Here is a 144,179-nt window from a genome sequence, read left to right as displayed (position 1 = left end):
TGGCTCTTGTAAGGCCCAAGGTCAAAAGCAAAATGACTCACAACAACTGTATAAGTCAACTAGAAATTATTTTGTTTGGCTTTCATATTTCTGTTGTAAAATGAAATTAATATAGACTAATAAAGAAAAAATCTAGTAGGTACTTTCTCCTCATGTTCGCAATGCTTGATTAAACGTACCACAAGGTAGAAACCATAAATATAATTCTCCAGTTTAAACAGAAATTCTGTAGCTTGTACTTGGTTTATGGCCACATACTAAGTAAATTCGCCACTGATACCAAGAACATTGTCAAAGTCACTAACGTGACAAGTGAATTCGCCACTAATGAGGCAAAAAGACCTTGTGTACAGTGAGGCAATGGAGAAGAACATGGCAACCCACTCCAGTATTCTTGCCTGGAGAATCCCATGGACAGAGGAGCCTGGCGGGCTACAGTCCATGGGGTCGCAAAGAGTCAGACACGACTAAGTGACTAACCACAGCAGTGAGGCAAAGAAAGGGAAAGTGTTTTCAACACATTCAGAAGAAAAATGTTAGCTTCTGCGAACTTTTAGAGAAGATTTATAATCAATTTCCAGAGGGTAATTTTGAGTTACCTGCTTGGGTATCTCCAGAAAGCTACTCATGAAAACTAAACCGATTGCCAAGGAACCCTCTACCTGTTCTACCTGGAATTTAGTAAATTTCAACACAGAAAGTGAAAAGGCCTAGTCATAGATTAAAAATATGTATACTACTAGTAGTAATAAGTACCATTTCATGAGTACGTGTTATGTTTCAAGAACTTATCATTCATTACCTCATTAAGTCACTTACCTTTGTTTTAGGAAAACTCCACTTTAGAGATGAGAAAACTAGAGTTCTGACATCAAATAATGTCTTCAATCACTTGAATATTATCTCCATCAGGACCTATATTGTATAACTTACTAATGTATCCTCTGGGTTTCTCAGGCAGGAGACATAAGAGATGCGGGTTCAATCCCTGGGTCAGGTGGGGAAGATGCCCTGGAGAAGGGAGTGGCAATCCACTCCAGCATTCCTGCCTGGAAAACCCCATGAACAGAGGAGCCTGGTGGGCTACAGTCGATAGGGTCACAATGAGTCAAACACGACTGAAGCAACTTACCATGCACGCACCTTCAGCTCCAGAAACAGTGCCAGGCACACACATGTGTAAGATCAATAATTGTTGATGGACAGTCTGAACAATTCCAAAGTTGAAGGCACTTTCTCCTGTGTGCCATGCTACTTCTCCAGACATGTAGGAAGATAAGGAAGGAAGGAAAGCAGGAAAAACAGAAAGAAGGCAAGAAAGAAAGAAGAAAAAGTATTATTTTCTTAGTGGGGAAAAACTTCTATATTTTTAAGTGTTTAAACAAATGGGAATTTTTTTAATTAAAATGATTTATAGTATTATGTTAGTTTCAGGTGTACTACATAGTATTTGATATTTGCACACATTCTGAGATGATCACCAGAATAAGCATAGGAACTATCTGTTTCCATACAAAGTATTATAATATTACTGACCACATTCCTTATGCTGTGTGTTATTGAAATACATCCCATAGTTCCTCACCTTTACAACTTATAGTTTGCACCTCTTAACCCCCTTCACCTATCTCTCCCCACCACAGCACTTCCCCTCTGGCAATCACTTGTTTGTTCTCTGTATCTGTGAGTCTGATTTTGCTTTGCTTGTCTGTCTTGTTCTTTAGATTCCACATATAAGAGAAATCATAGGATATTTATCTCTCTCTATCTGGCTTATTTCATTAGCTTAATACTCTCTAGATCCTTTCATGAGGTCCCCCCACATGGCAAGGTTCCAAATTTTTATAGCTGAGGAATATTCTCAGGTGGCACTAGTAGTAAAGAACCTGCCTGGCAATGCAGAAGACATAAAAGCACAGGTTCAGTCCCTGGGCTGGGAAGATCCCCTGGAGGAGGGCATGGCAACTCACTCCAGTATTCTTGCCTGGATAATCCCACGGACAGAGGAGCCTGGTGGGCCACAGTCCACAGGGTCACAGAGAGTCAGACACGACTGAAGCAACTTCGAAGCAACACAATATTACAAAATTAACTTTCCCGCAAAGAAAACTCTATTTCATTGTGGCTCTCATTCTCAGCTACATCTAATCAATAATCCGTGCTTATCGATTTTTTCTTTAAAACTTCTTCTTGTGTCAATCTCTGTCTTCTACAATCACCTAGTCAAAGCCTTTTTCAAGTTTTGCCTGAATTAGTGTTGGGGGGGGGGGTGCTTCCCTGGTGACTCAGACAGTAAAGAATCCACCTGCAGTGCGGGAGACCTGGGTTCAATCCCTGGGTTGAGAAGACTCTCTGAAGGAGGACATGACAACCCACTCCAGTATTCTTGCCTGGAGAATTCCCATGGACAGAGGAGTTTGGCAGGCTATAGTCCCTGGGGTCAGAAAAAATTGAACATGACTGAGCAACTAAGCATAGCACAGCACAGCACCTAGGAAAATTCTGAATTAGTATGATAGCTTTTAAGTTGTGAGTCTGCTTTCTTTCTTTCACAGTTAAATATGTTATTTAAGGCATTTCTTTTATTCATTTGCTTAAAACAATTTCAGGATTCATCTTTGTCAATAGATGAGGTCTCAACTCTGTTGAGAGTCCATTTTCCTCAGGTCTACCACAGGTTCATCCCATGAAACAAAGCACTGACTACCTTTCCATATTATCCCTTCAAAGATGTTTCTATAGAAGATAGAAATAACATTTCTTCCCCTGGAGCAAAGTGTAGGCATGCTACTTTCTAATGTGAAATATTCAGGTCCCCTAAACTTAGGAATCCTCTTCTGTAATGAAACATACTACGTGTAAAGGTGTCATCTGGCCCTCTCTGCATCACCCTATGGGAATAACAGCTCAAGGAACTAGCACCCAAATACCGATATTTCTATGAGTAATAGCTGATATTTCTTTGAGTAATATACTAATATTTCTATGAATAATAACTTGTCCTTTATCTCTAACTAAGGAATTTCATGTCTTAGGCCAGCATCCTTGAAACTGTAGCAGACTAAGATTTCAGTTAGCAAATAGAGTAAAGTTTCAGATTCTTCACTGTTCTTGAGAATTAAAGTCATCTAGGGAGACATTTAAAAACACCATGTCTAGTTGCCATCAAATCAATTAACTCGAAATCTCTGGAAATGAGCCCCAGATTTTGTCTTGTTTAAAACTCCTAAAGTAATTCCAGCGTGCAGCCACATTACAGTGATCTATAGGATAGAATTTGCATTCAATGTCTTCTAACTCATGTTTGCCTTTTCAAACTCATTTTCCAAGTAGAAAATAGGACACCAATAAAAGAGGAGACTAAGCTAGAGAAAGAGAGACATCTTCACAAGGGAAAACTGAAATATGGAAGAAAGGCTAAACAAATACAATGGAGAGATTCAGAGGGCAGGAAGAGAAACACATAAAAAAGAAAGAGATGCACCCAGTATTGTTTGCTGTTAAAGAAGTCATTAGAAAAGGAAGAGATATCTGATGATTACTAGAGCCCAACAACAACTGAAAGAGGAAAACAGAAGTGAAATCTCAGAAAAGAACAAAAGGAATGATTCCCCAAAGGAGATCCTGGAAACTATTAAGAAGTGGTTTCTTAAGCTACAAATACTGACCCCATTGTAAATGTAATTGGGAAACAAACTCTTGAGGACAACAATACTAAATTGTTAAAGAACATAAAAATCCACACAGATTTGAGAGGAGAACATAGGGATTTATCACAGTAAAATACTCCAAGAATTATTAGGTGAGTTTCAGAGTGGTACAGTGCCCTGAAAGCACATGCCAGAACTATGGGTGAAATTACGACTCCAGGGATGGCAAAGCCAAGAAGGAGCACATTAAAGTGGAGTCAGGCAGGACCAAAGCAGACGAAGTCTGAGTTAGATGTTGTTCTGATGAAGAGTAGCTCCTGGGTAGGATTAATCAAGCCAAAACATATTGGGGAAGAAATATTTGGCAACCTAGGTTTTGGCAGTCCTGGAATCTCACTATACCACTGTTAGCAGCTACAAATAATCTGGATGAATAGGGTAGAAATAGAAAGAATAAATTAAAAAGAAAAAAAATGAACAGATCAAGCAAACAGTATTAGAAAAAAGACAAATAAATGCTTAAGAAATTGATTAAAAATTCAGTTGAGATTCTCTGAAGATGCAACCAAACAGTAGAGATAAGTGAAACTAGAGACAAATATTCTACAACCACAGAAAAAGATTCATGGGAAAATAATGTTACGTGAGATCTGGAACATTTAAATACTAAGTACAATGTCCTAAAGAATAGGCCCCAAGAGGTACAGGTTTCAGAATTATCAGAAGGGTCTTCAGTTGAGAAATCTATTAAAACTGATTCTCAGGCAGGTACCAGGCAAATCTTCCCTACCAACAAGTCTTTGGAATTAGGGAGTTCATATTAAAAGGAAAAAACAGGTACAGGTCTAAAAATGCCTGCTGACAAGACATCAGATGACTGTAGCTCTGAACAGAGTCCACACTCATTAAGCTCTGGAGTACCAGAAGCATATGATTCAAAAAGAAAATGAAAATTGAAAGAGTTTAAATACTCAGAAGGTAAAGAAAAACACCTCAAGCGAGAACTATGGGTCAAGGTGGCCGCCATAATAGCTTCTAAGCTTGGAGGAAAAAATACAGAGTGCATGGATACATGTGTATGCACGTGGGCTAAGCTGCTCTGTTATGTCCAGCTCTTTGCAACCCCACAGACTATATAGCCTGCCAGGCTCCTCTGTCCATGGGATTCTCCAGGCAAGAGTACCAGTGTGGGTCACCATGCCCTCCTCCAGAGGATCTTCCCAACCCAGGGATCAAACCTGTTTCTCTTAGGTCTCCTGCATTGGCAGATGGGTCCTCTACCACCAGCACTACCTGGGAAGCCCACATGTATACATTCCACTCCCCAATTCTGGCCATGGGACTGTGACAAAATTACAATATTGTCTCTTGCTAGAAGAGACATTAGGCTTTCATGTTTCCCATTTGAGGATTGAAAGAACTAAGGGTGGACAGGAACTGCAGGAAGTCCAAACAGAGTAAAATGTAACTTTCTTCTCTCAAATACTACTTAGACTTTGGCAACACTAAGTAAAAGGCCCTGGAGACACACTTTTGCGTGGGATCATGCTCTAGGAGATGGGAGTTGGCCCATTTTCTAAACTGGGTGAATGAGGGCTTGGTGCTCAGATTTTTTATTGTTAACTATTTGAACACTTTTTTAAAAGACAAGGATATGGAGACTTAACTCTTACAACTCTTACATGTTTTTTGGTGAAGGAAATCTAGCCACAGATGCTAAAGAAAACCCGACTCAACCCAGGAACCAGATAGGGAATAAAAAACTGGGGGAGACTTAAGGTCCTTTGATTTTACACTAACTTCAGCAATATAATTTGACCCAAAACTTTATGTCTCCAGAATCTCCCTGAAAATGTTATACAGAGAAGGCAATTATATTCAATTTGGGAACATCTGTGTTGATAACACTCATTGTAGTTGCCAGAGTATCTTTTATTTATTAATTTTTTTTTTTTACTTTTTAGCTATATTGCACAGCATCCAGAATCTTAGCTCCCCAATCAGAGAGCAAACCCACACCCCTAGCAGTGGAAGCATGGAATCTTAACCACCAGGCTGCCAGCAAAATCTCGACCATAGTCTTAATGGTTAAGACATTAAAACTTGATGATTTTAACCCAATGGGTTAAAAACAACAAAAACAGCAGCTCCATCAGTTCAGTCCAGTTCAGTTCAGTCGCTCAGTTGTGTCTGACTCTTTGCGACCCCTTGAATTGCAGCATGCCAGGCCTCCCTGTCCATCACCAACTCCAGGAGTTTATTCAAACTCATGTGCATCGAGTCAGAGATGCCATCCAGCCATCTCATCCTCTGTCATCCCCTTCTCCTCCTGCCCCTAATCCCTCCCAGCATCAGAGTCTTTTCCAATGAGTCAACTCTTCGCATGAGGTGGCCAAAGTATTGGAGTTTCAGCTTTAGCATCGTTCCTTCCAAAGAACACCCAGGACTGATTTCCTTTAGAATGGACTGGTTGGATCTCCTTGCAGTCCAAGGGACTCTCAAGAGTCTTCTCCAACACTACAGTTCCAAAGCATCAATTCTTCGGCTCTCAGCTTTCTTCACAGTCCAACTCTCACATCCATACATGACTACTGGAAAAACCATAGCCTTGACTAGACAGAACTTTGTTGGCAAAGTAATGTCTCTGCTTTTCAATATGCTATCTAGGTTGGTCATAACTTTCCTTCCAAGGAGTAAGTGTTTTTTTAATTTCATGGCTGCAGTCATCATCTGCAGTGATTTTGGAGCCCCCCAAAATAAAGTCTGACACTGTTTCCACTGTTTCCCCATCTATTTCCCATGAAGTGACAGGACCAGATGCCATAATCTTCGTTTTTTGAATGTTGAGCTTTAAGCCAAATTTTTCACTCTCCTCTTTCACTTTCATCAAGAGGCTTTTTAGTTCCTCTTCACTTTCTGCCATAAGGGTGGTGTCATCTGCATATCTGAGGTTATTGATATTTCTCCCGGCAGTCTTGATGGAATGTGGCAAATAGAGAATGGGGAGAACTTAGTATACCCGCCTGACACATTTGGGAACAAGAACCAGACAAAGAGAGCTGAGATCCTTCTCCTCCTCGCCTCCTTTTTGGGAACAATTTATTTACAAAGAGTACACATTATCCTCTCTCCTTAACACAACTGAACCATTACATCTCTGCCCCAGGGGAGGAGGCCTGCCAGAGTACAGACAGGCCTGTGGGTTGGAAAGTTTGGATATTTACGGGATTCAATATTTATGGGGTTCAGTATTTTTGCTACATACCCAAGATGAGTGTCCCAGCAGCTCTGGCAATAATAAAACATTTAGATTCTCCCTGGCTAGACTTCTTTGTCTGTCCCAACTGAATCAGAGTTAAGAGGAAAAACTCAGATGGAGGTTACACACTGCTTCCCTCCAAACTCTAGATCTCTCTGATTCTAAATGTTAAACCAGCACCGTAATGCCTCATACCAGACAGGTCTGGTATTCATCTGACCCAAGTAGATATTTCAATGTGACCCTTGAAACAGCATAATCACAGCAGCAATAAGGAAAAGTTACTGTATAAGCATGGATAAGATTTAGTGATAGGTTGGCACCAGTTTATTATAATTATGATTGGATAAAATTGTATAAGCCTCCCAGGTGGTGCTTAGTAGTAAAGAATCTGCCGGCAAATACAGGAGACGCAGGTTCAATCCCTGGATTGGGAAGATCCCATGGAAGAGGGCCTGGCAACCCACTACAGTATTCTTGCCTGGAGAATACCAAGGATAGAGGAGCTTGGCCAGCTGCAGTCTATGGGGTCGCAAAGAGTCAGACAAGACTAAGTAACTAAGCAGTAGCAGCAAAATTGTATAAATGAGATACGTGATTGTGACCCCTAGAACAGCATAATCATAGCAGCAATAAGGAAAAGTTTACTGTGTAAACATGGATGGGTTTAGTGATAGGTTGGTACCAGCTGGACCCAACCAAACTCCTGCCTGGCAACACCACTATCAGCATCAGTAGCACATGACTATGGACAGAGAATGTAAGCTTTCTGATTCAAACCCTTTACTTACATTCATCAAAGAACATAAAAAGGACATCTAAATGCATGGTCCACAACAACAGAGTAGAATTTCTGTTTCTTGAATTCTCTCACTCCCCCCAAGGTTTCCAGAAACTCTCAGTCACTAAATTCCCAATGTTTTAACCCAGAGATTTTTTTTTCTGCCTCCTCTTGTGTCTGGTTCTTCTTTTCTATCTGGATGCGGGGCTTCCCGCATGCATCAGTGGTAAGGAATCTGCCTGCAAATGCTAGAGACCCAGGTTCAATCCCTGGGTTGGGAAGATCCCCTGGAGGAGGAAATGGCAACCCTGTCCAGTATTTTTGCCTGGGAAATCTCATGGCTAGAGGAGCCTGTAGGGCTCTAGTCCATGGGATAGCAAGAGTCAGGCATGACTGAGTGACTAAACAACATCTGATGCTCCTGAAATTTTTCAACAGACTTTGACCTCCTGAAGGATGTCATCTTAAATGTCCATGACTTTTCTCCTTAAGAATCAGCCCACCGATTTTATCCTTTCCATTTCTGCTCCTGTTCTCGTTACTTGGCCTCACAAACAACCTAAAATCCTTACTGGAAATGCCAGGATCTCTTTGGCAAGTGGTTGAGGGGAAGAGGCTAAGTAAACAAGGCAGAATCCTCTTCAGGGGAAATTAAAAAGGTATAACTGAAAATACAATTTTTCTGCTACTGCTTAGTCACTCAGTCGTGTCCAACTCTTTGCAACCCTATGGACTGTAGCCCACCAGGCTCCTCTGTCCATGCGAGACAGAAGTAAGAATACTGGAGTGGGTTGCTATGTCCTCCTCTAGGTGGTCTTCTCAACTCAGGGATCGAACCCATGTCTCTTGCATCTCCTGCATTAGCAAGCAGATTCTTTACTACTAGTACCACCTGGGAAACTTATACAATTTTATCCAATCATAATTGCAATAACAAACATAATTAAGATTTATTATATGCAAGGACCACTATTACATGGACTATTTCTCTTGATGTACCAGTTCTTTGAGACAGTTGCTAATACTATTTCTGTTTTTGAGAGAAGGGTACTAAGTCTGAAGGGTACTAAGGATATGAAGGTTTGGGCATTAAGCACTGCCCAGGGTCATGAAGCTAAAAAAAAGAGAAGCCAAAACTGTAAGCTGGGTCTGCTGACCTGGGGACCCTTAACCTTCTCACATCTTGCATAATCCCTGACAGCTTTTCTCTTCTCTTCCCATTACCTTCCCCATGAATTCCAATTTTTTTCAACATTTTCAGTGCAAAATAACAGGATTCTGAAAATGTTTGGAGCAACACACGGTATATGAAAGCATGGACATGGTGCCAGCACGTTGTCTGTCCTGGAGTAATATTTACTCATTAGATTTACAATGTGTGTGTCAGTTGCTCAGTCATGTCCAGCTCTTTGTGACCCCATGGACTATAACCTCCCAGGCTCCTCTGTCCATGGATTTCCCCAGGCAAGAATACTGGAGTGGAGTGCCATTCCCTTCTTCAGAGGATCTTCCAAACCCAGGGATGGAACTCTGATCTCCTGCATTGCAGGCAGACTTTAACGTCTGAGCCACCAGGGAAGTCTTTGACTTAAAATATTTAAAGCAAAAGCAAATACCTCCATCCAGTTCTTAAACTCCAAATCAGTTGCCTCCAGTTTTCTTTCTACTATAAAGTACATCATTTCCCAATCCTTCTATCCCAAGGTCATGACATCAATCTGGAGTCCACTCTCACAGAATCTGTTGTTGGTGTTTCCTATTGATTTTTTTTTTTAAAGAATGTGCCTCTTATCAATCTTTTCAGGACCCCCTAGTCATGCCTAGTCTAGACTCCCATCAATTTAGATCAGGAAGCACCATGGTAGCACCTTAATTGGATTCCTGTTTCTAGTTTCCCAGTTACAATAGATTTGACACGTTACATTATCAGCTTTACACCAACACTTCAATGGCTCACCATCGCCTTTAAACTAAATTTTTCATCATTTTGTCACAATCTGGCACCTATATCTCAAATCTAATACCCTACTGACCCCCAGATCAAAGACTCAGCTACAAGCTGCCTTGCTCATATTTCCCTGAAGGTATGCTTATATTTCTTTCTCCTAAGTGAAATGCAAATTATCGTTAATAAACAAAAATGGGTATATCCTTACTCACAATTAAAGATACATTAGTTAAAACAATGAAATACAATTTTAAGCCAGCAGATAGACAAAGACAAAATTAAAAGGTTGATAACATTCAGTGTTAATAAGGAGGTGAGGAAAAAGGCACTCTAATTCACTGACAACACAAATTACTTCGGTGTTTGGAGGCTACTACTGGCCTCAAAATTTAAGGGCATTCACAAAATGCCCTTAAAGGGCACTCTCTCAAAAACTTAAAAGGCATTGTTATAATTCTTGTGCTATAAATCTAACACAATTAGATCATATGCCTATATATATATGTTATATATATATATATATAGGCACACACAAACACACAAAAAGAGGGCATCAGAGGGCAGACACACTGAAACCATACTCACAGAAAACTAGTCAATCTAATCACACTAGAACCACAGCCTTGTCTAACTCAGTGAAACTGAGCCATGCCTGCGGGGCAACCCAAGATGGGCGGGTCATGGTGGAGAGGTCTGACAGAATGTGGTCCACTGGAGAAAGGAATGGCAAACCACTTCAGTATTCTTGCCTTGAGAACTCCATGAACAGTATGAAAAGGCAAAATAATAGGATACTGAAAGAGGAACTCCCCAGGTCAGTAGGTGCCCAACACGCTACTGGAGATCAGTGGAGAAATAACTCCAGAAAGAATGAAGGGATGGAACCAAGGCAAAAACAATACCCAGCTGTGGATGTGACTAGTGATAGAAGCAAGGTCCGATGCTGTAAAGAGCAATATTGCCTAGGAACCTGGAATGTCAGGTCCATGAATCAAGGCAAATTGGAAGTGGTCAAACAAGAGATGGCAAGAGTGACTATCGACATTCTAGGAATCAGTGAACTAAAATGGACTGGAATGGGTGAATTTAACTCAGATGACCATTAGATCTACTACTGCGGGCAGGAATCCCTCAGAAGAAATGGAGTAGCCATCATGGTCAACAAAAGAGTCTGAAATGTACTACTTAGATGCCATCTCAAAAACGACAGAATGATTTCTGTTTGTTTCCAAGGCAAACCATTCAATATCACAATAATCCAAGTCTATGCCCCAACCAATAATGCTGAAGAAGCTGAAGTTGAATGGTTCTATGAAGACCTACAAGACCTTTTAGAACAAACACCCAAAAAAGATGTTCTTTTCATTATAGGGGACTGGAATGCAAAAGTAGGAAGTCAAGAAACACCTGGAGTAACAGGCAAATTTGGCCTTGGAATGAGGAATGAAGCAGGGCAAAGACTAATAGAGTTTTGCCAAGAAAATGTGCTGGTCATAGCAAACACCCTTTTCCAACAACACAAGAAAAGACTCTACACATGGACATCACCAGATGGTCAACACCGAAATCAGATTGATTATATTCTTTGCAGCCAAAGATGGAGAAGCTCTATACAGTCAACAAAAACAAGACCAGGAGCTGACTGTGGCTCAGATCATGAACTCCTTATTGCCAAATTCAGACTTAAATTGAAGAAAGTAGGGAAAACCACTAGACCATTCAGGTATGACCTAAATCAAATCCCTTACAACTATACAATGGAAGTGAGAAATAGATTTAAGGGCCTAGATCTGATAGATAGAGTGCCTGATGAACTACAGAATGAGGTTCATGACATTGTACAGGAGACAAGGATCAAGATCATCCCCATGGAAAAGAAATGCAAAAAAGCAAAATGGCTGTCTGGGGAGGCCTTACAAATAGCTGTGAAAAGAAGAGAGGTGAAAAACAAAGGAGAAAAGGAAAGATATAAGCATCTGAATGCAGAGTACCAAAGAATAGCAAGAAGAGATAAGAAAGCCTTCCTCAGCGATCAATGCAAAGAAATAGAGAAAAACAACAGAATGGGAAAAACTAGAGATCTCTTCAAGAAAATTAGAGATACCAAGGGAACATTTCACTCAAAGATGGGCTCGATAAAGGACAGAAATGGTATGAACCTAACAGAAGCAGAAGATATTAAGAAGAGGTGGCAAGAATACACAGAAGAACTATACAAAAAAGATCTTCATGACCCAGATAATTATGATGGTGTGATCACTCATCTAGAGCCAGACATCTTGGAATGTGAAGTCAAGTGGGCCTTAGAAAGCATCACTACGAACAAAGCTAGTGGAGGTGATGGAATTCCAGTTGAGCTATTTCAAATCCTGGAAGATGATGCTCTGAAAGTGCTACACTCAATATGCCAGCAAATTTGGAAAACTCAGCAGTGGCCACAGGACTGGAAAAGGTCAGTTTTCATTCCAATCCCAAAGAAAGGCAATGCCGAAGAATGCTCAAACTACCGCACAATTGCACTCATCTCACATGCGAGTAAAGTAATGCTCAAAATTCTTCAAGCCAGGCTTTAGCAATACGTGAACCGTGAACTTCCAGATGTTCACGGATTTAGGAAAGGCAGAGGAACCAGAGATCAAATTGCCAACATCCACTGGATCATGGAAAAAGCAAGAGAGTTCCAGAAAACCATCTATTTCTGCTTTATTGACTATGTCAAAGCCTTTGACTGTGTGGATCACAATCAACTGTGGAAAATTCTGAAAGAGATGGGAATAACAGACCACCTGACCTGCCTCTTGAGAAATCTGTATGCAGGTCAGGAAGCAACAGTTAGAACTGGACATGGAACAACAGACTGATTCAAAATTGGGAAAGGAGTATGTCAAGGCTGTATATTGTCACCCTGCTTATTTAAATTACATGCAGAGGACATCATGAGAAACGCTGGACTGGAAGAAGCACAAGCTGGAATCAAGATTGCCAGGAGAAATATCAATAACTTCAGATATGCAGATGACACCATCCTTACAGGAGAAAGTGAAGAGGAACTAAAAAGCCTCTTGGTGAAAGTGAAAGTGGAGAGTGAAAAAGCTGGCTTAAAGCTCAACATTCAGAAAACTAAGATCATGGCATTTGGTCCTATCACTTCATAAGAAATAGATGGGGAAACAGTAGAAACAGTGTCAGACTTTATTTTGGGGGGCTCCAAAATCACTGCAGATGGTGACTGCAGCCATGAAATTAAAAGACGCTTACTCCTTGGAAGGAAAGTTATGACCAACCTAGATAGCATATTCAAAAGCAGAGACATTACTTTGCCGACTAAGTTCTGTCTAGTCAAGGCTATAGTTTTTCCTGTGGTCATGTATGGATGTGAGAGTTGGAGTGTGAAGAAGGCTGAGCGCTGAAGAATTGATGCATTTGAACTGTGGTGTTGGAGAAGACTCTTGAGAGTCCCTTGGACTGCAAGGAGATCCAACCAGTCCATTCTGAAGGAGATCAGTCCTGGGATTTCTTTGGAAGGAATGATGCTAAAGCTGAAACTCCAGTACTTTGACCTCCTCATGCGAAGAGTTGACTCATTGGAAAAGACTCTTATGCTGGGAGGGATTGGGGGCAGGAGGAGAAGGGGATGACAGAGGATGAGATGGCTGGATGGCATCACTGACTCTATGGACATGAGTGTGAGTGAACTCCGGGAGTTGGTGATGGACAGGGAGGCCTAGAGTGCTGTGATTCATGGGATCGCAAAGAGTCAGACACGACTGAGCAACTGAACTGAACACAAACACACGAAAGTGAACGTGAAGTCACTCAGTCGTGTCCGACTCTTTGTGACCCCGTGGACTGGAGCCTACCAGGCTCCTCTGTCCATGGAATTTTCCAGGCAAGAGTACTGGAGTGGGTTGCCATTTCCTTCTCCAAGGGAATCTTCCTGACCCAGGGATCAAATCCAGGTCTCCTGCATTGCAGGCAGACACTTTATATCTGAGCCACCTGGGAAGCCTGCACACATACATATATACAAATTTACTTACTATTCAAAATATTACCTAGGAAACAATCCAGAGGTCAAATAACAAATAAGTGACCAGTTAAATGGGGTTTCTCTAGTAGCTCAGCTGGCAAAAAATCTGTCTGCAATGCAGGAGACCCTGGTTCAATTCATGGATTGGAAAGATCCCCTGGAGAAGGGATAGGCTACCCAATGCAGTATTCTTGCCTGGAAAATTCCAACTAAGTGACTTTCACTTCACTCACCAACTAAATAAACTGTGATGCATCTACACAATGGTACACTGCACTTTTGGAAACTAACAAATACATATAATTGACCTATATGTGCTAATATGGGAAATTATTTATGATGCATGGTTAAGTAAAAAGAAAAAGTTGCTGAAATACCATCAATGAATCCCAAGGGAATTATGCGACATTAAAAAAAAAATCTCAAAAGTTTAAAACTATCAGTCAATTCAGTTCAGTTCAGTCGCTCAGTCATGTCTGACTCTTTGCAATCCCATGAATTACAGCATGCCAGGCCTCCCTGTCCATCACCAACTCCCGGAGTCCACTGAGACTCATGTCCATCGAGTCAGTGATGCCATCCAGCCATCTCATCCTCTGTCGTCCCCTTCTCCTCCTGCCTCCAATCCCTCCCAGCATCAAAGTATTTTCCAATGAGTCAACCCTTTGCATGAGGTGGCCAAAGTATTGGAGTTTCAGCTTTAGCATCATTCCTTCCAAAGAAATCCCAGGGCTGATCTCCTTCAGAATGGACTGGTTGGATCTCCTTGCAGCCCACTATATACAACTCTATTTATAGAACATTTATGAAATAAAATTATAGAGATGAGCAGGTTAGTGATTGCCAAAGATGAGAGACTGAGGTTGCAAGTGTAACAGGACATGGGAGCCTTGTGGTGACAGAAAGTTCTGTACTATGTTTCTGGTGGTAACTGCAGGTAGCTGCATTTGTGATTGAATTGCATTGAAGTACACATCCAAACACACTCACACGTAAATGGTTGCATATACAGCTAGTAAAGTCTGAATAAACTCTGCAGATGGTACCAATATCAATTTTCTGGTTTTGACACTGTACTACAGATGATAACATAGGGGAGGAGTAAGTGAAGGGTGCATGGGACCTTCATGTACATATCTTTGCCATTTCTTGTGAATATATAATTATGCCAAAATAAAACAATTTCTAATAAATATGCAGGCACTCTTTCTGTGCTCACAGCTGTGCAAGTCTTACTAGAATGGAAGGCTGAATATTGTTAGTACATTAAGAGAGAGATCATTTTTTGTGTAAAGACCGTTAGAATTGTAGAGCTTACTAATATAATCTTCTAATCTCTTAATAAATATTTTTTTAAACAAAAATAAAAAGAACAAGTTGCAAATAGATGAGTGGTTATATCTCATTGGTGTAAAATATATGAATATTTATGTATAAAAATATCAGGGAATACCCTCAGCTAGGTCTTAACACTGGCTACCTCTAGGCAATGTGTGAGGAAGAGCTGGGAATAAGAAGGGGGAATTTTTTTATGTTATCCACTTCTGTATTATTTAACTTTCTTTTGTATTACCATGTATTTCTTCTATGATCTGAATATCATGAATTTCTTCTATTGATCAGGAGGATAATGGTTAGGAAGAAACTTAAAGGGAAAAGTAAGGGGAAAGAAGGAATTTCTTCCTCTGAACCTTTGTTCATCCCATTTCTTCAAGGCTCAACAGAGGGCCTGAGGTCTCAACAGAACTCTGAACTCCAGAAGTATTTTAGTTATTGTCTACACTATGGATTTGGGATTTAGAAAAGTCTTGCTGAAAATATTAGACCCTGGAATAGGTAGGTCTCAAGAAATGTTTATCATGGTAATAGTAATACTTCATATTTCCTAAAAATGGATTGCTCACAAATTACCTGCACCACATTATCTACCACAGAGAGATCAACAAAGAAGATACTAATTTGAAAAACATGGACCTTACTTAAGTAATGAGTTTTATATTAAGTTTTAGTCTTAAACTTCTGAGTCTATTAGTCATTCAAAAGAAAACAAAATGCAATCTTATAGAATTATTCAGGTGTAATACAGAAACATTTTAGGGTTATTTGAACACTGCTACTTCTTTTAGAAAAACAATGCTGTTTTAAAAATTAAAACCCAGATTAACACCTAAAAAGGGACTCTTGTCTAGCCATACCAATCCACTTACCTTATCATTTCTTGCAAAAGCCTGCCCTGCACTCTTGTGGTAGCTTCTGTCCTATGCAACTAACAGAGGAAAACTAATCCAAACTGTGTAAATCAGGCATTCAGACGTTCTGTATCTTTCACTGACGTTAGGGAAGAGATGGGAGCGGCTTAATGTCAGTAGCAGTACATACCTCCAAGAGCTAGTCTGAAGTACCTGAATCTAGACCTAGTTTGCATTCTATGTCGATAGTTGTACGCTTGATGATGTCACGTGATAATATTTGGATACTTACCATTCACTTGGAAAAGCTGAAAGAAATGGATAAGATATATTAAATTTTTCTTCATTGAGGGCTAGAAATTAATTTTATAATAATACCAAGAAAAAATGTATATATACCTGCATTTTAGTATACTCCAAACAGTTATTATATACATGCCACTATCTCAAAGATATGACAAAATGTCATCTCAGTTATTAGAGTGTATAGATAGAGAAGATTTAGTTTTATTCAGATGCAAGATAAAATCAAGAAAAGCTTTAGGGATTTTCTGTTGATTTTCCAACAACAAAAGAAGCTGTGTTTTGTGCACCATCTAGGGGAAATATGTAAAATTTATAATGAACATAGTATTGGTAATAGAAGCTGAGTGAACAATGTCATCATTGAAATTAAACATAGATAATATTTTCATCTACCTGAGATGATTTTCAGGAATTCCTACGGAAATATGACTTCCAATCTTATCAAGATGAAGTAGATGCCAGTTGAAATCTAGCATACTCATTTTTGCAGTTACTAAAAATGTTTTCTTGAACGTAATTTAAACTAATTTCCCTTACATGTGTGTCTGCTCTGTTGCTCAGTCATGTCCAACTCTTTGCGACCCCCTGGACTATAGCTCACTGGGCTCCTCCGTCCATGGGGTTATTCAGGCAAGAATACTGCAGTAGGTTGCCATTTCCTACTCCAAGGGATCTTCCCACCCCAGAAATCAAACCCGCGTCTCTTGCATCTTGTGCATTGGCAGATTCTTTACCCCTGAACCACCTAGGCAAATTCCTAGTTTCCCTTAATAAATTGGAAAGCCGACAGCTAGATTTTCTTCGAACATTAAACCAAAGTCTATTATTTATTTAAAATTAAATGGGAGGGGGATTCAGGATTGGGAACTCATGTACACCCGTGGCTGAGTCATGTCAATGCATGGCAAAACCAACACCAGTATTGTAAAGCAAAATAAACTAAAAATAAAAATTTAAAAAAAAAAAAAGAAAAAAAAATTTTAATGTAACACATATGTTACCAACAAAAAGTTTAAAATACAAGGAAAAACCTTCCTCTCTTTTATTCTCCATACCAAAAAAGAGAAGGAAAAAGAATTTAATTTCATCACCAAACATTTTTATCAAATATCTTTCTGGGTCTCATAGCCTCTCTATAGCAGAATTTGTTAAATTAAAAATTAAATAATAAACTAAACAATAAATTGTCTAATTATAATATTTATGTAAATTAATTATATTATATTAATATATTTAATATATTTAACTAATTAAATATATACTATATATTTTATTAAATAAATTATTTAATTATAAATTACAAATTTATTATAAATTAAATAATAAATTAAAATTAATTAAAAATTAATGTTACATTACTTTCTATGGGTAAACATTTTAAATATTCAACTGTGTCTTTCTGGCATATATTCAACTTATTTTTTAGGAAAAATTAATATTACTTATAAACACAATTTTTTAATGAGAAAACACTCCTTACTCTTACTATGTTATACTGAAAAAACTTTATCAAGACTAAAACTCTATGTCTTCATCTCTTCTCACCATATACTCTCTCCCTAATTAGTCTCATTCAAAACTAAAAGTCTCAGTTAGTAGTTATATGCCACCCACTTCAGATTAGTATCTGTAATATAGATCTTGGGCTTCCCTGGTGGTTCAGACAATAAAGAATCTGCCTGAAATGTGGGAGATCCCAGTTCAATCTCTGGGTCAGGAAAATCCCCTGGAGAAGGAAATGTTAACCATTCCAATATTCTTGCCTGGAGATTTCCATGGACAGAGGAGTCTGGAGAGTTGGACACGACTGAGCGACTAACACTTTCACCTTTCGTTTCAATACAGAGCTTATATAATACATCTACATACTCAAAAACCAACTGGGCGATATTACCTTGTATAAATGTACCGCATCTTTATCCATTCCACTGTGGATGGCTGCTCCCATGTCCTAGCTACTGAAAATAGTGCTGCGGTGAACACTAGGTGGCATTTGTCTTTTTGAACTATCATGTTCTTTGGACATATGCCTAGGAGTGGATTGTTGGATCACGCTAGCTCTATTTTTAGTTTTGTAGGGAACCTCCATCCTGTTCTCCATAGTGACTGTGCAAGAGTTCCCTTTTCTCCACACCCTCCCCAGCATTTATGGTTTGCACATGGCCAGTAGGGACCTGTTGCATAGTGCAGGGAACTCAGCTCAGTGCTCTGTAGTGACCTAGATGGCGGGGAGTGGGCGAGGGGAGGGCCACGAGGGAGGAGATACACGTATACATATAGATGACTCACCTTGCTGTACAGCAGAAAGTAACACAACACTGTAAAGCAACTATACCCCAATTAAAAAAAAAAAAAAAAAAAAAGCCAGCTCAGCGTCTCTCTTTGCATATCTCAAGGACACTTCAACTCAACATGTTCGGAACCGCCACGTTCTTTCCCGCAAGTCTGCTTCTTCCGCAGCTCCCGTTTATTTAGGCTACGACAACGTGAAACTTGAAAGTCATCCTTAAAAACTGCCTCTTCCCTGCTTTTCACTGCATTGTCCAGACCACTAAATAACTCTCAACTGCTGTCCGTTCCCACTTCTGCAGTCCTAGCTCAGACAACCAACATTCCTGAACTGGGCGACTGTCCTAACATCCGAATTTATCTCCCTTTGTAAATACTTTTGCTTCTTCTAGAACATACTTCCTCCTACTCCATTTTAATACAATCACCTCATTCTCAGCTATCCTCAGAATTTAACTCAAATTCACTTTCTCAGGGAACCTGCCCTTTAAGATTAGGCCACATCCTTGCTCTTATCTGCCCGCTTTGGCATCCTTACCAGCACAGAAAAACTCTCTGGTTCTGCTTATCATTATATTTTCAGTGCATGGAATAGAGTTAGTAAGCCCTCAATAATATTTCTTCAATGAACAAATAGACAAATGACAAAAGCCATTTTTGTCTTCAGTCAAAAAAAAAAAAAGAAAAATCAAGATGAAAGATAAGAGTACCTACATTTATCTCCTCTTTTTCCCAAGACTCAGTAAAAATAACACAGAGGTATACTTAAAAATAACTATACATGAACAATGAAAAAGAGGGTCGAAAGCCGTGCACTCAACAAATGATTGCAACAAATTCTGGGGTGGGGGGGAGCAAATGGTGATGAACTAGTGAGTAATGAAGCAAATGAAGATGCTACAAGTATGCACACACAGTGGGCTGCAGTAGAAAGCTAATCTGCCCAGTGGAATCTAGATGCCTGAGTACACTGTATCAACTACAGTGGAAAGCAGAAGTGAGGCCTGGCCAAAAAAATGAAGCAATTCATTGAAAGTCTTTAGGGAAAACATGTCATGTCCCCGCACACCCTCATCGAGTGTCTTTCTCAAAGGGTCCAATGACCTAGCATTCACACTCATCCCAAAGGTGGGTAAAAAAGAGAGAGAGAAAGAAAGGAGGAAGAGAATAAAAGGAGGAGGGACGAAAGGAAAGGAGAGGGAGGGAGGAAGGGAGGAAAAGAGAAACAATGAACAGGAAGAAGGGAAGTAAGGAGGGTGAGGGAGGGTGAGCAGGCAAGAAAAGAAGGAGTAAAGTAACCACTCCTCTCCATACAAATTGAATACAATGCTTGAGAAGAAGTAGGGCAGCTTGTGTGGGAGTTGCAACTCTGACATTTGAGTCCCAAATTATAACCTGCAGCTCCCCACCCAAACACCTGAAAACAAAGCTTGTCAGGCCAGTGACCGCCTTTGACAAAAACTCACTCAGCTGCTATAAATGGACAAGCAAGAACCACCAAATATCTGAAGGAAAAAAAACCCTGTACTATGAATGAGAAAGATCAAAATAAGCAAAAAATGACTCTAGGAAAAACAGAGGCAATTCATCAATAAGTGGATTAAAACAAAAAAAACTTCTTATTACATCCTAAGAAACATTTGATAAGATATCATATCTATTGCATTTTTAACAAATAAAAAACAAAGACAGGATGCTATTAAAACTCAAATAAAAGAAAGCAAATGTGTTACATATATGTCAAACTAAAATACAAATACTAAAACTCTCCCAGTGTAGTAGAACTAAAAGACAAAAAATCAAAAAATGTAAAACAAAACAGATAATTATTCCCAAATGCCCAACATTTGAAAGAAAGAACAGAGATCATAGAAGAGATGTGATAATAATAAATACTAACAATCATCCTAGAAGAAATCTCCTACAGCTCAAGTATTTCAGTGAAAGTCTGCAGAATGAAATACCCCATAGTAGGGCTTCCTTGGTGCCTCAAATGGAAAAGACTCTTCCTCCAATGCGGAAGACCTGGATTTGATCACTGGATTGGGAAAATCCCCTGGAGGAGGGCATGGCAATTCACTTCAGTATTCTTGCCTGAATCCCCATGGACAGAGGGGCCTGGTGGGCTACAGTCCATGGGGTCGCAAAGAGTCAGACACAACTGAGCGACAAAGCACATAATATGTCTGGTTCAATGACTAAAAGGAAGACATTCAGAGTCATTTCATTTTAAAACCTCAAAACAATAAATCAAGAGAATATACTTAAAACTCCCAGTGTGGAAATAAAAATAAGTTCCTTAAAAAAGGAACAAAACACAGACTGTCATCAATATTATCAGCCATACTAGATGGTAGAAAATAGTGGATGAATATTTAAAATTCTGAGGGAAAATGATTTTCCACCTAGAAACTTATGTACAGCAAAATCATCCATGATAGGTGAGGGCGGGAACAAGAAACACTTTCAGACGTGTATGTGATCAGAAAGGTTAGCCACCATGGTGCTTTCTGATGAAATTCCTTTTAGGATATACGTCAAGGAAAAAAAAAAAAAGAAGGGATAAGCCAAGAAAAAGTAAAATGCCAGCAAAAAGCAGCTCCTACTCAGAAGGGCAATGTCCGTAAACTGCAAGGCAACAGGGCACCAGAACAGCAAGTCATACTGGCTAGGCCCGGAGGATGATGGAAATCTCCAAGCAGGAGAATTTGGTGGGGGAAAAAAGCCCACAGCATCATAGAAAATATGATGGGCAGTCTCAACAGAATGTAAAATGTAATAAAGGCAAATGATTCAAGGGAAAAAAAATAATCAACTAGAAACTCTACAAGAAAGAAACAACTGTAAAAGGCAAGCTAAATACAAGACACTTCTTGACTCTTCAGTCAACAATATTTATATTTTACACAATCATTAATAACATTGTCTATTGACTTTTCTATTTCAGAATCAACTTATGGACAAAGTAGGAAAATACTGTGGTTATAGAGTACAATGTAAGGGGTGTGAACCTTGAAAAAAAATATAAGTTCAGTATCCAAAAGTGAAGGTGGAAGAGAAAGTAGAAAAACTTACTGTCCATGTTTACTGAGAGGAGTCAAAAGATACTCAGGATATACCTTGTAGATACTCTATATAGTTAGACAAACAAAAACTCAAGGTAGTAAAAAATCATACTACCTAAAAAACTAAGACCTTCCCAGATGGCACTAGGGCAGAACCCGCCCGCCAATGCAGAAGACGTTAAGAGATGCAGGTTCAATCCCTGGGTTAGGAAGATCCCCTGGAGGAAGGCATGGCAACCCACTCCAGTCTTCTTGCTTAGGGAATTCCATGGACAGAAGGGCCTGGCGGGCTACATACAGTCCATAGGGTCGCAAAGAGTCAGACACAACTGAAGTGACTTAGCATGCATGCACGCAAACTAAACTAAATATAACACAGTAAATTAGGCTTTTTTGAGAAAAATATATTGAGAAGCAGGGGAATACTGGAAAGCCTGCTAAAACCAAGCTAAATCCTAATGTATCATAGCAAGAAGTCAATAAAGAATAAGATGGATAAATCTAGCAATAGATATATAAGCAGACTTTAGACATATCTTAGAGAAGATGTATTAACTTTGTGAGACCTAAAACAACCACAATACCTGTTTCCTCATCTGTAAAATAAGAACAATAATAGTACATACTATTGTGAGGTGTTTATTGTGAAGATTAAATGAGTTAATACACATAAATCTCTTATCATCCCTTGGTGTCTTCAAGGTATTAGTTCTATAGCTTCCTCAGATACCAAAATCTGTGGATACCCAAGTCCCTTATGTAAAATAATGTGATTTTTGCATATAACCTACCTCATCCTCATTTACACTTTAACTCAGCTCTAGGTTACTTAAAATATCTGATACAATGTGAAGGCCATGTGAATAGTTAAATGTGCATAACAAATTCAAATTTTGTTTTTTGGAGATTATTGGAATTTTCTCTGAATATTTTGGATGTAGGATTGACTGAATCCGTGGATCTTAACACATGAGTACAGAAAGACAACTGTATTGCCTAATATATTGTAAGCACCACATGCAAATGTGTGTATGTATATTTGAGGCCTCTTGATGAGTAATGCTGATGAATTTGTGGAAGAGAGTCACAGGGCTCTTAATTTGCGTTACTTACCCTTCACATTATTTCAATTCTTTAAAAAAGAATAAGTAGTGCTCTGATAACAGAAAAAGTATTTTATAATAACTTTCAAAATCATGATTTACCATTGATTAAGGTTAATTCCAAAGCTTAAAGGTGCCAAATTTAGATTTATATGATGAATTTTTAAGCTGTGCTGTAACAGTAGTAACTGCCGCTGCTGCTGCTGCTGCTGCTAAGTCGCTTCAGTCGTGTCCGACTCTGTGCGACCCGATAGACGGCAGCCCAACAGGCTCCCCCATCCCTAGGATTTTCCAGGCCAGAACACTAGAGTGGGTTGCCATTTCCTTCTCCAGTGCATGCAAGTGAAAAGTGAAAGTGAAGTCTCTCAGTCGTGTCCAACTCTTTGCGACCCCATGGACTGTAGCCCAACCAGGCTCCTCCGTCCATGGGATTTTCCAGGCAAGAGTACTGGAGTGGGTTGCTAGTGCCTTCTCCGTAACAGTAATAAAGATCTCTATAAAGTCAAATCGAATTAAGGATCAACATGAGTGCAACTAACCCAAATTCTTATCCTTCTATGTACGATCTCCATGTAAAAATGTTTAGTTGCTCTCTTCCTCCTTGCTATGTACATGGACTGTTCCTTTCTTTTTCTCCTTCATTTCCTTTCATTCCTCCCCATCCCAAACCCCGCCCCCCACCCCGCAACCTACCTACCCCTTTTTCTCTTTCATTGTCTTTGTCCTCTCTGTACTGGTGGCCCTGCCTCAGTTTTAGGATGCTAATGACCTGTCTTATGGTGCTTACTTATTCCTCTTGGGATTATTTAATACTCAGTGGATTGGTGACCATGGAAATAGTTATTTCAGAAATTAAAATGTATCCATCTCTATAATATAGTTATTGTAATACCTATTATAAATGCGATTTATTCTGTATTATAACTCTGGAATGGTTTCTTGGCTTCTCAGAAACGATCACACTTTTAAAATTTAAGAAAATAGCCTTTAAAAAGTGCTTAAATAAATTTGAACCACACTCTAAGAGTATTACAAAACTCTGTGAGTCATTGAAATATTCAGAGAAAGCATGTGACTTTAACATCATCTGCTGCAGCTGCTGAGTCACTTAGGTCGTGTCTGACTCTGTGCGACCCCATGGACGGCAGCCCACCAGGCTCCCCCGTCCCTGGGATTCTCCAGGCAAGAACACTGGAGTGGGTTGCCATTTTCTTCTCCAATGCATGAAAGTGAAAAGTGAAAGTGAAGTCGCTCAGTCGTGTCTGACTCTCAGCTACCCCATGGACTGCAGCCTACGAGGCTCCTCCACCCATGGGATTTTCCAGGCAAGAGTACTGGAGTGGGGTGCCATTGCCTTCTCCATTATCTAGACACTTAAAAAAATACCTACGAATAGAACCACTTGCTATGTATTCATGTTTTACCAATAGTTAATATAAAACTGATACTAACCAAGGGGAGAAAAATCTGATCCTAAGGAACACAACTCTCTGAAGCACTATATTCAAAGAGGTAGTTTTTTTAAGAATGGGCAATTCTAGTGCTGTGATTGTGGAATTTAGGAAATTAATCATATTAAACACCATTTGGAGCTTTTGACAATGATATTCAGCTTTCTTTAATAGACAATTTTTTCTTACAAGAGAAAAACTAACAGGTGCATTTCCCGATCTCAGCAGTAACGCATTGTGAACAGCAGAGGGAGTCGAGGGCACAGGCGAGGCTGTGAGTGTCGGTGAGTGTAGTATCTCACCACCACAGCTGGTACTCTTGGCAGGCGTGCATAGGCAAAGCTTCTCACTGTGAGGGCGGATAAAGTATACTGACGGAAATAATCAAGAGATTTCCTTATTCTCAAAACTAGAATGAGAAATGCTAACTACTTTCAATGAAGTGCGTTTTTGCCAAATATTATTTCTTGGTAAAATATAGTTAGGAAAATATTTTGTCAATTTATTTTTTTTTAATATTTTGGAAATACCACTTGCAAATTTCTCACCACCTCAATGACAGTCATCGTGTCATCAACCAGTGCAGAGTCTGGAATCCTCATATGAAGTCTTGCAACCCTTGGTGGGAAGTTGAGTTCAGTTCAGTCACTCAGCCGGGTCCGACTCTTTGCAACCCCATAGACTGCAGGACGTGAGGCCTCCCTGTCCATCACCAACTCCCGAAGTTTATTCAAACTCATGACCATTGAGTCAGTAATGCCATCCAACCATCTCATCCTCTGCCTTCCCTTTCTCCTCCTGCCTTCACTCTTTCCCAGCATCAGGGTCTTTTCAAATGAGTCAGTTCTTTGCCTCAGGTGGCCAAAGTATTGGAGATTCAGCTTCAGCATCAGTCCTTCCAATGAATATTCAGGACTGATCTCCTTTAGGATGGACTGGTTGGATCTCCTTGCAGTCCAAGGGACTCTCAAGAGTCTTCTTCAACACTGCAGTTCAAAAGCATCAGTTCTTCAGCTCTCAGCTCTCTTTATAGTCCAACTCTCACATCCATACATGACCACTGGAAAATCCATAGCTTTGACTATGTGGACTTTTGTGGGCAAAGTAATGTCTCTGCTTTTTAATATGCTATTTAGGTTGGTCATAATTTTTCTTTCAAGGAGCAAGCATCTTTTAATTTCTTGGCTGCAATCACCATCTGTAGTGATTTTGGAGCCCAAAAAAATAAAGTCTGACACTGTTTCCATTCCTTCCCCATCTATTTGCCATAAACTGATGGGACCAGATGCCATGATCTTAGTTTTCTAAATGTTGAGTTTTAAGCCAACATTTTCACTCTCCTCTTTCACTTTCATTAAGAGGCCCTTTATTTCTTCTTCCCTTTCTGCCATAAGGGTGGTGTCATCTGCATATCTGAGGTTATTGATATTTCTACTTGCAATCTTGATTTCAGCTTGTGCTTCATCCGGCCCAGCGTTTCTCATGATGTACTCTGCATAGAAGTTAAATAACCAGGGTGACAATATACAGCCTTGACGTACTCCTTTCCCAATTTGGAACCAATCTCTTGTTCCATGTCCAGTTCTAACTGTTGCTTCTTGACCTACATACAAATTTCTCAGGAGGCAGATCAGGCAGTCTGGTATTCCCATCTCTTTCAGAATTTTCCACAGTTTGCTGTGATCCACACAGTCAAAGGCTTTGGCATAGTCAGCAAAGCAGAAGTAGATGTTTTTCTGGAACTCTCTTGCTTTTCTGATGATCCAATAGATGTTGGCAATTTGATCTCTGGTTCCTCTGCCTTTTCTAAAACCAGCTTGAACATCTGGAAGTTCATGATTCACATATTGCTGAAGCCTGGCTTGGAGAATTTTGAGCATTACTTTACTCGCATGTGAGATGAGTGCCATTGTGCGGTAACTTGAGCATTCTTTCACATTGCCTTTCTTTGGGTTCAAAAACTGACCTTTTCCAGTCCTATGGCCACTGTTGAGTTTTCCAAATTTGCTCGCATATTGTAGTATAGCACTTTCACAGCATCATCTTTCAGGATTTGAAATAGCTCAACTAGAATTCCATCACCTCCACTAGCTTTGTTCATAGTGGTGCTTCCTAATGCCCACTTGACTTCTCATTCCAGGATGTCTGGCTCTAGGTGAGTGATCACACCATTGTGATTATCTGGGTCATTAAGATATTTTTTTGTATAGTTTTTTAATGTATTCTTACCACGTCTTCTTAATATCTTCTGCTTCTGTTAGGTCCATACCATTTATGTCCTTTATTAAGCCCATCTTTGCATGAAATGGTCCCTTGGTATCTCTGATTTTCTTGAAGAGATCTCTAGTCTTTCCTACTCTATTGTTTTCTTCTATTTTTTTCCATTGATCACTGAGGAAGTCTTTCTTATCTCTCCTTGCTGTTCTTTGGAACTCTGCATTCAAATGGGTATATCTTTCCTTTTCTCCTTTGCCTTTCACTTCTCTTCTTTTCACAGCTATTTGTAAGGCCTCCTCCAACAACCATTTTGTCTTTTTGCCTTTCTTTTCCTTGGGGATGGTCTTGATCCCTGTCTCCTGTACAATGTCATAGTTCATCAGGTACTCTATCAGATCTAATCCCTTGAATCTGTTTCTCACTTCCACTGTATAATCATAAGGGATTTGATTTAGGTCACACCTGAATGGTCTAGTGGTTTTCCCTACTTTCTTCAATTTAAGTCTGAATTTGGCAATAAGGAGTTCATGATCTGAGCCACAGTCAGCTCCTGGTCTTGTTTTTGCAGACTGTATACAGCTTCTCCATCTTTGGCTGAAAAGAATATAATTAATCTGATTTCAGTATTGACCTTCTGGTGATGTCCTTGTGTAGAGTCTTCTCTTGTGCTGTTGGAAGAGGTTGTTTGCTATGATCAGTGTGTTCTCTTGGCAAAACTCTATTAGCCTTTGCCATCTCATTCTGTACTCCAGGCCAAATTTGCCTGCTACTCCAGGTATTTCTTGACTTCCTACTTTTGCATTCCAGTCCCCTATAATGAAAAGGACATCTCTTCTGGGTGTTAGCTCTAGAAGGTCTTGTAGGTCTTCATAGAACCATTCAACTTCAGTTTCTTCAGCATTCCTGGTCAGGGCATAGACTTGGATTACCGTAATATTGAATGGTTTGCCTTGCAAACTAACAGAGATCAGTCATTTTTGAGACGGCATCCAAGTACTGCATTTTGGACTCTTTTGTTGACTATGAGGGCTACTTCATTTCTTCTAAGGGATTCTTGCCCACAGTAGTAGATATAATGGTCATCTGAGTTAAATTCACCTATTTCAGTCCATTTTAGTTTACTGATTCTTAAAGTGTTGATGTTCACTCGTGCCATTTCCTATTTGACCACTTCCAATTTGCCTTGATTCATGAGACCTACATTCCAGGTTCCTGTGCAATATTGCTCTTTACAGCCTCAGACTTTACTTCCATCACCAGTCACATCCACAACTGGGTGTTGTTGTTGCTTTGGCTCTTTCTCTTCATTCTGGAGTTATTTCTCCACTAATCTCCAGTAGCATATTGGGCACCTACCAACCTGGGGAGTTCATCTTTCAGTGTCCTATCATTTTGCCTTTTCATCTTGTTCATGGGGTTCTCAAGGAAAGAATACTGAAGTGGTTTGCCATTCCTTTCTCCAGTGGACCACATTTTGTCAGAACTTTCCACCATGACCCGTCTGTCTTGGGTAGCCCTAACAGGGCATGGCTCATAGTTTCACTGAGTTAATCAAGGCTATAGTCCATGTCATTAGATTGTTTTCTGTGATTGTGGTTTTCAGTCTGTCTGCCCTCTGATGGAGAAGGATAAGAGGCTTATGGAAGCTTCCTGATGGGAGAGATTGACTGAGGGGAAAACTGGGTCTTGATCTGATCGGTGGGGCCATGCTCAGCTCAGTTCAGTTGCTCAGTCATGTCTGACTCTTTGCGACCCCATGAATCGCAGCACGCCAGGCCTCCCTGTCCATCACCAACTCCCGGAGTTCACTCAGATTCATGTCCATCGAGTCCGTGATGCCATCCAGCCATCTCATCCTCTGTCGTCCCCTTTTCCTCCTGCCCCCAATCCCTCCCAGCATCAAAGTCTTTTCCAATGAGTCAACTCTTCACATGAGATGGCCAAAGTACTGGAGTTTCAGTTTTAGCATCATTCCTTCCAAAGAAATCCCAGGGTTGATCTCCTTCAGAATGGACTGGTTGGATCTCCTTGCAGTCCAAGGGACTCTCAAGAGTCCTCTCCAATACCACAGTTCAAAAGCATCAATTCTTCGGTGCTCAGTATTCTTCACAGTCCAACTCTCACATCCATACATGACTACTAGAAAAACCCTAGCCTTGACTAGACAGACCTTAGTTGGCAAAGTAATGTTTCTGCTTTTGAATATGCTGTCTAGGTTGATCATAGCTTTCAGTAAATTTTTAATCCAACTTGCTGTTGAAGGGTGGGGCTGTGTTCCCTCCCTGTTATTTGACCTCAGGCCAAACTATGGCGGAGGTAATGAAGACAATGGGGACCTCCTTCAAAAGGTCCCATGCACACACTGCTACATTCAGTGTCACCAACCCTGCAGCAGACCACCGGCGGCTACGCCTCTGCCGGAGACTCCTGAACACTCACAGGCAAGTCTGGATCAGTCTCTTGTGGGGTCACTGCTCCTTTCTCCCGGGTCCTGATGCCCATAAGGTTCTGTTTGTGCCCTCCAAGAGTCTGTTTCCCAGTCCTGTGTAAGTTCTGGAGGCTCTGTGGTGGGGTTAATGGCGACCTCCTCCAGGAGGGCTTATGCCACACCCAGGTCTGCTGCACCCAAAGCCCCTGGGCCTGTGGCAGTCCACTGCTGACCTGCACCTCCACAGGAGATGCTCAAACATAGTTCTGGCTCAGTCTCTGTGGGGTCTCTGGGTCCTGGTGTGCACAAGCTTTGTTTGAGCCCTCTGAGCGTTTCTGGCAGGTATGGGGTTTGATTCTAAATGTTATTTGCCCCTCCTACCATCTTGCTGGTGGGAAGTGAAGCCAAATCAAATTATTTAACTCAGGACTTCTATTAAGAAAGACTTGTGAGGGTACAAACTTACTCCCACAATTGAGACATTTTAAAATTCCTGTCTACTTCTCTTTTCTCTATTGTCTCATGTTTTTCTCACATTCTTTTTATATATTTCTTTTCCTTTGTATTTTACTTTTAATTTTTCTTTCGTTTCCACAACTTTTTCTCCAAATGAAGCCCATGTGCTCTTTTCTATTTTTATGTTTTCTTCCAGTCACATTTTATTTCAACCTCTGTTTTTTATTGCTCTTTAATTTCTTTTTAATAATTTATTCCTTTTTTCATTCATCATATTCTTCCATCTGTAAGTTTCTTCTTTTATAATTAGCGATCTTTTTTCATAATTAGCAATTGTTTAGATTTTTTTCCGTCTTTTCACGTTTATTTAACATGCTACCTCTTTTCCACTTTTGTGAAGTGGAAAGAACAAAATCAGCTGCTATAATCACTAATTTACTTTAATTTTTATAAATGCTTAAGGCATGCCTACAGTACGAAAAATAGGTACCAGGCAAGAGGGTTGGGGGTAGCAACAAGGGATGAATGAAGAAAAGAAAAAATAAAAAGACATTATTCATTTCCTCTGTTATTTATAATACAGTAAGAAATAGACACAAATAGGGCTTCCCTGGTGTGGTTCAGTGATTAAATACTCTCCTTTTCCACTGCTGAGGGCATAGGTTTGATGCTTGGTTGTGGAAGTTCTGCATGCCATTATGTAATAAAAAAAAATAGACATGAACGATTATGAAAGCAAAGAAACAGATGCAAATAAATACCAAGGTGGTTTAATATCAGTACTATCAGAAAAATGTAATATCTTTCTGCGGGATATTGAGGATTAACATGAAAACTCTTTCTAAAGACAAAACCTTTGTGAAGAATCTTGAGGGATGGAGGAATATGGATGAATGTAAATAGAAAGCAAAGTGGACAATGCTGCTGCTGCTGCTAAGTCGCTTCAGTCGGGTCCGTCTCTGTGCGACCCCATAGACAGCAGCCCACCAGGCTCTGCCGTCCCTGGGATTCTCCAGGCAAGAACTCTGGAGTGGGTTGCCATTTCCTTCTCCAATGCATGAAAGTGAAAAGTGAAAGTGAAGTCACTCAGTCTTGTCTGACTCTTCGCGACCCCATGGCTGTGAATAATATCATGAAGTAAAAGAGGGGAAAATGTAATCGTGTTAAAGTATGGGGTTCAGATGGAAGAATACCAGGGAGGTTGTATGTTTTGTCACACAATGAGGATGGTCCATCTGCAATACTTACAATAGACTCTGCCTTTCAGTTAACCTCTTCCACTTCTGTAGATTTGGTAGGAAAGACTGAGTATCACAACCACTAATTCTCATCCTTTCTTTGCCTCTTTACCTCTTTGTAAAATGGAGTAAATAGTACTTAATTCATAAGGGTTTTTTGAGAATTAAGTGAGTTAATAAAAGTGCTGTTCCCAGAGGGTTTCCCTTGTGGCTCAGGGGTAAAGAATACTCCTGCCAATGCTGAAGACTCAGGTACGATCCCTGGGTCAGGAAGATCCCGTGGAGAAGGAAATAGCAACCCACTCCAGTATTCTTGCCTAGAAAATTCCACTGACTAGAAGAACCTGGTCAGCTACAGTCCATGGGGTCACAAAGAAGTCAGACACAACTTAGCAACTAAGCAACAACGGTCCCCAAAACATATTAAGAGCTATCATACTATCTCTTATTGCTGGCGTTTTTGTTATATTAAGGGTTAATTGAGGCCAATTCAAATAGTGCTCCACACTCTTTCCATGAAATTTTTTCTAATCCAACTCATTCTGACTTTAATTTCACTGTGCTGCTAGACAGTGATACCTAGTTAATATTTATTCTCTTAATTATGTATTTTCATTTTGTATCTTCATTGGATCACATATTCTTTTTGGCACATCCCGCAAAGTATTGTATGCTTGACTGATTTGTCCATGAAACTAACATAATTGAGGATACTTGAGAAACACTGGAAGAAACATCAGCTAAACTGATCAATGTATTCCACGTCTTAGAAGTGAGTAAGTGACTAGGATGACATGTAAGTCTGCACACTTGTTAGTGGAAACTGAAAATTATAAATAAGCTCTGAAGAAATCTGAGAACTGCTCAAATAAATAAATAGCTGTCTCAGGGTTACTTGACAGTATCCAGGAACATTTGTCAGATATTTACTGTTACATATCTATCCACAATGAATTCATTATTTAATTGAAATTTTCACAACAACCTTATGAGATTTTGGGAGTTAGGCTCAGACAGTCACTCTGTCATTAATAATGACAAAGCTGGGGTTCAAATCCATGTCTACCAAACTTCTAATATGTGCTCTTCTATAGCATCTTCCATTAATAGAAGTAAGATGAATTGAAGACATAATTTTTTGGAATAAACATTTATATTACACAGGCAAAATGATTATGGAAATACATACGAAGGGGGAATAAAAATCAAAAGGCATATGTCTAGAGTTATCCAATGAAATTTAGCAAGAATTATCAAATGTTAAAAAATTAACTAATATAAAATATTAGAACTCTGTAGTTTTATTATAAAGTCTCAAATCATTACACTGAAATTTTTCAAAGGTGAAATAAATGATTTTTTTAATGGGTGGTGTGGAAAATCTTAGACACATGTTTATTGAGGGAACAAATAATAACAATAAAGTTCTTTGATTTTTAAAGGTCAACCTAAACTTTTTATTGACCCCTTAGTGGATCATTTCTTTGATAACTTGGAGTAGGGTTAATAGAGTGTTTTCTTTTTACATACCAAGTACTGCTTATTCATTAAATCTTTTCAAGCTAATGACAAATAACACAGAGTAAATTTTAATTTTGTTATTAAGAAATAATTTTCTATTCACCTAGGCTTACAACAATGCCATAATATGTCATCATAAGCCTTTGGTTATTAAAATGAAAATATTAACAGCCATCGGCCAGAACACCTGACCTGCCTATTGGGAAATCTATATGCAGGTCAAGAAGCAACAGTTAGACTGGACATTGAACAAGAGACTGGTTCCAAATTGGGAAAGGAGTACGTCAAGGCTGTATATTGCCACCCTGCTTATTTAACTTATATGCATCATGAGAAACGCTGGGCTGGAAGAAGCACAAGCTGGAATCAAGATTGCATGTAGAAATATCAATAACCTCAGATATGCAGATGACACCACCCTTATGGCAGAAAGCGAAGAAGAAATAAAGGGCCTCTTGATGAAAATGAAAGAGGAGAGTAAAAATGTTGGCTTAAAACTCAACGTTCAAAAAACGAAGATCATGGCATCTCGTCTCATTGCTTCATGGCAAATAGATGGGGAAACAGTGGAAACAGTGTCAGACTTTATTTTTTGGTCTCCAAAATCACTGCAGATGGTGACTGCAGCCATGAAATTAAAAGACACTTGCTCCTTGGAAGTTAAGACCAACCTAGACAGCATATTAAAAAGCAGACACATTACTTTGCCAACAAAGGTCCATATAGTTAAGGCTATGGTTTGTCCAGTAGTCATGTATGGATGTGAGAGTTGGACTATAAAGAGAGCTGAGAGCTGAAGAACTGATGCTTTTGAACTGCAGTGTTGAAGAAGACTCTTGAGAGTCCCTTGGACTGCAAGGAGATCCAACCAGTCTATCCTAAAGGACATCAGTCCTGAATATTCACTGGAAAGACTGATGCTGAAGCTGAATCTCCAATACTTTGGCCACCTGAGGCAAAGAACTGACTCATCTGAAAAGACCCTGATGCTGGGAAAGATTGAAGGCAGGAGAAGGGGAAGACAGAGGATGAGATGGTTTGATGGCATCACTGACTCAATGGACATGAGTTTGAATAAACTCCGGGAGTTGATGATGGACAGGGAAGCTTGGCATGCTGCAATCCATGAGGGGTCAAAGAATTGGACACGATTGAGCGACTGAACCGAACTGATAATGCGTTTATCAGTTTGTCCAATCATTATAAATCAACTAGGTTAGTAAATATTTTGATTAAAGTTGCTTTGATATGATAAGTGGTTGGATTTTTGGCGAGAGCTCAAGTTTTGGTATAGTTGAAGGTCACAGACTTCCTGCAGAAAATAGATTAGCACTCTCAGAAGCAGGGCTTCCAGCAATAACAGTACGCAGGGGAGGAAGAGTGAATAGAAAGAACCAAAGGGGCAAAGGGAGCTGGCTGCGGACCTCATGGGAGTGGATGGCCAGCAGATCCATCGTAGTGTTCAGTGGGTGGAGGGAACTTCTTCCTTACTGGGGCCAGTACTGTTGCCCAAGAAAGGGAACCCAGGGAGTAGCTGGGCTGCTGTAATGCTCACCTAAGGTATAGCCTGCTAAAACTGCCATAACGAAATATTTATTAATAATAAGATTAATAAATAAAGGTTTAATAATAACCCAACTATCACAAAATAGTTATCCTCAACAACAGAAATCTTTTTCTCATTCTTCTGGAAGCTAGACGTCCAAGATCAATGTGTTGGCTGTTTCGGTTTCTTCCAAGGCCTCTCTCCTTGGGTTGCAGATGGTCGCCTTCTCATCATGTCCTCGCATGCTTGGGCCTTGGTCAGTGTGTTGTCTGTGTCCTAATCTCCTCTTCTTATAAGGATACCAGTTATACTGGATCAGGGTCCATCCATCTGACCTCATTAATTAGCTCTTTAAGTGCTCGGCCTCCCAACAGTCACTTTCTGATGTCCCAATAATTAGAATTTCAACAGAGAAATCTGGGGAGGCGGGGGCCACAATCCAGCCCCTAACACCTAGCAAGATCTGAATCATCTGTCTGGTTGAAGCAAAACTCAAAATGCAGCATCCAGTTTCCTAACTGAGCACTAGGCAAAACAGGAGAATTAAAATATGATTTCATTTGTGTTTGGGGTTTGTTTGTTTTTGCAGATTTTGATATTTTCAGAAAGCATCAAAGCAGTCATCACGGAAAAAGCAGAAATTTATTTTACTTATTATACTAGTCCCATTAATTATCCTCCTAGGGTCTAAGCTGGTCTGAGGTCATCCTAGCTAAGGACTGGGATGGGTAGCCAAGGCAGGGCTCTGGTCTAACATGGGAATTAGAATACAAGTCATAAGACTATCAGTGAATTTCAGTTATAGGGTCCAGAGGAGTAAAAAGAGTTGAAAGAGAAAATTGCGACTGTGGACAGGGAAAACCACACACTCACTCCTGGCACAACAGATAGGAGACCTGGGATACCAGGCTTGGTTTGGATTCCTGTAGAGCTCTAGAAGGGTAGATCCTAAGCAAAGTGGTGGAAAGACATCAGCTTTAAAGTGAAAAAGTTCTGAATCAAAACACTAAATAGGTGTCATACTGATTGTGAATGTCAGAATATGATCACACCTCTTTGAGTCTCAAATTCAATAAGTGAAAAAAATGAAAGTGTTAGTCATTCAGTGGTGTTCAACTATTTGTGACCCCATGGACTGTAGCCTGCCAAGCTCCTTTGTCCATGGGGTTTTCCAGGCAAGAATACTGGAGTGGGTTGTCACGCCCTCCTCCAGGGGCTCCTCCCCATCCAGGGATGAAACCCGGGTTTCCTGCATTGCAGGCGGATTCTTTACCATCTGAACCACCAGGAAAGCCCTCAAATTGAGTAAACATCTCTGTAAACATTAATTCTTTTTTTTTACTCTTTTTGCATAGCTGAGTTGGACTGGAGGAGATAATTACCAATTTTAAAATTAATCTAGTGAAAAATAAACCAGAATTAAACAGGGTCAGTAGTAACATGGAATGTATCTTCAGCCACCTGTGCTCACAAAATCACATGTAATAAATCTACATTTTCCTGGCTTTGCATTAATATATTATGCAAATATCTAAGAACAAAGGTATCTCCTTTAATTTCTATCTAATAGTCAAAACTTCCCTGAACACCACATATTAGAGTATTCTCTCTCAAGCTTAAACATTTGCTTATTGCCATAGAAACGTGGTGTTGATATTTCTGGTTGCTAGGAGAGTCATAGCATTGCGTACGTATACAATAGCATTCTGTCAGCTTAGATGTGGGGCTTTTTAATCAGCAGGACTTTCTCTTTCTATGCCGGTACAATAATAGGACGTATAGATTTGCCATGCAAATTTTACATGGATATCTGAACTCACTAATCCAGAGAAATAAAAGCACGAGTATTTAATAACTTATGTTTAGGGTTTTTTTTTTTTTTTGCAGCAGCAGCAGCTTCCAGCGTGAATAAATAGATAAAAGCCTTGAAACAAAGCAGATGCCCACCAGTGACAGAATGGCTGAATATATTGTGCTGCACACATATCACAGATATCACGGAGTCATTAAAAGAAATAAATTACAACTATGCCAGATGACGAAAGAATTTCCACCCTGTGTTGTCAAGTGAGAAAAGCAAAATGCATAAAACTATGTTTCTATAGCAATGTTCATAGCAACACTATTCACAATAGCCAAAAGGTAGAAGCGTTTAAAATTCGATTACATAACTCATAATATTTTGTAACTTAAAAACATTAATATAACCTTAATTTTAAATCTTTTACATTTACTTAAGAATACATTTTATAAAATATGTTCAAATTTGGATTTTAAATGCAATCATGCTTGGAATACAATTACATTTTTTAATTCTATCATCATTATCGTTAGAACACAGATTATGTAAAAATCTTGATAACAACCTAATGATTTTTCTGAAATAAAGGCAAGAAAGAAAGTTCATAGAATAAACACATAATGATTTATGAATTATATATAATTTTATTAGTCATCTAAAACACTTCCTATTCAACAGTCACCAGACAGTAATAATTAAATTTAGTCTTTTGGGTATTTTGCCAACTTAGTGACTTTATAAAACTATAGTTTTACAGTTATCTTTCAAATGTCATTATGAAGCTAAATTTGTCAGGGTAGGAAGAATTCTACCTTGGTTTTACAGTTTGTTAATTTGATTTGTGATCTTCAAAGGTTTTAAAATATGTATGTGAGCCTCTCCTTTTCCTTTTGATCTAGGCTACCGGAATATTCTGAACAAGTCTGAAAAGTACCCTGAATACAGGATTTAGAAGAGTCCTAAGGTTAGAGCCCCTACCCAAAGGCAGAGGCTGCTGGCTCACTATACCTTGTTGCCCAGTATAGTTCAAAGCAGAGAGCCTACTGGCTTTCTGTTTCTAATCGACACCTGAAGTTCAGTCATTTCACGAAGGAAAAATCATTTCCACATCCATTTTTCTAATTAACAAAACTTTTGGTGTTGGTTAATTTTTTTTTAAATAAAATTAGGCTAAAGACTCTTGAGAGTGAGCTTTGCTTTATCTTTCAAGTGCTAACTAACCACCCCTGAAGTCTGCATACCTAATTAGTGTAATTCAAATGTTAACTAAGTGCCCTTCAGTTCCGTTCAGTCACTCAGTTGCGTCTGACTCTGCGACTCCATGGATTGCAGCATGCCAAGCCTCCCTGTCCATCACCAACTCCTGGAGTTCACCCAAACTCATGTGCATCGAGTCAGTGATGCCATCCAGCCATCTCATCCTCTGTTGTCCCCTTCTCCTCCTGCCCCCAATCCCTCCCAGCATCAGAGTCTTTTCCAATGAGTCAGTGCTTCGCATGAGGTGGCCAAAGTATTGGAGTTTCAGCTTTAGCATCAGTCCTTCCAGTGAACATCCAGGACTGATCTCCTTCAGAATGGACTGATTAGATCTCCTTGCAGTCCAAGGGACTCTCAAGAGTCTTCTCCAACACCATAGTTCAAACTGCCCTTAGGGTGTAAATTACACCAAACTATCATACTATATTGGAGAAGGAAATGGCAACCCACTCCAGTGTTCTTCCCTGGAGAATCCCAGGGATGGCAGAGCCTGGTGGGCTGCCGTCTATGGGGTTGCACAGAGTTGGACACGACAGCAGTATTTTAAAGTATATTATAGCAAGTGTAACAATCACCAGATATAAGGGATTTCTAGTCATGAATTCTGCCACTAATTAGTAGCTCTTTAATGTGATTCTGCATTCAAACATTACAAAACTTTTCTCTGAAGGATCAGAAGTCATTCAACTCTATCTTCCGTTCCGTTCTGTTCAGTCGCTCAGTTGTGTCCAACTCTTTGCAACTCCATGGACTGCAGCACGCCAGGCCTCCCTGTCCATCACCACTTCTCGGAGTTTACTCAAACTCTTGTCCATTGAGTCGGTGATGCCATCCAACCATCTCATCCTCTGTCATCCCCTTCTCCTCCTGCCTTCAGTCTTTCCCAGCATCAGGGTCTTTTCAAATGAGTCAGTTCTTCGCATCAGCTGGCCAGAGTATTGGAGTTTCAGCTTCAGCATAGTCCTTCCAATGAATATTCAGGACTAATTTCCTTTAGGATGGACTGGTTGGATCTCCTTGCTGTCCAAGGGACTCTCAAGAGTCTTCTCCAACACCACAGTTCAAAAGCATCAATTCTTCGGCACTCAGCTTTCTTTATAGTCCAATTCTCACACCCATACATGACCACTGGAAAAACCATAGCCTTGACTAGACAGACCTTTGTTGACAAAGTAATGTGTCTGCTTTTTAATATACTGTCTAGGTTGGTCATAACTTTTCTTCCAAGGAGCAAGTGTCTTTTAATTTCATGGCTGCAATCACCATCTGCGGTGATTTTGGAGCCCAGAAAAATAAAGTCAGCCACTGTTTCCACTGTTTCCCCATCTATTTGCCATGAAATGATGGGGCCAAATGTCATGAGCTTAGTTTTCTGAATGTTGAGCTTTAAGCCAACTTTTTCACTCTCCTCTTTCATCAAGAAGCTCTTTAGTTCCTTGCTTTCTGCCATAAGGGTGGTGTCATCTACATATCTGAGATTCTTGATATTTCTCCTGGCAATCTTGATTCCAGTTTGATTCAACTCTATCCTAATTTGATCTTTACTGTTCGGAACCTGCACTGTGAGCTCAGAGACTAGAAAGGACATTTCCCTTTCCAGTTCGTCCCTCGATGCTGCTCATAGTACTCAGCTTCAAATTAAACAGATAACAAACATTTGCTACCTCTTCCGACACACCCTTCAGATCACCACACACATCTCTGAGAGTGGCTACCTCCTCACTGAAAACAGATTTCTCCCATTCAGTCTTATGTTCAAGGTATGGGTACATTTCTGTACACAAGCCCTATGTGTGTGCTTAGTCGCTCAGTCGTGTCCAACTCTTTGTGACCCCATGGACTGCACCTTGCCAGGCTCCTCTGTCCATGGGGATTCTCCAGCCAAGAATACTGGAGTAGGTTGCCATGCCTTCCTCCAGGGGATCTTCCCAACCCAGGGATTGAAGCCAGATCTCCCACATTGCAGGCGGATTCTTGACCATCTGAGCTACCAGTGAAGCCCAAGGATACTGAAAAGCGTAGCTTATCCCTTCTCCAGGAGATTTTTCCAAACCAGGAACTGAACCAGGGTCTCCTGCATTGCAGGCAGATTCTTTACCAGATGAGCTACTAGGAAAGCCCCCACAAGCCATAAAACCCAACTCATTTAATCATTGAGGGGGCTCAGATCCCCACCATCAGATGATTTGAATAAAATTAATAAAACCCCACTGTCTAAAATGAATAAAGTCCCACTATTTATTTGAATAAAACCACACTGTATATCTGCCTGCAATGCAGGAGACCTGGGTTCAATCCCTGGGTGGGGAAGATCCCTTGGAGAAGGAAATGGCAACCCACTCCAGGATTCTTGCCTGGAGAATTCCATGGACACAGGAGCCTGGTGGGCCACAGTTCGTGGGATCACAAGGAGTAGGACATGACTGAATGACTAACACACACAGTATCTAGAAAGATGAAGTCAAAACACCTTCTATCCTGGCTACCACTTTCACTGGGAGTGAAACCAGTCCCAGGTGAACAGAAACTAGAACATTTTTTTTTCTACTGCTTGCAGTCCTTTTATATTCTCTTTCTTATCATCTTTCAGCATGGTTTTGGGCCTCCACCAGGATATTGGCTTGTGGGGTTCATATATTCCTTCTATTTATCAGCTGCCTATTGGGGTTCTGAGGAAAAGTAACTTGTATCCAGAAAGGCTAAGAAATGCATTAAAGTTGCAGATCTTTCATTTCTGCTAGCTGCTATATGGGCTTCCCAGGTAGCGCGACTGGTAAAGAACCTGCCTGGCAATTCAGGAGATGTCAGAGATGCAGGCTCCATCCTTGGGTGGGGAAGATCCCTGGAGGAGGGCATGGCAACCCATTCCTGTACTCTTGCCTGGACATTTCCCTGGACAGAAGAGCCTGGCAGGCTATGGTCCTTAGGATCGCACAGAGTTAGATCCGACTGAAGTGACAGCACACAGCACACACCAGCTGCTATACAAGTCACCTGGTTTAGTTTGATGAGTTCCTGCTTCCTGTAAAACATCAGTAGCTTGAAGAGGCTGGAGTTAAGGTGACCCACCATCCAGGTTTGCCTAGGGGTGAAGTAGTATCTGGGGCATAGGATTTGCAGTACTTAAATGGTCAAGTCCTGGGCAAATCTGGACCAGTATGTCACTGTTGTTGGGTGACTGGTTAGATTCTATCATAGGTGGCACACAATGGAACTTTCACGTGGAGTGGCACCAGCACAAGGCTGGTACCTACACATCTCCGACTTAAAAAACTCCTCCAGCCAGTCCCTTTTACATTCAAGTTGAAGTCCTAGAAAAAAAAAAAAAAAGAAGGCTCTTCTTTGACCTTCTTTAAAATTTTAAGAAATTAGCTTTCATAATGTGCTGGCCCTGTACTTATTTGAAAACTTATTAAAGGGTCTTTAAGCACTCTTGAGAGTCCCTTGGACTGGAAGGAGATCTAACCAGTCCATTCTAAAGGAGATCAGTCTTGGTTGTACTTTGGAAGGACTGATGCTAAAGCTGAAACTCCAATACTTTGGCCACCTCATGTGAAGAGCTGACTCATTGGAAAAGACTCTGATTCTGGGAGGGATTGGGGGCAGGAGGAGAAGGGGAAGACAGAGGATGAGATGGCTGGATGGCATCACAGACTCGATGGACGTGAATTTGAGTGAACTCCGGGAGTTGGTGGACAGGGAGGCTTGGCGTGCTGCGATTCATGGGGTCACAAAGAGTTGGACACGACTGAGCGACTGAACTAAACTGAACTGAAGCACTCTGCCACTATCACCAAAGGTTTGCTTGTTTCAAAGGCAGATGACCTGAAGCCTGGGACTCTATGACATTCCATTTCGTTCTGACATTTCCAAGATTCTGATATTTATTCCACTAAGTGCTCCTCAATCACATGCCTTTCAGCTGAGCTATCCTTAAGTTCCTCTTCTCTTCATTCTCTTCTCCTAAAAACTGAAAATTTGTACAGACTGAGCCCTACTAATAGGGTGTTTCCTTATTATTGGGTACAGTATATTTTATGCAAAAGGTATCAGAAACTAAAATTATTCATTAACAAATATTTATTGAGCTGTTCCTATATTATAGCACTGTGTTTACTACTAAACATATAAGACTGAACAACGTAAGCACAATCTATCAACCTAGCAAGCATTGCTGGGAAAGATATACCATGAAGGTCAAGCTCCTCGTGCTATGTGGGCACAGCAGAGGAACAAGTCATCCAAATTTGGGGGTCATGGAAGATTAAAAGGAGGGTTAGCACTTATCTGTTGATGCATTCACTGATTAATCCAACAAATACTTGCTGAGAGTCTTATGTGTACCAGCACTGTGATAGCCATTGTAGATGAGAATGAATGTAATCTTTTAGTCTTTATGTTGGAAATGTTCCTGGTTTAGTATGACAAAAGTACATATAAATAAATACTACAATATGATGTAATCAGGGAGAGTTTGACTCAGAAAGGCAACTTCTCTGTGGAATTGTACTTGACCTTGAAGGTTAGGAATAATAGGGAAGAAGACGACTCTCCACACAGAGGCAACAGCTCATGGAAATATTGGGTTGGCTAAGAAGTTCATTCGGGTTTTTCCATAAGATGTTACAGAAAAAATCGGATGAACTTCTTGACCAACCCAATATGTGGAGGTGTGAAAGCACATGATCAGTAAGGTAACTGCAAGAACTGGGTGTGGTTAAGGCTAAGATGTTTGTGAAGACTGGTAGATAATGACTGGAATGGTAGGTGGCACCAGATCACGGAAGGTCATTTTATGCCTTCTCAAGGGATTTGGATTTATTCTGAAAATTATAAGAAGCCACAGAACAGTTTTAAGTCAGAAAGTGACCTTTTTAGATTTGTGTCTTAGAAAGAGGAGGGTGGACTAGAGGAAGAAGTAATTTATCTGATTCGCAAAACTACTCTGTGAAGTGAATATATCAGGTATTTTTACTCACATTTTATATATAAGAATCTAAGACTGAGAGGTGTTGAGTAATTTGTTTAGGGCCCACAAGCCATTTCAAAATTGATAAAAAATAATTTCAGACAGGAATGTAGATGGAAGCCTCTATGCAGTTTACCTTTGGCTCCTATCTTGCTTTTCTTGAAAATAATAATTGCAAGCTAGTTCTGGTTGCACTGCTGACTCAAACTAGTTTTCTATAATGAATTAGATATAATTTTTACAATTTGAATCAGACACTTTGAAGCATAAAAGCATATCACAATATGTTTTTCTATTTCCTAGGCAAAGGCCTGGGTCACTCATATTTTCTAATGTTATTCTGCATCTTCTAAATCTTACACTCCAGGTTGCAAATGAACCACAGGAACTTTCCAACTTCTCTAATTTTTAGTCAACAGGAGGTAATTCACTTTAAGAAAGTGACATTTTTATCCTCTGATATTGTAAACATCTCAAAACTGTTGACACTGGTTGAAATATTTTCTTCTGCTATCTGTGGGATGTTGTAGGTGTCAAATAATTGTGGTTTGGTTTTCTTCTCTTCTCAGATTTATATTTAAGTGAAATTAAGCCAATAATGATTTTCTTTTCCCCCAAATATCTCTAAAGTTTTCAGAGCTTATTAATTACAATAAATATTAAAGATTATGTTCATAGAAAAAGAAAACATATTACTTAAAACTATTCCTGGAAATTCTAGATTTCATTGAGGTGAAGGGTGAATAGCAATAAGTCTGTAATATTAGCAAGGGAAAGTCAGCTTCCTTATTTTTCCTCTATAACACTGGTTCTCAAACTGTGATCCAATGGCCAACGCCATGTGCATTACCTAGGAACTTGTTAGAAATACAGATTCTTACCCTGAACCCCAGATCTACTGAGCCGAGCAAGGTGTGGAGTAGAGCAGGGGAATGGATTTTTTTTTTCAGATGCCCTCAGTGATTTTGATGTAGGCTAAAGTACAAGGTACATCGGTATAAAAGAAAAAAAGCTTGTATGTTTCAGACTATAAAATACATGGTTTCCATTCAAACTCCAGACATTTGATTTTAGACACATTATCTATTTCCTAGTGCTCTCATCACATTATCTGGTTAATAACTTAATCCCATAGCTGGCCTCATGAACATTATAAGTGGTACTTGATTATTTGCTCTATTGACAATCTCCCACCTCCGAGTGATTTGGATACATGGTTAAATTTGAGAACCACTGGTCTATAAGTGTAATATATTGGAGGCGGACCAGTTAACATAATTTGAGAGGCCTGATGCAACATGAAAATGCAGGGTCCTTTGTTCAAAATATAAGAATTTCAAGATGGTGACAGGAGGAACATTAAATGAAGTATGAGGTCCTATTAAACATAGGCCTTTGCTTGTGTCTAACCACACCATTTTGTTTTGTTCTCGAATGGAAATGTACAGTGCCATGAAAGAGGGCCTCAGACATTACCTCCTGCGTTGTCAGTCTCCACAGACAGACCATGCTGTTTGGCTTCCCATCTTCGCTCAGTGTTCTCTTCTTTTTAGCAGGCCCACTGCATTTGTACTTCAAAGCCCAATTTAAGGTCCCCATCCTCTGAGAAGTCTTCCTTTATTTAACTCACTCAACTCTGTCTTTCTAAACTTGTCATTAATGGTTTTATTACAAATATAGCTCTTTTTAAAATGTTAATGATGATCATCGTGTTCCTCTTGTTTCTTACATCAGAATATAAACATCTTGAGTTGTGAGATGGTGTCATCATCATACAATGGAAAGAACATGGGATTTCAAACTCTATAAAGCCTGGGTGTAAATACCCTCTCTTGTACACTAGCTGTGATACAGGTAAATTTGCTTTTGAGTCTCAGAATCTTCATTGGAAAAATGGGATAATAAGACCTACTGCACTGGGTTGTTGTGAGGACTAAATGATATATGTAAATCCCTGGGCATATATGCGCTGTGCTAAGTTGCTTCAGTCGTGTGCGACTCTTTGCAACCTATGGACACAAGCCTGCCAGGCTCTTCTGTCCATGGGATTCTCCTGGCAAGGATACTGGAGTGGGCTGCCATTCCCTCCTCGAGGGATCCTAACAACCCAGGGATCGAATCTGCATCAGTTATGTCTCCTGCATTGGCAGGCAGATTCTTTACCGCTGGTGCCACCTAGAAAGTTCTCTTATATAAATGATCATAAAATATTATTTCATTTATTGGATATCTCCCTCCACACATCTGATTTTGTTTTAGCAAACAGATAGTTGCTAAACACAAAAACAAATTTCAATAAATATATGCTTGTTGGAAATTATATGTATTTTTTCTTGTATTAAACTACATGTATCCAGGAAGTAAAACAATTCCACATTGAATTACTTATAAAATGTTCATTATCTCCAACTTGTTTGTACATTCTTATATTCAAATTTTGACTTGTATAAAAAATTTGTAATACTCTGTACAATCCTTTATATTTTCAAAGTATTTTCACACCTATTATGTTATTGATGTTAACTTACAGGGGTGAAAAGAGAGTTTTATTCCCGATGAGAATAAGGGAAAGATTGGAACAGAGTAAGAGATTGCTTAAATTACACACGCCATCAGTGTAATTAAATATCTACTGATGTGTCCTTGAGACTGGGTCTACACTCATATGCTGACTCCTTGCCTAATATTTTTTCCACCATACCGAATCTGTAAAGGACATACAGGAACAATTGTTTTAAGAACGTATCTGTAAAGTACCTACAGGAACAATTATTTTAAATGATTAAAAGAGAATAAATGATGGGCATTTTCACTGGGCATTCTGTGTCTGTTGAATTAAACATGTTAGCTGCCTATTACAGTTCTTGGATCACTGCAGTACATGCGGAGTGTGTTATTTAAATTTCTATTTTTGATAAGCGTATTTTAAAGGAATGGTTTTTTTCCTTGATGAGAATTTAAGGAAAAGGGTCATTATTTTTAAGACAGTTTCAATTTGGGGCCTAGCAAGTCATGCTTGAAAGCTGTTTTTTTCCCCACGTAAATTATTACACTTCCTCCTGCCTGACTAGCGCAGCTTACAACCTTGCCTACCAAACTTATGACTCAAAGGCTCCTGACGACTTTTTGTAGCCTTCCAGCCATAGCCCAAACACCCAAAGATGCTCCCACGTGAAACAACCAAACACAATCTCCCAAGCCTAAGGTCCGCTAAGGCGAGAGCTCCCACATAAAAGGCGAATGAGAGGGCAGCGCCCCCCCCACCTTTGCTCCCACCCCTCCCCGTCTACAGCATCCAATCGCTTTTCTCTGTTGTGCGGTCGGCTCCTGGCATTGGCCGAGAACGGGACCCGCGCGGGACCAGTGCGCACGGGCCGAACTGGAGCCTTGTCCGTCACGTGCGGCTGCCCGGCCACCCCGCCTCACAGCGCGCCTGGCTGGGCCGGGGAGGGGGGCGGGGCCCGGGAGCTGCTGCGCCTGCGTTGTGGGCGTTCTCGGGCAGCAGCTGCCGCCGCCGCCGCCTCCGCCGCTACCACCGCGTTTGGGTGTAGAATCTGGAATTCCTGCGCCTCGTTAACAATGAAGCAGAGTTCGAATGTGCCGGCTTTCCTCAGCAAGCTGTGGACGCTTGTGGAGGAAACGCACACCAACGAGTTTATCACCTGGAGTCAGGTAAGGGTGAGGGCACCGCGGCCTCCGAACCCCCTGACTAACGTCCTCCTCTCTCGCTCTCTCCCGCGGGGCTGTCTCTCGCGGCCTGCGGCTCGACGCCCTCTGCGAGGGCCCGCGGCGCGGGGGCGGCGGGGTGGCGCGGGCCTCGGCGTGCGGCCTCGCGGGGGACCCCGGTATTGTTCGCGCGGGGAGCCGCGGGGGTCCCGGCCGCGCCGCGGGCTCAGGCCGCGGTGGGGGAGGGGCGGCCCGCGCGGGGCTCCGCGGCCCGGGAGACCCCGTAACGGTCCGACCCGGGCGGCGTTCGGAACCAGCCCGGCGGAGCCAGGGCGGCCGACGAGCCCAGGGCGCGGGAGCCGCGTTACTGCACACTCATCCTCCGTCCTCCCGCCCGGCTCGCGGGCTGCGGCTCGCTGGGGGCCGGGCAGCCCGGCCGGGATCTTCGACGCGGGGTTTTCGAGGCAGTCTTCACCTCCGCGACCTGGTTCTCGTCCCTGAAAACAGACACACAGCCCGTCGCATCTGAGATCATTGTGAGGACGGCATTGCTTATCAGTAGGTTTAAAAAATACCGTGTTATAGAAAATGACACATTATTCTTTGACGATTTTGAGCCATTTGTGTAAATGGATTTTTTAATGATTTTAATAAAAGTGCGAATGGACAGGTGCTGAGTAACATAGTGAAGAGCAAAAACGAATCACTAAATTTCCCTAAACACTTGCCGGCAGTGTTAGTGTATAGATAGATGCCTTGATAATTGGTTTGATCCCAGTTCTGACACTAAACAGGCTTCTTATCTCATCTGGCCCAAGTGGCTGATGAATGGTTTACGTAGTTACTCCAAGACCCCCCTCTAGTTCCACGTACTGATTTTGATTAGAATGATTATTACATAAACAGAGCGTTTGCGTTAGAATATTAAGCTATGGAATCATTTTGTGAAGGGGGGTGGAGTTCTCTTATCGTAGATACTCATCTGTTTTGGATATTATCTTGTTTTAGAGGTCTGGAAAAGAGTAAGTGAAAACTGCTTGCACAGTGCCTGACACCTGTTAGGTGTTGAGTAAATGTTGTCTTACCTCTTGCTCCTTTTATTTCTTTCCTCTATTTTCAGTTTTATTATTTACTTTCATATTGACAGAGGGCAGTATATTGAGTTTTGGCTACTCAATATACCATATTCTGCCTTTCATGTTGTCATTGGTTCATTTTCTTTATCTCTCTATAGGACTTAATTTTCCTCAAGGTCAGTATCATGAACTGGATGTTGTATTTAAAACATTTGATGAATTCTGTGCAATTGTAAAAAAGAAGGGGTGAAAATAAGGAAGCCAGCCGCCAGTATACACTTAAAAATAAACATATGTCTCATGCTTTTCATCAGTCATAAGGATTAAAAGTTGACAAGGATGGATCAACACGGACTGCTGTTACTCAGCCTTGTAAGAGATTGAACTGAGAGTCTGTCCACTCTCGGCTTACTTTATCACACCTATTTGTCTTGGATGTGCCTTGTTTTTATTGCCAAGAAATGGTACCTAAATATATTGGTAATTGGTCTTAATTAAGGCGTATGTCAGTGGCAGGTCTAATAGATTTGCATTAGTCAGAATATTTTAATAATGTTTTTGGAGGGCGGTATCAAATATGTAGAGTTTAATGCTGCTGGTACTCAGTCGCTCAGTCATGTCCAACTGTTTGTGACACCATGGACTGCAGCCCTTCAGGCTCCTCTGTCCATTGGAATTTTCCAGGCAAGAATACTGAATCGGGTTGCCACTTCCTACTCCAGGGGATCTTCCTGATTTGACCCAGAGATCAAATCCATGTCTCCTACATTGGCAGGCAGATTCTTTACCACTACTCCACCTGGGAAGCCCCTGTAGAGTTTCATACTAATCCATAAAAGCATCATTTTATGAATTCTAAGCCAAATAAACAAGCCACTTAAAAATCATTCTCAGTTTTTCCTTTAAGTCGAAGCTTCTTTTTTAGCTACTAATTTTTTAATATGTGGTGGGACAATTAAAACATAAATTCAGTGAGGAAAGGGAACAGTATCTGTGCCAAGGGACACAGTAGGTACTTAATGTTTGATGAAGCAGTGAAATCCATGGACTATGTAGTGGAAGTGGTAGGAAAGAATAAGGTAGAATGATGCTTGAAGAGAATCTTAAAAGATCATCTGATTTAGTCTCATTATATAGATGAGGATTGAGACTTAGGCAGGTTAGATTATTTATCTGTAAATACAAAGCCAACCATTATTGGAGGTAGGGTTCTAATACAGATTTCTGATCTGCCAGATCATTTTCCATCGATAGCACTGCACGTAATACAAGTTGTTAGAATATTTAGTCTTATATCAAAATGTTACTTCCACAAGTTAGTGAACAATTCTGGATTAATGCTGTCTAGGGCTAAGCTTAGGAAAGCTGTCTTACACTCCCACAGATTTTTCCAAAAACACTGTTAACAATGAAAGGTAAAACTTTAATTGAACAATGATGCTAGATGGAAAAACCAAAATAATTTACTCTCATCTTTCAAAAGTTGCTATTTATGGTTGTTTCTGGTTTCCTTCAAACTTGTTTTGCTGGACTTCTATTGAGGTAATTTAGCATTTATACTATCTGAGTGAAAATCATATTAGGACTTTTTAGAAATAGCAGATGTTTTGGAAACCAGGCTGTCTTTTATGCAATTGTTTTCACTTGTGGAAAATAATTTACTCCTGTAGCTTGAGTATAAGGCAAGAGGAGAAAACTCTTAGCAGCTGCAGTTTGAAAAGTTTGGCTTAATATTCCTGAAGACTTACATAGCTTTAATTTTCCTTGAAATTTGTAATATAACAAAAATGAAATATCCCCATTCATGTCATTAAAAAAATATAATATTCTCAGCAATCAAAATTGTACTGTTATAGACTCAGTAGAAATTGTACATCCCCCAAAGTTCCTCATTGATATTTCTTTTTCCTTTCTTTTTTGTTTGTTCTTAAATTTCCTATAACTTCAAAGTTTTATGTAGCTGTTTTGGCTGTGATAGGAAATCTTTTATTAGAATCAAGGACAGAGATAGTACTGTTGGACAAATTAAAGCTGTTTTAAATGTAACAGAGCCCTAAACAGAAAGCGCAGGTTTAGCTTGGTAGCAACTGGGGAAACTTGATATTCAGGGACAAAAGGTTGTGGAAGCTGAATGGAAGTTCTTGCCATTGATAGTGAGGAACAGCCTTTACTGTTACTGATACATGATACTCAGTGTGTGTTGAAGTGAAGCAGTATTAGAAGGAAAGAACTGGAGGTCATTGTTTTACCAGGGTTGTTAGCTTTGTCTCAATTCTTCAGGTTGCTTGACAATACCAAGAAGTGATTTCCGCCAAAGACTTCTTACTCATTTGTTTCCCCTTTTTGGGCCCTATGGCAGTTTCTATTTCCCTATCCATCTCAAGTCAGCAGAAACAAATCAAGGAAATAGGAGGGAAATGAAGCAAAACTAAAATTTGTCCAGTGTCTCCTACTTGTTTCGGATGAATTTGAACAATAGATCCTTAGATTTACCAATGTTATGGTATTGTTCTGAACTTCCCCGCAAACATTGTATTATTACAGTATTCTCCAGTGAAAACAAGAAAGGCCACAAATATAGCAGAATAGAGCTTAAATCCACTTTAGATGAGCCTACAGAAAAGTTGACCGATTCATTGGCAAGTGCTTTTTTATTGTATACGTAAGAGAGAATGGGACTTCCCAGGTGATGCTAGTGGTGAAGAACCCACCTGCCAATGCAGGAGACAAAAGAGACATGGGTTCAATCGCTGGGGTTGGGGAGATCCCCTGGAGAAGGGCATGGCAACCCACTCCAGTATTCTTGCCTGGAGAATCCCATTGTCAGAGGATCCTGGCAGGCTGAAGCCCATAGGATCACAGAGTCGGACACAACTGAAGCAACTTAGCATGCACGCACGCAAGAGAGAATGAGCTAGAGACTCACAAGGAATGATTGGTAAACATTAAGAAATTATAGACTGGTTGTTTAAAAAATAATACCAATTTCTGTTTTGAAAACTGTTTTAAAATAATGGGGCTGAAGTATTATTAAAAGTATTTTGGACATTTTTAACCAAGAGTACCAATCTTAGCTGAAACAGTTATTACTACTTTTTGGAAACTTTAGGTAAGGCCTAAAGAGAGGCTACCATCCTTCTCACTCTTCTGAGATACTTGTAAAATGTATCAGGAGAGTTCTGTTTTACAGTACTTAAACTTCACAAGTTTAAATAGCCGTAAGGTGGAATTTTTGTGTTCAAAGAGCTTATTTACTAATTTTGAAGTAGAGACTGAAGGAATAACATAAACAGAGACACAGAACAATATGAATGAGTTAGGGTTGTGTGTGTTTGAGAGAGCAGATATAAACAAGAGGCATTCATTTTTTCCATTTGTTATATATAATCCAAGAGTTGAAAATATAAAAATATAATTTGGTCTACTGTGACCAAAGACTCATCATTCAGTCACTCCCAAGTAGTAGTTGTGAATCTCTTATGACAAGACAGTGTGCCTAGGTAGTAGGAATTCATTCAGTAGTGAAAAAACTAGCAGTCTTTATGGAGCTTACATTTTAATGAAGGACACTGATAATTAAAAAGTAAGCAAACGCAAATAATATAATTTCAGTTAGTGATAAATAACAAAATAAAGCAGCATAAGGAGAATGTACCAGTTTAATTAGGAGACAGAAGTCACAAGTATTTTGAACAGAGGAAAGTTTAATAGGATTAACTAACTATATCAGGAGAATTAGACTAAAGAAAACTCTAAAGAATAGAAGAACAGTAGTTTTAAGAAGCAACCATCACTGGTAGGCTTAAGATCCAGTGCCCAAGAAAGAGCCTTTCCCCCCAACTTCTGAGACCTTGTTGGAGAGAGACTATCTCCATATGATATCTCACTGAGTGGCAGAGAAGTCACTGATACCACACTTGTGGAACTTACCAGAAATCCATCCTTCAGAACTTGTGGGAAATATGCCTTTTAGGGCAGGGGTTGGCAGATTATGGTCTGTGAGCCAACCATCTGTTTTATAAGTAAAGTTTATTTGGAATACAGCCAAGCTCCCTGGATTTACTTACTGACCGTAGTTGCTTTCTTGTTACAGGGGCAGAGTTCTGACTTTATGACCTGCAAGCCTAAAATATTTATTACCTGAACCTTTAAGAATATGCTTATCTGTCTGTGCTCTAGAGTACTGAGGAAAGCTGTTCATGGGGAGATGTCTGGCCAGAACTACTCCAATTTGAAGCTTCCCGAAGGAAAGGGAGTGTTGGGGGAAGCTGGCCTTAGGGTGCTTCTGCCGCCCATGCACTGCGAGAGCTATGTGCTGGAGAACCTACACAGCAGGAACATGCTAAGTTCACACTGGAACCAGGAGGGGAAGCCCCTTCCTCTTATAATATCTGTATAGTATCTTCTATGACAAAGTTTAACATCTTGACAAAAAATAAAGAGACTTAAGACTCAGCTCCATGTTTGTAGAGCAGACACTAAAGAATGAATTTAGAGCAGTAAGTTCATGACTAACCTGTAAAATGACTGGAATTTATTCTGTTTTAAATAGAGTGATGAGGAAAGCCTCTTTGGGGAGGTGACATTTGAGCAGAGATCTGAATGATTAGAAAAGATAGGTCAGATAGACAAAAGGGAATGGCAAATGTAAAGACCTTGGGCATGGCATGTTCGTACAATTGCAGAAGGCACATGTGGTTGGATCATCTTTAGATATCATGGAGAGAGAGGTAGGCAGAAGCAGATGTTAAAGGGCCTTAGGGCATGGTGGAAATGAGGGAACTAAATAGAAGACATAGTTTTCCTCTGTGTATCAAGAATAGTGTGGCTGAGACTAGGATAATAGCAGTGGAGGTGGTGAGAAACTTTTGGATATAATATCTATGTTAAAAGCAAAGTCACAGAACTTACTGATAAATTTGTCTGGAGTTGAGGGATAGAAAAGAATTAGAATGACTCATATATATGGTCTGAGCAAAGGATAGATGATGGCACCATTTGCTGAGATGTGGAAAGATTCGGAGAAGTACAGGTGGGATTCTCTTTGGCCATGTTAACTTTGAGATTACAAATAGATAACTAGTATTATCTTAAGAGAGTTCTGTTTTGCTTGCATTTTACTGACCATACTCGGTCATATGGTCACACCTTATTTCAAAGTAGGTAGGGAACTGCAGTGTTGGAAAGGAGAACAACATGAATGACTACTGTACTCCAAGACCTTTGAGTGGCAATGTTGAATAGGTTATTTAGATAATGTAAAACTCTGGCAATTCCAGGTGGAGTTTGGAGGATGCAGGTGGTAAAGCCATGGGACTGGATGAGATCATTCAGCAAGACAAATGAAGATCGAAGGACTGAAAGATAGGGTATTCCAATATTTAGGGAGTATAAAGACCAAAAAAAAAAAAAAAAAACAGCAAAAGAGATGGAGAAGGAATGGTCAGAAAGGAGGAAACACAAGGGGGTGATGTCATATCAGTTAATGGAAGAAAATAGTTTCAAGAAAGAGGTGATCAATGATTTCAAATGCTGAAATGAATAGTGATGTCTCTCTTCTGGTGTATATAGGCAAACATTTCTCTAAGGTAGTTTGAAGAGTGGAATTTATGGAAAATAAGATATGAAATGTTCAACTTCAAGATCAAATTATTTTCCAAAGTTAGATCATCTTGTACTCCTATGAGCCATGCATGAGATTTTCCATTAATTTGTCTCTTCAAAACTTGATATTCTAATTTTTCTGAATTTTTACCTATCTAGTGAGTATAAAATATTATTTCAGTAAGGTTATATTTCCCTGATAATTAATGTGTTTAAACATCTTTTCATATTTATTGACCATCTTGTGTTTCCTGTTGTATGAAATGTTTGACCATTTTTCTATTGGATGGTTTATCTATTATTATTTGTAGAAATTTCTTGTAATTCTTGTGTATTTTTTGAATGTATGTGTTGCCTGTGCCTTCTCCTGGGTGTGGCTTGTCTTTTTTTTTTTCCTTTATCTTGATGAGTATAAGTTCTTAATTTTAGTATGATATATCTGCCTTTCTGTGGTTCACAGTTTTCATTTTTTCAGGATGTTTTTGCTTACCCCAAAGAGAGAGAGATACTTTTCCATCTCTCTTTTTTTTTCTTTCTGAAAGTTTTAAAGGTTTGCATCTTGTACCTAAATCTTTAATTCACCTGGAATTGATTTTTGTTTGATCCATTTCATTGTTTTCCACATAAATATTTAGTAGTTCTAACCCCCTTATTGAATAGTTTCTTCTTCCTCTAGTGATTTGTGTTGCTACCTGTCTTACAAGCAAAATTATATGTGGATAAACTGTGTTTTGGGGGTCTAAGTTCTCTATTTGGTTCCATTGGGTAATTTATCCTATTTCCCATGTCATATGTCTTATTTACTGTAGCTCTGTAAAAAGTCTTGCTTTTGGGAGGGCAACCTAGTCTTAGGAGTGTCTTGACTACTCTTGCCCTTCCATATATGTTTTAAAATCATCTTCTATTTAAAAAATCTATTAGGAGTTTTAATTGAAATTATACTGAGAAGTACAGATCAGATTAGGGAAAATAGATATATTTATGATATTGAGTATTCCCATGAACAGGGCGTGTTTCTAAATTCATTTATTGCTTAATAAAGTTTAATGTTTTTTGCAGTTAGGTCTTGTACATCATAGTTAGACTTTATAGATGTTTTATACTCAAAATATAGATATTTTATGATATATAATTATATATACTAATAGGTATAGATAACATATAACATAATGAGTGAGTGAAGTCGCTCAGTTGTGTCCGACTCTTTGCGGCCCCATGGACTATAGCAGCCTACCACGCTCCTCTGTCCATGGGATTTTCCAGGCAAGAGTACTGGAGTGGGTTGGCATTTCCTTCTCAATATAACATAATAGATAATATATAATAGATATTTCATAATATCATTTATAATACATCTAAATAAAGCTAAAAATAAAGTATAGGTATTTTATATTCAATTTATTTAAAATAAATTGAACTATCGCTGGTAATTAGAAATACAAGTAACGTTTATATATTGATAATAAAACAGTGAGCTAATTGTTTTACTGATTTGGATTCTGTAAGATATCCATAGGCGTCTGAATATGACAGTTTTATTCTTTAAATTATTAGCTGTTACAATTGAGGGGTTTTAATTTACCATATTGGTATTGATAACAAAATTAATTGAGTAATTTCGAGGGCACAGGGCATGCCAGGATGAAAAATACAGGAAAAAGTTGATGTTGGGGGAATGGGATGATAGATTTGAAATAGACAGTAGGTTGAGAACATTGTCTCAATTTTAAAGAATATTGAGTTCTGTAACTCAGTAAGTTGAAGAACGTGATGTATAAATGTTGAACATGGTGTATAAATGTTAACGATTGATAATTCAAGGGGGAAATTTGATATGGTTCAGGGGCAGAGGCATAGATGTGATAATTATTATACGTAATAAGGTTAGTAATTAGATACACTGGTGTGGCTGAGATTGCTTAAGGAAAGAGTATAAAGGTATCATGATAAAAGATAGAAACCTAAAAAAAAACACTTCCTCTAGACAGATGGAAGACAAATGAAATATGAGAGACAGGAAACCCAATGTATAATTTCAAAGCCATAAGAGCAGAGCATTTAAGGAGGGGAGTGTCTGTAGTGCCAAATGAAATGCTACAGAGAGGTGTAGGAAGTTGAGAACTGAAAAGAGGGTATTGAACTTGATGTTTGACATTTTAGAAAAAAGTTTCAGTAAACTGAGAAAAACTGAAAGCAGTTTTTAGTGAGAGTAAGTATCTGGGCCTGAATTGGAGAAGGAAGTTTTAAGTAGTGAATAAAAAGACAGATGGGGTGGTTAAGAAGAAGTCAAAGGTAGAGAAAAGTCCTTTTAAGACAGAGAAAGATGAATGCACTTTAAAATTTTAATAGCTACTTCCTAAAGAGACATTACTTTGCCAACTAAGGTCCGTCTAGTAAGGCTATGGTTTTTCCTGTGGTCATGTATGGATGTGAGAGTTGGACTGTGAAGAAAGCTGAGTGCTGAAGAATTGATGGTTTTGAACTGGTGTTGGAGAAGACTCTTGAGAGTCCCTTGGACTGCAAGGAGATCCAACCAGTCCATTCTGAAGGAGATCAGTCCTGGGATTTCTTTGGAAGGAATGATGCTAAAGCTGAAACTCCAGTACTTTGGCCACCTCATATGAAGAGTTGACTCACTGGAAAAGACTCTGATGCTGGGAGGGATTGGGGGCAGGAGGAGAAGGGGACGACAGAGGACGAGATGGCTGGATGGCATCACTGACTCGATGGACGTGAGTCTGAGTGAACTTCGGGAGTTGGTGATGGACAGGGAGGCCTGGTGTGCTGCGATTCATGGGGTTGCAAAGAGTCGGACGCAACTGAGCGACTAAACTGAACTGAGTAACAGAGCCACGCAAAGATGGGCTCAATAAAGGACAGAAATGGTATGGATCTAACAGAAGCAGAAGATATTAAGAAGAGGTGGCAAGAATACACAGAAGAACTGTACAAAAATGATCTTCAAGACCAAGATAATCACGATGGTGTGATCACTCATCTAGAGCCAGACATCCTGGAATGTGAAGTCAAGTGGGCCTTAGAAAGCATCACTACGGACAAAGCAAGTGGAGATAATGGAATTCCAGTTGAGCTGTTTCAAATCCTGAAAGATGATGCTGTGAAAGTGCTGCACCCAATATGCCAGCAAATTTGGAAAACTCAGCAGTGGCCACAGGACTGGAAAAGGTCAGTTTTCATTCCAATCCCAAAGAAAAGCAATGCCAAAGAATGCTCAAACTACTGCACAATTGCACTCATCTCACACGCTAGTAGAGTAATGCTCAAAATTCTCCAAGCCAGGCTTCAGCAGTACGTGAACCTTGAACTTCCAGATGTTCAAGCTGGTTTTAGAAAAGGCAGAGGAACCAGAGATCGAATTGCCAACATCTGCTGGATCATGGAAAAAGCAAGAGAGTTCCAGAAAAACATCTATTTCTGCTTTATTGACTATGTCAAAGCCTTTGACTGTGTGGATCACAATAAACTGTGGAAAATTCTGAAAGAGATGGGAATACCAGAGCACCTGACCTGCCTCTTGAGGAACCTATATGCAGGTCAGGAAGCAACAGTTAAAACTGGACATGGAACAACAGACTGGTTCCAAATAGGAAAAGGAGTACATCAAGGCTGTATATTGTCATCCTGCTTATTTAACTTCTATGCAGAGTACATCATGAGAAACAGTGGGCTGGAAGAAGCACAAGCTGGAGTTAAGATTGCTGGGAGAATCAATAACCTCAGATGCGCAGATGACACCACCCTTATGGCAGAAAGTGAAAAGGAACTAAAAAGCTTCTTGATGAAAGTGGAGAGTGAAAAAGTTAAAGCTTAAAGCTTAAAGCTCCACATTCAGAAAACGAAGATCATGGCATCTGGTCCCATCACTCATGGGAAATAGATGGGGAAACAGTGGAAACAGTGTCAGACTTTATTTTGGGGGGGGCTCCAAAATCACTGCAGATGGTGACTGCAGCCATGATATTAAAAGACGCTTACTCCTTGGAAGAAAAGTTTTCACCAACCTAGATAGCATATTGAAAAGCAGAGACATTACTTTGCCAACTAAGGTCCGTCTAGTCAAGGCTATGGTTTTTCCAGTGGTCATGTATGGATGTGAGAGTTGGACTGTGAAGAAAGCTGAGCGCTGAAGAATTGATACTTTTGAACTGTGGTGTTGCAGATATATATATATATATATATATATATATATATATATATATATATATATATATATCACAGTTTCTTTATCCATTCTTCCTTTGATGGACACTTAGGTTGTTTTGTGAGGTTATTGTGAGTAATGCTGCAGTGAACACAGGAGCACACATCTCTCTTAAACATACTGATTTCATTTCCTTTTGGTGTATACTCAGAAAGGGCCCCTGGATCATATAGTACTTCTGGTACTACGAAATATATAGTACCATTTTCCATAATGACATTACCAATTTACATACCCACCAACAGTGCACAAGTGCTCTGTTTTCTCTACATTTCTCACCAACACTTGTTTTTTTTTTTTAATCTTTTTTTAGTAGTAGCCATTCTGACAAGTGTATATCACAACAGACTGTGGAAAATTCTTAGAGATGGGACTACTAGACCACCTGACCTGCCTCCTGAGAACCTGTATGCAGGTCAAGAAAGAACAGTTATAACTGGACATGAAACAATGGACTGGCTCCAAATTTAGAAAGGAATACATCAAGGCTGTATGTTGTCACCTTGCTTATTTAACATATATGCACAGTACCTCATGTGAAATGCTGGGCTGGATGAAGTACAAGTTAGAATCAAGATTGTGGAGAGAAATATCAATAACCTCAGATATGCAGATACCACTTTTATGGCAGAAAGCAAAGAGGAATTAAAGATCCTGTTGATGAAGGTGAAAGAGGAGAGTGAAAAAGCTGGCTTAAAACTCTCAACATTCAAAAGATGAAGATCATGACATCTGGCAAATAGATGGGGAAACAATGGAAACAGTGACAGACTTTATTTTCTTGGACTCCAAAATTACTGTGGATAGTGACTGCAGCCTTGAAATTAAAAGACTCTTGCTCCATGGAAGAAAAACAATGACAAACCTAGACAGCATATTTAAAAGCAGAGGTATTACTTTGCTTTCAAAGGTCTGTATAGTGAAAGCTATGGTTTTTCCGGTAGTCATGTATGGATGTGAGTGCTGGACAATGAAAAAGGCTAAGCGCTGAAGAATTGATGCCTTCAGACTGTGGTGCTGGAGAGGACTCTGGAGAGTCCCTTGGACTGCAAGGAGATCAAACCAGTTAGTCCTAAAGGAAATCGACCCTGAATATTCACTGGAAGGGCTGATGCTGAAGCTCCGCTAAGTTTGATCATCTGATGAGAAGAGCCAGCTCATTGGAAAAGACCCTGCTGCTGAGAAAGATTGAGGGCGGGAGGATAAGGGGATGACAGAAGATGAGATGGTTGGATGGCGTCACCAACTCATTGGACATGAGTTGAGCAAACTCTGGGAGATGGTGATGTATAGGGAGGCCTGGCGTGCTGCAGTCCACGGGGTTGCAAAGAGTTGAACATGACTGAGCGACTGAACAATAACAACAACAATCCTGAGAAGTATAGGGTAATACCTCATTGTGGTTTTGATTTGCATTTCCCCGATAATCAGTGTGTGCTAAGTTGCTTCAGTCATGTCTGACTCTTTGTGAGTCTGTGGACTGTAACCCATCAGGCTTCTCTGTCCATGGGATTCTCTAGGCAAGAATACTGGAGTGGGTTGTGATACCGTCCTTCAGGGGATTTTCCTGACCCAGGGATCAAACCCATGTTACTTACATCTCCTGCATTGGCAGATGGGTTCTTTACCACTAACGTGGGAAGCCTGCTCATCAGTGATTTTGAGTATCTTCCACATACTTGCTGCCCTTTTGTATGTCTTCTTTGGAAAAATGTATGATCAAAATCTTCGCCTGTTTTTTAATTGGGTGTTTCTTTTTAGTGTTGTGAGAGTTCTTTTTTATGTTTTGTGTATTAACCTTTTATCAGATATGTATTTGTAAATATTTCCACTCATTCCATTAAGTTGCCATCTTATTCTGTTGATTATTCTTTGCCGTGCAGAAGCTTTTCAGGTTGGTGAATTAGCTTGGCTGTAATAGTTATTTCACCATGTGTGAGAATATATGTCAGATCATCATATACACCTTGCTAAATCATGCCTGACTCTTTTGCGATCCCATGGACTGTAGCCCACCAGACTTCTCTGTCCATGGGATTCTCCAGACAAGAGTACTGGAGTTGGTTGCCATTTCCTACAGGGGATTGAACCCGTGTCTCCTGCATTGGCAGGTGGATTCTTTACCATTGAGCCACCAGGGAAGCCCACTCATGTACATCTTAAATATATACAATTTTAGTTTTAAAAATGAGAAAGTAGAGAAATCTGAAGGTAGGGTAGGCAGCTAGCAGTCTCCGTGAATAAATTTTTAAATTTTTACCTTTATGACTTCTGGGTTTTTATTTTATTTTATTTTTTTTATGGTACTTTCAGAAGCTTGGTTATAAAAAGTGAGGTGGCTTTCAATTATCAGTGAGCTTCTGTTTTTTTTCCTTCCAAATGGAAAGTTTATTAACTAGTCCTTTTCCTCCTAATTTTTCTTCCTGGTTTGAATGCTACCCTTAATTATTACTTACCAAATTCTCAGATTTGTTGCTGCTTCTGTTCTCTCTAATCTGTCCATTCAGCTGTTCCAACTTTAGTATCCATCTTTGGTATCAAATTTTGTAAACACTATAATTCTATTATCTGTGTAGGATAGGATTAACATCTCTCTCTCTCCATTGTTTTCAGTATTTTCTTGCCTATTTGTTACATAATTGTCTATGAATTGAACTTTAGTGCCTAGTGTTTGGTCATGGTAGCACCTCTTCATCTTGTCTCCAAAACTTTTTTTAAAATTGAGACAGAATTTAATGTATTGGTTAACTTAAGGAGACTTGACATCTTTATAACACTATTTGAACCTCTGTAATTTTTTCTTAAAGGTCCTGTGGTGTTTTTTGTTTTGTTTTGTTTTGTTTTGAAGTATTTATTTATTTGGCTGTGTTGGGTCTTAGTTGCAGCCTTGGGATCTCTCTTTGTGGTACAGATTCTGTAGTTGTGGCATGAGGGCCCAGTAGTTGACACATGTGGGCTTATTTGCTTCTTGGCATGGGGGATCTTAGTTCCCTGTCTTGGGATCCATCCACTGAATCGCAAGGTGAATTCCTAACCACTGGACCACCACAGAAGTCCCAGTCTTGTGTATTTTTAAAATTTATTTTTAAATTCTTGAATTTTTATACTGTTGGAATCTTTATTCCATTTTAGTTTAAAATTAACCATTTTTATCATTTGTAACCATTTTTACCATTTTTAAATGTACAGTTCAGTGACATTAAGTATATTCACCGGTTATGTGATCATCACTACCATCCATTTCCATAATGTTTTTCGTTTTCCCAGACTGAAACTTTGTACTCATTGGATAATAATTTCTAATACCCTCCTTCTTAGCCCCTGGTAACCATTCTTCTTTCTGTCTCTGTGAAATTGAGTACTCCAGATACCTGAGGTAAGTGGAATGATACAGTATTTGTCCTCTTGTGACCAGTTTAACTCAGCATAGTGTCTTCAGGTTCATTCACATTGTGGCTTGTGTCCTTTTTAAAGATGAATGATAGTCCATTGTACAATGTATGTGGGTACCACATTTTGTTAATCTGTTCGTCTGTCAGTGGACATTTGGGTTTCTTCTACCTTTTGACCATTGTGAATAATGCTACTATGAACATACGTGTACAAGTACCTTTTTTGAGTCCCTGCTTTTAATTCTTCTGGATATATTGGTCATTAATATCAACAAAAAATGTTTAATTTTTTTGAGGAACCACCATACTGGTTTCCACAGTGGCTGCACTATTTTATATTCCCACTAGAAGTACACAAGGGTTCCAGTTTCTCCACATCCTCACCGACAATTATTTTCTAGGTTTTTGTATTTTTTTAATAGCCATTCTAATGAATGAAATGGTATTGCGTTGTGGCTTTGGTTTTTATTTCCCTGATGATGAGTGATGCTAGGCATCTTTTCTGTGTTTATTGGCCATTTGTATATATTTTTTGAAAACAGTGTCTATTCAAGTCGTTTGTTGTTGTTGTTTAGTGGCTAAGTCATGTTCAACTCGTCGTGTCCATGGACTGTAGCCCACCAGGCTCTTCTGGTTCATGGGATTTCCCAGGCAGAAATGTTTTAGTGGGTTGCCATTTCCTTCTCCAGGGGGGTCTTCCTGACTCAAGGATTGAACCCAAGTGTCTTGCATTGGCAGGTGGATTTTTTACCTCTGAGCCACCAGGGAAGCCCATTCAAGTCCTTGCCCATTCCTAATCAGGTAGTTTATTTTTTGTTGTTGAGTTATAGGAGTTTTTTTAAAAAATAATTGTTATAGATATTAAACTCTTGTCAGATACATGATTTGCAAATCATTTTTCTGATTTTGTGGGTTGTCCTTTCACTCTCTTAATAGTGTTCTTTACATAGAAGCTTGTAAGTTTGAAATAGCCCCATTTGTCTGTTTTTGCTTTTGGTCCCTGTGCTTTTGGTGTTACCTAAGAAATTATTACCAGATACATTGTCATGAAGCTTTTCCCTCTTGTGTTCTCTTGTGTCTTTTCTTAAGATTTTGTAGCCTTTTAGCTGTCATGTTTAAGCCTTTGATCTGTTTTGAGTTGATTTTTATATGTGGTATAAGGTGAGGAGTCAGCTTTATTATTTTGCATGTGAGGATCTAGTTTTACTGATGATGTTTGTTGAAAAGGCTCTTTCTCTGTTGAATTATCTTGGCACCCTCGTCAGAAATTTTTGGGCTGTATGTATATATGAGGGTTTATTTCTAGGCTCTTTATTCTCTTTCATTGGTCAGTCTGTCTTTATGCCAGTACCATACTGTTTTTGGTTATTTAGGAGGAAGTTTCAAATTGTTTATTTTTATATAGAAAAACACTAGTGATTTTATTTTATTTTTAATTTTTATTTTAAATTAGAACATAGTTGATTAACAATGTCCTGTTAGTTTCAGGTGTACAGAAAGTGATTCAGTCATACACGTATGTATTGTTCAGATTTTTTTCCCATTTAGGTTGTTACATTGACTCAGATGGTAAAGATCTGCCTGCAGTGCATAAAGACCCACATTTGATCCCTGGGTGGGGAAGATCCTCTGGAGAAGGGAATGGCAACCCACTCCAGGATTCTTGCCTGGAGAATGCCATGGACAGGGGAGCCTGGTGGGCTACAGTCCATGGGGTTTCAAAGAGTTGGACACTGAGCAACTAAGCACACACATGCATTCTTCTTCAGATTCTTTTCCCATTTAGGTTGTTATGTAATATTGAGTATAGTTCCTTGCCCTATTCAGTAAGTTCTTGTTGCTTATCTATTTTTAATATAGTAGTGTGTGCATGTCAATCCCCAAATCCCAATCTGTTCCTCCCTCTTACCCCATAACCGTAAATTCATCTTCTTAAGTTTGTGAGTTTGCTTCTGTTTTACAAATAAGTTCATTGTACCATTTTTTTTTTTAGATCCCGCATATAAGTGGTATCATATAGTATTTATCTTTCCTTGTCTGACTTACTTAGTATAGTAATCTCCAGGTCCATCCATGTTGCTGCAAATGGTGTTATTTCATTGTTTCAATGGCTAAGTAATAGCCATTTTATATAGGTACCACATCTTTATCCATTAATTTGTTACGGACATTTAGGTTGTTTCCATATCTTAGCTATTGTAAATAGTGCTGCAGTGAATATTACTTGCTATTTATTTTATATTTATTTTAGGCTCTAGAAATGCTGTTAGACAAAAAGCAAATTTGAGCAATTTTTTAATTCAAGTTCAGAATGTGTCATAAAGCAGCAGAGACAGCTCACAACATAAACAACACATTTGGCCTAGGAACTGCTAACAAAGGAAATGGCAACCCACTCCAGTACTCTTGCCTGCAAAATTCCATGGATGGGGGAGCCTGGTAGGCTACAGTCCATGGGGTCGTAAAGAGTCAGACACGACTGAGCGACTTCACTTTCTTTCTTTATATAATTCTTTTGGAGAAGAAAATGGCAACCCACTCCAGTGTTCTTGCCTGGAGAATCCCATGGATGGAGGGGACTGATGGGCTGCGGTCTTTGGAGTTGCAGAGTCGGACACAGCTAAGCAACTAACACACACACACATACGGTGCAGTGGTGGTTCAAGAACTTTTGTAAAGGAGACAAGAGCTTTGAAGGTGAGGAGCGTAGTGGCTGGCCATTGGAAGTTGACAGTGACCAATTGAGAGCCGTCACCAAAGTTGATCCTCTTATAGCCACACAAGAAATTGTCTAAGGACTCCACATCGATCATCTATGTGGTCATTCAGCATTTGAAACAAATTGGAATGGTGAGAAAGGCCAATAAATGGGTGCTTCATGAGCTGACCACAAATCAAAAAAATCATTTTAAAGTATTTTTGTCCTTCATCCTAAGCAACAACAGTGAACCATTTCTTGATTGGATTATGAGGTGCAACAAAAGGTGGTTTATATACAACAACCAGAAGAAGCTCCAAAATCCTTCTCATAGCCAAACTTGCACCTAAAAAAGGTCATGGTTACTGTTTGGTGGTCTACTGCCCATCTAATCCACTACAGCTTTTTGCATCCTGGCGAAACCATTACATCTGAGAAGTGTGCTCAGCAAATTGATGCAATGCACGGAACACTGCAATGCCTGCAGCTGGCATTGGTCAACAGAATGGGCCTAGTTCTTCTCCAGGATCACGCCTGACCACACATCACACAACCAGCACTTCAAAAGTTGAACAAATTGGGCTATGAAGTTTTGCCTCATCCTCCATATTTACCTGACCTCTTGCCAACTGACTACTACTTCTTCAAGCATCTCAACAACTTTTTGCTGGGAAAACACTCCCACAGCCAGCAGGAGGCAGAAAATGCCAGTTGTGAAGCATGGTTTTTTATGCTGCAGGAATAAACTTATTTCTTGTTGGCAAAAATGTGTTGATTGTAATCTTGTAATGGTTAATATTTTGATTAAAGATGTGTTTGAATCTAGTTATAATGATTTAAAATTCATAGTCTGAAACCACAGTTAGCTTTTTCATCAACTTAATATTTCCATTACTCTAGGAGAGGGCTCAAAAAATATATTGTTTTGATTTATGTCGAGTTTTATAGTATCCAGCCTTACATTTATGTCTCTAATCCATTTTGAATTTATTTTTGTGTATGATATTAAAGAATGTTTGTTTCATTTTTTTACATGTAGCTGTCCAGTTTTTCCAGCACCATTGAAGAAACTGTCTTTTCTCTGCTGTATAATCCTGCTTTCTGTGTTGTAGATTGACTATAGGTTCATTGTTTTATTTCTGGGGTTTTTATTTTGTCCATTGATCTATATTTCTGTTTTTGTGCCAGTACCATGCTGTTTTGATGACTGTAGCTTTGTATTATGGCCTGAAATCTGGGAGCCTGATTTCCTGTAGCTCCGTTTTTCTTTCTCAATATTGCTTTGGCTGTTCAGAGTCTTCAATGTCTCCATATAAATTTTAAGATTTTATTTTGTTTTGTTTTGTTTTGTTTTAATTCTGTGACTAACACCATTGGTGATTAGATAGGGATTGCATTGAATCTGTAGATTGCCTTGGGTCCTGTGGTCATTTTGACAGTATTGATTCTTCGAATCCAAGAACGTGGTATATCTTTTCATCTGTGTAATCTTCGATTTCTTTCATCATTGTCTTACAGCCTTTGGAGTGCAGGCTTTTGTTTCCTTAGATAGATTCATTCCTTGATGTTTCATTGTTTTTGATACAAAGGTGAATGAGATTGTTTCTGTAATTTCTCATCTGACCCTTTTGTTGTTAATGTATTAATTAGTAGCCAGATACCCTGCTGAATTCTCCTGTGGATTTTCCTTTGATTGTATAAAGATATAATTATGTTTAACCAATAAAATATGGCATCTATCTCATCTTTGTCTTAATTCCATTGACTTTAAAACAGTGTTAAGTAATTATACTGGCTACGTAATGTATTTCTTTCTGTTTTTATATAGATGAAGGAAGTCTTTTTAATATTTAGCTATAGAGTCTGATGCATTTTTTGATTTGAGATGTACTCCTAAACTTCTGAGATTGACATCAAAATGCTCCGTTGCAGTTTGGAGCTTAATTGAAATTTAGAACTTCATTTCATTTTGTTTCTGTTGCTGAACAGAAACAGAATGATGGTCTGAGGTGTATGGAAGGGCTGCTGAGTTGTGAGGTTGATGTGTGTCACCTACTTTTGGAGGATCTTAACATTGATATTTTCAAATTTTTTCAGAATGGCCAGAGTTTTCTGGTTTTGGATGAACAAAGATTTGCAAAAGAAATTCTTCCCAAATACTTCAAGCACAATAACATGGCAAGCTTTGTGAGGCAATTGAATATGTGTAAGTAAGAACAGCAGTTTAATTGGAGTACTGTCATCAGTCACTGATTAAACCATTTTCCTCCCATTGGGATGATAAAGGAAAATTTATTCATAGAAGCACCATTAATTTTTAAGTTTTTTACTTTTGTCTGTTTAACTTACCTGAATTTTGAATGTATTTCAGATGGTTTTCGTAAAGTAGTACATATTGATTCTGGAATTGTGAAGCAGGAACGAGATGGTCCTGTTGAATTTCAACATCCTTACTTCAAACAAGGCCAGGATGATTTACTGGAGAACATTAAAAGGAAGGTGAGTTATTGTTAACATGATTTAATTAGGGCATTAATGTGTATTATACTTGGTCAAGACATATTTCATTTGTTGAAAGTAAAAATGTACTGAAATAGACAGATTTTGTTGGGGACAATTTAGCCTAATAATGCTTTAAGTATGCCCTCTGTGTATTTTCTGATTTTTCCTCTGTGTTCAGCTGTACAGGGCTCAGTCTTTAAATACTTTTTTAGAGGGAAGGAAATATTTACATTCTGACTTGAGTCAACTGTATTATGATGGCTCACTCCTTATAATTTAGCTTAAAAAACATACATTCCTACTAGAAAGTCAGCTGCTTAGAGGGCCTTTTTCTGTAATTCACTGCTTAATATCCTGTGCCCAAGGTTAAGTCCCATATATATAGTAGGTATTTAATAATAACATTTTTGAATGTGTGATATCTTTTGCTGAAATGAGATATTTTGACTAAATCCACAAAGGGAGGTGGGGATAAAAGTGTAGTGAACCAGGAAAAAACATGGCCTTAGTGTGCAGCTATTCTGTGTAAATTTAATTAAAAGTGGAATGTGATAATAAAGAGGCTTGGGGGAATTACAGGAAATTTGGCAGAAGGAAATTTAAAAAAAAAAAAAAAGCCCTTAAGTTGCTTCTGTTCGTGGAAACTTTCCACATTGAAAATAAATAAATAGATTATTCCTCATCCTCTCTTTGAGCCATGAATGCTGTTATTTTCCTGGGCTTTTGGAACTGGATCCTACCTTCTTGACAGGCTACAAAACCGTTTATAACAAGAAAACTTTGAGTTATAACCACAGTGTTTAGTATTTGTTTAATTTCCTACATTTACTTTTTGAAAGGTTTCATCTTCAAAACCAGAAGAAAATAAAATTCGTCAGGAAGATTTAACAAAAATTATAAGTAGTGCTCAAAAGGTTCAAATAAAACAAGAAACAATTGAGTCCAGGCTTTCTGAATTAAAAAGGTAAAGTATTTCCAAATATAATCATCATAACAGGGGTTGGTGTTTGACAGAGAGAGAGAGAGAGAGAGAGAGAGAGAGAGAGAGAGAGAGAGTGTGTGTGTGTGTGTGTGTGTGTGTGTGTGTGTGTTGAGGTTTGGAGGTTGGTTCTTTAGGTAACTAGATTATGTTGTTGAAGCCAAGATCAAAAACCATTTTTTTAAAGTATTAATTCCCTCTATTTTTATTGGTAGCCATAGACTTTACCCCAATATTATGTTTTCATAATGGTGGTGAAAAGAATATATATATAAACTTGGGCAATCAAAACAATTTGATGCACAGTCTTAGTGATGAAATAATAGATCATTAAGTTGGTGTAGGAAATTATAATTCTGTTTAGGTTGACTTTCATTTGTTCATGCACATGTGAGGACCACAAGCCATAAAAACTACATATGTCGCCTGTCCTTTCTTCTATAGAAATTTCTTAAGACATTTTCAGTGTGGCCTATCTTTTAGGAAAAAGTAGGACACAAAAAATAGGGGGAAAAGGTCACAAGAGACTTGCCCTACTTGATACTTTACATAGACTTGAGAAGGTCATAGTCATACTTTCTATCTACAGAAAAAAAAAATTTTTTTTAACTGGAATTTTTGGCACCATTATTCTAATGCCACATTAACAACTTGTATATAAAGTAGACCTATATTTCTGTTCTTAGTAAGTAGCTAGAATTCTTCTCAATGTAAATAGGCACCAAGGTCTTAAAGAGCAGTTATTTTATGTATTGTCTCTCCCATTTGTAACATGGGTCATTAGTTTAGCTATTCTTAAGTATTTTCATTGAGAGTAACCTTGAACTTTGAGTCCCTTTGTGAATAAGCATTAATTTTAAGCTTACTCATTCTGCATGTTTTATTTAAACTCTTATGTTGGTTTACTGTGCATATCTTGTGTCTACTAAAGTGTCCTTTGACTCAGTTCCTTGAATCTCAGGTTTAGCTTTTAAGGCTTGGGATCCCAAATTTATCCTGTAAATCTTCATGGTAACCATTCTCCTACTTATCTTTAGTAGGCAAATGACAGTATATTTATATTTCTGAGTCAGAGAAAGTACAGTTATTATTCAGTAAGTATTAAAATCTTGTTTTCTATACTTCAGTGTTTAAATTCAGTATCTTTTGTAGTAGTCTGGATTGAGGAAGATTGCTTTTGTGGAAGTTAATTAACAAAAGAGCAAAAATTAAAGCATTTATTAGATGAATTCTTCATGTCTTACTCAAAATTATCATTGCTATTAACATTTAATAACTGCAGTTTCCATAGAAGATGATGAGTGAGGGAAAAAATAAAGCTATTGCTACTGGACATGTAATTGGTTTGTAATGTATTTGTGTGTGTGTGTGTGTGCTTGCTTGTATCTGACACTTTGCAACCCCATGGGAGTAGCCCCACCAGGCTCCTCTGTCCATGGAATTTTCCAAGCAAGAATACTAGAGTAGGTTGCCATTTCCTTCTCCTGGGGATCTTCCCGACCCAGGGATTGAACCTCTGTCTCTTGCGTCTCCTGGATTGCAGGCAGATGCTTTACCACAGCGTCACCTGGAAAATCTCTGTCATTATTCGGGTATGCATTAAAACAAACAAAACAGAACACATTTTTAATATGCTTTAAAAAACCCAAACATTCATATGATTGTATTTGAGACAGATCTTTAGACTGTTTTATAGTCTTGATAGTAATCACTGATCATTGATCTTGGTAATCAACACTTAGCAAATTGTCTGTATGATCTTGAGTAAGTCTTCTTAATTAGCTGAGTCTCAGTCTTCTCACCTATAAAAAAAGAGATGATTCTTTTCTTGACAGATTTTAGAAAAGTTTAAGTAATACACATAAAATGTTTAGAATAGTGCCTGGCATAACAAGTGTTGAGTAAATGTCACTTTTTTTTAAGAATTGTTTCCTAAGCACAAGTCCCGAATTCTCATGGTAACCATATTTGAAAAGTTAATTTTTAAAACAAGAAATAATTTACCAGATTGTCAGAGGAGTAAATGGCCTATTTTATGGATGTAGGTGTGTGTCTTAGTTTTTTAATATATGTATTGCCACGAGTACAGGGTACTACTGTTAACAAAGTAAAGATTCTGCGTTGTGTCAAGGTTAGTTGCCATTCTGTGTAATTGAACCAAAATTTTCCTACTCTAACGAAGATACATAGTAAAAACTAGTTCATTTTTCTGGTGTTCTTAATTAAAGATATTGAGATCTGGCTTTTCTGACTGAATTTTTAAAATTTTTATTTTTGATGAATGATAACAGTGAGAATGAGTCCCTTTGGAAGGAGGTGTCTGAATTACGAGCAAAACATGCACAACAGCAACAAGTTATTCGAAAGGTGAGTGTTTTTCTCTGACTATAATCTGAATTTAATGAGTATCATTTTTGACCCTCAAAAAACCCTCTGTTGAATAGTCAGTGATTGATCTTAGTTTCTTATATATATTGAGTACACAGAAGTAAAACTATGAAGTCAAGCCAAGTGTTACATGTTCTTTTGAATAAAAAAAATTTCTCATTAGCTAAATATAATCATACTATACTTCCAGCTAATGTTTCTTTAGCTTTTAGTAAGATCTTTTGCCTGATATGACAGCTTTAATATACTTCATTCTTAGGAACATAGTTAATACACTACTAATTTTTTAACATATAAAAGACTGAGTCAAATTTTTTGGTTTTGTTTTACTGTTTTTTACTCTAAAAGGCAAAGATACGGTCATGAAAGATAAATGATGAATATTTTCAAAGCAACCAAACAAAAAAATTAGTTATCAAAGTATGTCATTATTAGCCTGTGCAGAAAGGCAGTTAAGGTAGTGGTGTACTATAAATCCTAAATTTTAGTATCTGAGCTGAAAATTACTGGGGGAACTGAAAATCTCCTTGCTGCATTGTGTCCTTGTGATTTAATCTTCTCATATCAGCTTTCATATGTTAATAAGAGGTAAAACATAAAAGTAATTAAGGCAGCTATTTTTTGCTCATGAGTAAACTGTACTCTTAAGTTTAAGCAACAGGTTTTATGGGGGGAGGGAGGGTGGGAGAGCTTCAGTTTGTTCCTACTCAGAGGCCATTAGCTAAAAATAGGAGTATGACTGAAAGGATCTGGATGTAGTGGAGAGGTTTAGAATACAGAGATGAATGGTAGCTGCACCCTTTGGCCTATAGTCAAAATAGATACACTGATTTTTAAAAATAAGTTTCAGGGGAAGGTTGAATGTAAGATTCAGTTTTTATTGTTTAGTCCAAGTACATGTATTTTTAAAATTTCCATAGTTGATTCCAACCTGAAGTCCTATTTAGGAATACCTAATTTTAAATGATAGATGTATCTTAACCTGTGCTTTATTTTAAAAAAAAATTTGTGTATCTTTTTCAGATACACAGTACAAAATAATGTTTCGGTTAAATGTTAACTCATATAATACTTCATAATTTGTTGTTGTTTTTTCCTTGAAAGCAAGAATAGTTGGTAAAATACTTAGTATTTCATTTTTTTCATGAAAGCAAACATTCTGTCTCCTCAAATTTGAGTTTGAACCTATGTGTTTTATTGGGGTTAGGAAGTTTCCATATGCATGATAGATTGCTGATAATTTTTTCCCTATTCCTGGAATTTGTTTCTAACTCTGCCATTTCCTCTTTAGCCTTGGATTAACTGGAATAATATATTGGAGGTATCTGTTAGAGAACTTGTCAGGTACAGAAGTCCAGTGATATAAATGTTAAATGCCTCATCTTCTTCAGGAAACAGACTCTGTACAACATAGTGCCAAAGTGTCAAAAGAGAGCTGAAGCTTACAACAGATTTCAGGAGAAATTTAACCAGCATTTCATGTTCTTATAAATTCCGCTAACTAATGCTTTTGGAATTTTCCCTAACAGTTTTTTATAAATTAACGAAAATAATTAAACTGTTTCATACATATCTTTAAGGTTAAATGTTGTCTTTTCATCAGCTGTCAGCATTTCCTTTTAAACAAGTAAATTTAGTGGCTAACCTTCTTTGCATAGACTCTGTTGTTAAGTCACTAAGTTGTGTCCCATTCTTCGTGACCCCCATGCCAAGGGGACATCATGCCAGGCTCCCCTGTGCCTCACTGTCTCCCGGAATTTGCTCAGGTTCGTGTCCATTGAATTGGTGATGCTGTCCAACCGTCTCATCCTCTGTCGCCCCCTTCTTCTCCTGCCTTCAATCTTTCCCAGCATCAGAGGCTTTCCACTGAGTCTGCTCTTCACATCAGGTGGCTAAAGTATTGGAGCTTTAGCTTCAGCGTCAGTCCTTTAAATAAATATTCATTTTGACTTATCTGTAGACACCACAGTTCGAAAGCATCATAGACTAATGCTGTCTAACTCTTCAGTTAAAATATTTGTATTTTCTCTGTGGAAAAGTTAATATTGATTGTAAGGCAAGCTATTTAGTAGCCTCATTTGGGGGAGAGTGTTCAATATTAAAGCTATACATTATGTGTTTTCAATTGTCAATTCTCTTTAATGTAATTATATTTTATAAGCTTGTGCAAGGAACTCTTCTGCAAAGGTTCTAGATGGTTGTCAGTCTTTATTCATAGCTTTATTCATAGCATCTCGGTGATATACTGATGCTTTGTTCATAGCATCTCAGTGATATACTGATTTTCATAGTTTACTTTAACTCCTTTAGGCAGTACAGTTCCAAGGCATACCCTGAACCAGTGATTCTCACATTCACATCATATCACCTGGAGCTCTTGCTAGTGAACAACACACATCGCTGGACCGTATCCTCAGAATTTTAGAGCATTTCTGGAGTAGGATAGATAATTTCAATGTCTAAAAAGCTCCTAGGCCAATGCTGCTGGTCCATGGACCATATTTTAAGAAACACTGTCATAAAATATAAAAAATTGATTGTATGTCTGGATCTGTTTAATAGTTTTTTCTAAATTTAATGAGACTGAAGATCAGCTTCCTGTGATTGTCATCTGGAAGCTTTGACAGATGTTCAGTGTCTCAGTAATTTTCTAGAATTAGCCAATAACTTTTATAATTTGGAAACATTATGATCTGAGAGAGTTGGCAATCTCTTTTGTTCCTAATTGTGTTAGCCGGTATAAGAAAAATATCTGTCAAACATCAGTTTTCTTTTTTGCATCATAATCTTCTTGAAAGAATTTTTAAAGTAAGGATCTATATCCAGGCATGCTTAGTACTTACCACCAAGACAAATAATTGAACTGAATATCGGAGAGATAGATAGGTGGATGGCAGGGGAGGAAGCTAGATATAGATATATATGGGAAGATGGATGTCCTGAAAGTGAAAGTGAAGTTGCTCCGTTGTGTCCGACTCTTTCCGACCCCATGGACTGTACTACCAGGCTCTTCCGTCCATGGGATTTTCCAGGCAAGAATACTGGAGTGGGTTGCCATTTCCTTCTCCAGGAGATCTTCCGACCCAGGGGTTGAACCCGGGTCTCCCGCATTGTAGGCAGACACTTTACCATCTGAGCCACCAGGGGTACCTTTATATCTTAAGTAGCAGCAACTTTATCACAGGTTATTCTCCCTGGAAACTGGTTTTTTTTTTTTAAGTATCATTATAAGATGCATCCAAATTTAAAGTGTTATTAAATGTGAAAGCTTATGTGACTAAGAATAGAGGACATATAGTACCTGAATTAATTTTATAAGACTTGTAATGTAGATGGAAGAATTAGGAATCTATGATGGGATATTTCCTGTATTTTCCTTTTAGATTGTCCAGTTTATTGTTACATTGGTTCAGAATAACCAACTTGTGAGTTTAAAACGTAAAAGGTAAGTTTTTTTGATAATTCATTTTCACCTATCTGTAGACAACCAAACATGTTAGAGTTTAATCGTGAATGGCCTTTATTTGCTTAATATGCCTGTTGTCCCAGATGAATGGTCCTCTCTAGTTTATTATCTTTAAACATTTCAAGAGTGGCGTTGTTTCTACCGTTGTCATCTTGCTGTTTTTGAGAGATCAGGATAGCCTGAATGGTCATTTTACGTACATATGGTTGATAAAGAATTCATTTTTCATTTACATTAGCAAATTATTGTAGTATTAGAAGACCTCATGAGAGAAACTGTAAAAAGAGGATACATGCCGAAGAAAACAAAAAATTTTTACTTGTTTAAATTTTTATCTCATGTTTAATCCATTCATAAGGGTCTTTAAAAACCTGTGTATTGACGATGGGTTGTAATACCCATAAATATGAATAACTACATTTGTCACAATTAAAACAAGAAAAACAGTGGACAAAGGAATAGGAGTAGGAGAAAAAGATTAAAAAGATTATCTTGTAAGGCTGAGGATTTTAGCAGACCTTGTTTATCCTTACAACTTATGCTGTGAAAATAACTGCTTCTACTAATTTTTTGTGATACTACCTTTTTTTTTTTTTTAAACTATGTAAGTACTGTAAAGAGTTATGTAGTTCAGTCACAATGAAGTGTATTTGGGGAGAGCAATTTATTATGTTTATTATAACAGATAGTACAGAAGAATGGAGAAATAAAAGTCCTAGACACACTCATCCCCCAGTTTCTATTCTTAAGATGTAATCTTTTTCAATAATTTCTTTGACCCTTATTGAAATTTTTTATTCATTGCTAAAGTGAATGTGTTTATATGTGGGTAAATTATTAGAAGCAACCTAAACTCCTTGTATGTTTGCTTCACCAAACTTCATATATATCCTCTGATTTTCAGGCCTCTACTTCTGAACACTAATGGAGCCCAAAAGAAGAATTTGTTTCAGCACATAGTAAAAGAACCAGCTGATAATCATCATCATAAAGTAATTTTTCAAATTCTGTTTTCTATTTATTATCTCAAACTAAATTTTATACAGCTGTATCTCATGCATTTAAAAAAGTTTACTGAATAATCTTAACTGCTCATCCTCCAGCTTTTAAAAATCGTGACTTTTTTTTATTATTTAGATTATTTTAAGAAATAAACTGTTATACATACAGTTATCTCTGCCTATTTCCAAGTTCGTTTTTCTTTCGCCTCTCATCCAGCGATGAATCAACTATCTTGAGTTAGTATTTATTATTCCCATGACTTCTTGATGTGTGAATCCATGAACAGTATTTGGTATTAGGTTGTATACCTCTGTTGTGAAAGTCTGCTTAGTCGTGTCCAACTCTTGTGACCCAATGGACTGTAGCTCTCTAGGTTCCTCTGTCCCAGACAAGAATACTGGACTACGTTGTCCTTTCCTTCTCCAGGGGATCTTCCCGACCCAGGGACCAAACCCGAGTCTCCTGCATTGTAGTTGCAGGCATATTCTTCACCATCTGAGCCACCAAGGAAAGCCTGTATATGTGTAAACTTTATACAAATATTATTTTGTACATATCCATTTGCAGTGTGGCTTTTTTCACTTGGTCTTTTGTGATTTATTAAACATAGAGATTTAGTTCATCTTAACTACTCTGTGGGATTAATTGAATATTATGATAATGTAATTATGTACTTGTCCATTGGTTATTTTAAGTTTTTTCCAGCTTTTACTATAAATATACACAGACTAGACTCCTTTAGTATAGCAACTGCAAAATATATTTTTGTTTACTTTAATTTTTATTACAAACTCTCTGGATAAATTATCAAACTTATACCCAGTTGAAGATTAGTTGAATCCAGACTTATTAATATCTGATTATCCTTGTAACTTTAAAGTCCTAGAATTCTGAATACTGTTTTAGATTTATTATTAGGGTGTTGAGATTTTTGTTCTCAGGCAAGTTAGAGTCACCCAGACATCTGGTTCCTCTTCCCAGTGTTTCTAAATAATCAGTGATACCTGTTTTTATGATTTAAGATTACTGTAAATGAATGAAGATTTCATTATTTAATTTTATTTATATTTTATGCTTCCCTATTATCTAGTGCTGAAATTGATATAATTTTGCATTATAATGATTACTAAAGTTTGCTCTGAAAAAATGAATGCTTTTTTATTAATGTACTTATGGTCTGAATATCTCTGTAGCTGAATTTAAACAAACAAATCATTGCTAAAAAGCCAGACTGACATCTAGCTGTAGGATAGTTGAAGTGGTTTTTTTTTCCCTGTTAAAGAAACCATCTAATGAGTCAGAATAAAACGTGTCTAACGAGAGTAGCTGAAGATGATATAATTTCCATCAGCCCAGTGGCCGTCTGGTTATGCTTGAGATTTCTGACGTCCTAAGCTTTTTAACTCTTTGGGTATAAGAAATACTTTAAAATTTGAAGATCTTTTCTTAGAAACATTCTGAGGTATATCATCTTTACGGTCCCTTACAGTGAAAGAAATAGTTAAGTAGCATGCAGATAATACACTTGACATCTTTGTGAATTGGTACTTCTAATACCAATTTAGTGTATAAGTCCCATAAGGGCAGAGAAAATATGTTTTGCTTACCATTGTATCTCAAAGCCCAGGTACCATTTTTTAAATGATATGTTGTTTGGTAGTCAAAATAATTTGTTTTCTGATATATTTTCTACCTGATTTTTTTAGGTTCCACACAGTAGGACTGAAGGTTTAAAGTCAAGGGAGCGGATTTCAGATGATATCATCATTTATGACGTTACTGATGATAATGCAGATGAAGAAAATATCCCAGTTATTCCAGAAACTAATGAGGATGTTATATCTGATCCCTCCAAGTAAGGAGATTGTGAAGTAACATTTATGAAAATAATACTTTTCTTAACAGATCTAAATTTAAAACTACATTATTCTTTGATGAACTAATATGTCACCCATATTTTAATTGTTGAACTGAAAAATTAAGCCAAATTATTCGACCAAGTACCTCCCTCCTTCCAGTGAAAAGACTCTCAGCAAAAAGTAATGAGAATTCTCATTTTTAAGGTTTGGAGTTTAAGACCTTTAGTTGAGTCTTTGTTCTCTTACATTGTATGAAGTATCAATATTTGTCATTAAATTACACACTCAAGAAAATTAAACCTTTTGTCAGGTGCTTTGCCGGGGATAGGGGGAGAGTTTCCCTAGAGAATGACTGGATAGGGTGAATTTATTGAAATAGTCTGAAAATGCAATTGGTTATTTCTCACATTGCTAATCTAGCTGTAGCCAGTACCCTGATATTGTCATTGTTGAAGATGACAATGAGGATGAATATGCACCTGTCATCCAGAGTGGAGATCAAAGTGAGCCAGCCAGAGAACCCCTAAGCTCAGACAGTGATGGCTCCAGCCCTCTCATGTCTAGTGCCGTCCAGCTAAATGGCTCATCTAGTCTGACCACAGAAGATCCCGTGACCATGATGGATTCCATTTTAAATGATAACATCAATCTTTTAGGAAAGTGAGTACTCATCTGGATGCTGTTTAAATTTATTTGCATTCTTTTTTACTTCACATGTTCTTTTTCGCTTTGAATGATTTTACTTTCAGGTTATGAACCCAGGTAGTCAACCTTCTATTTTGGTCTGGACTGAACTCTGCAAATGTTATTTTGAGAAAGCTTTAATTAATCCAAGAGCAGTCTTGGGATTTTCTTGTCATTTTATTAGATTTATTTAATGAAATACTTGTTTTTGAATGTCTTCAAAGTGTGTGTGTTTTTGTGTATTTATGTTTTTGTCAGGACTATGGAATAACACAGTCTCATATTAAGGAGCTTATTTATAGTATAAGAAAACAAGAAGTTAGTAGCAAAGACCAGTAATAAGAGGTGAAACATTTTATAATTTATAATACAGAGGAAAAAGATAAAGTCAGACTGTGTTATTGCAGAATTTTTTTCTTTAAAAACTAAAGTTTTATATAAAGGCTATAGGTTCTCAATTAACTGAATTTTTGAATCCTAAGTTCTGAATAGGATCTCTTAAGGTTAAGAATTGGTAAGGATTCAGCAGTTGCTAGGAATATTTTGCCTAGCAAGTTTTCAGTGTGATTAGAAACATAAAAGCCAGGAAACCTATATTTGATTTTTTTTTTTTTAATATCTTTTCCTTAGGGTTGAGCTGTTGGATTATCTTGACAGTATTGATTGCAGTTTAGAGGACTTCCAAGCCATGCTGTCAGGAAGACAGTTCAGCATAGACCCAGATCTCCTGGTTGATGTAGGTACTTTGAATATTCTTTGTTGTACTGTCAGTTTGTGTATATGTGAATATTATTTATAAATCAGTGCATCATTTTCTTGAATTCTACACTGTTTTTGCATTTCATTTATTTTAAATGAAATGGTTTTGTTAGAATGGACAGATGGTTTCAGGACAGTGAAGGAGGGTGATCACTATTTGTCTCTGAGTAGAAGTTCAGTTAATCCCTCTGTAACAACATATCAACTCTTTTCAAAAGTACTGTTAAATCCAGGTCTTGTCTGGACTTGTTGCTGTGTTACATTTTGCTCTGGAATAAATTGTCATTGAATAGAAATTAGTAGAAGTTTGTAGAAAAGATCATGGAGACACTTCTCAATATTTGGGAATTAATTTTTCAGTCAAATGTACTTTATGTTGTCATATTTGCTGTTTTTAAATATTTTTTATATTTTGAGTCCCAAGATTCCCCCATTCCAGTCCTCGCAAGCACCTGTATGAACTTGATTCCAGTGTTGTCTGGACTTTGAATCCTTGTCTATCATTTTTAGCACTAACCACCTTCCTTGCTTTCTTTTCTCTTGTTCCTACCACTCCTGTCTCCCTTAGCTAAAGCTTCCTATGTGGCCTGGTCTTATCCAGAAGAATCTTGCTCTTTCCTCTATTTCCATTTTCTGTTGTGTTTTTTTCTTGAAAACTTTTGTCCCTTTTTTTGGGTATGTTTTTCCCTTAAAATGCAGCTTCTCTCACATCAGAAGATTCTGTACCTCTGAGCCACCTGGAAAGCCTTGTCAGTGTCAGATGACTGTTATTTTTCCTAAATGATTAGTGCCTCACAGGATGGATTTCACCTTTTTAGAAGATTCCCTTTCCATGTTACTCTCTAGTAAATTTAACATTCATGCTAATGACCTACTTCGACTTGTTAACAATAACTTGACAGCCCTTCTTGATTCTACGGTCTTTGTTCCCAGTCTGAATTTAGAGACCTTTTAGAGTATCTGTCCCTTACATCACGTAGAAGGAAATAAAATCCTGTAATTCTTACTCTCTACAAATCCTCTGTCTTCAACTAGGTCATTTAACTTTGGAAAAGTTAGCACATTCTTTTGTCCTCACGACCTTATCTAGCCAATTCTTCCCTATTCACAGAGCATAATTCACCATAATTCACCATGCCCTAGTCCTCTCATCAGCTGTACAGCCTCATATACTTAATTCTTAGAAAGTAAGTACCTGTTTCCTCTTTAAAGCCAGTTTGTACACCTGCCCTCTGCCACTCTATTTTTTATCTCTAGCCTTGATCTTTCCCAACTGCCTTCAGTAGGTACAGATAATCTCCATCTTATAAAACGTTTTGATGTGGTGTTCTGCTCGTTTACCATTCTGCTCCTCTAATCCTTATACTCCAAAATTGTACAAATGAGTGGTTGTATTTGTTATTTTTTTTATTCCATATTTTCTTTTGAAGTTCTGGATTATCTTGACAGATATATATCTGTCAAGTAAATCTGACAGTAAATATCTTTATTTGCTCAAATTCTATGCTGCCTTGGTTTACCTATTGTAAATAGGCTGCAACTTTTTTTTCACCCTAAATTAGGCCACTTGGCTAGTGGAAGAAGGTTTGTTTTGAATCAGACAGATTTGGGTTCCATTTTTGGCTCATGTTAATTACTAGCTATGTTATTAATCTTGGAAAAATTAACCTCCCTTGCTCAGTTTCCCCATTTATTAAATATGGCTAATGCCTGACATGAAGGGCTTTTGTAAAGATTATAAATAATTGACACTTATTACTTAACACTAATGATTTTCTTCCATAGAACTTTTTATGTTGATTTTAAAGGCACTGGACCTCTTTGTTCTCTTCCTGTGTCCCTAACCGTTCTGTTTCTTCTAAGAGGTTTTCTTTTTCTTGCTGTCTTATACTTGTGGTTATTCCTCAAAGTACCCAGTCTTTTATCCTGTTTTTTTCTGCCTCTTCTTTTTTCTGTCTTGCCTCTCAAGGGATTTTGGCTTGTAGGATTGCTCTCAAAAGTGTATCTCCAGCTCTTAATAATTTTTAAAGTAAACTTCGCTTGAATTCCAATTCCATGCCTTTGGGATCATCAGTTACATCTTGCCTTAAATTATTTGTGTTTAACACCAAAATTTTGTTTATTCTCTAAAGTAGCTACCTTTTAGTTTTATTTTCTGTAGTGGTGTCAGACTTCTCTTTACTGACACAGGATAATAATCTCCCCATTTACCAAGTGGTGTGTATTTTCCAAAACAGCATTCACAAACCGCGCCTACTCTCTGTTTCCACTGTTGCCTTCCTCATCTAAGACCTTCATTGTTTCATTCTTGAATTATGAGGTGTTGTTATAAATGAAAAATTACTCATAAGTTGCATTGTTTTCTGAAATGGAAAAGATAAGTATATGTGTGAATAAGTATACTGAGAAGTTCATGGGTTCTTGCTGCAGAGTTCAGTACTAAGTGACACAATGTGGAATCAGTAGGAGAGACTTGACCTTGGAATTGAACTGTGTCAGTTCCTCATATATGATCTACTTTTTCCTACTTAAGACCATGTCTGCTAGGAATACATGAAGGTGTCCCGAGTCAGTGTATAGGGGGGTTGGGGCAAAGGAGGAGAGAGCAGTTTATACTGCTGGTCCTCCCCAGGTGCTACTGTCAGTAGGGACAAAATCTGGTCAGGCCTCCAAGGCATGTGCAAGCTGAACTGGTAGAGATTGGCAGTAATGTGTATAGTTATCTACCTATAGTTAAGAAACTGAGTTTCTTCTTCCTGGATCAGTAGGTGGTATGAAAGTAGGAAAAGTGAATGAAAGGAAAGGAAGAGCTGAGGATATTTTTAGGGCTACAGTGAATGTGGGACTTTAAAGGAGAGGAATGAGTGTCTATAGAGGGTGAAGGAGCCTCTGCATTTCATTCTGTCCTGCAAACCATTTGGTGTGCTTATTCTCTTAAAATGCTTTAGTCAGTATATTTCATTACTCAGGCCACTCCCAAGACGCTTATTGTGGACAGAATGTCCTGTCCATTGGCCTTGCCTTATTTTTTAAAACCTTATGTATACAACTTAAACTATTCAGGTCAGAACTTCTGTGTCATTTGGACTAGTCATTTCATTTGTAGAACTTACGTCACAACCATTTCTTCTCTGTTGTTGCTAATGCTGTACGACATCCTCTCTTTTCTAGGTCCTAACCATTTTCCAGGAACTGATACATGTCACATAGTTTTGTCAATACTTTTTGTTTCATCCTGTGTGTCTCTATTTTATTTTCTCTTTCTCTTAGCTCCTTAGTACTTTTGAGCCCCACCATCCATTAATTATAATACTGGATTGTATCTGATCATATGTTGCTATTTGATGTTGTTCTTATCTTGCCTTTTAGATTGTAAGCTCCTGGAGAGCAGATATAGTGTCATCTTGTATTCTTCATGATGTCAAATATTTCTCAGATGCTCAGTAAATCCCTGTGGAAGGGATGACTTTGAAGCTTTTGACATAAACAAAAATTATGTTTGTAAAGTGGCTGGTCTCAGGAGTGCAGTAAGCAGTGGTCTTAGCATCTGTGGCTTCCCTTGCTATGTGGCTTCCCTTGCTATGTGAAATAATCAACGTGGAGTTATACCATTTGATTAGAGCACTCCACCTGAGGTGTAATTTAGGAACCATTCTCATAGAGCAGATTCTGTACAATTATCACATAATTAGCAGGTAGTCAGTCAGTGAAGGATCATTGTAAGGGCAAGGAATTCAGCCCTGGTTGCCATTTAAGGCTAAAGGCATTTAGGGAGGAAAAAATAAATGAAGGAGAGGGGAGGTGGGAAAACCACCATTTGTCTCAAGTGATTTACCCTACTACTATTATAGGGTAGAAATTCTTAAAACATCTAATGCATGGGCTAGCTTGCTCTGCTTTTGTTTGTTTTTTCTTTCTGCTTTCTTGCTTTTCTCTTCCAAACTTGTTTTACTATATGGAAACTTCCTAGTGCAGGAACTACATCTCTTCACCCTACATAGCTGTATAAAATTTTGAACACACAGTTAAATTTTTTTAAATACTTTTTAAACTTATCATCTTTCTTGTTTGGTCTTTCAGCTTTTCACTAGTTCTGTGCAGATGAATCCCACAGATTACATCAATAATACAAAAGTAAGTTTTAATTCATGTTGCTCAGGACCCATAGCTGTAAGAATTTGAAGAAAAAAGTCCTAGTAAATAGAGAGCAGTGTCACTCCCAGTTACAAAAAGCATTTTATATTCTTACCTAATACATGTAATCGAGATAATAAAATTCTAGATAAAAAACTCGCTTTTGGTTATGGGGTGAATCATTGCCCAGTTCTTCTGTGCCTTGTGCTGTTAAATGTGAATGTGAAATTAGCATTCAACATGCTGGAAGATAAACTGACTAAATTTGGCATACTTAGGTATATTGCTGAAAGAAATTATTAAAATAACGATTTCATGTTTTGATGTCTTCATTTTACATTTTTATTCCATCTATAAATAACATTTCAGCATTTTTGTTGAAATTTAAGGGTATTCATATTGAAAACAAGTTCCTTCATTTTATTAGCATATAGTAAAAACATATATATTATTTGTAGGGAAGTATTTGTATTATTTGTAGGGAAGGCGAGTTGAATCAGTGAAGTATGGATTTGGGACTTTTTTAAGGGGAGTTTTTATTTTCTTAAACATAGTAACTATAGTTGGAATTAGCACTAGTTAATAGATTCTTTAGAACTGGTTTTCAATGAGTAATAAGGATAATATCAAGTTATTAGAGTGGACATTTAGAAATCAGTCTGTTACTTTGTATGACTTATTGTCTTGAGTAGGTGTATACTTCATTTATCTTGTTTATACCAAATCATTTCATAATTCCTGTTTTTCATTGAATAAAAAGGTAAATCAGTTCCCCTGAAATTTGTACAAATTTTTTAGATTAGTAGAATCAAAATTTAATTTTTATTTTTGTTTTTAATAAAAAATGAACATGTATCTAATAAATACAAGGTATTAGAGTGCGGAGGTGGAATTTTTCTAACTATTGTCATGTGTGAGGATAGCCTCACCACATTTTCGGAGTTATAGCTTGGGTAACTTAAAAGTTGAAGGTACTTGTGAATTTTTGAACTAGGAAGTTGGTTATATATTCGGTATTTGGATGGTTTATATCAGGGGTTGGCATACTTTTTCTCTGAAGACTAAATATTTTTGGCTTTCCAGGAAGCCAGGTATTCTCTTTCACAACTACTAAGGTCTGCAGAATCAGCTGTAGTAGACAACACGTAAAGGGATACGTGTGGCTGTGCTTCTGTAAAGCTTCTTAAGAAACAGGTGGAGTGCTGAATTTGGCATGTGGGTTATAGCTTGTCTAGGTTTACATTATAAGGATTTATGGACCGCAATCCGATTGTGTTTTAGTAAGACAGTATTATTGAATATTAGACCTTAGGTTGAGTGAACAAGGACCATGCATATGTTTAGTGAATGTGCTGCGCTGTTTGTTTATTGTTAGACATTAAGGCATTCTCTGTTCTTGGGTCGTCATCTTGTTCCCCAAAGCTTTCAGGAATAACAGTTAAATGGCAAGTTTGCATATTCTCTACAATACTGTTAGTTCAGTTGCTGAGTCATGTATGACTCTTTTTGCAACCCTATGGACTGTAGCCCACCAGACTCTTCTGTCCATGTGATTTCCTAGGCAGGAATACTGGAGAGGGTTGCCATTTCCTTCTCCAGGGGATCTTCCCGACCCAGGGATTGAACCATGTCTCCTGCACTGCAGGTGGATTCTTTACCACTGAGCCACTTGGGAAGCCCAAATTCTATAATATTCTACAATACTATAGAAAAATTAAAATTGAGAGTGACTTTTTATCATGTTTTAGAATTCCGATTAATTTTAAATAATTGGCACATCAGCTTTCATTCCCTTGCCGGTGACAAGTATTGTACGATGTGTATTAAAGCACTCTTTGCTAATGAATCAATCTCAGTATAGCAGTCTCGGTGGCTGGTAGGAATAAGCAAAAATTTGCTTGGGAGATGAAACCCATTTGTTTTCCTGGTTCTCATATTAGAATAACAACAGTGGCATCCTTGAAAAATACATATTTAGGGCTTCCCAGGTGGTGCTAATGGTAAAGAACCCACCTGCCAATGCAGGAGACATAAGAGACCTGGGTGTGATCCCTGGGCAGGAAGATCCCCTGGTGGAGGAAATGGCAACCCACTCCAGTATTCTTGTCTGAAGAATCCCATTGACAGAGGAGCTTGGCAAGCTACAGTCTGTAGGGTTGCAAAGAGTCAGATACAACTGAAGCAACTTAGCACAGGAAGTAGAAACACAAAGGAAATATTACTGCATTAATGCTTTTTTAATTGTGAATGCTAAATGAGAAATAATTTGGGGGGAAGTTTTAAGTAGTTTTTATTATGTCATGAAGTTATTATTATCTGTAAATTTTGGAAATTTGTACTGCTTAATTTTATGTTGATATCAGGGAAATTATAGGAATTAGTATGTTTGTTACACTGTATATAATTTACAAGCAGGCAGATATCTGGGACTTAACAGCTATTCAGGAAAAATTGTGAACGTCAGCACCTCAGTTTGAACATGATTGAAAAGAGCACTGAAGAACTTAACGTTAAAGATTTAATTCCCTTACAGTCAGGTGTAAGGAGAGAAGACAGTGTCAAAAGAAGTAATTTAAATGACAGAAAAGAACTGAAAGAGCCACAAAAAGGAAATGAAGAAATATCACCTCATATTTGAGGCTTCCAAATATAAATAGTTTTAAGGATGTCATCATGTCATCCTGGGCTACTATGAGTATGTTTACGTATGCTAAATATTCTGTTTGTGAGAGAAAAGAAATGTGTAATACATTATAAGTCAAAACTGTTTAAAATTGTTTAAAGAATCAGCTCTTCATTAGCAATTTGAAACTAGCCATCTTTGATTCATTACCATCTTCCACTCTTGACAAATTCTGTCTATTCTGCTGTTGAAATGCCCCTCCTTTTTTGTTCTTACTGGCATCCTAGTTCAAGTTCTTTGTTTCATCCACTTGGTGACAGCAGTAGTTTTCTTAGCCAATTTGATTACATCTCTCTCTCGCTCGCTCTCTCTCGCTCTCGCTCTCTCTCTCTCTCTCTCTCTCTCTCTCTCTCTCGTTCCTCTCTCCTGATGCTCCCCTTTCCCATGTATTTCAGAGAACATACCAGTATTCATATACTGTACCAATTTTAAATGTTTTGCTGTTTTTCAGGAACATAAAAAATATGAGACAAGGATTTTTATACTATTTTTTCTCTTTTAGTCTGAGAATAAAGGATTAGAAACCAAGAACAATGTAGTTCAGCCAGTTTCAGAAGAGGGGAGAAAATCTAAACCCAAAACAGGTAGGTATAAATGTAGTATTCGTTTTTTTAAATTAAGGTTTCTATGTAGAAACTAACGTGAGCAAAGGAAGATTTTGCCATGTTTAATTATTAAACATGGGTATGTATTAGTCTTTGTTTTATTCATAACAAATCAAGGTTCCAGCATATAAAGGAAATTGGTGTGGTGATAGTTCTTAAAGTTTGTGATTTTCCACCCTATTTAACTTCAGAAGAACTGAAAGAACCCTCATTTCTTAATTAGTGAAGACTACATTTTCTGACTTAAATATTTTCAAATTTACTGATGCAAAGTATCATGTTTGACTGTGTATAGGGTAATGATTGCACATATGCACATCTGCTTCTGTTTTTTCCACCTTCAGCTTGAACTCTGTAGAAGCTGGTGGTAAAAAAGCATTTTTCTTATCTTCATTATAGATAAGCAGCTTATCCAGTACACTGCTTTTCCACTTCTTGCATTCCTCGATGGGAACCCTGCTTCTTCTGTTGAACAGGGGAGTACCGCATCGTCAGAAGTTATGTCCTCTGTAGATAAACCCATAGAAGTTGATGAGCTTCTGGATAGCAGCTTGGACCCAGAACCAACCCAAAGTAAGCTTGTTCGCCTGGAGCCATTGACTGAAGCTGAAGCTAGTGAAGCCACACTGTTTTATTTATGTGAACTTGCTCCTGCACCTCTGGATAGTGACATGCCACTTTTAGATAGCTAAATCCCCAAGAAGTGGACTCTATGTGTATATATTCATCAAAATGATGAACTATTTATTTTAAAGTATCATTTGGTACTTTTTTTTGTAAATTTCTTTGTTTCATTTTATCAGATAACTGTGGAATCAAAAGCACCTTTTGCTTTTCTCACTAACCACCCACTCTTGCAAAGCTTTCAGGTGTTACTCAATTATGTAGGTACATAAAGATTTGATGTGTTAAACCACATTATTGGCATATCTTTAAGTTGGATTCAAATGGCCATTTTTCTCCAGTTACACTAAATTGGATTTCTTTTTTACGTATATGTTCATTAACCCCAGTTAAACTTTTCGTTTGTTTGTTTTACTTGTTTGATGCTGTCTTGTTTGCATTGAGTGTAAGTCACTATAACTAATGGTAGAACTCCTAAAGCTTTCTCTGTTCCAGTTGCTTTTATTGAGTATTTTTCACATGGCTTCTTTATAAAACTGGGAACATAAAGTGCCTGTATCTTGTAAAACTTCATTTGTCTCTCTTGGTTCAGAGAAGTTCATTCATGTTCAAAAGGAAGGCAACATATACTTGAGTGCTTGCTGTCTGATACAGTTTCAGCTGCATATATTATAGACAGAAGGGGATGGGATGGTGTCAACCCATCCAGCCCATTGGACTAGTTTTAAGTAAAAGTTTTCTGGTTTGTTTTGTGTTTTTTTGAAGCATACTATTTAGTAAAATAAATATTATGAATGTTGCGTATCTAGTGTCTGTTACGTGTCTTCTTTGGAGTGACATCCACATGTGAGTCTTTCCTTTTCATATGAAGTAGGTAGATGTAGACTGTGAGCTTTGTTTGTTGTCCATTATTCTAAACATGAAGCATAGGAAGTTCTATGTGCCTCATCTCAGAGGATAGGTTGTCTTGCAACAAGGAGGAAAATATAATGACTCCAAATTTAATGTGTTTTAAGTTCTTTGTTTAAAAATTATACTGGCTTACTTTCTATGTTTCTAATAAAGAATTGAGAAAAGTATACTTCCAGTTGTCCAAATTAGGTACGAACATTATCACTGGATGCAAAGTGCCTTTAATTTTCACCTTGAGAGAAAAGAGAAACAGTTAAATCACTTTTTTCCCTTTGAAACATTTGCTCAGAAGGATTAGAGAGACTTAATGCAAGGCCAGAGAACTATCACCTGAAGAATTCTACCTTCGAGCAGAGAACTGGAAGCAGTGAGCTAGTATCTGAACGCTTTTTTAAATAGGGCTGTTTGATGAGAAATTAGAGATGGCTTTCCTTATTGGCTATAGACTCTCTCTTAGTATCTTGGAAGTTCTCATACATGATATAAAAATTCAAATAAAGCCTAGCTCAGAGGGGTAAAGAAACCCTTCCTTAGCAGATCCTGAAATACTTGGCTCTGACTGTGGGACCTTGGTGAACAAATTCAAGAACTCAAAACAGTGTTCTGCATAAAGTGCCAAGAGTTAGAGGAGAGATAGCTTCAGAGACTTTTTCTTTTTCCCTTCATCACTGGGGGATATGATTAAGTTTCTTCTCCTTTAAGGATAACTCTAGAAGTATTTTAAAAATAATTTTGAAAACCTTGTATTTCCTAGTACTTTTTAAGGTGACATTTAAACTTTTTCATCTTAAGTATGGTAAAGCATCTGCCTACAATGCAGGAGACCCAGGTTTGATTCCTGGGCTGGGAACATCCCCTGGAGAAGGAAATGGCAACCCACTCCAGTATTCTTGCCTGGAAAATCCCATGGACGGAGGAGCCTGGTAGGCTACAGTCCATGGGGTCGCAAAGAGTCGGACACAACTGAGCGACTTCACTTTCACCTTAAGTAGCCAGGAGGAATTTAGGATACTGTTAATACTGCCATTTTTAAAAAGTTACATGCTTTTAAATGTATATCTAAATACCATAGTGATTTGGTGTTCATCGTTATCCATTCTACTTCCTCCAGAGAATTTTATACTACTTTTATTATGCATGATAGTCATACATTGACAGTAACTGTTGCACTTCTCTGCAACTAAATTTGAAATTACTTCCTGTAACCTTAAAATTCCAAGCATTAAAGTTTGTCTCCAATTATAAATACACAGTTGATCACAACAGTATATAGGTATATGGCAGAGACTGTTAACTGATTGCTGAACCATTTCATATCATGCAGTTATGTTATCTCCATCTTTATAAACAGGGTAGCTATGTAACTGAATTCTAATAAATCAGGAAAAGCAGTGTTCAGAACTTACAGGTCTGGTCTGAAAATTTCCCCCATGCAACCCTCCTCACCTTTTACTCATCTGCCAGCTTGATGCAGAGGAGTTATGGCTTCTGAGTATACACACAAGGAGGAAACTTGGCTTCCTGGATCACCACTTAGAGGAGAGCCATCCATCAATCCTGGATATTCCTTTAGATTTCAGGTGAGGGGGGAGCAAACCTTTATTATGTTCTACCTCTGAATTTTGGGGGATTGATCTGTTAAAGAGATTTCACTGTTCACTAAGGTAGTTTAAATGTTGAGCTGTTAACATAAAAAGCAAAAATTTATCAGAAATACATCTTTTTGTGGGGTGAACAGATCTCAGGGACTTTTTTCCCCAAATGTTTTATTATCTGGCAGTAGGTTTATAATATTAATATATTAAGAGCATCAATTTGTTTTTATCAAGTCCTAAGAAACCTTTTTAACACACACAAAAAAGAGACTAAAATAGAAGGAATTTTGTTACAGCAGTGTCACCAAATATGAAGTCCTTCAAATTTCATTCAAGTACTTTAAAAATTGTATTAGCTGGTAATTTAATTAGATCATCCTGATTATTTCAGTGAAAGAAAAGAAATATAAATCACCTGAATTGCAAAGGATTTTTAAAATAAGTGTCATTCTCTTACCAGTATTTAAAATTGTCTCTACTTGGGTGTTTAGCAAGTTTATCTGAAGTGCCTTGGTATTAAGATTCAGGATGAATTAAGAGGAGTAATTATTTGATTTGTTTCAAGTGTGGAGAGAGTAATTGTTAAAAGGGATGATGCCTTGTCCTGAGACATCTTTTCAAGCACATCACTTTAGGAAAATGTACACATGGAAATTGAAGACCTGGAAACTGCTTCCTTTAAAAATAACATAAACTTGTGTTTATTGCAAAAAGTCTCTGTGTGTTATGTGGAAAACAGCACAGTACAGTTTACAGGTATGTACCCCCTCATCTTCATACCACCTCCAAGTTTCTTTTGCCTCAGTTGGGATACAAGTAAGCCTATAAGAGAGCTAGTCACTTAGAGATAAATGTTCTTTTAGGGTGTTTCACTATGTGCTTCCGGCTCCCCTGATAGCTCAGTTGGTAAAGAATCCCCCTGCAATGCTGGGTTCGATCCCTGGGTTGGGAAGATCTCCTGGAGAAGGGAATGGCTATCCACTCCAGTATTCTGGCCTGGAGAATTCCATGGACCATATAATCCATAGGGTCACAAAGAGTCATACACGACTGAGTGACTTTCATTAAGTGCTTCATAGGGTTGGTATACTCAGTTTAGAAGCTGAAGTGTGAAAACAGAAGGTCCACAGGCTGGGAAGATGACCAGATGACACTCACGATAAACATACATAAAGTGCTACATTTGAGAATTAGCACCTACATGAAACAACAAGCATAGGTAAAAATACTTTGCGAATCAATTGCAGATTAGGTCATAAAGTAAATTTCAAGAAATTGGTTTCAGACAAACTACAGTACACATAAGCTAGACCTTGACAGTTGTGAGGAGTACTGGCTTGATACTTTGTAATGTCCCTCAATTTGGGGTCACTCTGTTTCTTGCCATAACTAGATGGGATTATGAGCTTTGGGGAAGATCAGGTTAAGTGCCATTTTCCATGTATGAACCTGATTTTTCATTGTTGATACTAACTACAACTTAGACTGAGCCCCAAACTTCTGGAATATCTACCACACAGTCTCAAAACCAACCCAAGCAGCCCAATTTCGGATTTGTCAGCCTCTAATTGGTGAGCCAGTTCCTCATAAATGTGTATTATAAATACACATTTCCATATGTACAAGCTAGATTTAGAAAAGTCAGAGGAACCAGAGCTGAAATTGCCAACATCCATTGAATCACAGAAAAAGCCAGAGAATTCCAGAAAAATTAAAGCCTTTGGCTGTGTGGATCACAACAAACTGGAAGATTCTTAGAAGATGGGAATACCAGATCAATTTACCTGCCTCCTGAGAAACCTGTATGCAGGTCAGGAAGCAACAGTTCGAACTGGACATGGAAACAACAGACTGGTTCAAAATCGGGAAAAGGAACGTTAAGGCTGTGTATTGCCACCCTGCTTATTTAACTTACATGCAGAGTACATCACGAGAAAGGCTGGGCTGGATGAAACACAAACTGGAATCAAAGATTGCTGGGAGAAATATCAACATCAGATATGCAGATGACACCACCCTTACGGCAAGCGAAGAGGCACTAAAGAGCCTCTTGAGAGGAGAATGAAGCTGGCTTAAAACTGAACATTCAAAAAACTAAGGTCATGGCATCTGGTCCCATCACGTACTTCATGGCAAACAGATGGGGAAACAATGGAAACAGTGACAGACTTTATTCAGTGCAGATAGCGACTACAGCTATGAAATTAAGATGCTCCTTGGAAGAAAAGCAATGACAAACCTAGACAGTGTATTAAAAAGCAGAGACATCACTTTGCTGATAAATGTCCACATGTCACATAGCTACGGTTTTTGCAGTAGTCAAGGTATGGATTTCAGAGTTGGACCATCAAGGCTGAGCGCTGAAGAATTGATGCTTTTGAACTGTGGTGCTGGAGAAGACTCGAGTCCCTTGGACTGCAAGATCGAACCAGTCAATCCTAAAGGAAATCAACCCTGTAGATTCACTGGGGATGAATGAGCATCTTCACTGAAGATGCTGGGGAAGACAGGGTAGAAGGGGGTGACAGAGGACAAGATGGTTGAATGGCGTCACTGATTCAACAGACATGAGTGTGAACAAGTTCCAGGAGATGGGGAAGGACAGGGAATCCTGGCGTGCATATATATATATATAGTCCATGGGACTGCAGTTGGACATGACTGAGTGAACAATTACTGTCACAGGACAGAACTAAAAAGGGTGTAACACTGGCCACATAGTGACAAGATGTCTTAAAAAATATTAGGCTGCATGAGCTGTATTACTTGGAAATTAATCTCATCGGTAGCATCATTTGCAAGTATCTTCTCCCATTTTGTAGTTTGTCTTGCTTATGGTTTCCTTTGCTGTGCAAAAACTTTAATTAGGTCACAACAGTGACCTAACAGTTATTTCCATTATTCTGGGAGACTGATCTTTTCCCCAGAATCACTTACTGAAGAGACTGTGTATTCCATTGTGTATTCTTGCATCCTTTGTAGTAGATTGTCCATCAGAAGCATTTGGGTTTATTTTTGGTATTTCTAACCTGGTCCATTGATGTGTTTTTGTGTCAGTCCTGTACTGCTTTGATTAGCTTTGTAGTAGTTTGAAATCAGGGAACATGATTCCTCCAGCTTCACTTTTCTTTCTCAAAACTGTTTTGGCTATTTGGGGTCTGTTGTGTTTCCATACAAATTAAAAACATTTTTGTTACAGTTCTTTGAAAAATGCCATTGATAATTTCACAGGGATTGCACTGAATCTGTAAACTGCCATGGGTAGTATAATAATTCTACAATGTTGATTTTATGTCTTAAAACATGGTATATCTTTCCATCTGTTTTTGTCTTCATTCCCTTCATCAGTGTCATAAGGTTTCAGAGTACAGGTCTTTTGCTTCCTTAGGTGTTTTATTCTTTCTGATATGAACGTAAGTGGGATTATTTCTCTAATTTTTCTTTCTGGTATTTTGCTGCTATGGGATAGAACATTTTTTTAATAAGTTTTTTTTTTTTTAATACTGAAGTGTCAGAAAAAAGCAGCATCAATTGGCATCTCAGGAAAAAAGGCCTGGAGGACACAGAAGTCTAGAATATCTATCAAATGAATTAAAATTATTCTCCAGACTTAACTGGTCTAGTTCTTCTAGGAGAATAACACATTACCTTTGAGATCCACTTCAGGGGTTATTAACAGAGAACCAAAAGGGTGGCTCAGAGGTTAAAGCGTCTGCCTCCAATGTGGGAGACCCGGGTTCGATCCCTTGGTCGGGAAGATCCCCTGGAGAAGGAAAAGGCAACCCACTCCAGTATTCTTGACTGGAGAATCCCATGGATTGAGGAGCCTGGTGGGCTGTAGTCCACAGGGTCACAAAGAGTCAGACACGACTGAGTGACTTTACTTACTAAAAGGGTAAAGACCACCTTAAAAACAATTCAGTTTTTTCAAGACAGAAAATGGTCACTAAACCCTCCAATGTCAGTTTTTGTTTTTTTTTAATATACACAGGAAGAAAGTAGTTTGGAGTATTACACCACCTAAATTTGCTAAAATTATATTCTCCAGAATTTAAAAGAATATACCACACATTTTCTCTGAATTCATTTATTTAAAGATAAAACAGCCATTTGAGATCATGGAATACAATACCAACACAATAAAAGGTGAGGAATTGTTATATTTTGCTTACATCAATAAATATCTTAAAAGAAGCAAATGTAGATTTTAAGATTTAAGACACTAATGACACAACTGAGAGTTTCTATCTAAGTTAACAGTGATACTGCTTGATTTTCAAGTTGAAAGATTTTTAATAACCTATATATTTCAATTAGGTGGCAGCAAATAGAAAAGCATCTTTTGAGCCAAATAGTATACTGTTAAGCAGGAGTTTATTTTACAGCAGTCCATCATTCTCCTGGCCTCAGTTTGTGTAGAAGGCATACTAGACATCAGCAATTCACATCACATAAATGATCTACCACTCACAATGGTGCAAAATCTATTATGCATGTATTTGAATAGAAATTATTTTTGAATTCCAGAAAAAATGCCATTTGTGTTTGACAGATGTGGGATTTCCCAGTTTTGCCACTGATCAGCTATCTGAGCTTCAGTTTCTTCACAGTTAAACTTTTGACAGAACAGGAAGAAACTGAAAAATAGGCTTTAATAGCCTTCAGTTTATCAGCTCTGATTTTCAAAACAAACTTTCAAAGTGATTTTCAACCTCCTTCTAACCTATGATTATCCTTTTCAAAATCTTTGTCCAAATCCTTCTCAGAGTTCCTAACTTCTCCACTGAACACATTTTAACACATCTGCATGTGTTTATAATGACCAAAACAAAGTTCATTATGTTAGTATGAAAGACTACCTGTATTCAGGGTACATTACAACCTACCCAGGTATTCAATTTAGTACCCACCACTAGCAAATCTCTGAAATTTCTGTGTCTCCGTCTCCACCATAACCTACACTGTTGTCAATCAAATACTCCATACCTGTGTATGTTCCTTACCTTCATATCAAGGGAAAAATCTGAAAAGTTTTTAGAAAATTGGCATTTGTGACTTGTTTATACAATTTTCACAATTTTAGGACAGCCATGTTCTTTGCAGTATCCTGTAGGACAAGGCATCAAATATTTCAAAAGGCAGCCATACATTTTTTTGTATTTTTCTAAAACAGCTTATGTTCTAACACAATTTAAAAATCACACTGCCAAGCAGTTTTGTTTTTACTCTTTTCACAGGTACAGAGCAGAGAATAAACCTAACAATGTCCACTTCTCCTAACTTACCACCAACATACTCATACAACTCTTGATTCATTCTAAAACGCATATTGATGCGCTTGGCAAGACTATAATGAATAAAATGGCAAGCGGTAAATCTAATTCATGCCAGAAGACTGGAGAAGTTACATGGGAAGCACACACATACACAACTTCACAAAAGTTGGGAATACTGCTGACTTCAAATAAATGATGATCAAAGTGAGACTTTCATGCCTCAAGTCCCATTCAGTCAAATTCACGATTTGTAAGAACAAGTGGTGCCACCAGTGTCCAAACATACAGCACAATGCCAATCCAACTAGAAGAGATTTTCACCCAGACAGCTGTCCACTGACTTTTCATCTCACGAGAAGGCTCATACCTAATATTTAAGGAAAACAGAAAGCAGAGAGAAGTTGGATTATTGGTCACCAAGCCAGCAGGTTTCCTTATTTTAGAAGTATTCTTTGTATATAACCTGTGATAACAGATATGTAGTTGCTGGATTATCTCTGTTGCCTTGTTTTCCATACCACTTTGACAGCTAATACGAAGGTTAAAAAAAAAAAAATCTCCTTTAAGGGAGCAGAAGACATAGGCCTGTGAAGTAGTTCCTTTACATAATGCTCAGAGAATCTGTATGTATCTCTGGCTCACTAATTAATGGAACAGCAGAGAAAGGGAGTCTGACCTCTAGATAAATGAAACATTATTTAACAAAGACTTATCAATTCTAAACTGTACAAAGAACATAATTTGTTCAAAGTATATACACGAGCTCCCCTCCAGTATATACAGGAGCTCCCTCCACCTTCTCAGATTTAAGAAACTGGGAAGGAAATATATCCCAAATTTAGCTGATTTTTATGTTGATGAAACGTAACAAAAATACCTGACAGCCAAAGCTGTGAATTACTGAGAATTATTTGGAATAGTTCTTGTACCTTAATATGCTGCAGTGTAGGAATTTTTAAGTATATATATTTTTTTTCAATAATAAATGCCAGCAGAGGCTGATCTCAAACAAATGAATCTTTTTTTTTTTAACATCTTTTGCTGGTATTCAAAGTTTTCTTACAAATTGTTAAGGACATTATGCATTAAAGAGTATTAAAAATAGAACTACCCTAACTATACAGTTCAACTTGAATCTTCAATCTTTCAGCAATCCTTTGAACTAAATCAGAATTTTTAAAGACAAAATATAAACCACTACCTTCCTCTTAACAAAAAGAGGTTTATCAGTTTTGAAGTAATATAAAAGCAAAAATTAGTTTTAAAGGATTCTAAGAATCTATCTGTGTTAATATATTCACACTTCAATTTTGAAATCCTCAAAGCTTTTAATGACAAAGTTTGAACAAAAACAGTTAAAAAAAGGTATCTTTTTCTACACTATGTTGGGAACTAGTTAGTCTGTATTAGAAATCACTGTGTTTGATCCCCGTCAACATGTACTTCCCTAAGCAATGTGGTAGGTTTGTGAAACTTTATTTCAGTCTTTTAAGATCTGGAACTATTTTAATGACTGTTATTGCTAAAGCAAGGAAATAAAGTCTGCATTTCTCATACTGATCTCACTATTCATTTAAATTCTGAAATATATTGGAGGATAAAAAGTACTCAATACCACGTTTTTACAATGGAATCACAAAAAAAGCCACCCAAATTTCCACATGGAAAGTTTTCATAAAACGTAAGTACCTGTACCAGTTGGTAAGGGTCATCATGATATAGAGCGAAGCCAGGAACAGCATGAAGTGAAAGAAGGAGTAACTGTAAGTGACACCATCCCTCTCATTATCTACGGCTCGGTGAACATCATCACCATCCTCAAGTGATCCCTCATTTCTGGCTCCACCATCTTCTATTAGTGTTGATTCATCGCTTGTTAGAGTCAGTTTATTAACCTGACTGTTGTTTGAAGTACGGATGCTACATGAAAGACAGTTTAAAAAGAAAGGGAAAAAAAAAAGGAATTTAAACACAACGTTCATATATGAATAATAGCTGGACTTCGCTTCAAAAAAATAAAACCCATAATTTCTCCTACCTTGAATAAAATACACACAGTAAAAAGAGGATTAGTCCAATAATTCCTTGAGTATGCCACCACTGTACAGACTGCCCCTCCTTTGGGATAATGCTTGTTGTATTATATCCAATTATGTTCAGTAGACTTGGGTTACATTCTGTTTCTATAATGTAAATTAGGGTCAAATTAAAATGTTAGAAAAGTACAAAAAATTTTTCAGAGGACAGTATAGTTCCTTTTAACTCTTTATACACTGGCAAACTCAAAAAACTGTTAGAAAAAGGCACAAACAAAATAAGACAACTTGTATTTATTAATAATGAGACCTTTTACATTATATAATGCTAGTTTTATCGAACTGGTTGAAAAGCAATTTCATTTTCAACCTCATGCAGGAATTGAGACATTTAAGCTTTTTACTGATCAGGAAATTGGTGAAATTAGTAAATTTTTTACTTTATAGTAAAGCTCAAGCAGAGTTAAGAATAAAATTCAGATATCCTAAACTAAGATGCACTGCATTTTCTGTTACATACTATGAAATAACAATTGTGATTTTATGAAGTTTATCAACTTGTCAAACTACATTGTTATATAAGCAAGATAGTTTACACATAAAATCAGTTACTAGAGTTTTAGCAAATAGTTTGTGGAAATGAGTACATAAATCATAGTGACCTAATGCTTCTTCAGCCTCTCAACTCTTGTAAGAAAGAATTAAAATGGGGTTGGTATTCACTTAAGTGTCCCAAATATGTTTTTTACCTCCCACAATGCCAGATATGTCAATTGCCACCTTATCACTGAAAAATGATTTTTATCTTGAAGCCACTTGTATAAGGATAATCCCTAAAGCAAATTCCTATTAATTTTTTTCTAGACACTTACTGGACAAAAATAAGGAATCTTTCTCTAGTACACTAAAAAAACTTTTTATCCAACTAGTGATAAAACACTTATGAAATTTATAAATGGAATGAAATCTAAGAGTCAGAAAACTTTTTTCTGTCAAAAATTCTGTAATTTTTCTGAGGAAATGAGACCATTTTTTCCCTTTTCAAAAAATAGTATAGCTGACCCTTGAACAAGCAGATTAGCAGTAGCAACCCACAACACAATTGAAAATCTGCATGTTACTTTATGGCTGGCCTCTATATTCCAACCTTTCATACTAGCAATTTTTATCTATGGATTCAACTAAATGCAGACTGTACTGCAGTACATTTATTTTCCAATTTGTTTCACCCCAAATAACATATATGGGCTTATACTTCCACAAAATGCAGTAAAACTGGCCTATAAAAAGATTACAAAGACCAATTACATTCACCTGTAAGGTAATCACAGACAAAAAGAACTTTAAAAAATCTATACTAATTAAAACAGACTCAACAAACATTTTAATAGTTTTTAATTTTACATATACTATCACATGCACCATACAAATCAGGCATATTTCTTGTAATTTTCCTATAATTTCTTATAGATTTGTTAGTGAAGGAAGAAACTAAGGGAAAAAATATAGCAGTACATCAAAGATGAAAATGGTATGAGAATGAAACATGAGAATGGAAATAATATTTCCATTCTCTTCATTCCTCTATGAGCTTAATTTTACAAAACGACAATCTCTGAAAACAAAGCTTGTGGGATTCATGAAAAGAAGCAAATCCAAGCAAACAAAACATACCCGGTTCATTGGTCATAGCAGACCATGTCAAATACATTGTGTAGACTGTAATCACTGAAGACTGTAACAAACCAGATCTTGGTTGTGATTCCTACAAAAAAAATAATTAAGCAAAACAGAAAAACATTGCAATCATTCAAGATTTAGGAAACCTTAGAAAAACAGAAGCTTCATAAAGAATGAACTAATCCAAGCTTACTTGGATTTTTGGCAGTATGGACATTATAGAAGCACCAAGGCAGAGGAGCATGTTGACACTGATGAATGCTTTATTTTCTGCACAACTGGCTGGATGAGTATAGTAAACAAAAAACAGGACGATAGCAACTAAAGACAGCAGATAATTCAGGGCTGTAGCTGATAACAAAGCTGTGAAAGAAAGACATTTTGACAGTTAGATTTTCTCACTAATATTAGGAATGAGGCATATGGCTTGCTTTAAAAACAATCTTATTTTATTCAAAAATATTATTTTAAGCAACATTTTATCAGCATTACACAGCCTATAAAAGCAGTTAAAGATTTAATTCTGGCCTCTACCACATTAAGACTTTCGTAGCCTTTACACGTGTGCATGCAAGCTCCGTCACGTCTGCCTCTCTGCAACCCCATGGACTATAGCCCATCAGGCTCCTCTGTCCATGGAATTTTCCAGGCAAGAATACTGGAATGGGTTGCCATTTCCTACTCCAGCCTTTACACACAGCTCACTATTATGATGCATTTTAAGGGTAATAAAATAATATGACCTTCATTTAAAGAAATATTTACATACAGAGTGTCTAAAACACATTCAGATACATTAGCCATTATTTTCAAAATACAGAAAATTAACTAGGAGACTATTACTCAAGGTTTTTAAGTTATATCATTCAATTGTAAGCAGCGCATTAAGAAAATTATTTTGTTAATGCTAAGCCCACAGAACAATGCTTTGCTTTATCAACTAAAATCTTTAAAAAAAAACTATTCAAGTTGTCATTATTTAATAAGACAACCTAAGCTGCTTCTATCACACACACACTTTTAATTTTCACATCAATGTATGCTTAATATGAATGTATTCATGTAGATATGACTCACTAACAAGTACTCTATCAGACAAATATTTATTGAATACCTACAAAGGCCCTGGGGATACAGCAGGCAAGAGCCAGAGACTCTTACATTAGATTTAACATTAAAAAATGAAACATTCTGTGTAAGTAAATTTTCCAAATGATTAAAGCTTATTTTTTTAATATCAAATTCTTTTAACCACTGAGATCAAATATCACAAACTAGTTGTATGAAAGAAAATATGAATATAGCAGATATGCTGACTTAGTTTTCACTCTGATTTAAAAATATTTTTAAAATATTTACAATATTTTTTAGCTGACGCTCAGACTATTTCACATAAAAATCCAGATCTATGGGTTCTTTTGAAAAACTTCAGAAAAATTAAGCAACACTGGGCTCACATTTCCACAAGGCAATTACTGGATGGAGCTAAGCAGTGTAATGGCCTTCACACTCTAATTCACCACAGTCCCTTTCATTTGCAAAAGGACTGAAAATGCAGTTTCTCCTCCCTCATGTGTGCCACCAGTTGTAAGCACCCGGATTTTGATTCTTGTTTTAGAGTAAACCATAGGACTCAACCTCATCATTATAAACACACATTACATACACTACGATAATAAACTCCCTAAGGTGTCACACATAAAGGCATTCTTTGCACTTATATAAAATGCTTCAGAGTTGTTTCTTTTTCCGGCTTGCTGATGTTTCAGAATTGTACCACTGTTTGTTAGATCATCTATTTCTAGTAGTCCTCATCTCTTTAATATTTTACTTTTTACCCTTTTACTTAGAAGCCTCCCAGGAAATCAGGCTATAAAATATGCATACACTCAGCAATATGCTTTGGAAATTCTATGTTAGCCATTCCCAGTCTTTTGGATGATTGCCTTGTTCTTGGGTATGTTCCTAGTTGACATGCAACATACAATGTGACAGGATGCCACTCGCAAACTTAAACTAAAAAACCTCTTCACAGTAAATTCTACCATAAAAATCATGACTTCCCCACAGTCTACTACCTGCTTTCACTTTCAAAGTTCAACTATCTTGAAGATGTTCTATAAGACAAAAAACTTACCCGCATACCAACATCTGGAGTTCCCCTCTTCCATTTTTTCAACCCATGATTCATTCCACGAATGGGCAAAATCAATAAGTAAGACTAGCTGTATGAGAATGAAGCAAAAGGCACCTGCCATGCCTACATAAAACCACACTGAAAGGAGAAAAAAATTTAAAAAAATCACAAGTGAGTGACTGCTTCACTTTTTATTGTTTCCACAATCAATACACTGAAAGAAAAATAAAATTTTACATAGATGTCTTGACTGAGGAAGGAAAACACAAAACAAATAGTTATAGTTCCAGGCAACAATTATTTTTAATTTCCTTATAAAATATCAACATCACACAAAGAAAAAAAAGATTTCTTACCAGTTGTAAAAGTTCCTTCTGGAATGAAGAAGGCCCCAATAATAATTGCAATTGCTGCAGCAAATTTAAAGAACCAGAATCTAAAACAAATTATTTTTTATTAGTAAATAATTCATTCAACAGGTGGTTTCATATATGAAATCTTTTGAGAGCTGCTCTTAAAAAATAGCTACACTTTATTGTGACTACTCTATTCCACCTGAGGATATCCTGAAAATGAGAAGACACCACATGTCAATTATTTTGTTGTGTTGTTGTTTGGTCACTCAGTGTCCAGCCCTTTCTACAACCCTATGGACTGCAGCCTACCAGACACCTCTGTTCATGGCATTTTCCAGGCAAGAATATGCAAGGGGTTGCCATTTCCTTCCCCAGGGGATCCTCCTCATCCAGGGATCAAACCCACATCTCCTACACTGGCAGGCAGATTCTTTACCACTGAGCCACCAGGGAGGCATGGCTGTTTTAATTCATTCTAATAAATGAGAATATTAGATGCATTTCACAGGTTTACTTAAATGAGTGAGATAATATATGGAAGTGTAAATAAGGCACACTGTACAAAGGAATAGGTTTTGAAGACACAAAAGTCTGGAAAACAGATTTCCAGTAGCAAGTCAGATGAACTGAAACAACCAGAAAAGACATAATATCTTAAGAATTCTAACACAGAAAGAGTAGGAAGTGCAAAGGAGGTGCCCAGAATCCAAAAAAACCCCCAAAGTAACAGATTAATAACTCCAGCTGAAGACAACTAGCAAAAATCTGAGGTGTCTGCTACTTCATATATGAAAGCAGCAATGCAAAACTATAAGGAATATGAACATTTCACCACCAGAAGATAACGATAATCCTACAATGACTGATGATAAAGGCATAAAAATCTTGCAATCTAGCAGATAAAGAATTCAAGATAGTTGTTCTGAGGAAACTCAATGAGCTACAAGAAAATACAAAAATAATTCAATGAAAACAAGCAAAAAACACTAAATTTAACCAAGAGATAGAAATCATAGAAAAGAACCAAATATATTCTGAAGCTTAAGAATTCAAGAAAAGAAATGGAAAAAAAAAGTAATAGAGATCTTTAGAAGTGAAAGTAAAAGTCGCTCAGTCGTGTCCGACTCTATGCGACCGCATGGACTGTATAGTCCATGGAATTCTCTGAGCCAGAATACTGGAGTGGGTAGCCTTTCCCGTCTCCAGGGGATCTTCCCAACCCAGGGATTGAACCCAGGTCTCCCACATTGCAGGTGGATTCTTTACCAGCTGAGCCACAAGGGAAGCCCAGAGATCTCCAGAAGGGTAGATCAAATGGAAGACAGAAAAACTGGACAGGCATTGTGATATAACCCAATCAGGGGTGAACTGAGAAAAAAATGAAAAGGAGGGAAGAAAGCCTCAGTAATATATGGAATTTAAATATTAGAATGATCAGGGTTTCAGAAGAAGAGAAGGGGGCAGAAAGTTAATTTAAAGAAATAATATCTGAGAACTTCCTAAATCTGGACATGAACATCAAAGTTCACAAAGCTAGTAAGATCACAGTATCATCATCTCAATGCAAAAAAAACCTTTAGGATAAAACTGTCAAAAATCAAATACAAGAAAATCCTAAAAGTAGCCAGAGGGGTCCAAAGCAAGAGATTCTGATCTACAAAGTAATTTCCATTAGGCTCTCAGTGGATTTCTCAGAAAATCTATAGGCCAAGAGAGAGCAGAGTGACTTTGAGTGACATACTCAAAGTGTTGAAAGGAAAAAACCACCAGCCAAGATTACTCTGTCCAGCAAAGTTATCCTTCAGATATGAAAGAGAAATAAGGCTTTTCCCTAAATCCAAAGAATTCACCACCACTAACCTGTCTTGTAAAAAATGGTAAAAGGAATTCTTCAGACTGAAATGAAAAGACATTAATTAATAACACGAAAGCCTACAAAAGCATACAACACACTGGTAAAAGTAAATACACAGATTCATAAAAGTCTAATTCTTTAACAGGGTGGTGTGTTAAGTGAACTGTAGTAAAAAGATTTTAAAAAGTATTAAAACACAATGAGTATTATAAAAGGTAAATTGTGACATCAAAAAAATAAAAGGAATAAATATGTAGGGCTATTTTATGCATTTAAAGTTGCTATCAGCTTAAAATTAACTTTTATCAAAAAGCTAGAGTAGATAAGATAGAGAAGCAGAATATACCACTAGTTTACAAAGAAAATCACCAATTTACATAGGTGTTAACAGAGAAAAAAGAAACGATGAAAATACAACCAACCAGACAACAATGACTAACATATGGCATTAACAAGTCCTTACAAATCAATAATTATGCTAATGGAGTGAATTTGCTAACCAAAAGCCAGTGGCTGGATGAATAAAACAAACTGAAAAAGACAAATGGAATCACATTTGTGGATGTGAAAAATAGTTAAAATGTCCATAATACTCAAAGCCACCTTTCAATTCAAAGTACTCCCTAAAAAAATTTCAATGTCATTTACAAAAACTCAGGAAAAAAAAAATCCTAAAGTTTGTATGTAACTTTGAAAGACCCCAAATAGCCAAATCAGTCATGAGAAGCAAGAACAAAACTGGAAATATCACACTTACTCCTTTCAAACTATACTACAAAGCTATACTAATTAAAACAGTAATAACATAAAAAATAGACACACAGATCAATGGAACAGCAGAGAAGGCAATGGCAACCCACTCCAGTCCTCTTGCCTGGAAAATCCCATGGATGGACCTGGTGGGCTGCAGTCCATGGGGTCTCAAAGAGTTGGACATGACTGAACAACTTCACTTTCATGCACTGGAGAAGGAAATGGCAACCCACTCCAGTGTTCTCGCCTGGAGAATCCCAGGGACGGGGGAGCCTGGTGGGCTGCCGTCTATGTGGTTGCACAGAGTCGGACATGACTGAAGCGACTTAGCAGCAGCAATGAAACAGAAGAGTAATAAACCCTTGCATTTTGGATCAACTAATATTTGACAAGGGAGTCAAGAATATTCAGTAGGAAAGGACAGTTTCTCCAACAGTTTCGGGAAAGCCATTAAAAACCACATACAGAAAAATGAAACCAGACTCCTTTCTTACACCATTCACAGAATCGACTCAAACTGAATGGAAGACACTTAACACATTATTGGAGAAGGCAATGGCACACCACTCCAGTACTCTTGCCTGGAAAATCCCATGGATGGAGGAGCCTGGAAGGCTGCAGTCCATGGCGTCGCTAAGGGCTGGACACGACTGAGCGACTTCACTTTCACTTTCATTCACTGGAGAAGGAAATGGCAACCCACTCCGGTGTTCCTGCCTGGACAATCCCAGGGACAGGGGAGCCTGGTGGGCTGCTGTCTATGGGGTCGCACAGAGTCGGACACGACTGAAGTGACTTAGCAGCAGCAGCAACACATTATTGACTGGAGATGTATTAACATGTCTTTTGTTACCCGAGTTGACTAGGAGATGAATCATATGCTTTTAGAGGGCCATACAATTAACATCACAGTGTTTAGTTAGAGCTTAAAACTGATAAAGGCTCATTACAGACTTATAATTGTTTTCATTCACACTTCCCTGTTAGGGTTCTGCTCCAGTTTTGTGTATGTTACAAACACAAGCTTATGACCAAAAATTTTTCAAAAATGATGCATAATGAAATTTTGAACAAAGAAGAATTTTTTGGTGACTTTTATGCAGATACTTTCTCTGACTGTCCAAGCAACATAAATACTAGTATCTCAGAAGATGACAGTTCTTCAGAATATAGTTCTGACTCAGACAATATGAATATTAGACCAACAAAAAGACAAAATAAACCTTAGTGATTGATTCTGACATGCAAAGTGAAAATGAAATGCATGATGCTTTTTTACAGGTCAGGTGTAACTACTGAAAGTAATAATCTGCAAAATGTTAATTAAATAACAGAACTATCAGGTCAACAAAAATAAAAATTGCCAGGCACAGGCCTATGTTTCCAGCAAAAATCCCCTAGTCAGTGAGTTAAGATCTGATACCATAAAAGTTACTTGGAAGATACTGATACTGGGAAGAAGGAAATAAGGAAGAAACTCCCTGACATTAGTCTGGGCAATGAGTTTCTGGGGGAGACAACAAAAGTACAAACAACAAGGGTAAAAATCAAACCAGTGGGAATACTTCAGACAAAAAACCTTCCACAGAAAAAACGGAACAATCAACAAAATGAAGAGACAACCTATAGGAGAAAATATTTGCAAACCAAGTATCAAAATGTGGTTAATATCAAGTTAACTATATAAAGAACCCATACAACTCAATAATTTACAAAAAACAATTAAAAAATGGACAAAACTAAATATTTTTCCAAAGAAGGCATACAAATGGCAAACATGCATCTGAAAAGGTGCTAAACATCATTAATCATCAGAGAAATGTAAATCAAAACCACAGAATGGCCACCAAGATGGTAAGAAACAACAAACGTTGGTGACAGCGTGGTGAAATAGGAATTCTTAGGCACTGCTAATGGGCATGTACACTAATTCAGCCACTATGGAAAACAGTATGAAGGTTCCTGAAAAAATACAAAAACGGAACCACCATACAGTCTGGCAATCCTACTTCTAGGTATATATCCAAAGAAAGGGAAAACAGGGCACTGAAAAGGTATCTGCTCATCCATGTTTACGGCAGAATATTCCTGACTCGCAGATACAGAAACAACCAACAGTGGGCACCAACAGACGAATAGAGAGACCACAGTATAGAGACACAATGGAATATTATTCAGCCACGAAAAATAAGGAAATCCTATCATTTGCAACATGATCCTAATGGACCTTCAGGGAATTATGCTAAAATGAGATAATCCAAATTAAAAAAAAAATTATATTACCAAAATGTGGAATCTGAAAAAAAAAATGTACTTTAAAGTTGCTAAGAGATCGTAATTGTTCTCATCACAACTAAGAAATATATGTGACGTGACAGAAGTGTTAGCTAATATATGATGGTAATCATATTGTAATATATAATACATATGAAATTAACATTTTGTACACTTTAAACCTAACACAATATCATCAATTATATTGCAAAAAAAAAAAAAACCATTAGCATGATGTAAGAGTGCTTAGTACATACTTTGAGAAGAATGTTATCACAGGAAATGATTGTGATAGTCATCCTGTAATGTATTTTGAGAGTTGTTTAAAAATACATTTAATAAAGATGTTTTAACAGTGCAAAAAAATTAAAATTAAAAATCAAAACAACCTATGACTAAGAGAATTTAAAAAAAAATCAATCTGGCACAAAACATCATTTTTCATTAATATTTTATTTGATTCTTCCCATCTTTGATAGTGTATGTTAATAGATAAGCAATATCAGATACTTAAAGCTATTTTTATTTATGGAGTGGAACAGTGATAAAATTCAAAACATTCAATACTGAGTATGAGATGCATTGCTCTGTATTAAAGGCGACTGACAAAAAGGAACCTTGAAGTGTCTAGGTTGTCCAGTATAACTGTTTAGAAAATCAACCACCTTGTTTCAAAGCAATCAAGTTTTTCACTTTGGCTGCACTGCACATGTAAAGAACTGAGTTCAGTTTTACATAGTGAGATTGGCCTACAGAAGGCTAAGAGGAGGAAGAATAAGCTCATTAGTCACAGATGTGATAAATCTTCTTTTCAGGATGAAAACATGGTTGAACCTTGAACAATGCTAGGGTTAGGGACTCCAACTCTCTGCATGGCTGAAAATCCACCTCTAACTTACAGTCAGCCCTCTGTATCAGAGGTTCCTCATTTGTGAATTCAGTCAATCAGAGATCATGGAGTGTGTTAATACCATAGTTATTAACTGTTGGGAAAAAATCTCTAAGTAGACCTGCACAGTTTACACCTGTTTGTTCACAAGTGTAAACTTTACTAATTATGCACAGCAATAAGTGACTCAAATCCACTATTTAGTATTTATATTTCTAAATTCTGACATTCTCTGATAGAGACAAGAGGATTTTCTTACTTTGTCATTCATGAACAAAATAATTCTGCAGATTGTTCAAGTTTATTTTAAACTTTCTTTAGACAGACTCAAAATTACTGAGAAAAGACTACCCAGACTTTAAAATGAAGGTTATTAAAATACTTACCCATTGTGTACTGCAGCTCTAGGATCACTGCTGCTCTTCACTTTGATCATTAAGAGAGAGAGAAGAAGATAGAACATAGCCAAGCCGAAGCACAAACGGTATACAGCTTTATAGCCAACCAGAATACTACAAGGGACCATTCCTTTCTCATTCTCACAAAATCCAGGAATCTGAAAAAACAAGAATTTCTAATCTAGAATTTTTTCAAGGAAAAATGACAATTCTGTGTAATTAAATAGCTTAAGGTTCAGAAAATTGATGTTCGCTTTTTACAGTTTATGCTGAAATGTAATCATGGTAAGTCTACACACTTTCATAAACAGAAGTTTAACCCTTTTTTCACTTTATATGCACACAGGATAAACTACAAATGCCAATCCTAAAGTGAATGCTTATTTTAACTTGCAGACTTATTCAAGTTTATTCTAAGCTTTTTTAGAACTTACATTTCACTGTGATATGCTGAATCACATATACAAAAGAAAAACACAATCAATAAAAGTTTAAAGAATTACAGAGTAATTCAATCAGTTTCTAAATACTAAAGAGAACAATGATGGCTTTTCAAAGCCAATGCTATTAAATTCATTCTGAGATCTGGTCCCTGATTCTACAAATATTATTTTTGATAATGGATAGATCTGAAAGTAAAGTTAAAGTGAAAGTTGCTCAGTTGTGTCCGACTCTTCGTGACCTCACGGACTGTCCATGGAATTCTCTAGACCAGCATACTGGAGTGGGTAGCCTTTCCCTTCTCCAGGGGATCTTCCCAACCCAGGGCTAGAACCCAGGTCTCCCACACTACAGACGGATTCTTTACCAGCTGAGCCACAGGGAAGCCTAAGAATACTGGAGTGGGTAGCCTATCCCTTCTCCAGTGAATCTTCCAGACCCAGGAATTGAACCAGGGTCTCCTGCACTGCAGGTGGATTCTTTACCAACTGAGCTATCAGAGATAGAATTGGATTAACAGCTAAAGGGTTGGCTGTATTTTTATTTTTCTAACTTAAAATCTTGATAAAGACTGAAGACCATTTCAGAAAATCACACTAGAAACAGTACAAGGAAGTATTTTCAAAATATTTTTAAGTGAAATAAATGAGTGAAACAAACTAATAGTTTCAACTAAAACCATTCATAAGAAGTCAACTGGTTCCATGACAAAATCATTTTGCTTATACCCAGGACTTAAGTAAAATTAACTGAGCATCTATTTATGGCATGTACAATGCTACGTTCACAACTGTGATAAGCTCATTTTCCAAACTTGCATGATTTTTCTTTATCCCAAAGTCAAAAGCAGATAATCATGGTTTAAAATGCAAGTTATCTAACATAAATACTTTCTCAATCTCAAATTTTCTATTGTCATTCATCTTTCCTTGGAGGAAAACTAACTTTTATATGCTGTCTCTGGATCACATTCTCTCTCATCTCTTACGAGTTAGATCCCTTATGACTTCTCAAAAAGCAAATGATTAAATCTCTCCATTCTAAAATGTTTTAAACTCAGCCTCCCTCTAACACTTGCCATCTTCATCACAAAGATCCTCAAGTTAGCAGTTTATACTCACTGGATATGTTTCCTCACAGCCATATAACTTTCCCTCCCAAACCTCCTAGGTCCAGCATTCTTAAAACTACAGCTTTTTTAAGACACTAGACATATACTGGTTGTCAAATCCAATGGCTACTACTTAATCCTCATACTCCTTTACACCATTTTTACAGACATTATTATCCTGTCATTCTCAAAGCTCTGTTCCTAAGATCTACAAAACATGTTTTTGGTTCGCTTCTTTCACTGTTCCTTTAGAGCTTCCCTTTCTCCACCAACCCCCTTCTGTCAAATTTCTAGCTCTGCTCACTCCAAATCATCCTCCTCTTCAGCATATGCTGCCACAGTCTGAACTTCATCTCTATCCCTGGTTTGACTGACACACTCGAATTTTTCACTTCCTGTTGGACACATACAGAGATACAAACGTAGTGACGTACCGCCAAGACAACATACTATGAACTGAACTAGATTATATTCTCCCAATCTTCTTTCACAACCTGACTCCCTGGTGCGGGGGCGCAGGAGGAGGGCGGAGGGCAGGGCAGGTGATAAGTTTAATAAAATACCTTTTTTTTTCTTTTTCTTAGTTAACAGCAACAGTTTCCTCTCAGTTATCTAGGATCAGAACCTCATTTATTATTCTATCACTGCCTATATTTAAGTCCAGATCCAGTCAATTCTATGTTCAAGGAATCTATTTCAGGCGCTCTATGTCCTTCTTGATTACATCATTTTAACAGCCTCTACACTTAACTGCTTGCCTTTTTTCCTAATTATCGAATAAATCTTCCTAAGGCATACATACTTGGCTCAAAAAGCTTTTATCCTCATTCTGCTTCCTGTTTTTCAATTTCTGTATATAAAAATTTCTTGATTCTTAGAATGCCACTTTTTCCACGAGACCCACAGCAATTCTGACATTTCCCTGGCTGGAAATTATCTATTTCCACTTATTATCACAGCACACTTTTCTGCACCACCATCACAATCTCATAAACCACTTTTAGTGTTCGTCTTTCCTAAATAATTACGAACTACTAAAACTGGGATTAAGTATCATCTTCCTTTTTGCAGTATTCTGTTTCCAACACACTGGAAGCAATTTTATGCATAAACATACTGCAGGTTCAAGCTTCCCAGGTGGCACGAGCAGTAAAGAATCTGCCTGCCAATGCAGGAGACCTAAGAGAGGCAGGTCGGCAAGATCCCCGGGAGGAGGGCAGGCCGCCCCCTCCAGTATTCTTGCCCAGAGAATCCCCCGGGCAGAAGGCCCGACAGATCACGGTCCACAGCACCACACAACTGAAGTGACTTAGCAGGCACACACACTAAAGGCTCAGTTAATCATTTAAAAAAAAAAAAAAAGGACTTACCTTATTCAGCTGTTCTTCCATTCCAGGTATCAGCATTACACAAGCTACACACACTCCAACAAGCAAGAAAAACGCATAGATCAACCTGGTTACAGTGGAGTTATTTCCACTAGGACAGCATCGGCACAGCAAACACGGGGCACTGCCACACAAACACGGTATCTGGAAAAAGAAGGTTACAAATCAGTTCAGTTTAAAAGATACAGTGAACGTTTACATTCTATCTACTCAAAAAAGGATGAAGTTAAATTGATTAAAAAGTGATCTGGTTCATAAGTTATCTATAAACTATAAACCTTGGTAACTTCTGGGTAAAAATGAAGCAAAATAATGCAAAAAAAAAAAGTGCCCTTTATACCAAGCAAAATGAGTAAATTCAGTTGAAAAGGGGAAAAAAATAGCAACAAGACCCAAAGTTTAGCTGAGAAAAGAAATGGAATAGTCATTAATTATAAGTGGATCTCCAACTCCTACCTTTTAACCCCCAGAAATCAGGCTGAATTCACTAAAGTCTGAGGTTTCTCAGATACTTCAGAGAAGGAAAAGAAGTAAATTGGTATTTTCACCTTTTCCCTCTTCTGACTTGGTGGTGGTGATAACCACCAAGTAAAAGTGCCTATTAGAATTAGGCAAAATAGGATTAAAAGTTGGGTGTGCTAGCGTTCTCTAACAGAATTCCACACTAAACTAGTAGTAGATCCCAGGGGAAAAGGTATCTTCCCGAACACGTGAGGCAAATACCGGTAATGGACTTTAACAATATCTCAGAAAGGCGAAGTGAAAGTATTCTAGTAACAATTGACCTTAATCTAGGGTGAGCTCCACCACCCACCAGATAACACAGGAAGGGAGTATTGTAGGAGTCAGACACACTACAGTGACCCATATAAGGTAGGATCAGTACTTATACAAAACTTCAAAAATAAATGGCATGGCAACAACACAAACACACTTTAGCAAAAAATAAACAAACATGCCCCAACCAAAAAAAAAATAAAAAGCATCTGAAAAATCCAATCTGAAATAAAACATAAGAAAAGGAAATTCCCGAAAATTGGTTCACCTGAAGCAAAAAGGAGAGTTCAAACAGAAAAGAACAGAACAAGCTGAAAAAGAAGACTGCAGGGCTGAGGAGAAATGAGAAGGGGAAAAGCCTACTTAAAAAAATAATTAACAAAACAAAACTAGAACAAAACAAAAATGCTGAAAATAAAAATCAGTTCAGTTCATTTGCTCAGTCATGTCCAACTCTTTGCGACTCTATGAACCACAGCATGCCAGGCCTCCCTGCCCATCACCAACTCCCGGAGTCCATCCAAAATATGTCCATTGAGTTGGTGATGCCGTCCAACCATCTCATCCTGTCGTCCCCTTTTCCTCCCACCTTCAATCTTTCCCAGCATCAGGGTCTTTTCAAATGAGTCAGCTCTTCCTATCAGGTGGCCAAAGTATTGGAGTTTCAACTTCAACATCAGTCCTTCAAATGAACACCCAGGACTGATCTCCTTTAGGATGGACTGGTTGGATCTCCTTGCAATCCAAGGGACTCTCACACAGTCTTCTCCAACACCACAGTTCAAGAACATCAATTCTTTGGCACTCAGCTTTCTTTACAGTCCAACTCTCACATCCATACATGACTACTGGAAAAAGCATAGCCTTGATTAGACAGACCTTTGTTGGCAAAATAATGTCTCTGCTGAAAATAAAAATACTGATAGATAAATTTTGGATTAAGCACCACAAACTCAGGCCAAGACACAGTAACAGTGACCAGACTTACCCTACTGCCTTAATCCCTGGGGAAAAATAAGATGAAACAATGGTTTTCCAGACAGTTAACAACAGGCAATTTAGGATACTTAATTTCTAAGAGAGATGAAACAATGTGAAGTCTAGGACTGGCCCAGTTTTTCTGCCTGGGAAGAGTTTCCAGTGTAGGCCAGCAGAGGCCAGCAGTCTACTGAACTGGAGACACAGCTGGGGCAGAGTTGAGAGTTTAGGGAAGTGAAGGCACATAAGAGTTCACAGGACATAAAAAAATAAAGGAGAAAGCTATACTGAGATTGAACTCTGGAGATCTGCAGAGGTTTGCTTCCATTTCTGTCTTCAGCAGAGCACTGATCAGCACATGTATTTGATTAAATTCCTCTAGGGGGCAGGGTGGGGTGGTATTACTACCAATCGTGTGGAAAAAACATTATAATCCTTGAGTAAAATTATAAGATTTTTACTACACAGTATGGGGGGGGGGGAGGTGCAGAAGCTGGCCATAAGGCTAAAAAAGCCATTCTAATCTCAACAAAGCCTAAAAGCAAACTTTGAAAAGCTTCTCTTCAAATAACTCACCTATGTCTAAGAATAGCAAGAATAAAAAAAAAAAAAAAAAACCCAACATATCCAGCTCCCATCAAGGTAAAATTTACAATATCTAACAGCTAATAAGAAATTGGCAGGCATGCCAGTATGGAAAATACAGCTTGTAATGAAGAGCAAAGTCAACAAATAAAAACCAGCCTGAAAATTACACAGATAACTAAATTTAATTATAAAAATGGCATTCCAAAATCACTGAGGACGGTGATTGCAGCCACAAAATTAAAAGACACTTGCCCCTTGGAAGAAAAGCTATGACAAACGTAGAGAGCATATTAAAAAGCTGAAACATCACTTTGCCAACAAAGGTCCATATGGTCAAACTATGGTTTTTCTAGTAGTCATGTACGGATGCGAGAGTTGGACCATAAAAAAGACTGGAGTGTCAAAAAATTGTTGTTTTCGAATGTGATGCTGGAGCAGACTCTTGAGAGTCCCTTGGATTGTAAGGAGATCAAACCAGCCAATCTTAAAGGAAATCAACCCTGAACATTCACTGAAAGGAATGTTGATGAAGCTGAAGCTCTAATACTTTGACCATGTGATATGAAGAGCTGTCTCACTGGAAAAGACTGATGCTAGGAAAGATGGAGGGCAGGAGGAGAGAAGGGGGCGGCAGAGGATGTGATGGTTAGATGGCATCACTGATTCAGTGGACATGAATGTGGGCAAACTCTGAGAGACAGTGAAGGAGAGGGAAGCCTGGTGTGCTGGAATCATGGGGTTGCAAAGAGCTGAACACAACTTGGTGACTATGTTACTGTAACGATACTTCATTTGCTCAAGTAGAGTAGAACACAGCATGTCAAAGAGAGACATGGAAGGTTACGTCCATAGCAAACTTCTGAAAATGAAAAGTAAAGTATCTGAACCAAAAAGTACACTGCAGAAAAGGCAAATGAACTTGAAGATATAGCAAAAGAAACAATCCAAAATGAAAAAATGATAAAAAGACTAGAACAAAAACAACAGAGAATCAGTGCTGTCAGACAACTTCAAATAGCCTAATACACGTCAAACTGGGGCTTCTGAAAAAGAGAGACATGAGAGTCCTTTTGAGGAAGTAATTGCCAAAATGTTCTTAATGAAAACTATAAACTCACAGATCCAAGAAACTAAACAAAAACGCAATGAAAACTACACACCAAGTCACATCATAAACTGTTTAGGGCTTCCTCTGTGGCTCAGTGGTAAAGAATTCACCTGCCAATTCAGGAAACACAGGTTTGATCCCTGGGCAGGGAAGATCCTAGGTGCCGCGGAGCAACTAAGCCCATGCACGACCACAACTTCTAAGCCTGAGCTTCAGAGCCTGGAAACTGCCACTACTGAGCCCGCGTGCTGCACCTACCGAGGCCTGGGCGTCCCAGAGCCCCATCACTACAAGAGAAGCCGCCACAATGAGAAGCTAGTGCTCTGCAGTGAAGAGCAGCCCTGCTCTCCCAACTGGAGACAAGCCTGTGCAGCAACAAAGACCAGCACAGCCAAACAGAAATAAATGGAATTAAAAGAAGAAAATGGTTTAAAAAAATTGATTGCTTAAAAACAATGATAAACAGAAAAAAATCTTAAAAGCAGTCAGAAAATGAAGGAACCTTATATAAAGAAGAAAGATATCAGACTTCCAGTAAGAAATATTGCAATGCAAAAATCAGTAGTGAATGAAGAAAACTATAAGTACAGAAGTTCATACTCAGCAAAGATATCTTTGTAAAGACATTTTTAGGCACAGAAAAAACCCCCAAAATAACAAATCTAAACTATCAGAAATGTGAAAAGAAAGTTACACCAGAAACGTGGATCTACATAAAGGAAATGAACAACAACAAAAAAGAAATGGTCAACTGTGTATATTTTTTTACATATAAAAGGTTACTTAGAAAAGATTATTACCTTTTTAAAGCTAAATAGCAAAGTATTCTGGGTGGTAATAACCAAGATGGCAGTACAGTTACTGGATGTGACAGTTACAAACAGGCTATAAAAGGAGACATTCAACTCTGCTACTGTATAAATGAGAAACAGAATGGATATGACACAAAGGCAGTGTGAGAAGTTAAATACTATAAACCCTACAGTGACCCTACAGTCTAAAAATGCAAAACAAAGCAATACAGCTAGTAAGCCAAAAGAAAAAAAAAAACCACTAAGATATTGCCAATTAATCCAAAATAAGGCAAAAACTAGGGAAAAGAGACCATGAACAGGTAGGATAAACAAAAAACAAATAGAAAGATGGTTGATTTAAGCCCAAACATAATCAATACTCACATTAAGTATGAAGAAACTAAACACTACTAAATAAAAAGCATACTGTCAGATTAAACAGTTAAGATCCAACCCTATCTTTTCTACAAGAAACCCACTTAAACAGAACTGGTGGAAAATTATATATATACACATATGGGTATATATTTGTGTCTGTGTATGTATGTATATACATACATATATACATAAACACACATACCAGTATCAGACAAAGTAGATTTCAGAGCAGAGAATTTCATCAGGAACAAAGAGGGCCATTTTATAATAAAAGACATACATGGAGATATAGGATATTCATTAAGGAGACACACAACATACAATCCTAAATATTTCTGCATGTAAAAAAGAACTTCAAAATGCATCAAAGAAAAATTATTAAAACTGAAAGAGTAATAACAAGTCCACATCTATGCTCTTTCATTAACTGAAGTAGGAAAAAACCTCAATATCCATATAGAAAACCTTAAATAATATCATTAATTGTCTCTGACATTCAGGGAATATTCCATCTAACCAAAGCAGAATAAAAATTATTTTCAAAAACACAGAGAACACTTAACCAAAAAAGAGCATATTCTGGGCCATAAAACAAACCTCAAATCTCAATAAATATAATCATACATGTTTTCTTGGCCCACAATGGAATTAAATACTGTTCAGTAACCGAAGGATTTATTTCTCCAGAAACTAAATAACACAGTCGAACTCACAAGCAGAAGAGGTCAAAAAAGAAACAGAATGAAAATAAGGTATCAGATTTTTGGAATGTACCAAAAGCAATGTTTAAAAGAAACCTACAGTTTTAAGTGGCTATGTTAGACAAAAATAAATAAATCAATGACCAGAGCTTTCATCTTAAGTTATTAAATGAGCAAATTATAGCCAAAATAGAATAAAAGAAATGATAAAGATAAATCCATGAGGTAAAAAACAGAAAAGAAGAAAGACAGTGAAGCTAGTTTTAGAAGACCATTATAATTTAGAAACCTATAGTCAGACTGATCAGGTTAAAAAAAATAGCAAGAAAGTGAACATACAAATCCTCAGAACCAGAAATGAGAGAGAAGGTATTATTATCAATCCTGTGAGCATCAAAGGATTATAAGAGAAAACTATGAGCGATTTTACTGAATAATTCAACAGCTTAGATAAAACAGATAAACTCCATGAAAAATCCAAACTACCAAAAATCATTCGATGAGAAATATGTAAGATGAATGGTCCTGTTTCTATTCAAGGAACTGAATTTGTAGTTAAAAACCTTCACAGGCAAAGACAGCCTCACTAGTGAATTCCATTGAACATTTAAAGAATAAATCAAACCAACTCTACCCAGATTCTTCCGGAAAACTACAGAGGCACAAAACTGATATAAAATCAAGGAAACAACATACTGATATCCTTTATGAACATTACAAAAAAAAATAATAATCGCTAATATCCTGTCAAATGAATAATACATAAAGTATACAAAGATCTCCTGTTCCATTTTCACAAATAAAGAGACTGGAAACCATGACTCCATCCTAAAGAAAAGAAAAAAGCAAAGAGATTCAAAAAATCAACAATTCTTCTAAGATCCGTAAGTTATGTGAGGACACAGGTAAGTCTCTGCCCCCTAGACTGAAAGACAGGGAATCACCGCTTATTAGTGTCCACAAGTGGAAACTGACTTGGGAACCAGTGTGCAGGAAGGAAATCCTGAAAGATAACTGAAGATCTGCTGGAGCCTCATAGTGGACAAGTCTGAGTTAAAAAAACCAGGAAAACCCAGTTAAAGGGCCCTACAGATTTGTGAATTTTACTACTAGTTCAATCAGGTTCTCATAGTAAACATGAGAGAAAAATTCTTTCCAGCTTCTTGTAGGAAAGGAGAGATCCATTTTAAAATATATTAGAACACTTTTTTTCTGAACACCTGACCTTAAGAGAAACTAGTTAAATAGAGTCTAACTTATTTAGAGGATAAATAACCTAGGGGAAGAGAAGTACTCAACTCTAGCTATTCAAGCCATCCTCTCCCATTTATAGGGGGACGGAGGGGAGACTGAGAAACATTAGGAAGTTCACAATCCAGAGGCATAAGCTTGCTAAAAGACCAAAATCTAATCAGAGAATAATGGAATGTTTCTCTTTCACCCATACCCCACCAGGACACAATCAAATTCCTTTTACCTGGTACATGGTGTCTGGCTATCAGGAAAATTACTGACATTACAAAAGGCAAAAAACACAATCTGAAAAGACACAGCAAGCGTCAAAACCAGACGTAGCAGAGATGTTAAGTTTATCAAACCAAAAATATAAAACAACATATGTTAAGGGTTCTACTGAATAAAGTAGATAGCATACAAGAAGCAAAAATGAAATCCTTCAAAAAAAAATATGCTAGAAACAAAAAACAGTAGCAGAAATGAAAAATGCAGACATGGTTGAGGAAATAATTTCTGAGAGTAAGGCTGTATCGATAGAAATTTTCCAAACTGAAAAGCCAAGAGAGTAAAGACTGACATTATGTTCAACAAAATATCCAAGAACTGTCAGATAACTGCAAATGGTAAAACATAATGTGAATATCACAAGGGAAAGAAATATTTTTTTAAATGACAGACTTCCCCTAAATTAACATCAGACATACACACCCCACCCTCCACCAAAAAAAAAAAAAACAAAAAACAAACAAACACAAAAACACCACCACCAACAAAAACCCCTACACCTAGATAAATCGCTTTGAAGCAACAGAAAATACAATATCCTAGAAGAAGCCAGAGGAAAAACACCTTACCTACAGAGAAACAAAGATGAATTATCAATATATTCAAGTTTTCCTCAGACACCACGCAAACAAGAGTAAAGTGAAATATTTTAGTATTGAGAGAAAACAACCCGCCAACCTATAGTTCTATACTCTGCAAATTATCCTTCAAAAGAAGAAATACTTTCTCAAATAAAATGGAATCTGTTGCCAAACTCTAGCCTTGCTTGCAAGAAATGTTCAAAATTCTCTAGAGGAGGAAAATAATATAATTCAGAAACTCTACATATAAAATTACTTTTATAAATAAATGTAAAATTAAAACTTACTTTTCTTATTCTTAGTTGAGCTAACTTGTTTGCTCAAAATAAGAGCAACAATGTATCGTTACATATGCACATGTATGTTATGCCCATACACATACTTCTGTATACATGTGTGCAGACACATAGGCGTCTGTGTGTATTTCATGAATGACAGTAATGCAGAAGGGACAGGAGACAGGAATTAGGATTGTTTTCCTATTGTAAGGTATTAACACTAGCTGTAAAGTGGTATAGCATTATACTGAAGTGTGTAGTGTCATAGTATGCTGTTACTTCAAAGTGGATAAGCTGTAAATGTTTATTTCAAATTCTGGAGTGCTACAGACCGAAAATCATATGACGAAAATCTAATGCACAAGGTGATGCTGTTATGAGATGGGGCCTTTGGGAAGAATTAGGTCCAAAGGGCAGAGCCCTCATGAATGAGGTTAGTGCTCTCATAAAGGAGGCAGAGAGAACGCCTCACCTCTTCAACTAAATGTGGACACATCAGCAAGCTGGCATCTGCAACCCTGAAGAGGCCTTCACCAGGTACAAAAGACAGGCATGCGGGCGCCCTAATCTTGGACTGCCAGCCTCCAGCACTGTGAGAAACAAATTGATGTTGTTCACATGCCACCCAGCCTGTGGTATTGTTACAATAGGCCAAATGGACTATTAAGTTGGGCAACAACCTTAAAAGAAGTAACACTTCATAAAAGTTAAAAGATGTTTAACTGATATGCTAAAAAGGGAGAGAAAATGGAATCATACACAGTGCTTAATTTAAACACCCTTCTCCCTCAACACACAACAGGAAAAACAAGAGCAACAAATACGGTAAATACCAGTCCAAATCTATCAGTAATCACCCTGGAGTTCAGAGGCCTAAATTTATTCAATTAAGACAGACGTCAGAGTGTTCAAAAAACAAGACCCAGTTATACTGTCTACAAGAAAGTCACTTTAAATATAAAGACACACAGAATAAAAGCAAACGGGAGGGGGAAAAATATAACATGTTAACACTAAATGAGAGGAAGTGTAGCTGCACTAGTTCCAGGCAGAGCAGACTTCAAAACAAGGAAAGTTACCTGGAAGAAAGAAAGACACTACGTAATGATAAAGGGACCCAATTCTCCAGGAAGATGTTATCAATTCTAAATATTTATGCACCTAATGACAGAGCATCAAACTGTGAATGCAAAAACCGCTAAAACTGCAAGCAGAAACAGATGACTCCACTGTCACAGCTTAAAGAGACTCCAGTATCTCTCAGAAATGGACAGGCTGAGCTAGCCGAAAACCCGTGAGGAGAGGGCGCTCACCACCAATCAAATGGGTGCCTGACATCTACAGACCACTCTACCCTACAACCAGAGAACACACGTTCTTCTCCAAGATGACATGGAATATTAACCGAAACCACACTGTTGACAATAAAACACACTATCAAACTTGGAAGAGCACTGACTGCTCTCAGACTACAAATCAACTAGGAATCAACAGCACAATGGTAACTGGAAAATCCCCCAAATTCTTAAAGCAATGTACGTATCTAAAATAAACACAGAAGTCAAAGAAGTCTCAAGAGAAATTTTTAAAAATCTGAATTAAAATAATAACACAGTTTATAGAAACTTATGGGATGCAGTGAAAGCAGTGCTTTTAGGCAAATTTACAGCACTGAATGCATTTACCAGAAAAGAAAATCTAAAATCAATCATCTAAGCTTCCATCTTAGGAAACTAGAAAAAGAAATGCAAACTAAACTGAAAGAAAATAGAAAAAAAGAACTAGATGAGACACCAATGCAATCAAAGACAGAAAATAGAGAAAAACCAGTGAAAACAAAACGCGGTTCTTTCATCAATAGAAATAAGCCCCCAGCCAGGCTAACTAACAAAAAAGGTAACACAGATCACTACCGTTAGAAATGAAAGAGAGGTCACTGTAGGTCCTGTGGACATGAAAAGGATAATGAAAGAACACTATGAACAATTCTATGCCCACAAATTTGAGAACCTACATAAATGGAAAAAACTCTTGAAAGATACAAGCTGCTAAAACTCACACACAAGAAACAATTTGAATAGACCTCTGTTACAGAAATGTTTTGGAACAGCCTTCCAAAACAGCACTAGGCACAGGCAGGTTCACTGGTGAATTTACATCAATTCCCTACAATCTCAGAGAACACAAGTAGAGGGAATACTTTCTAACTTATTCTATAAAATAAGCATCATTCTAATAACAAAACCTGACAAACACATTATAATAAAAGATTAGCCTTTCTCATGAATAAAGGCATAAATTCTCAATAAAATATTAGCAAATTAAATCCAACAATATAAGAAAAAGAATTACACACCACAACCAAGTGGGATTTGTCCCAAAAGGCAAGACTGGCTCACATTCAAATAGTTAGGACTCATGTAAATTACAGACTTTGGGAGATGATGATGAGTTAGTGTAGGCTTAGTAACTAACAAATGCACCTCTCTGGTGGGGAATGTTTGCAACAAGGGAGGCTATGCATATCGGGACACAGGGCATATATGGGAAATCTCTATCTTCCTCTCAATTTTTCTGTAAAGCTAAACCTGATTTTTTAAAATAGTTTTAAAAAAGCATACAAAAGGTTAATACACTGTAATCAGGTGGGGTTGAGCTCAGAGAAAGCAAATTTGGTTAAGCTTTTGAAATTCAATCAAATTAGTTTACCACATTAACAGACTGAAGAAGAAAATTACCACCAGGGCCATCTCACACAATGCAAAAAAGTAATTTGAAAAATTCAATACCCATTCATTATAAAACAAATTTAAAAACTCACCTAGAACCAGACATCTGGGAGTGTGAGGTCAACTGGGCCTCAGGAAGCATTACTAAGGACAAAGTGGAGGTGATGGAATTCCAGCTAAGCTATTTCAAATCCTAAAAGGTAATGCTGTGAAAGTGCTGCACTCAATATGCCAGCATATTTGGAAAATTGAGCAGTGGCCACAGGACTGGAAAAGGTCAGTTTTCATTCCAATCCCAAAAAAGGGCAATGACAAAGAATGTTCACTACCACACAACTGCACTCATTTCACATGCTAGCAAGGGCATACTCAAAATCTTCCAAGCTAGGCTTCAACAGTACGTGAACTGAGAACTCCAGATGGACAAGCTAGATTTAGAAAAGGCAGAGGGACCAGAGATCAAATGGCCAACATCTGCTGATCACAGAAAAAGCAAGAAAATTCCAGAAAAACATTTCCTGCTCTACTGACTACACTAACGTTTTTGACTGTGTGGATCACTACAAACTGTGGACAATTCTTAAACAGAAGGGAATACCAGACCACCCGACCTGCCTTCTGAGAAATCTGTATGCAGGTCAAAAAGCAACAGTTACAACCAGACTGGAACAACAGACTGGTTCCAAATTGGGAAGAAGTGTGTCAAGGCTATATATTGTCACCCTGCTTATTTAACTTATATGCAGACTGTATCATGCGAAATGCCAGGCTAGATGAAACACAAGCTGGAATCAAGACTGCAGGGAGAAATATCAATAACCTCAGATAGGCAGATGACTCCACTCTTAGGGTAGGAAGCAAAGAGGAACTAAAGAGCCTCTTGATGAAGATGAAGGAGGGGAGGGAAAAAGCAGGCTTAAAACTTAACATTCAAAAAGCAAAGATCATGGCATCCAGTCCCATCACTTCATGGCAAATAGGTGGGGAAACAGTGGAAACAGTGACAGACTTAATTTTCTTGGGCTCCAAAATCACTGTGGACAGTGACTGCAGCCATGAAATTAAAAGATGCTTGGTCTCTGACATCACTTTGCTGACAAAGGTCCATATAGTCAAAGCTATGGTTTTTCCAGTAGTCATGTATGGATGTGAGAGTTGGACCATAAAGAAGGCTGAGTGCCCAAGATTTGATGTTTTCGAACTGAGTTGTTAGAGAAGACTCTTGAGAGTGCAAGGCGACCAAACCAGTCAATCCTAAAGGAAATCAGTCCTGGATAGTCATTGGAAGGATTGATGTTGAAGCTGAAGCTCCAATACTTTGGCCACCTGATTCGAAGCGCCGCCTCATCGGAATAGACCCTAACACTGGGAAAGGCTGAAGGCAGGAGGAGAAGGGAATGACAGAAGATGAGATGGCATTACTGACTCAATGGACATGAGTTTGAGCAAGGTCCAGGAGATGGTGAGGGACAGGAAAGCCTGCTGTGCTGCAGTCCATGGGGTCACAAAGCATCAGACATGACTGAGCAACTGAAGAACAGAAAAAACTTTCAGCAAACAAACAGAATATGCTCGACTTGAGGATACCTTTAATTATCTTGTAGATGCTATGATAAAAGGCATTTACAAAACAAAAAAAGACAAGAAAAATAAAGAAAAGTACATACTTTGGAAAGGAAGAGATAAAGCTGCTTTCCTTTACACACAATTGTCAACATGAAAAATCCCAAAGAACTTACAAAATGCTACCAGAACTACAAGGAAGTTTAATAAGGTCACAGGACACAAGGTCAGTATATACGTATCAATTATACTTCTGCACACTAACAACAAACAACTGGAAAGTTAAACTAAACAAAAATACTTATAAACCTAGTAAAATATACACCAGCTTTCAAATGATGAAAATTAAAAAAAAAAAAAAACTGATGAAAGAAATCAAATATTTAAGTTAATGGCATGATAAACTGAGTTCATGGACTGGAAGACTCCTCATTTAGGTAACAATTCTTTCCAAACTGACCTATAAATTTTACCCAAGCCCAGTCATAATTCCAGCAGGTGTTTGGTAGCAACAAACTAGCTGCTTCTAAAACTTTTAGAGAAAGGCAAAAGAACTAGAACAGCCCAAAGAATGTTGAAAGAGTAGGAAGAATCACACTACCTGATTTCAAGATTAACTTGAAAGCAACGCTAATCAAACTAGGGTAATTTACACAAAACTATGGACACAAATAACAGAACAACAGAGTTAAGAAAAACAAATATGGTAAAGAGGCTTTTGCTAAAAGTGCCAAAGCAGATCAATACAGAAAGAACAATCACTTCTACTCTTTGAAAGCCATCACTATGAGAATGAAGAGACAAGCCACAGACTTGAAGGACGTATCTGCTGGTGGGAATACAACCTGGCATGACCATCCTGGAGATGAATCTGACAATTCCTTGTAAGTCAGATGTACATTTACCGTATGATTTAGCAATCCCACTGCAAGATCGTTAGGTGAATAAAATAGTAAGTTATAGACACACAAGAAAACTTTATAGGAACGCTAACAGCTACTTCATTTCCAAAATCTGGAAATGACCCTCAGCTGTTGGAGACAAGCTGTAGAGTAATGGAATCCAAGCAATGGTATACTATGTAACGATAAAAAGGAGGAAACAACGAACAGACACCATAATATGAATGAATCTTAAACGAATTATACCAATTCACTGAGTAAAAGAAGCCACACTCTGAAGGCTATATGCTGTATGATTCCATTTACAGGACATTCTGGAAAGGCAAAACTGTAAAAAAAAAAACCCAGGGATTGTCCAGAATGCAGATGGCGTAACTTTTTAAGGTGACAAATGTTCTTTAGTGGCTACACAACTACATGATTTGTCAAAGCTCACAGAACCACACACTACAAAGTATGAATTTTATGTAAATTAAATCAACTAAAGAAAAATGACAAAAATATAGGAAAAATAATATGGAAGAAAAAAGAAGACAACGTAACGGAATTAACTCATGTCTTTAAAATGGAGAATCCTCTAAATAAATGTAACAAAAAGGACATTCAAAGATACAATAAGAATTTCCTTAAAGAAATAAATCTGTATCTTCAGAAAAACCCACTATTTTCTAGAAGAATAAAAAGTGATAAAAGATTTAAAGTCAGACATATTTGGTTAATTTTAAAGATAAATAAAACTCTTCAGACACCCAGGCAGAAGCTGCTGATGCTGTGTATATGAGACATGCTAAAAGGAAATGGCTACCAGGGCAGGGTAAGACAGAACATAATCCACAGAAATATCTCAAGTCCTGAAAGAACAGGTATACTATTATACCAGTCCACAATGTTTCTCAAGAAAGCAAGAGGCATTTTTAAATATGAAAAAATTCAGGGATTTCAACATTCATGAATTCCTTTTGAAAAAAATCTATTAGATGACCCGATTTGGTCAATTATGAGATGACACATAAAAAAAGAAACAAAACCGAGAAGCTATGGTTAAAAAAATAAAGAAAGAATGCTCTGAACTATGAATCCACTTAAGAGTAGAACAGTGGTTTTCCATCAGAATCACTGGAGAGAATATTAAACCACAATGCTGGGACCCAGTCAGCATTTCCAGTAAGTTTAGTCCAGGATATACTTTAAGAATGGCTGGTTTAGTTCTAAGATTAAACAACTGAGGGAATTATGGTTATAAAACAAAACAGTCATATAAAAAATAATAAAAGAAATTCTAGTTAAAGTTGGCAAAATGAATATATGAATTACTTTAGAAACACCAGTAAAGTGAAAAATAAAAGATTTTTAACAGAAGGAATAAAATTAAAAGGTAAACAAAAAAAAACAGAATAATACTGAGTTAACAGGTCAGAAAGTTAAATTCTAAATCATCAAAGGAAAGAAGTTAAATAAAGTTTGTACAGGATCATCAAACAGATCAGGGATAGGTGGTACCGCGTAACTCCATAAGAGAGGCTGAAGGTAGAGGTGAAAATAAAATGATTAGTTGAATTCATTTTTTAAAGTGCAGTTAAGACCCTTAGATTTCATTTCATTTCTTATACTGGCCAACTGAAGAGGATAAGGCAGGATTTTTCAACTATGGCACTATTGACATCTGGGGCCAAATAAGTCTTTGCTGTTGAGGGCTATACCCTGTGTATGGTAAAATATTTCACAGTATTCCTGCCTTCTATCCACCTGACACTCTTAGCACCTTATCCCAAGTTGTGACAATGAAAAGTATCTTCAGGCATCGTCCAATGTTCCCTCGGGGACAGCTGAGAACTACTGCTCTAGAAACATCTCTTGAGAGAACTCTTTCATAACCTCTTCTGATGAAGTATTTAACACTCAGCAATTCCTTTACTTTTCCATTCTTCTGTTAAATTCAGAAAAAAATATGTTCAGCACGCTACCACTCCTTAAAAAAATACTTTGTTTATTCATCCATGTGTATGCATGCATTGAGAGAGCAGAAATGTGGTGGGATTTTGTTGGTGACATTTACATTTTGTACTCTGCACTGCTTGGCTATTTATAGCAACTATGAATCATTTCTACAAAATCAAGTCATTGTACTAAAAAATAAAAATCTAGCAAGAGACTGCACAAAATAAGCAGGCAGGAATCACAAGCTTCTTCTCAATTACTTAACATCTTGGGCAAAAAATGATAGTTATTGTATACAAAATACAGTGATTCAAAAAGTCAACCCTACTCACTGCTGCTGCTGCTAAGTCGCTTCAGTCGTGTCCGACTCTGTGCGACCCCATAGACGGCATCCCACCAGGCTCCCCCGTCCCTGGGATTCTCCAGGCAAGAACACTGGAGTGGGTTGCCGTGTCCTTCTCCAATGCATGAAAGTGAAAAGTGAAAGTGAAGTCGCTCAGTCATGTCCGACTCTTAGCGACCCCATGGACTGCAGCCCACCAGGCTCCTCCGCCCATGGGATTCCCCAGGCAAGGGTACTGGAGTGGGTTGCCGCTGCCTTCTCCGACACTACTCACTAGCCTCATTTTAAGACTGAGGTGGGGAAAGCACTTAAGTAAGCATCAATTGCTGGTGATGCTGTAGTTACAGGATTAGGTGGCAGGTCCATTTGTGTTTATAAAAATGCTTAATCACCAATCAGATAGATAGCCATGCCTGAACCAAGGATTACGATCAATCTAATTCTAGACCACTCAACAGCAAAAACACAAAACAAAAAACCCCACAAAATGAAATTTAAAATATTAAACACTCCAATCTCTGTGATACACAATAGTATCACAAGTAATTTTTTACACTTTTTTCCATAGTTCAGACATTTTCTACCATTTTCTGAAACAAACAAAAAAATCTCTGTAAAAACTGGTTAAGTCTAAAGAAACTTGAGCAAAGAAAGAACGAGGTTCATTTTCATTCTGGCTTAACTGATCTAAGTTAATGATCTGAACACTTGAATATCTGACTAAATTTCAGTATGTTAAAACCTCTAAGTAAATGAGCATATTGACTGTTAAGATCATGGAAGAAAGGGATCTGTAAAATACAAGGCATATTCTCTTTTAACTGCTACTGAACTGCACTAAAATTGAACAATTCAGAAATAAAGAGACAGAGACACCCGGAAAGAAAGGGGAAAAAATCACCAGAATTGCCTAGAACCATGATGAGCAGCCTTAGCCACCTAGCCTCTCTAACCACCAGAGACCTAATTACTGGAAGGTAAGAAAGTGTTTCCTTGTTACCCTCTTTCCAATGCACCGTCACGTTTACAGTAACTAAAAGGCTGTGTCTGTAGAACTGTGACTAAGTGGAGAACTAAGTTGTAAAAATTTTAATAGGAATGTAATTTTCCCCACATTGTTCACTAAAACGATTTAAAACACACGTTTTTATTAATCCCCCAAATCTTTTTTTAACCATAATCGTCCTCAAGGCAAAAGAGACTGCTCATCACAGGTCTAGAAATTGAAAACAAAATGGAAAACGTGTATCCCTACTATACAAAGAACATGCCCATTTGCTAACTGGACAAAATCTGACTTTACAAATAGAATTACACATCTCACCCCCCTCAATTAAAACAATTCTATAATCATTTTGCAATACATTATTACCCTAAATATGCCTCTTATAAGATACTCAATGGTTTCAAGTAGATTCTCTACTTTCATACTGAGATAAAAATATACCAGCTTTGAAAGAAAGAAAAATATACCAGTTTTCTACACCCAGCTACAAGAAAAAAAAAAAAAAATGTGTGTGTGTGTGTGTAAAATCAAGACAATGACCTGGGTTGGAGTAACCTCTATGTAGCATTTGACTAAAATTTAACATTTATAGTTCAAGCCACATTGAAAACTTTTTAAAAAGAGATATGCAAAAACAACAGAAATGCTACCTAATGTATATAATGGAGTCATCTGGGAAGTCAGACAAACAATTATTAGAAATAGAATTTAGAAACCATGGGTTAAAGAACTAAGATTTGAACCCTAATATCTCGCCCCATATTACAAATACCTTTATTAACTGTAAAGTCAATTTTTGTCTATCGGGGGATGGGGGAGTGTTTATATCAAACTCAAATTTATTTGTACCACCCGAATCAAACAAATCCTGCCACTATAATGAAGAATGATTTTTCACTCTAACAACGCTATCTAATCAAAATGCAACGTACACCAAATTAAAAGTGAGATGTCGAATTACACAAGCATCTTTCTGTCAAAAAACAGGTATCTGATAACCACAGAACTGACCAGCTTTTTCAAACACATATTTGAGAAATACATAATTTTCTCATATCATTAAGCTCGAGGACTCACTTGCAGAGCTGGGCCTATTTAAAAAGGCTGTAACTATATCAGTATTACTGCGGGGCTGCCCCACATATCCGTCATTTAACTGCAGTCTGCGCGACAGAACAAAGAGGCCTCCGGGGATGACAGTGCTGCAGTCTGAGGTCGCTGGGAGGAGATGACGAGAAGAGATGGGGTACTCCACCAAACGAAGCGGCCTAAGGCCTCTGCAGAAAGGGCCCAGGCAGACAGAAGACATAAAGGACAAAAAGGGGCCTGGAAGAATAGGGAATCGCCTTCACGAAAAGCGGGTGGGGGAGGAAAAACTACCAGCTCTCAGCTCGGAACCTCCCCTCCGGGTCACTCACTCATGGCCACTGCTCTTCGTGGCTACCCGGCTCGGCTCTTCCAAAGACTCAGGGCCGCGAAGCTGTGGCGGAGTGACCAAGGGAGACAGGGAGGAAACGGAAAGAAAGGCCTCCCTGTTGGGTGGGGTAACACGGTCCCGCCGGGCCTCACCCAGGCCTGCTCGGGGGCTTTTCTCTTTCATCTCTCACGCTAGCACCCCTCAGACCGCTACCAGCCAACTTACCCAGCTCGCCATGGAGCACAGCCCCAACACGCTCCCCATCTCCGCAACGTCGCAGGAGCAGCGTATGCCAACAAGATGGAGACAGTACCCTCTCTCGCCTTTCCCAGCTTATTTACTAACTACAACCCACTTCCGGCGCAGAGCCCACCCCGCCCCTCAGCTTGCGTCACTTCCTTCGCGGCCTGGGCCGGCACGGGGAGGGCACCGTGCTGGGTTCCGCACGCGCCGCCCTGGATTCCTGGCCTCTGTCGTTCCGCGATAACTCTTCTAATTCAGCTGGCAAAAAGCGTCTTGTTTTCCCACTTTCGCACTTATGTTCTCGATTTATTCCTGAAGCCCAATTATTTCTATTCATTTGGGTGCTTCCAATTCTATCACTGTTAGAGGTTGTAACATTTTAATACCTTGTCCTGTTAGGATGTTACAAGAAGTTTGCACATTTAAAATGTGTAAATTAGTTAGATAAGACTTACAAATAACAACACAAACATGTTATTGATTTTATTGAATGTCACGAGCTGTCGAGGAGACATTTATCACCCAATAAGCTATAAACATCTTTAAAATTCTTTTGACCTACAAAAAAGGTAAAGTGAAAAACGTTATAATCGTGAACTTTCCTGTCTTCAAGAAATAACATTTCAAACCATTGCTCCCGATTGCATCGCTCCTTATCCTCCACCAAAAGATGGTCATAATGAATGAATGTCAGAGTCGAACCAGCAATCTGTGCTAGGATGTCTTCAAGTTACTGATTTGCAAATTACTCTTCAAAGTGGTTTTAACCAACGTAAACTTTCTCCAGCAGTGAGAATTGTGTGTCACATTTTTGTCAGCCTGGGGTTTCTCACACTCTAATTTAACTAATAAAGAGAAGTGAAATGTCTCATTATATTATCAGTCGGCATTTCCCTGATAACTAGTAAGGTTAAGAACTTGTAATTTACCATTGGGGCATCCTCTTCTGAATAAAATGCCTTTTCAAGTATTTTGCCCATTCATCAATTGGGTTATCTATTCTTTACTGATTTGTAGATGGTTTTAATGTATTTTTGGATACAAATTCTTTGTTATGTGTGGAGCAATATACATCCCCCAATCTGGACTTCCTTTTTCCTTTTGTGGTATCCTTTGAAGATTTGGCAACCCACTCCAGTATTCCTGCCTGGAAAATGCTGTGGACAGAGGAGCTTGGCAGGCTACAGTCCATGGAGTTTCAAAGAGTCGAACACGACTGAGGGACTTAACACTTTTTGAGGACACCTTAACAAGTTTTAAAATTTCTTATAACATAGTCAAATGTAACAAACTTGATCCTAAAGTTACATGATTTTGTTGTTTAGAACTCCTCACTAGTATCAAGATTTTAAAGACATTTTCTTCCATATATTTTCTTCTAGTTTTAAAGTTTTGCTCTTAAATGCTTAGGTTTTAATCCACTTAAAGAACTGATTTTGGGGTATGGTAGGAGGTGAAATCCAATCAATGATGTGATGGTAAACTGGCTCTCTGGGGGAAAAATAGCCCTGATACATAGCATTTGCAGATTTCTAGTATAAATACTCCCACTATGGCAATTCCCATCTATCAGTGTTTTAAGAAGACACTTGTGAAATTCCTGACCATTTAGGAATGGTTTGATCTAGTGCCAACATACCACCAAGTCCGACTGTATTCTAGTTTTTCTTATAGACAACCAGTTGTCCTAGTATAAATAAGAGAATAATAATCGTTTCTCTCTCATCTGTAATACCATTGCTGTCATACATCAATTCCCATACCCATATTTCTGAACTTTATGGACTGAGTTGTCTATACATAGTTTACTAACACATAGATTTAATTATAGTTGTCTCCCTAATAAATAGTTTTAATTATGGTTGCTTTAAAACAAATCTTGATAATCAGTCCTGAATATTCATTGGAGGGACTGATGTTGAAGCTGAAACCCCAATACTTCGGCCACCTCATGCGAAGAGTTGACTCATTGGAAAAGACTCTGATGCTGGGAGGGATTGGGGGCAGGAGGAGAAGGGGACGACAGAGGATGAGATGGCTGGATGGCATCACCGACTCGATGGACATGCGTTTGGGTGAACTCTAGGAGTTGGTGATGGACAGGGAGGCCTGGCGTGCTGTGATTCATGGGGTTGCAAAGAGCTGGACACGACTGAGCAACTGAATTGAACTAAACTGAAGGAACAATATATCCATTTGTTGTAAATCAATAGTAAGGTAAATAATTATTAGCTATAAAATAATTATTATAATTATTATTATAAGGTAAATAATTAACAAATTGTCTACTTGCCAACTGTATGCTATGCTATGTATATGCTAAGTCGCTTCAGTCGTGTCCAACTCTGTGTGATCCCATCGATGGCAGCCCACCAGGCTCCCCCATCCCTGGGATTCTCCAGGCAAGAACACTGGAGTGGGTTGCCATTTCCTTCTCCAATGCATGAAAGTGAAAAGTGAAAGGAAAGTCAGTTGCTCAGTCGTGTCCGACTCTTAGCGACCCCATGGACTGAAGCCTACCAGGCTCCACCATCCTTGGGATTTTCCACTTGCCAACTGTGAGAGAGTTAAAAAGATGGCTTTTTAAGATTTGTATTCAAACACAATCCAATACATGTTTTCAGTACAAACCAGGAATTCAGGAGGAGCAGTTTCCCCAGGGTACTTTTTATAGCGTGTCAAAGTCACAATGCCAAAGCACAAATTACTAAAGGTAAGTAAATTAGGAGTTTTAAAAGAGGCTAATTGCTTAGTTCTCTTATGGTATGACCTGATTCAGGAGTCGAATTTAAAATATCTCAAATGGGCAGTTTTCAAAAATATTAGAATAATAATTTTTTGAGATGGTATTAGGTAGCCACCCTCAGAAAGATTTCAAGTAAGTTTGGATAAGTTTCAAGTAAGTTTTCCAATGCCTGGAAAATCCCATGGACGGAGGAGCCTGGTGGGCTGCAGTCCATGGGGCCGCTAAGAGTCGGACACGACTGAGCGACTTCACTTTCACTTTTCACTTTCATGCATTGCAGAAGGAAATGGCAACCCACTCCAGTGTTCTTGCCTGGAGAATCCCAGGGACGGGGGAGCCTGGTGGGCTGCCGTCTCTGGGGTCGCACAGAGTCGGACATGACTGAAGCGACTTACCAGCAGCAGCACACTATATTCTTGTGATTAATGTTACATATTAACATTGGAAACTTATTTGACTTTTAAAAACCTTTTTTTTCCTCCATGAAATATGTGTTAATATCTCTCATGAAGGATGAACTGCCTAGACTCCTGGCCATCCTCCTAAAATATAATTTTCCATAATTGAGCTTTTTGATCATTAGATCAAAAGACTAGATCTTTCTGAGCACTAGAGAGCTCAAGGTTATATTCTTTGCCAAGAATGTGAGCAGGCTCTATGTTGCCAATTAAGGATAAGATATAAATTTTGGCATTAAAACACATGGAATTGAAAATTAATAGTCTCCTGGGGAAATTCAGGAGTAAGAATAAGACATAGGTCAGAACAGACATGGAAAAGAAGTGGGCTGAGAAAATTCTGGAATACGACAGTCAGGGTTAAGGTTTTCCTCAGGAAACATTCTGGGTTCATTGTCATATATGGATGAACAAAGAATCAAAGCTCCCAAGTAGAGGATGATTGTGATAATTGTAACCTGAGAAAAATGGAGAGCAGGGTTACCAAGGTTATCCTGGTAATAGTACAAGTTTCAATAATACATTAATAAAAGTCAACTTAGGCCAATGTAATACCCAGGATGAACTGGGCACAAAACCAAATAAGTAAGTTACTCTGAAATCTAGACCTACTGACATCAGTCATTAAGTATTATGAGAGTATCTACCCAAATAATAATTTTGCTTTCAGAATGTACCTTCGTGGGAATAAAACCATATCTTCAGTGTAAAGGAAAATACTTAGTTTTATGTTTTCTATGGCAATCTATGCCTAGTTTCAAGTCAGAATAGGATCAAAATACATCTTTGCTCTTTAATATTCTGGACATTTACTACCTGATATGTAAGGGGACCATTTTTATTATCCCTAATTCTCAGATTATATTAAAATACAAGTTTAAGAAAAACAAGAGTAGGCCATGCTTCAGATTAAATTCATACAGCATAGTCCATGACTGATTTTTTCCTCCAGAATAAGTGTAAATGATGATGTGCATGCGTGCTAAGTTGCTTCAGTGATGTCCAACTCTTTACAACCCTGTGGATTGTAGCCTGCCAGACTCCTCTGTCCATGGATTTCCCAGGCAAGAATACTGAGGTGGGTTACCACGCCCTCCTCCAGGGGATCTTCCCAACTCAGGGATCAAACCCATATCTCTTAAGTTTCCTGGATTGGCAGGTGGGTTCTTTACCACTAGTACCACCTGGTGAATAATGACAGATCTTTTTAAAAATTAGTTATGGATACCTTATAGTCACACACTACTCCTTCTTGAGGGTTCATTATTACAGCAATATGGAACTGACATTCTGGGTTTCCTGACATTGTACCTTTTGGAACTACCCTGCACCAACTCCTGGGCTGCTGCAGTTCTTGATCCCTGAAAATTAGCACTGCTGAAACTCTTAAGAGGTTGAGATTTTCCCTTTCTTACTATCTCTGCAAAGCATAGACTGTGAAGAAATTGGTTTAGTATCTCATTCAGGGACTGGCAATTTTTGGAAGCATATGGAATGTACAGAGTTCCAGTTGCAGATTATCAGTAATGACCTAAAGGACAATTTCCACTGTTATCTTGGCTGGTTGCTGCTGCTACGGTCCACTCTATGTTTTTTAGTGGTCATCCACAGATAATTCTTCCTCCACTACTTGTTGCTGGAGATACCCATGTCCAGAAACCAGCAGTCTGTAGCCTTCTACCTTCTCCTGTAATTCCTCATCTATACCCATAAGGAAATAGTATGGTATCTTGCACATCACCTTAAAAGTTCCCAGTTTAACCTGGAATTAGTGTCCCTCTGCCAAGGTTAACTGAAGTCAGACTTACCTTTGGTCCCAAGGTTTTCCTGCCTTTGTACAAATTTCTGCATAAACTTTAAAGATAATTTCTTAATGGGCTATAGCTATGGAACACTGTGAAAATAGAACAGATTTTTAAAGGAAAATAATCAGGTTATATTTCACTGTAAATTATGGGATTATGCTGTTGAGTTCCCCTGTCCTCAGTAGACCCAACACTGAAACTGTTGATGGCTAAAACACCTTGGGCACTTGAAATAAATTGTCTTAAAGGATGAGTAAAATTTTACATCTAGAAGGAGAGAAAAGGCTTATAAAGTATTTTATGGTTGTAATTCTAAATGTAAACAGGTTTAAATATTTTACCATATGTTCTATAAGAATAAGCCAGAAACAGACTAGGACATAATAACCAATAGGGGTCAGCATAAACTTAAAATTGTAAGAGACTATATCCTGATTAAAGATATGGTTTTATTAGTGATTTTGATATTTAAAATGACAATAGTAATAATAATATTAAAGGCACACTCCCCTAAATTATTAACTTAATACTAAAAATATAAACAATTTTCTTTCTACACAGATTTTCTTTTTTTTTCTTCCCCAAATCTAAGCCAGTAATTTTCACAGAAAGTCAGATATATTTAAACCAGTGAAGCAGATGACTACAAAAATATAATATTTATTTCAAGTAGAACATATGTACATTTAAAGACAAAGAACAAATATTCCCCATCAAAATCATGAAATAGATAGAGAATTAAATGTTTCTAATGTTTAAAATGTTGTTTTATAAACATTGGGAATGATTACTTGATGAAATGCTAATTGCACTTCTAAAACATTCACCATCTCAAGAACCCTTAAGCCGAAATATGTTTAAGATTTACTGATCTCATATAGAAGTTGATCAAATATAATGTTACATGTAATGAAGATATATTAAAATATTAAAATCAAGCATTCATGTACCAAAAATGTAACTTGCTATGCTATGCAAAAAAAGCTAACTATTTCTCTTTAAGCATTCATCAGATTTTTGAATTTTTATTAAATATATTATTAAGGTAATGTCTAAGTCAGTGCTTTGCAACAGGAATATAAGGCACATCTAACGCATATATATGGAATTTAGAAAGATGGTAACGATAAACCTGTATGTGAGACAGCAAAAGAGACGCAGATGTATAGAACAGTCTTTTGGACTCTGTGGGAGAGGGAGAGGGTGGGATGATTTGGGAGAATGGCATTGAAACATGTATAATATCATATATGAAATGAATTGCCAGTCCAGTTTCGATGCATGATACAGGATGCTTGGGGCTGGTGCACTGGGATGACCCAGAGGGATGGTACGGGGAGGGAGGTGGGAGGAGGGTTCAGGATGGGGAACACATGTATACCTGTGGCGGATTCATGTTGATGTATGGCAAAACCAATACAATATTGTAAAGTAATTAACCTCCAATTAAAATAAATAAATTTATATTAAAAATAAATAAAATTTTCTAATAGCCACATTAAAAAGAAAAAGCACAGATAAAATTAATTTAGTTCAACCCAATATACTGGGCTTCCCTGGTGGCTCAGAGGGTAAAAGAATCCACCTGCAATGCAGGAGCCCCAAGTTCAATTCTGGGGTTGGGAAGATCACCTGGAGAAGGAACTGGCCAGCCACTCAAGTATCCTTGCCAGGAGAATTCCATGGACAGAGGAGCCTGGTGGGCTACAGTCCATGGGGTCACAAAGAGTCGGACACGACTGAGCGACTAACCATGGACAAGGCAATGGCAGCCCACTCCAGTGCTCTTGCCTGGAGAATCCCATGGACGGAGGAGCCTGGTGGGCTGCAGTCCATGGGGTCGTGAAGAGTCGGACACGACTGGGCGACTTCACTTTCACTTTTCACTTTCATGCATTAGAGAAGGAAATGGCAACCCACTCCAGTGTCCTTGCGTGGAGAATCCCAGGGATGGTGGAACCTGGTGGGCTGCCAACTATGGGGTCGCACAGAGTCGGACACGACTGAAGTGACTTAGCAGCAGCAGCAGTAGCAGCAGCAGAGAAACTAACACTTTCACTTTCAATATATCCAAAATATTATCATTTCCCATATCTTTTAAAAGAAAAACTATTGTATGTTTTACATTATTTTTCATAAGCCTTCTAAATCTGATTTATAACATAACCCTTACAGCACATCTCAATTCAGATAAGTCACATAATGAGTTCACTATCTCCTCAACTGGACACTGCATATCTAAAGCTGAGAGAGAAAACTGAGGCAGTTATTCAGGTGATCCAGTCCAAGCTAAACAAACAAGCCAACATACTTTTCTTTGCATAAATTATTTAGATTTTTCAAGATAAAGTGGTTTTAAGCTTGTGTATTTACTTTAGGTGTTGAATCTGTTTCATCTAACTGATATTTTGTATAAAAATCAAATCTGTTAGAAAGAAGGGTAAATGTTAAATTCTTTCAAGTATTTTGGCTATCATACTACTATTTTTTTTTTAATTGTTTTGCATGGAGTGTTTCCTTGTGCTGTGTGTGCTAAGTCACTTCAGTTGTGTCTGACTCTTTGCAACCCAGTGGACTATAGCCAGCCAAGCTCCTCTGTCCATGGAATTTTCCAAGCAAGAATACCAGAGTGGGTTGCCATTTCCTCCTCCAAGGAGAATGTTTCCTTAGCAATTATCTTTTTTCTATAATTTTATTTATCTATTTATTTTTGATGGTGCGGGGTCTTCGTTGCTGCGAGAGCTTTTCTCTAGTTGTGGAGAGCGGGGGCAACCCTCTAGTAACCTGTGGTGCACAAGTTTCTCACTGTGGTGGCTTCTGTGTGTGAAGACTCTAAGTCACTCAGGCTTTAGTATCTGTGGCTCGAGGCTCTAGGGTGCAAGCTCAATAGTTGTGACTCATGAGCTTAGTTGCTACAAGGCGTATGGGATCTTCCTGGACCACGGATCAAAATCAATTCTGCATTGACAGGGGGATTCTTTACCACTGAGCCACTGGAAAGACCTAATATTGCTATTTTCAGTTCAGTCACTCAGTCATGTCTGACTCTTCACGACCTCATGGACTGCAGCACACCAGACCTCCTTGTCCATCACCAACTCCTGGAGCTTACTCAAACTCATGTCCATCGAGTTGGTGATGCCATTCAACCTTCTCATCCTCTGTTGTCCCCTTCTCCTCCTGCCTTCAATCTTTCCCAGCATCAGGGTCTTTTCCGGTGAGTCAGCTCTTTGCATCAGGTGGCCAAAGTATTGGAGTTTCAGCTTCAACATCAGTCCTTCCAATCAATATTCAGGACTGATTTCCTTTAGGATGGACTGGTTGGATCTCCTTACAGTCCAAGGGAGTCTCAAGAGTCTTCTCCAACACCACAGTTCAAAAGCATCAATTCTTCGGCACTCAGCTTTCCTTATAGTCCAATTCACATCCATAGATGACTACTGGAAAAACCATAGCTTTGACTAGACTGACCTTTCTTGGCAAAGTAATGTCTCTGCTTTTTAATATGCTGTCTAGGTTAGTCATAACTTTTCTTCCAAGAAGCAAGCGTTTTTGAATTTCATGGCTGCAGTCACCATCTGCAGTGATTTTGGAGGCCCCCCAAATAAAGTCTGTCACTGTTTCCACTGTTTCCTCATCTATTTGCCATGAAGTGATGGGACCAGATGCTAGTTTTCGGAATGTTGTGCTTTAAGCCAACTTTTTCACTCTTCTCTTTCATTAAGAGGCTCTTTACTTCTTTGCTTTCTGTCATAAGGGTGGTATCATCTGCATATCTGAGGTTATGATATTTCTCCCAGCAATCTTGATTTCAGCTTGTGCTTCATCCAGCCCGACATTTTACATGATGTACTCTGCATATTAGTTAAATAAGCAAGGTAACAATATACAGCTTTGATGTACTCCTTTACTGATTTGGAACCAGTCCATTGTTCCAAATCCAGTTCTAACTGTTGCTTCTTGACCTGCATACAGATTTCTCAGTAGGCAGGTCAGGTGGTCTGGTATTCCCATCTCTTTAAGAATTTTCCACAGTTTGTTTTGATCCACACCGTCAAAGGCTTTTAGTCAATAAAGCAGAAGTAGATGTTTCTCTGAAACTCTCTTGCTTTTTCTATGATCCAACAGATGTTGGCAATTTGATCTCTGGTTCCTCTGCCTTTTCTAAATCCAGATTGAACATCTGGAAGAGTGCTACTTTATTTGTATGAAATTCACCATATTTGATTTTCAAGTATTCCAAATATTCCATAATTCTGTTTTGACCAACTTAACATCTGAGTTTCTATGGCCTTAGCTTTCTCCCCTCCAGAGTTAATTGTAACAATAGGGTGCTCCCAGAAGGTTCTTGACATTTTAAGCAGCTTGATTTCAAGTTATCCCAGACAGTGCTTGTTGATTGTCACTCAGCTCTCTACACCTCATTCCACTACCTGTATTCTCCGTTACCCCATGTAACACTTTTGCAAATTCTTATATAAAGCTGACCTTTTTCTTAACTTTGTATTTTATATTGGAGCACAGTTGATTAAAAAGCTGATCTCTTTTTGTTCTCTTTATGCTGGATGATCAAGAACTTTGGGTACGTCATTTCCTTACAGTCTTTACCCTCTCGAAGATTTACTTTAACTTCAGAAATGATTAGAAGTGTGAACACCCTTCAGCACTTTCCTGCCAAGTTGTACCCAAGCCGGTAACTCACTGGTAAGGTCTTAATTTCTTCATAAAGCATCCTCGCATTTCCTAGTATCAAGGTCTTCGTATACGGAACCCATCCTGCATTACCTGCAAAAATCCAAGGTTTAGCTGTTGGTAGCATCAAGCTGTGTCATTTGTTCTACTGGTTCCTTCTAACTTTCCCAAACCTGTTTCTGGTATAGCTTGACCTCGCTTCCACTAGCTCTGCCATATTGCTCATAGATCTTTCTTTCTCCAGAAACAGTCCTATCTACTTTAAAGATCCGGTGTCAGAGGAAGCTACATATATGGGTCCACCAGAAGCCATCTTCCATTGACATCTCTCAAAAGGAATTTCCTGCCTCAATTGGCCTGTCTTACTTATACCGTGCAATAGAGTTCAGTCTTTCTTGGGATCATCTAAGGGGCTGATCTAAAGGGAAATCCTTTAAGGGGCCATTGGGCTGAGATCAGAGCTCCCTCCACCTAGTTTCTCTGCCAGTACCCTTACTATAAATGCTGTGTGCTTTTACCTTTCCCAGCAGTACTCATCTAGCTATATATTAAAGGGTACTTACTCCTCTATGGTATGCTCTCATCCAGGCATGATTAGATAGCAGTTTCAAATGGCAGTCTTTGGTAAGAGAGAGAGAGAGAAAAAAAAATAACAGAATCAGTTAACACAGTATTAATAAAACATGAAAATTATACTCTAAGTGCCTCTTACAAATGGAATCTAAACATTGGATCTTCATACAGAAAAACCTTTGAATGACAGTTGAGGAAAATGTTTTAAAGACATGCTTAAACCTGAAGTAAGGCTGCTAGAGCTTAAACGCTAGCTTCACTTCCAAATTAGCTGCCAATTTTACCTATTTTGAGTCCAGTAACTCTACTAGGATATATCTTTGTATTGAACACTCTGAGTCAAGTTTCCCTGAAGTATAGGGAACACTTTCTTGAATAAATTTAAGGCTGTTTTAAAAAGGAAAATTGTCTTGAATTGTATCTTTAATTATTTTAATTCTTTTTTTACTGAAACATCAATTATTTACATATTGGCTCTTTTTTGCCTATCTTTCATAAGTATTATCTTCTTTTGTATCCTTTTAAACTCTTTTCAGTTGACCCTTGAACAATGCAAGGGTTAATTTGTGCAAATCTTTGTAGCTGGTCTTCCCTTTGCGCTGTCCCTCCACATTCATAGACTCTTCTATTGATGGACTATGTAGTATCTATATTTACTGTTGAAAAGTGTCTGCATATAATGCAAACCTGCACAGTTCAAACCTGTGTTGTCCAAGGGTCAACTGTATTTCTATTTTATTTTGTTCAGTTTCTTTCACTTAGCGTCTGAACTCTGCTAATTTGCAGTTCTTCTTTTCCTCCTGTTTCCTTATCTCTTCACTAAGTTCTTGTTTATTTTCACTTATTCTAATGCTTCATAGAAGTTGATTTGCTTGTTTAAAGTCATGACTATTTTTATTTGCTCCACCACATTGTTTTTCCTGGTCCATGATCATCATCTGACACTTGCTTTTCTTACTTCTTTTCTCATTAGTCCCTATAATATCTTCTATAGATCCTATTCTCATACTATTTAAATTTCTCACCTTTAAATGATGAGTTTTGTCTTAGACGTGGTAATTAAAGGAGATTCATGTGGAGAAATATCCAGGACCATGTTCTATCTATCTGAAAGTTTTCTTTTGACCTAGGATTTTTTTTTTTTTTTTTTTTGGCAGGTAGGGGGAGATGTCATTTTTATTTCATTTCTCCTTAGCTAGGGAAATTGTTCCCCTTTTTTTACCACTCCACCAAAGTTTCTATTTTCTTCTATTTTCTATTTCTTCAGCTACCATAGATTTCTTCCTTCCTAAATGAATATTTCAGTTAATCCTACCTCTGCTTTTTGAACCCAATTTAGGTCAAAAGAAGCATTGTAACCTACTAATTGTAGTTGCCTACCAGTAGTTTTAACAATTGTAAATAAAGAATTTAGGTGAAAACATAAATTCTCCAAGTTTGCTCTCTCTCATTGAGAAGTAGATTTTGCTGGTTCTTTTGGGAACCTACAACCAAGGCAAACCCTCTTGCTTTCCTCATAAATGTACTCTGGTTGTGTTGTTCAGTTGCTAAGTTCTGTCTGATCTATGTGACCCCATGGCCTGCAGCATGCCAGGTTCCCCGGTCTTCCACTGTCTCCCAGAGTCTGCTCAAACTCAAATCAATGTGTCAGTGATGCCATCCAACCATCTCATTCTCTGTCACTCCCTTCTCCTGCCCTCAATCTTTCCCAGCATTAGGGTCTTTTCCAGTGAATCGGCTCTTTGCATCAGGTGGCCAAAGTACTGGAGTTTCACCTTCAGCATCAATCCTTCCAATGAATATTCAAAGTTGATTTTCTTTATGATTGATTGATCTCCTTGCAGTCCAAGGGACTCTCAAGAGTTTTCTCCAGCACCGCAATTCAGTAGCATCAATTCCTCAGTGCTCAGCCTTCTTTATGGCTCAACTCACATCCATACACGACTACTGGAAAAATCATAGCTTTGACCGTATGGATCTTTGTTAGCAAAGTGATGTGTCTGCTCTTTATTGTGCTTTCTAGGCTTGTCATAGCTTTTCTTCCAAGGAGCAAGCTTCTTTTAATTTCATTACTGCAGTCACTGTCCACAGTGATGCCAGAGACCAATAAAATGAAATCTGTCACTGTTTCCAGTTTTTCCCCATCTATTTGTCATGAAGTGAGGGATCTGGATGCCATGATCTTAGTTTTTTGAAAGCTGACGTTTAAGCCTGCTTTTTTACTCTCTTCTTTCTTCCTCATCAAGAGGTTCTGTAGTTCCTCTTCACTTTCTGCCACTAGGGTGGTATCATCTACATATCTGAGGTTATTGATACTTCTCCCTGCAGTCTTGATTCCACCTTGTAACTCATCCAGCCTGGCATTTTGCATGATGTACTCTGTGTATAAGTTAAATCAACAGGGTGACAACATACAGCCTTGACAAACTGGTTTCTCAATTTTGAACCAGACCATTGTTCCATGTCCAGTTCTAACGTTGCTTCTTGTCCTGCATACAGGTATCTCAAGAGACAGATAAGGTGGTCTGGTATTCCCATCTCTTTAAGAATTGTCCAGTTTGTTGTGATTCACACAGTCAAAGGCATTGCCATAGAAAAAGCAAGGGAAATGCACTCTTATTTCATTTCTAATAATTTATGTCAACCTTTCCTCCAGTTTCACCTAGGATTTAACTCTTCTTGATTGGCTAAAAATGAGATTATATAATTTTTTCTTTCTACTCATTCTGTTTGGATGACTTACAGGAATAAAATAGGGAAAATGTCAACTTCTATTTCCATCTTGCAGCTGGAAGCCCAACACTGTAACTTGCACTTCATTTTACATTTCAATCTCTCTACACTGTTTGGAGTTGACCCAACATGCATGAACTTCCTTATCGTCTTGTCTTTGCTCATGTATATGTTCCCAGCACCATTCCCCATAAATGCCTGTATTTAGCTAGTACCAATTCATCCTCTAAAACTCAGTTTAGGTGCATCTCCTCTATGGAATTTCCCTGACAGCCCTCTTATCTTTGCTTGACTGATTCCTCACATTCAGTATGATGAGTGCCTTTACCTCATTGCATTGTTTGCGGTATTTATTAACCTCCCAAACCATTCTAAGCTTCTCGAAGACAGTGACTATGTCTCAGAATGTGTGTATCATCAGGCTAGAGACACTTTACGCCTTTGAAACACAACTGAATAAAGGTAATTGAATAAATAAGTAAATGCATTATTTACAAGACCTTTTAGAACTAACACCCAAAAAAGATGTCCTTTTCATTATAGGGGACTGGAATGCAAAAGTAGGAAGTCAAGAAACATCTGGAAAAATAGGCAAATTTGGCCTTGGAATATAGAATGAAGCAGGGCAAAGGATAATAGAGTTTTGCCAAGAGAATGCACTGGACATAGCAAACACCCTCTTCCAACAACACAAGAGAAGACTCTACACATGGACATCACCAGATGGCCAACACTGAAATCAGACCAATTATATTCTTTGCAGTCAAAAATGGAGAAGCTCTATACAGTCAGCAAAAACAAGACCGGGAGCTGACTGTGGCTCAGATCATGAACTCCTTATTACCAAATTCAGACTTAAATTGAAGAAAGTAGGGAAAACCACTAGATCATTCAGGTATGACCTAAATCAAATCCCTTACAACTATACAATGGAAGTGAGAAATAGATTTAAGGGACTAGATCTGATAGAAAAAGTGCCTGATGAACTATGGAATGAGGTTTGTGACATTGTACAGGAGACAGGGATCAAGATCATCCCCATGGAAAAGAAATGCAAAAAAGCAAAATGGCTATCTGGGGAGGCCTTACAAATAGCTGTGAAAAGAAGAGAGGTGAAAAGCAAAGAAGAAAAGGAAAGCTATACCCATTTGAATGCAGAGTTCCAGAGGATAGCAAGGAGAGATAAGAAAGCCTTCCTCAGTGATCAGTGCAAAGAAATAGGAGAAAACAATAGAATGGGAAAGACTAGAGATCTCTTCAAGAAAATTAGAGATACCAAGGGAACATTTCATGCAAAGATGGGCTCAAAAAGACAGAAGTGGTATGGACTTAACAAAAGCAGAAGATATTAAGAAGAGGTGGCAAGAATACACAGAAGAACTGTACAAAAAAGATCTTCACAACCTACATAATCATGATGGTGTGATCACTCACCTAGAGCCAGACATCCTGGAAAGTGAAGTCAAGTGGGCCTGAGGAAGCATCACTACGAACAAAGCTAGTGGAGGTGATGGAATTCCAGTGGAGCTGTTTCAAATCCTAAAAGATGATGCTGTGAAAGTGCTGCACTCAATATGCCAGCAAATTTGGAAAACTCAGCAGTGGCCACAGGACTGGAAAAGGTCAGTTTTCATTCCAATCCCAAAGAAAGGCAATGCCAAAGAATGCTCAAACTACCACACAATTGCACTCATCTCACACGCTAAAGTAATGCTCAAAATTCTCCAAGCCAGGCTTCAGCAATATGTGAACCGTGAACTTCCAGATGATCAAGCTGGATTTAGAAAAGGCAGAGGAACCAGAGATCAAATTGCCAACATCTGCTGGATCATCGAAAAAGCAAGAGAGTTCCAAAAAAAATCTACTTCTGCTTTATTGACTATGCCAAAGCCTTTAACCGTGTGGATCACAATAAACTGTGGAAAATTCTAAGAGAGATGGGAATATCAGACCACCTGACCTGCCTCTTGAGAAATCTGTATGCAGGTCAGGAAGCAACAGTTAGAACTGGACATGGAACAACAGACTGGTTCCAAATAGGAAAAGGAGTACGTCAAGGCTGTATATTGTCACCCTGCTTATTTAACTTATATGCAGAGTACATCATGAGAAACACTGGGCTGGAAGAAGCACAAGCTGGAATCAAGATTGCCGGGAGAAATATCAATAACCTCAGATATGCAGATGACACCACCCTTATGGCAGAAAGTGAAGAAGAACTAAAAAGCCTCTTGATGAAAGTGAAAGTGGAGAGTGAAAAAGTTGGCTTAAAGCTCAACATTCAGAAAATGAAGATCATGGCACCCGGTCCCATCACTTCATGGGAAATAGATGGGGAAACAGTGGAAAATAAACAGGCTTTATTTTTCTGGGCTCCAAAATCACGGCAGATGGTGATTGCAGCCATGAAATTAAAAGACGCTTACTCCTTGGAAGAAAAGTTATGACCAACCTAGATAGCATATTAAAAAGGAGAGATATTACTTTGCCAACAAAGGTCCATCTAGTCAAGGCTATGGTTTTTCCAGTGGTCATGTATGGATGTGATAGTTGGACTATGAAGAAAGCTGAGTGCCGAAGAATTGATGCTTTTGAACTGTGGTGTTGGAGAAGACTCTTGAGAGTCCCTTGGACTGCAAGAGATCCAACCAGTCCACTCTAAAGGAGATCAATCCTGGGTGTTCATTGGAAGGACTGATGCTGAGGCTGAAACTCCAATACTTTGGCCACCTCATGTGAAGAGTTGACTCATTGGAAAAGACGCTGATGCTGGGAGGGATTGAGGGCAGGAGGAGGAGGGAACAATAGAGGATGAGATGATTGGATGGCAACACCGACTCAATGGACATGAGTTTGGGTGGACTCCGGGAGTTGGTGATGGACAGGGAGTCCATGGGGTTGCAGAGTTGGACACAACTGACCAACTGAACTGAACTGAAGTGAGTGCTATATCTGTGTTTTGCATCCTCATCAGTGTCACATATTGCAATGAATCTTAGTTGACAAGTCTCATTCTGTAGTATAAGAAAGACATTCTATTATTCTTTCTTGAATAAATACCTGGAAAAGTCAGCTTTTTAGTAAAACCATAAAGGAAAGTATACTTTCATATAATCCAGAATCATGTATCTCAATGTTATTGTTTCACTTTTAACCCCTTGTGAAATGTATCTCTGATATTCAGCAATATAAATTTGACATATATTTTCCTCAGTTGTGCATGAACAACAGTATATTGAATTTGGTTGTCCAACTGTCCCATAAACCTTTTGAAAACAAAAACTGGCACATAAAAAAGAGTATCATATTATATTTCTTTAAAATAATTTTTTGCTTTGTTTTGAGAAAAAGATAGTACTACATAGACTGCAGACTGCACTTCATTTACTGTAAAAAGTAAATAGAACACATTTTATTGTTCAAGGAAATAAAAGATATAATAAAACTAATTACATTATACTTACTGATAGAAATAATCAAAATTATGTTGCATTATAATTACTTATAAAATAAGTTCTAATATGTTTAAAGTTGCCATTTTTTAATCTTCATCCATGTGTGAAAATAGAAGATAAATGTGTTTTATGTAATATCTGAATAAGTATTGTTGTTGTTGCTGTTCAATCACTAAGACATATCTGACACTCTGTGTCCCCATGGATGCAGCATGCCAGGCTCCTCTGTCCTCCATATCTCTTAGAGTTTGCTCAAATTCATGTCCATTGAGTCGGTGATGCTATCTAACCATCTCATTCTCTGCTGCCATCTTCTCCTTTTGCCTTCAATCTTTCCCAGCACCAGGGTGTTTTCCAATGAATTGGCTCCTTGCATCAGGTTGCCAAAGTATTGGAGCTTCAGCTTCAGCAACAGTCCTTCCACTGAATATTCAGGGTTGATTTCCTTTAGAATCGACTGGTTTGATCTCCTTGCAGCCCAAGGAACTCTCAAGAGTCTTCTCCAGCCCCATAATTTGAAAGCATCAATTCCTTGGTGCTCAACCTTCTTTATGGACCAACTATCACAGGAGTTTACCAACATATATGTACAGAATATTTTTCTATTTTACTCATAGAGGAAGATTGAGTTTTTAATAAAGAAATAGTTAAGGTTTCTGTGACATAAAATTGATACCTTTATTATACTTCTCCAATAACTTCTATGTTATTTTTAAATGCTCTACTGTCCCTCAAGTAGCCTTGTTTAAGTAAACCACTGTACCTTAAGCTGTTCAACTATCATTTCAGTATGGTGGTAGTTGGAGGTCTCAGTCCATTTCTGAGAGAGACAGAGACAATGGCAGATATTTCATCAAATTCCTACAGTGAAATAAATGGAAAATGTTAGAAATGGAAAATAGCCATCAAGAATACACAGAAGCCACTATGTTTATCATAAAATTCAAGCAATCACTCAAATCTATAGTAGTGTACACTTCCAGAATTTTCATCAAGGTAAAAGTAAAATCCAAGGAAACTATGAGCATTTGGCAAAACACTTCAGTAATAAAATTGCTAATAGGTTGGTATCCTGCTTCATGTATATACATTACTTTGCTTGATCATGAGGAAACCTAATTATGATTAAGAGGGTGTGGAGAAAAGGGAACCCTCTTGCACTGCTGGTGGGAATGTAAACTGTTATAGCCACTATGAAGGAAAGTACAGAGATTCCTTAAACCAGGAATAAAACTACCGTATGACCTAACAATCCCACTGGTGGGCATATATCCTGAGAAAACCATAATTGAAAAAGGTACATGTGCCCCAGTGTTCACTGCAGCACTACTTACAAGAGCTACGACATGGAAACAACCTACATATCCATCAGCAGATGAATGGATAAAACAGCTGTGGTACATACATATACAAAGGACTACTACTCAGCCATAAAAAGGAATGCATTTGAGTCCGTTCTAATGAGGTGGATGAACATAGAACCTACTATACGGAGTGAAGTAAGTCAGAAAGAGAAAAACAAATATCATATACTAACGCATACACATGGAATTTAGAAAGATGGTACTGGGGAGTCTATTTGCAGGGCAGCAATGGAGATGCAGGCTCAGAGGACAGACTTGTGAGTGGACACGGGAAGAAGAGGGCGGGACACATGGCGAGAGACATGGAGACATATACATTGCCATATGCAAAATAGGTCGCTGGTGGGAATTTGCTGTGTGATTCAGGGAGTTCAAACCGGGCCTTTGAAAACCTAGAGGGGTGGGATGGGCTTCCCTGGTGGCTCAGCTGGTAAAGAATCTGCCTGCAGTGCAGGAGACCTGGGTTCAATCCCTGGGTTGGGAAGATCCCCTGGAGAGCTAAACAGCTACCCACTCCAGTATTCTGGCCTGGAGAATTCCATGGACTCAGAGTCAGACATGACTGAAAAATTCTCACACACACAGAGGGGTGGGATGGGGTGGGAGGTTGCAGTGAGGTTCAAAAGGGAGGGGAAATATGTATACCTTTGGCTGATTCATGTTGATGTAGGGCAGAAACCAACACAATATTGTAAAGCAATTATCCTTCAATTAAAAATAAATATATTAAAATGTCAAAAAAAGAATTCAGCCTTTTGAGCAAACTGCTTAAACAATTTTGCCTTGGTTCCCTTATTTGTGAGAGACAGAAAAGTACAGTATTAATATTTACTTTATAGGGCTCTTACAGAGATTAAATAATATAATACATCTAACGTATGTAGTGGCACACTGTAAATGCTCGAGAAGGTGCTGTATTATTTTCCCATGGCTGCTGTGACAAATTACCACAAACTTATTGGTGTAAAGGCACACAAATTTGTTATCTTATATTTTGAATATCAGAAGTTCAAAATAGTTCAAAATCAAGATGGTGGTAGGGCTGTACTCTTTCAGGAATGAATCTATTCCCTTGCCTTTTCTAACCTCTGGAAGTTGTCCATATCCCTTGACATACAGCCTCTCAGCACTTCTAATGCTGCTGTGTTGCCATAATTATGTCTCTGACTCTTTTGCCACTTATTTTGTAAATTTCTTGTGACTACATTGCACCCAGCTGCATAATCTAGGCTAATTTCCTATTTCCAGATTATAGACTTAATCATACCTAGAAAATTCCCTTTGCCTTGTTAGGTAACATACTCATAGCTTCTGGAAATTAGAATGTGACCTTATTTGAGGGTGCATTATTCAATCTATTTAAGTAATGAGTAGTCTTCACCATGTTCCAAACATCATGCGTGTGCATACTAAGTCGCTTCAGTTGCATCCAACTCTTTGCAACCCTGCCAGGCTCCTCTGTTCATGGGATTCTCCAGGCAAGAATACTGGAGCGGGTTGCCATGCCCTCCTCCAGGGGATCTTCTCCATCCAGGGATGGAATCTATGCCTCTGGCACCT

General features: G+C 38.0%; 2 protein-coding genes across 3 annotated transcripts; one reads left to right on the top strand and one right to left on the bottom strand.

The window, feature by feature from the left end:
- The first annotated feature begins 44,950 nt into the window (after positions 1-44,950).
- On the top strand, positions 44,951-84,651 carry HSF2 (heat shock transcription factor 2). Of its 2 annotated transcripts, XM_069599052.1 has the most exons (13): positions 44,958-45,176; positions 64,260-64,368; positions 64,534-64,661; positions 65,504-65,628; positions 67,935-68,010; positions 71,415-71,476; positions 72,402-72,489; positions 74,206-74,354; positions 74,779-75,018; positions 75,673-75,778; positions 79,882-79,935; positions 83,121-83,202; positions 83,623-84,651. In XM_069599052.1, the coding sequence occupies exons 1-13, from the start codon at positions 45,084-45,086 to the stop codon at positions 83,913-83,915; spliced, it is 1,605 nt and encodes a 534-aa protein (XP_069455153.1). In that variant the 5' UTR covers positions 44,958-45,083; the 3' UTR covers positions 83,916-84,651. The 2 variants fall into 2 exon arrangements, with proteins under 2 accessions (XP_069455154.1, XP_069455153.1); XM_069599053.1 differs by lacking the exon at positions 79,882-79,935 and having other exon boundaries at positions 44,951-45,176.
- A 5,774-nt stretch (positions 84,652-90,425) lies between these two features.
- Positions 90,426-124,959, bottom strand: SERINC1 (serine incorporator 1). Its single transcript, XM_069599054.1, has 10 exons — positions 124,776-124,959; positions 106,931-107,092; positions 103,997-104,166; positions 97,840-97,919; positions 97,484-97,621; positions 95,540-95,709; positions 95,341-95,431; positions 93,669-93,813; positions 93,320-93,550; positions 90,426-91,997 (listed from the first exon to the last, which is right to left on the bottom strand). The coding sequence occupies exons 1-10, from the start codon at positions 124,812-124,814 to the stop codon at positions 91,862-91,864; spliced, it is 1,362 nt and encodes a 453-aa protein (XP_069455155.1). The 5' UTR covers positions 124,815-124,959; the 3' UTR covers positions 90,426-91,861.
- Between the last annotated feature and the right edge of the window lie 19,220 nt (positions 124,960-144,179).

Source organism: Ovis canadensis, chromosome 8 (assembly GCF_042477335.2).
Source record: "Ovis canadensis isolate MfBH-ARS-UI-01 breed Bighorn chromosome 8, ARS-UI_OviCan_v2, whole genome shotgun sequence".
NCBI lineage: Eukaryota > Metazoa > Chordata > Mammalia > Artiodactyla > Bovidae > Ovis > Ovis canadensis.
This window is presented reverse-complemented; position numbering and strand designations above follow the sequence as displayed.

Excerpts from the sequence above, each read along its gene's own strand:
- HSF2 (XM_069599052.1), top strand. The coding sequence starts at position 45,084 with ATGAAGCAGAGTTCGAATGTGCCGGCTTTCCTCAGCAAGCTGTGGACG. Across the intron at positions 71,477-72,401 it reads GTGAGTTTAAAACGTAAAAG|GCCTCTACTTCTGAACACTA; the intron begins GTAAGTTTTTTT and ends TCTGATTTTCAG. Across the intron at positions 74,355-74,778 it reads GTTATATCTGATCCCTCCAA|CTGTAGCCAGTACCCTGATA; the intron begins GTAAGGAGATTG and ends TTGCTAATCTAG.
- SERINC1 (XM_069599054.1), bottom strand. The coding sequence starts at position 124,814 with ATGGGGAGCGTGTTGGGGCTGTGCTCCATGGCGAGCTGG. Across the intron at positions 104,167-106,930 it reads TGGAAGAACAGCTGAATAAG|ATTCCTGGATTTTGTGAGAA; the intron begins GTAAGTCCTTTT and ends TTGTTTTTTCAG. Across the intron at positions 95,710-97,483 it reads CTCCAGATGTTGGTATGCGG|CTTTGTTATCAGCTACAGCC; the intron begins GTAAGTTTTTTG and ends TTTCTTTCACAG.